This window comes from Lontra canadensis, unplaced genomic scaffold, assembly GCF_010015895.1.
Source record: "Lontra canadensis isolate GAN:19392208 unplaced genomic scaffold, GSC_riverotter_1.0 scaffold24, whole genome shotgun sequence".
Taxonomy (NCBI): domain Eukaryota; kingdom Metazoa; phylum Chordata; class Mammalia; order Carnivora; family Mustelidae; genus Lontra; species Lontra canadensis.
This window is the reverse complement of record NW_022631018.1, coordinates 18067863-18212041: the sequence shown is the minus strand read 5'-3', so window position 1 is coordinate 18212041 and position 144179 is coordinate 18067863. Positions and strand designations below refer to the sequence as shown.

Genomic DNA, 144179 nt, shown 5'->3' with positions numbered 1-144179 from the left:
GAGGTGTGGAGACACAGTCCCCAGCTTACACAGCACTCGACACCCTCCCTCCTTTCACCCTTCCCTTCTTAGGGAAGAGGTTCAGGTTTGGGCAGCAATAAAAGGAACACTTCTGGAAGACACATTTCCCCTAGAATGTGTGTGTGTGTGTGTGTAGAACAAGCCCTGTGTATTCTTTTTAATCACTGGGGGGCCAGGAATGGTAGCTGAGAGCAAGATGCTAGACACTGACTAAGAGTAACCATAAGCGTGAATAGGTTTGGCCTGGGGCAGAACGATGTTTTCTGTAGAGAGCGTTGCCAGCATTTCAGGATATCCACCGCTAGCCCTGATTATGTCGTAGACTAAGCTCAGACAGAGAGTGAGGACACTCCCTTCCTGTTCCTTGTGTCACCGGGTCACCCATCCCCCAAACTGCACCAGGAATAAGACAAAACAGAGGTCCAGAAATGATTTCTCCTATAGACCAATCACCTGTGCACATTCAGCAGAGAGGATAAAAAATGCCCTTCAAGGAAGGACGGGCTCAGAAACCGCATTCTCTTTCAAAATTAATTTTAAAACCCCGTGGCAGGGGTGGGGGAAAAAATCCTTTAGCATACCTTATAAAACACAGGATAAGGTCAACCGTAAATAGCAGAGTCCTTCTCCTAACTTGGTTTGAAAAAAAGAGTGAGACTGAGAGAGAGACCCATGGAATAAAAGACAGACTCCACAAGAAAGGGAATGCCGAAACTAATTAGAGGAACCCGCCGAATGACAGTTTAGATCCCCCCAGAGGACACAAATGTCCTCCGTGAATCCTGTCTGGAAATGACTTTGGAAAGGGGGGATTCCAGGCTGCTCAGAGGGTCTCTGCTTTCTCGGAGCAACAGAGCAGAACCGGGAAAATTCTTCAGGTTTACAAGTTGAAGCCTGGCGTGAGCAACTATTAACAGGAAACCAGTACCAGGGTTGACCAGCAGCCGGGAATCACCTGGTTCAAGAGCAAAATGTGTGGACGTGCGTGCACGCGTGTGTGCATGTGATCTTTCACGGATGCAGAACGAGGGAGGCGCTTGAAAAGTCCTTGACACCAGAAACAGAACCTGAGCAGGCCAGACCAAACCCCACGGAGGTCCCATTCCAATGGTGCAGGAGGAGGGCGGGGTGGGAAATTCTTCAGCTGGCCTGTCCACTCAGGGTCATAGGACCTGGGAGGCAGCCGCTCCTTGGGTCCTGTGAGGTCAGGTGTCTTTCGACACCCCCTGAAGGGTTTTGCTCACTTGTGACTTTCTGGGGGCAGCAAGATGATTCATCGAGAGTGACGGCCCCCATACTCTTGGGACTTCCGGTGGCCGCAGGCACACCCCGCTGGAAGCATGAACCAAAGGAATGTATTCTTGTATGACAATGGCAGTTTGAAACGCTACCTTTTTTTCGTGATTGTAAAAGTGACCCATGTTCTTTAGGGTGTTTTGATGGTCATCCTCCCTTCCATTTCTCTCCAGGGTGGTCGGACAGGTCGGGGTAGCCAAGGGCCCCCCTTTACCCTGACGCTGATGATACCTGTCTTCTGGGGTTGGGTGAGTCTGCATGGCTTCCCCACCCTCTGATGCGCGGACCTCGTTTACCTTCCCATTCTGCAGAGCGGGGGTCACTCTTTCTTCCGGGGGCCTAGGTTGAGCCTTAGTGGCAGTCGCTGCAGGCACTTGTGACAACTCTTTGGAGACATGTGGTAGCACCGCAAGGACAGGGGAAGAGGGACACATTCCTCACTCACCCTTCCGTGCGTGTGTGCCAAGAGGAGGGCAGCGGCAAGCAAAGCCCAGGTTTGCACCGGAGGACCTGGCCGAGCTGGCGGGGCTCCCTCCTGCCGGAGAAGCAGTGGGCGGAGGCCCCCAGCCCCAGGCGGCCCTCTGGTGCCCACCTGGCTGCAAGCGTCGCCAGGAGCTCCCTGGGCAGGGGGCGCAGCAGATGCCAGCGAAGCAGAGCGGGGCAGCGGGCGGGGGAGCCGAGAGGTCTCCTCACCCGCACAAGAACCCTGTGGAAACGCCCTGAAGGCACGGGTGGGCGGAGGAGGGGCGCAAGGGGCAAGGCCCCAGTAGCAGACCGAAGAGAAATCCCGTTTCTTTCTGCTCCTGTGACCCTGCCGGAGCCCCCAGGTCCACGTGGCTTTGGATGCAGGCGAGCACGTCAGGGCTTCTAGATGAAATCTCTAATAAAGATACTTTCTTCTCTCGGTAATTATCGTAGATCCCCTCCTGAAATGCAGAGTCTTCCTCAACCATGTTTCCAGTGACTGTAAAAATACAAAGTAAGGCCTCAGAGCCACCTGGGGGTGGGCCCAGAGCAGACCTGGGTCCTGCCGTGACTCGCGGCCACTGCGAGAAATTAATCTTACCAAGGTCCTCGGGGTGATCAGGCCCGGTGGCTTTGACCCACACTTTACAGAGCTCATAAAGGGCAGATGGCAAAACAGAGACGGCCTTTTATTAATGCACGTTTAGATTTATGTCCGCCAAGGCGACTAGGTACCCCTGGCCCCTGACCTACAAATTCACTCCCTGAGGGAAAACTGTGGGGAAGCTCATTTGTCATCGGAAGCGTTCCAGGTGAGAACGGAGTCAGAAGGATGGGCTCTGAGGGCCACCCGTTGCTGGCAGGGCCTGAGCTAGCCCAAGGGGGATCCATGCACAGGTCAGAATGAAAATGGGACAGCGTCGTGAACCTGCTGCTGACAGGGGCCCCCATGCTCGCTTTGTCGCTCTTGTTTCCAACTCCCGTTCTGCCTATCACATCACTTACGGGAGGCAAACCAACTTCCCAACAGCCAGTATCCCAGTCTGCTAAAAGCCAAGTGAACAACTTACCAAATTACTGATTCCCCAACACCTTGCTCCTGTTGCCTACTTCTGGGGCTTGTTGCAGACAGCCGTAGGATGTTGCTTCCATTGTCTTGGAGGCTTTGTTTCCAGGGCCTGTCTGGTGTGGCCCCTGGGAACCCAGCAATCCCACTAACGGTCTGTCAGGTCCGCCCGGTTGAAGGCAGGTTGTATGTTTTCTGCTGTTTGATCTCTACCACACAGCATTTTGTATGCTCACAGCCGAGCTCACTCTTCAGCACAGCCGCCTGCCTTCTCTAGTTTTGAGGCCTCACGCATAACTTGGATTTTACAGGCCACACATCTAAAATGATAGAGAGAACGCATTTCATGAAAAGGATTTTGCTAGTTTCCGCATTTGTCATGGGTAAGCAAAATTAACAAGTAGACAAAAGTCTTTGTCCAAAAGACTGATAAAGTCAGCAAAAATAGGGAAGGGCAAATTAGTATAAAACTGTGTTTAAAAGCAAACCATTCTTTCACATATGTAACGTTCAAGCGAAAGGAGTCTGAAATTTGAAACAGGCACACGATATCTGATTGAGCTCATTCACAAGGCCATGATTAAGGATAATACTAAAGACAATGGGCGAATTGTACTTGCAGAGAGAAAACTACCTTATTATTTATCAAATCCTTGACATTGGAGAGGTGCACACTCCGTGAAATTTGAAATGTACAAGATCCTCTCGTGACTTAATGACATAGACCCAAAGGGCCAAATTCACTAGCAGTTGGCCTATCTCGGTGACACAACTGTAGCAAACTGACTTCCGCTGCAATCACTCTGGTGAGCGCTTCCAGCAGTCTAAGGTTTCAGGTACCAGGTTTGGCAGTTTGGGGTAAGTTACTCATTCAGTAAAATAATTTTCATCATGTTGACTTTTGATGATTGATCACTGAGTGACTTATCTTTTGGTGAATTGATGTTTGATCAATTGGTTTTCATCAAATTTGCCCAAAGTTCTTTGAATTTATTACCGCCATCATTTAGGTTAGCGTTAAATCTCTGGACTTAGGCACTTCTAGCTCTTAGAGAGTCATCTTAAATGACTTAGCAAACCCCCAATTGAATCCTACTGTGCTGACTGTGTAGTTTAGTCTGAGGACAAGCATAGTGTTAGTTTCTTGGGAAACAATGTCACTAACACATGCCTGTACTGTTTATCAAAATTTGGATCTCTGTTTCTAGGCTTCTACCGAATTATTCACAGCACACACATAGTTAGAGCATGCGATCTTCTTGTAAATAGTTTCCTGGGGTCTCCCCAGGCATTGATTCTCAAGGAGGGTGACACCACTGGGAGTATTTTGGAAATTTATGGGGGCAGTTTTTTTTGTCACAATGACTGGAGGGTACCACTTGATGTAGGAAAGACATTAGGGTTTGAAGCTGACAACCAAGAAAGAATTCTTGAGGTGTCTTTGGTGCAAAAAGGTAATTTTATTAAAGCATGGGGACAGGACCCATGGGGAGAAAGAGCTGCGCTGGGGTCATGAGGAGTGGCCCAGTATATACTTTCAAGTTGGGAGAGGGTTAGGGATAGTGTAAGTCTCTAAGGAATTTTGGAAGCAAGGTTTCCAGGACCTTGAGGGGGCTGGCTGTTGTTGGGAAAGGGTCATTTATTACCATCTAATAAATCTGAGTCATGAGACACTTCAGATATATATCAGTGTGTCATATGCTTGAGGGCTGATTGCCAACCCATATCTTGGGGGGAGGTCAGAGAGAAAGAAAGTTTCTAAAGGAATTTTTATATGTTAAAGTAGACTTACAGGAGCCCAAGGGTCAGGCTAGGATTATCTTTTGCCCTTAGCAAAGTATTAACATCAAGGCAGCCGCTGAGTTCCTAAACAATGTCCCTCTGCCTGTTTCAAGGACTTGTCAATGGGCTGTAGGTAGTAAGGAAATTTAATAATTTTTCCTTTGCTTTTGTTTCCTACATCACCACTGATGTCTTAGGGAGGGGGTCAAGAATGAAGCAGTTCCTGAAATGCACAAGGTCTTCCCCACTAACAGCACCTGTTCTGGGTCTCATACGACTTTGGGAAATTGCACTAGACATTAGTGTAGTTGAAAATCCTACAGATAATTATCTAAGCCTAGAATGTAATTGTGAATCAAAGGGAGATGATATTAGGTTTTGCTTGGAACTTTATTTACCAGAAGTTGTTCACAGTTTTGGAAATGAATGTTTCTGATAGCTATAGTTCTCGTGATACTAAATCACCAGTTTAACCACAATAATATCAAACTGTCTTTGCAACTCTTGTGCTCATGATGATTTTCAGTAAAGGTGAGAGCATCAGACTCTTTGCTGTGTCTTCTGGTGTAGTCCTGTGCTAGGATCACATTTTTAAAACACACTTTATTTCTGATTCTTTTCCTTTTATTTTTACCTTATAGTACAGTAAAGTATAGTACTTTATAGTACAGTAAAATCCTCTTGATTTTTTAAAAAATATATATGTGTAGGTAGGTTGTATTATTTAAGAATTTCATTTGCAGAGAGTAAAAGGGATATTAGGAAATATTTCTTATAAACAGGAAGCATGGTGTCCAAGAGGGCTGTCGTCAGCTTTCTCCCTCCTTGCACTGCTCCATTGTCAGGCCCTGGCACTCGGCTTCTGTCCCTCTAATTGTGCTCTGGGGGCAGAAGGAGGCTTGTAGTCAGCCTAGGCTTTGAGGCCGGAGAGAATGACCTCCAAGATGAACGGACCTCACTAGAGTACTCAGGAGCTCCCAGCTCGGTGACCGCCTGTGTTGCAGTAGAAGCACCTCCCCCGTACCCTCCACTTGCCCACGCTCCTCATCACAGCTCCCCCCACTGGAGGTCTTACTGTGAAAGCCCTTCTCTCCCACTGGTAAGCCTCAAAGGAGGGATGGCATGCTTGAAGAGAATACCAAAAGTGTATCTCTACACTGCACTTTCAGCTAAAAACTGTCTTTGAAAGATTCCTTTCTCTTTAGAAATGTGTCACCTGCGAGGATTCCCCAACAAACACTTCAGCATTATTACCTGCGATTATTAGGTTAGCCGTGAATGCAAGAGAGGGCAGTCCTCTGCAGAAACCAGGCCCTGGTGTGGGAAAGGAGAACTGGTAAGGCCTTGGGTCTGGTCAAGAAACCCCATTGGTGTGGGCCCAGCAGGGGTCAGCTGGAGGGGGCGGCAGGCACAGACTTTACCAAGGTAAGTCTCAAGATACGCCCCTGACCGGGAAGATGAGACATAATTTCCCACGGGAACATGTCTGAAAAGCTGAAATTACTGCGGGGCTGGCGATAAGGGCCGCAGATAGGAAATAAAACCAACAGTCATCTCTGTTGGTGAAATCAGCGGTGATTTTCTTCTCTTCCTTTCCCTCTTCTGTATTTTATAGAAAACAGTGACTCAAGAGTGCCCTGGCGGGGTGGGCGTTCCAGGACTAGCGCTCAGGAACCGTGATCTGACACAAATGAGGACTCGCCCTGTCTAGGTTTGCTCCGTCAAGTGCAGAGCAGGCTCCTGCCAGAACAGACTCCGTGGAGGAAGGAGGAGTCGGGGAACTAGCCATGGTGTCGCAGTGCTCCGCAGCTGAAATTACTCCAGGGCTTGTGACTTTGAAAGAGCGGGTTTCTCCGGGGTTGGTCTGGACCAGCCGTCCTCATGGGGAGCCTTCAGAGGTGGTCATCGCCTGTGTTCCTGGGGCCCGGCTCCCCTGCCTTTGGGAGACACGGGCTTCCTGGGCAGGTCCTTCTGTGCGCTGAATAAGCAAATAAATGGACTGGCCACCACAGAGAGCAGAAGCCAAGCAGGACCGAGTGGGCCTCTGGCCTGGAGAGGGGTCATCCAGAGAGAGAAATGATCACCATGGTGACCAGGGCTGGCCCTGCCCAGGGAGGCTGGTCATCAGTGTCCTCTCCTCGCTTCCTCTTCAGCACTGTCCCCCACCACCAACCTTGTTTCTTGGAAAGTAACGATATCGTGGGCCAGAGCCCGAGTATTCTTACATGCGACTTTTCCCTTACCTTCCATTAACTGCCAGGACAAATCTTAACTGTTAATTGCCTGAATTTATTTTTAAATACCATTCACCACTTTAACGTTGGTTAATTCCAGCAACTTTTAACTTCGGTGATTTTTTTCTTTCTCCATTAACCAACCAGTATTTACCGCGCATGGGTTATGTAGGAGACAACGATCAAATCCTATGATGGGCCAGTATGCTGCAAACATGCCAAATGTTGATTTGGGGAAGCAAGAGAGGAAACTTGCTTCCCATTGGGAAAGTCAGTGGTGTCTGTGCTAACGATTCCTGAAGCTTGGGACCTTGCCTGGGCTCTGGGCTCCCAGGGCTCTGTGAATATGGCAGTGGTGGGATGGGTGGAAGGCAGCTTGGATTTGCAAGAATACTGACATGCCTCCTGCCTTAGTTGTCTAGAACCCTCCTACCTCTCTGAGTTAATACTGTTTTATCTCCAAACTTCTCAGAGAACCTTCTCACTACCACGTTCCCTTGATCCCAATCCAAGGACTTGTTTCCTTCACTGTTGTCCTAAGTAGAATCTTATTATCTTATTATCTCATATTCTTGACATTGCAGGACCCAGAAATTCAACTCTGTAGTTCACTGGGAGTACAGAAGTCCTTAGGAGCTTGTTTCCTATTAACCAGATTTACAGGAGATTGGTGTATGTATCTGTAGTACCACCTTTTCCTTTGCACAGGGAGATATCCCTAACCAGCAAGCCCTAGGCATTCTGCTTGGCATATAGGGTATTAGGAATTTTGTGCCACTGTTGGCAACAGAGCTCTGGGATAACGGTGGTTTAAAGAAGATAGAAGTTTTATTTTTCTCTCATGTAAATGAAGTTTAGATGTGGGCGATGAAGGGATGATATGTGGGCTTTGTAGAGTCATCAGCGCTCCTGACTCCTTCAATAAGCATCCTTACTGCATGGCTTCCATTCACAAGGTCACTCAATGTCACAAGTTGGACATTGCCTCTCCAACCATTGAATCCACAGTTCTGGCAGGAAGAAAAGGAACGGCAAGGCCAATGGGGACTCCAAACTGACTCAAATATCCTCTTTATGGGGCTCTCCCCAAAGGTTTCCAACATCTTAGAAGCCAGAACTTAGTCACAGAGTTACCTAATTTCTTTAAGAGGAACTGGGGATTTCACGACTCTCACTCTTTCCAAAATCATGATTATGTCGTAAAGAAGGGGACAGAAAGAATACCAGGCAGACAACTAGCAATCTCCACCATTATTGGGGAAACAGGATCAGATTTCTTTCTTCCTTCCTTCTTTCTTTCTTTCTTTCTTTCTTTCTTTCTTTCTTTCTTTCTTTCTTTCTTTCTTTCTTTCTTTCTTTCTTCTTTCTTCTTTCCTTTTTAAAGATTTTATTTATTTGAGAGAGAGAAAGAACATGGCAGGGGAGGGGCATAGGGAGAGGGAGAAGCACGCTCTCCATTGAGCAGGGAGCCCCATGCGGGGCTCAATCCCAGGACCCTGAGATCATGACCTGAGCTGAAGGCAGACGCTTAACCAACTGAGCCACCCAGTGGAACTGACAGAACACAACATACTTCCACCATACAATCGTGCAGACCACACTATGGTGGGCCTGATCAGCTACTTATATTTCCACTGAGACGCCCATTTCGGTTATGAATAGAATGTTGAATACTGAACAAGATCCTGACATTTCCTCTCTGGCTGATAATTTCATTCTAAGAAAGGGGAGAAAAAAGCAGAGGCTTATGACTCTTCCCTCAGAGAGGAAGAGTCTTCCTCTATGCCCTTTAACTATGAGGCCAGAAAGGAGGGAACAAAGGGAAATCAATGACATAGCAGGGTTCCTGGGAAGAGAAGGTGCTAGAGAATTCTGGCTTCCTGAATATGCTGACAGGAGGAACACTCTTTCATGTCCTTTGGATGGAAATTGGGAAGCTGCTCAAAGCTTGTGTTCATTCAGTTGAGGTTGGTATAACGTACCTGGTGGCCAGAAGCCCAGGCTGTATGAACAAGAAGTCTGCATCCAGGATGGGGGTCCTCTCATTCCCATTGTCCTGTGTGGGCATTCAGATGCCTTTTCCACATTAGGCATCTGAATTCTGCCTTGACCTACAGTTTTTATGTAGTATTAGATCAAATTTTCTTTGGCTGGTATCCACATTGCCAATTTCTGCTTCAATTTCAGAATGTTTTAAGCTTAATGCCTTCTGGGTCAGCCTCTTAGTCATTGAACAGAGGTGATTTGGGAACTTGGCACAGCCACATAAACACACACTGATAATTACCACAAAGAACATCTTACTCTTAATTATTCCACAGCAACTTCCCACCACAAAGTAAATAAAAGGGTCTAGGGTGAAGCTTAATTAACTGACTGCAATCAAGGGTAATGTCTTTTAGTAATTTGTTTTGTCTTAAAAAATGGATACAAGTCCTACATTTTACTCCTTGGCATTGTTGAATTTATAGTAATATATTTTTAAAAGATTTATTTATTTGAGAGAGAGAGAGAGAACACACATGCATGGGCGCAGGGGAAGGGACAGAGGGAGAGGGAGACAGAGAGAGAGAAGCACACACCCAGCTAAGCACAAAGCCTAGTGTGCGGATCGTGGGGCTCGATCTCACAACCTGAAATCACGACCTGAGCCAAAACCAAGAGTCAGATGCTTAACCAACTGTGCCACCCAGGCACCTCTACATTAATATTTTTAACTCAGTAATCATCTGGTAATATTGATATTCCAGGAAGTAGGAATGATATCCCAGGGCTGACTTTTCCATAATATTTATGTATTTCCAGATAGCATGATCCAATTTGAGCTTTTTTTTTTTTTAAGATTTATTTATTTATTTGAGAATGAGAAAGTGCACTAGCAGGGGGAGGGGCAGAGGGAGAGAGAGAAGGAGAGAAGCAGACTCCCCACTGAGCTCAGAGCACCATGCTGGGCTCCAACGGAAGACCCTGAGACCCAAGCTGGAATCAAGAGTCCAGCTCTTAACCAATGGAGCCACCCAGGTGCCCCCCAATTTGGGTTTTCTTTGGTTTCCTTTGGTATTGAGTTATGATCACTTTGACTGGATTAGGACACTTCCCAGTATTTCTTGCAGGAACATAGTCACTTCTGGTAACAGTAAATCCTTTCATTGTGTTCTATTTATTTATGAAATTATATTGTATAGTGGTAATTTATACTTATTTACAAAAATAGATGTTCTGTTTAAGGGCGGTCTTGTTCATTTTTGTACCCTACATAATTTATTCTTATGGAGTGACTGGCAAAGTTTTTCTGTGAAAGGCCAAATTGCAAACACTTGGCTTTCTGGACCATACAGTCAGTATCAAAACTACTCAGCCCTGTGGGGTCCCTGGATGGCTCAGCTGGCTAAGTGTCTGACTGTTGTCTTAGGCTCAGGTCATGATCTCATGGGTCATGGGATCCAGACCCCATGGGGTTCCATGCTCAAGGTATGAACTCTGCTCAAGGATTCTCTCTCTCTGCCCCTCCCTCCTCTTGTGTGGACTGCACACACACTCTCTCAAATAAATAAATAAATAAATAAATAAATAAATCTTTTAAAAAGCCCAGAACTACTCAACTCTTTAGTTGTGATGTGAAAGCAGCCATAGACAATGAAAAATGGGCGGGATATGGATATATTGCAATAAAATTTTATTTGCAAAAACAGGCAGGACTCTGAATAGTGCTTATTCAGTACTAGAGGGACCTAGTTTATTGACTCCTGCTCTATACCCTATAGAATTGAATACTGACAAATATTGACGCACATCTTCAGCCACAAATTTGAAAAAAATAAACACCCAAATGATTGGAGATTCTTAAATGGTCTCTTCAATAATTACTGGATCAAAGAAAAAAAATCAAAATTATAATTGTAAAATATTTAGAAAATCATAGTAAAAATAACAAATAACACATAGCAAAACTTATGAGGAACAGCCAAAGCTATATTCAGAGTCAACTTTGTGGTCTTTAAGAATTTAATAAAAATATAAGTAAATATACATTTATATTAAATATATCATATTTTTATTTAAAAATAGATGTAAATAGGGGAGCCTATGTGGCTCAGTGAGTTGAGCATCCAACTCTTGATTTCTGCTCAGGTTATGATCTCAGGATTGTGGGATCAAGCCCAGCATAGGGCTCCATGTGCAGCAGGGAGTCTTCTTGAGAGTCTTTCCCTCAGCCCCTCCCCTGCTCATGCTCTCTCTCTCTCTCTCAAATAAATGAATAAGTCTTAAAAATAAATAAAAAATAAGTGCATCAAATGTTCTATTCCAGACATTAGCAAAAAAAAAAAAAAAAAAAAAAAAACCAAAACAACAACGATAGAACAAACACAAGGAAAGTAAGGATATCAAATTAATAAAAATAAGAGCAGACATTCTCTAATTAGAAAACAAATAGCAAAATGCAATTTCTTTTGTCAAAATACAAGGAGGTAGGTAAACTACTATCTAATCTGAAACAAAAATGAATAAATGTAAAACATTAAGGAATGAGAAAGAATAGAGTCATAAATACAGCAGAAATGTTTAAGATTCATATTATAAGATGCTTCATATAATACATTTGAAAATTTGCATTAAACAAACAATTTTCTAGGGAAATATAGACAATTAAAATTTCCTCAAAAAGAGGAATAATAAAATTTTAAAAATAATAAAAATATAAAATAAAAATAAATATAAATATATAAAATAAAAATATGTAGCAAAACATAATAAGCCAAAGCCCATGGAAGAACCACTTCCAATGCTGTATGAATAACTAGATGGAAGATCACCACGGAAAAAGAAAACTTGAATAATACTATAAGCCCACAAACCTAATGGCCATCTACAAGACTTTATAGCCCACAAAGGCACAACATACACATTCTTCTCAAAAGCACTTTGTCTAGCTAGACCATACACTAGCTCATAAAACAAAAGGGAGTACATTTAAAAAGATCAAAATCATACAAGTATGCTCTCTGATGAAATAGAATTAAATTAGACATCAGTAAAAAATGCGCACAGGAAGAAATTAAACAATACACTCCTCAGTAAGTAATCCATGGGTCAATGACAAAATCACAAGGGAAATTAGAAAATACTTTGAGATGAATGAAAATGAAAAAACATAACGTACCAAAATTTATGAGATGCAGGTAAAGCAGGGCTTAGAGGAAAATTTATAACTGTAAACATCTATATTTTTAAAAAGAATGGCTTCAGGTCAATAATCTTACCTTCTGGGGAGATGAACAACATGGTAGAGGAGTAGGAGACCTAAATATCGTGGGGTCCCAGGAGTTTGGCTAGATAGTTATCAAACCATTCTGAACACCTACAAACTCAACAGGAGGTGAAGATAATAGAAGCAATTCTAGGAATAGAAAAACCACCACTTTCTGGAAGGTAGGATGTGTGGAGAAGTGAAGCTGAGGTGATATATGCAAAGATTGATTGGTGTGGGGGCTCCCAGAAAGCGGTAGAGCAGCAGAACACAAAATCAGAACTTTTTTTTTTTTAAACTTTTATTTGTTTATTTGACACAGAGAGAGAGATCACAGGTAGGCAGAGAGGCAGGCAGAGAGAGAGGGGAAGCAGGCTCCCCACTGAGCAGAAAGCCTGATGTGGGGCTTGATCCCAGGACCCTGAGATCATGACCTGAGTCGAAGGCAGAGGTTTAACCCACTGAGCCACCCAGGTACCCCTAAAATCAGAGCTTTTAGAAGTCTGCTCTGCTGAGGGATGTCACTCCGGGGGCTAAGTCGGGGGTGGAGCCCCCGCGGGGACAGTGTGGTCTCAGGACCCTTGGGTCACAGGAAGACCCGGTGTGTCTGAGTGTGGCAGAGCTCCCAGGCACAAGAGCAGGGAAACTGGGGGGCAGAGACAGAGCCGAGGAGGGGGCTCTCAGCTCGGGGTTGTCATAAACTATGATCTGAGGCACAGTCTGGCCACTGCTCTTTGAGCAGGGACCCCACAAGCGGCAGATCTGGAGAGACTTACCTTTCTCCATGGGAGGAGTGGTGAGGGAGCACCCTGCAGGAATCACCTGGGTTTGGAGACTCCAAACAGGGAAACGTGCCAGAGATAGAAACAATCGGTCACAGGCCAGGGGAGCTCGGAGCACGGCCAGAGACCAGGGAGATGGGAGGGATTAATGGTTTTTCCCTGAGGGTGCACTGAGGAGGGGAACTCCGAGATCTCCGGCCAGAGACTGGGAGGCGGCCATCTTCATTTCCATCCTCCAAAGCCATAGGGAAAGTGCTCAGGGAACAAAAGCTCCGAGAGCAAACCAGAGATTACTTAGCACGGCCCCTGGCAAGGGTGGTGCAATTCAGCCTCAGGAAAAGACATTTGAGAACCATTGCAACAGGCCCCTCCTACAGAAGATCAGCAAGAACATCCAGCCAGATCAAGCTCACTGATCAATGAGAACTGCAGAACTCCAGATTAGGAGAAAGCAACACAGAGAATTCATGGTTTTTCTCCCATGATTCTTTAGTCTTTCAAAGTTAAAATATTTCTTAATTTTATTTTTTTCTTATTAAATTAAAATGTTCCTCTTTCTTATTCTAACCTTTTTAAATGATTTTATCTTATCATTACCTTTTTAACAAATCTTTTTAATTTTCATTGTCATAGTCATAGTCTATCCCTTCATTGTAATCAACCTTATTTTTTGTATACATATAGGTTTTTCTTTCTTTAAAATTTTGGAATTCAGTTTCTTCTAATAGATCAAAATATACCCTAAATCTAGCACATGGCTTTGTTTGAGTCTCCAGTCTGATCACATTCCTTCCTCCTTTTTATTCCTTCTTTTATTCAACCCACTTCTTATCTTATCAATTCCTTTTTAAGAATATTTTTTAATTTTCATCTTTATAGTCATATTCCATCCCTTCATCATGTTTACCCTTATTTTTGTATATATATGTTTTTCTTTCCTTTTTTAAAACTTTTTAAAAAAGATTTTTATATATTTGACAGAGAGAGAGAGATCACAAATAGGCAGAGAGGCAGGCAGGGGGAAGGGGGAGCAGGCTTCCTGCTGAGCAGAGAGCCCGATGCGGGGCTCGATCCCAGGACCCTGAGATCATGACCTGACCCAAAGGCAGAGGCTTAACACACTGAGCCACCCATTTGCCCCTAAGTTTTTCTTTCTTTAAAATTTTGGGAGGCAGTCTCTTCTAACAGACCAAAATATAGCCAAAATCAAGTGTGTGACTCTGTTCTACTCACCAGTCTAATATGTATATATTTCCCCCCCTCCTCTCTTTTTCATCCAGTTTTTGGTGTCTTCTGATTTGGTTAGTGTATATTTTTTGTGGTCATTGCTACCTTTTACTATTTTGTTCTCTCATTCATCTAGTCTTATCTGGATAAAATGACAAGGTGGAAAAACTTCACCTCAAAAGAAAAGAGCAAGATGCACTACCAACGACTAGGGGCCTAATCTATATGGACATTAGTAAGATGTCAGAAATAGAGTTCAGAATGACCACTATCAAGGTGCTAGCTGTGCTTGAAAAAGGCATGGAAAATACTAGAGAATCCCTATCTGGAGAAAAAAAAAATTAAATCTAACCAAATTGAAATAAAAAAAGCTACTAATGAAACAGCTTCAGGAGAATAGGTATTATTTCTTCTTTGAAAGTTTGGTAGAATTCCCCAGGGAATCTGTCACATCCTGGGCTTTGTTTTTTTGGGAGGTTTTTGATCACTGCTTCAATCTCGTTACTAGATATCAGTCTATTCAGGTTGTCAATTTCTTCCTGGCTCAATTTTGGAAGTTTGTAGATTTCCAGGAATGCATCCATTTCATCTAGGTTGCTTAACTTATTGGCATATAACTGTTGATAATAACTTCTGATGATTGTTTCTATTTCCTTGGTGTTATTTGTGATCTCTTCCTTTTCATTCATAATTTTATTAATTTGGGCCTTCTCTCTTTTCTTTTGGATTAACTTGGCCAATGTTTTATCAATCTTATTGATTCTTTCAAAAAACCAGCTTCTAGTTTCATTGATGCATTCTACTGTATCTCTAGTTTCTATCTCATTGATCTCTGCTCTAATCTTGATTATTTCCCTTCTTGTGTGTGAAGTTGGCTTAATTTGTTGTTGATTCTCCAGTTCTTTAAGGTATAAAGACAGCTGGTGTATTCTGGATTTTTCAGTTTTTTTGAGGGAGGCTTGGATGGCTATGTATTTCTCCCTTAGGACCGCCTTTGCTGTATCCTATAGGTTTTGGATTGAAGTGTCTTTGTTCTCACTGGTTTCCATGAATTGTATAAGTTCTTCTTTGATTTCCTGGTTGATCCAAGCAGGGTAATATCCAGGATCTATAAAAAAACTCCTCAAACTCAACACACACAAAACAGATAATCATGTCAAAATATGGGCAGAAGACATGAACAGATACTTCTCCAATGAATACATACAAATGGCTATCAGACACATGAAAAAGTGTTCATCATCACTAGCCATCAGGGAGATTCAAATCAAAACCACATTGAGATACCACCTTTCACCAGTGAGAATGGACAAAATTAACAAGACAGTAAATAAGGTGGTTGGAAAGGATGTGGAAAAAGGGGAACCCTCTTACATTGTTGGTGGGAATGCAAGTTGGTACAGCCACTTTAGAAAACAGTGTGGAGATTCCTTAAGAAATTAAAAATAGAGCTTCCCTATGACCCTGAAATTGCACTACTGTGTATTTACCCCAAAGATACAGATGTAGTGAAAAGAAGGACCATCTGTACCCTAATGTTCATAGCAGCAATGGCCACAGTCGCCAAACCTTGGAAAGAACCAAGATGCCCTTCAATGGACGAATGGATAAGGAAGATGTGGCCCATGTACACTATGGAGTATTATGCCTCCATCAGAAAGGATGAATACCCAACTTTTGCATCAACATGGATGGGACTGGAAGAGATTATGCTGAGTGAAATAAGTCAAGCAGAGAGAGTCAATTATTATATGGTTTCACTTATTTGTGGAGCATAAGAAATAACATGGAGGACATGGGGAGATATAGAGGAGAAGGAAGTTGGGAGAAATTGGAGGGGGAGATGAACCATGAGAGACTATGGACTCTGAAAAACAATCGTTTTGAAGGGGCGGGGTGGGAGGTTGGGTGAACCTGGTGGTGGGTATTATAGAGGGCACGTATTGCATGGAGCACTGGGTGTGGTACATAAACAATGAATTCTGGTACACTGAAAATAAATTTTTAAAAATGCAAATAATAAAAAAAAAGCTATTAATGAGGTGCAATCAAAAATAGCCCTTACTGCTAGGATAAATGAGGCAGAAGAGAAAATGAATGATACAGAAGACCAAATGATGGAGAATAAAGAAACTGAGAAAAAGAGAGACAAACGACTACTCGACCATGAGGGGAGAATTCAAGAGATAAGTGATATCATAAGATGAAACAATATTAGAATAATTGGGATCTCAGAAGAAGAAAGACTGGGCGGGGGGGGGGGCAGAAGGTATATTGGAGCAAGTTATAGCAGAGAATTTCCCTAATTTGGCAAAGGGAACAAGCATCAAAATCCAGGAGACACAGAGAACCCCCCTCAAAATCATTAAAAATAGGTCCACACCCCATCATCTAATACTAAAACTTATAAGTCTCAGTGACAAAGAGAAAATCCTGAAAGCAGCTCAGGACAAGAAGTCTATAACATACAAAGGTAGAAATATTAGGGCAGCAGACCTATCCACAGAAACTTGGCAGACCAGAAAGGACTGGCATGATATATTCAGAGCACTAAACAAGAAAAACATGCAGCCAACAATACTATATCCAGCTAGGCTGTCATTGAAAATAGAGAGATAAAAATCTTCCAAGACAAACAAAAACTAAAAGAATTTGCAAACACAAAACCAGGCCTATAGGAAGCATTGGAAGGGGTCCTGTAAGCAAAGAGAGAGCCTAAAAGTAACAGACCAGAAAGGAACAGAGACAATATACAGTAACAGTCACCTTATAGGCAATACAATGGCACTAAATCCTTATCTTTCAATAGTTACCCTTAATGTAAATGGGCTAAATGCCCTAATCAAAAGACACAGGGTATAAGAATGGATTAAAAAAAAAAATGACCCATCAATATGCTGTCTGCAAGAAACTCATTATAGAACTAAAGACACCACCAGATTGAAAGTGAGGGGGTGGAAAACCATTTACCATGCCAATGGACATCAAAAGAAAGCTGGGGTGGCAATCCTTACATCAGATCAATTAGATTTTAAGCCAAAGGCTATAATAAGAGATGAGAAAGGACACTATATCATACTCAAAGGGTCTGTCCAACAAGAAGATCTAACAATTTAAAAGATCTATGCCCCTAACATGGGAGCAGCCAATTACATAAACCAATTAATAACAAAATCCAAGAAACACATCGACAAATAATACAGTAATAATAGGGGACTTTGACACCCCCCCACCACCACTGAAATGGACAGATCATCTCAGCAAAAGATCAACAAGGAAACAAAGGCTTTACATGATACACTGGACCAAATGGACATCACAAGTGTATTCAGAACATCCCATCCCAAAGCAACAGAATACACATTCTTTTCTAGTGTACATGGAACATTGTCCAGAATAGATCACATCCTGGGTCACAAATCAGGTCTCAACTGGTACCTAAAGACTGGGATCATTCCTTGCATATTTTCAGACCATAATGTTTTGAAACTAGAACCCAACCACAAGAGGAAAGTTGGAAAGAACTCAAATATATGGATGCTGAAGAGCATCCTACTAAGGAATGGGTCAACCAGGAAATTAAAGAAGAATTACAAAAATTCATGGAGACAAATGAAAATGAAAACACAACTGTTCAAAATCTTTGGGACACAGCAAAGGCGGTTCTGAGAGAAAAGTATATAGCAATATAAGAAATAAGAAAGGTCTCAAGTACACAACCTAACCCTACACCTAAAGGAGCTGGAGAAAGAGCAGCAAAGATAGCCTAAACCCAGCCGGAGAAAAGAAATCATAAAGATGAGGGCAGAAATCAATGAAATAGAAACCAAAGAACAGTAGAACAAATCAACAAAACCAGGAGCTGGTTCCTTGAGAGAATTAATAAAATTGATAAACCCCTGGCCAGACTTATCCAAAAGAGAGAGAGAGAGAAAGGACCCAAATTAATAAAATCATGAATGAAAGAGGTGAGATCACAACCAACATCAAAGAAATGCAATTATGAGAACATATTATGAACAACTATACACCAGCAAATTTGACAATCTGGAAGAAATGGATGCATTCCTGGAAACATATAAACTACCAAAACTGAACCAGGAAGAAATAGAAAACCTGAACAGACCCATACCTAGTAAGGAGATTGAAGGAGTCATCAAAAATCTCCCAACAAACAAGAGCCCAGGGCCAGACGGCTTCCCAGGGGAATTCTACCAAACATAAAGAAGAATTAATACCTATTCTCCTGAAACTGCTCAAAAACAATAGAAATGGAAGGAAAACTTCCAAACTCATTTTATGAGGCCAGCATTACCTTGATCCCAAAACCAGACAAAGACCCCATCAAAAAGGAGAATTACAGACCAATATCCTTGATGAACATGGATGCAAAACTTCTCACCAAAATACTAGCCAATAGGATCCAACAGTCCATTAAAAGGATTATTCACCCCGACCAACTGATATGTATTCCTGGGCTGCAAGGTTGGTTCAACATCCACAAATCAATCAATGGATATAATACATTAATAACAGAAAGAACAAGAACCACATGATACTCTCAATAGATGCTGAAAAAGCATCTGACAAAGTACAGAATCCTTTCATGATCAAAACTCTTCACAGTGTAGGGATAGAGAGTACATACCACAATATCCTCAAAGCCATCTATGAAAAACCCACAGCGAATATCATTCTCAATAGGGAAAAACTGAGAGCTTTTCCCCTAAGGTCAGGAACACGACAGGCTACACACTATCACCACTGCTATTCAACATAGTACTAGAAGTCCTAGCCTCAGGAATCAGACAACAAAAGGACATAAAAGGCATCCAAATCAGCAAAGAAGTCAAACTCTCACTCTTTGCAGATGATATGATACTTCATGTGGCAAACACAAAAGACTCCACTCCAAAAGTGCTAGAGCTCATACAGGAATTCAGTAAAGTGTCAGGATATAAAATCAATGCACAGAAATAAGTTGCATTTCTATACACTAACAGCAGGACAGAAGAAAGAAAAATTAAGGCGTCAATCCCATTTACAATTGCACCCAAAAACATCAGATACCTAGGAATAAGCCTTACTCAAGAGGTAAAGAATCTGTACTCAGATAACTATAAAGTACTCATGAAAGAAATTAAGGAAGACACAAAGAAATGCAAAAATGTTCCATTCTTATGGATTGGAAGAATAAATATGAAAATGTCTATGCTACCTAAAGCAACCTGCACATTTAATGCAATCCATATCAAAATACCATCAATTTTTTGCAAATTAATGGAACAAATAATCGTAAAATTTATATGGAACCAGATAAGACTGCCAATAGGCAGAGGAATGTTGAAAAAGAAAACCAAAGTTCACAGCATCACAATTCCAGACTTCAAGCTTTATTATAAAGCTGTGATCAAGAGAGTATGGTCCTGGCACAAAAACAGACACATAGATCAATGAAACAGAATAGAGAACCCAGAAATGGACCCTCAACTCTATGGTCAACTAGTTTTTGAAAATGATGGAAAGAATGACCAATGGAAAAAAAGACAGTGTCTTAAACAAATGGTGTTGGGCAAATTGGACAGCCACATGCAGAAGAATGAAACTGGACCATTTCCTTACACCACACACAAAAATAGACTCCAAATGGATGAAGGACCTCAATGTGAGAAAGGAATCCATCAACATCCTTGAGAAGAACACAGGCAGCAACCACTTTGACCTCATCTGCAGTAACTTCTTCCTAGAAACTTCGCCAAAGGCAAGGGAAGCAAGGGCAAAAATGAGCTATTGGGACTTCATCAGGATCAAAAACTTTTGCATAGCAATGGAAACAGTCAACAAAACCAAAAGACAACCAACAGGGTGGGAGAAGATATTTGTAAATGATGTATCAGATAAAGGGCTAGTATCCAAAATCTATAAAGAGCTTAGCAAACTCAACACCCAAAGAACAAATAATCCAATCAAGAAATGGGCAGAAGACATGAACAGACATTTTGGCAAAGAAGACATTGAAATGGACAACAGACTCATGAAAAAGGGCCCAACATCTCTTGGCCTCAGGGAGATACAAATCAAAACCAGAGTCAGATACCGTCTCACACTAGTCAGAATGGCTAAAAGTAAGACGTCAGGAAACGACAGATGTTGGTGAGGATGTGGAGAAAGGGGAACCCTCCTACACTGTTGGTGGGAATGCAAGCTGGTACTGCCACTCTGGAAACCAGTATGGAAGTTCCTCAAAAATTTGAAAATAGAGCTACCCTACGACCCAGCAATCGCAGTACTGGGTATTTACCCTAAAGATGCAAATGTAGTGATCCGAAGGGGCATGTGCACCCCAATGTTTATAGCAGCAATGTCCACATAGCCAAACTATGGAAAGAGCCTCGATGTCCATCAATAAATGAGTGGATAAAGAAGAAGTGGTATATATCTACAGTGGAATACTATGCAGCCATCAAAAGAAAGGAAATCTTGCCATTTGCAATGATGTGGATGGAACTAGAGGGTATTATGCTAAGCAAAATAAGTCAACCAGAAAAAGACAATTATCATATGATCTCTCTGATATGAGGAATTTGAGAGGCAGGGTGGGGGGGTTGTGAGGAGAATGGAAGGAAAAAATGAAACAAGATGGAACTGGGGAGGGACAGAAACCATAAGAGACTCTTAATCTCAGGGAACAAACTGAGGGTTGCTTGAGTGGAGGGGGATGCGAGGGATGCGGCGGCTGGATTATGGGCATTGGGAGGGCGTGCGCTATGGTGAGTGCTGTGAACTGCGTAAGACTGATGAGTCATAGACCTGTGTCCCTGAAGCAAATAGTACACTATATGTTAATAAAATAATAAAAAAAATCTTACCTTTTAACATAAGAAACTAGAAGAGCAAAGTAAACACAAAGCAAATAGAGGAAGTAAATAACTCTTAGTAGAGCAGAAATAATTAAAATAGGATAGAAAATATTAATCAGTTGATTGTTTAAAAAATTGACTTGAGTAACAAATCTTTTTTTTTTTTTTTATTTGATAGAGAGACTGAGCAGCAGGCAGAGGGAGAAGCAGGCTCCCTGCTGAACAAGGAGCCCAATGCAGGACTCGATCCCAGGCCCCTGGGATCATGACCTGAGTCAAAGGCAGATGCTTAACTGATTGAACCACCCAGGGGCCCCTTGAATAACAAATCTTTAGCTGGACTAAGCAGGAAGAAAAAGAGAGAAGACAAAATTTAGCTGAAGGCAAAGATGTGGAAGGCAATGTCACTACCACCCTTACAGACATAAAAGGGTTGTCAGGGAACAGTATCAACATCTGTGCATATAAATATATCGTTATATACACGAACGATTTGCAGGAATCATTGAACAGGAAAGGATTTTCAGAGCAGAAACCATCAAGAAAAAGACTGAAATTTTGTCTATCTGAAAGCATAAAATGTCTGTATATCTGAAAAATAACATTAATAAAACTACCAGAAGGGCAACTGAGGAAATGATTTGCAATGTATAGGACGGAGTCAAACAGTATCACAACTACAGACTATACATAAATTAGAGGGTCAATACCCAAAGTGCAAAGGGGAGTGCAGGTGCAAATGAAGCAACTTACAAATTACAAAACATCAAAAGTCAGAAGACAGCAAAAAGTCAAATTCAGCAGCAATAGTTTTTAAAAAATGCCTTTTGACGAGGTGGAATTTTATTATCTGATTTGGGGCAAGCTACTTATAGTTTCTACAATTCTTTGAAATTCAATTTTAATTTTTATCAAAGTAGTACATGTGTGTTGCTTTACATGGACATGATTTCCAACATTAAGTAAAATTACAAAGGTAATCACAAAAATCAGCAGACTCCGGTATCTGCTCTCCTCTCTGCTGATTTCTGCCTTCTGTGGGCAGCCCTCTTCAGCTTGTTCATCTAGCAAGTGTGACATGCGGCCCCGGCCCCGGGGCAAGGGATGAGTAAAGGCAAAAACAGTGATTGCTTAAGAAGGCTTCAACTGATGCGTCCTGAATGAAACGCCAGATTTCTTTTGAGGCTAGGAGAGGATGAGGGCACTCAGAGAAGACGGTGGGTCTGCAGGTAGTGCATAGGGAAAACTAGAAAACATCATTGTTCTGAAATAAAGATCTATAAAATGAAAAAGGCAGCTCCAAGACAGAATGCTATGAAGTTGTTAAAAATCATGTTTTAGTGGCGCCTGGGTGGCTCAGTGAGTTAAGCCTCCGCCTTCGGCTCAGGTCATGGTCTCGGGGTCCTGGAATCAAGGCCCACGTTGGGCTCTCTGTTCAGTGGGGAGCCTGCTTCTCTCGCTCTCTCTGCCTGCCTCTCTGCCTACTTGTGATTGCTCTCTCTCTGTCAAATAAAGAAATAAAATCTTTTAAAAAAATAAATAAAATAAAATAAAAATCGTGTTTTAGGGAAATATATTGAATGAAAACATAGTAAGTGAAAGTTAAGTTTAAAAACGTATAATATGATCTCAAATATGTGAAAAAATATGTATTTATATCCATGTAAAAGTATCGACAGTGAGCGGTCCCTGATTGGCTCAGTCAGCTCATCTCTGCCTTCTGCTCAGGTCAGGATCCTGGGGTCTTGGGAGCAAGTCCTGCTTTGGGCTCCTTGCTCAGTAGGGAGCTTACGTCTTCCTCTGCCTGCTGTTCCGCCTGCTTGTGATCTCTCTCTCTGACAAGTAAATGCATAAAATCTTTAAAAAGATATACCAACAGTGAACTATGACTACAGACGTGTTTTCTTTTCTTTGTGTGTTTCTCTGTGTGTTCCAAATTTGCTCCCGTGAAATTTTCCTATTTGTAAGTATTTAAAAAAATTTTTGGCAATGGAGGGAAAAACTCAAGAACGTTACTGGGAAAAGAGTAAAGAATTACATTGCCCAAGTACATGCTTCATTATCTTTTTTTTTTTTTTTTTACATTCTTTAGTTTGTTCTCTAATTCATCAGTGGGCATTGGGTTTGTCTTTTCTGAACTGGAAATTGTAGTCTTTAATTTACAGGAAACTGTTTTGGCATGGAGGGGTTTCTTATCCTCAATGTCTCTGTCAGACCAGAGCCATGAACGCCCCCGTGAACCTCAACTCTACTCACAATGACCGCAGAAGTCTGCAGAAGTTACTAATCTTACCAACCCTTTAGCTGCCGTTCCCGGTGATTCGTGATGGAATCACTGTGTGATGGAATCTCTTACTGGTCCTGTGCTGAGGTGCTTGGCGGCAGAACATCATGAGCAGGGCTAATCTCCCTTCTCTCCTTCAAAGTCCCTAGCACACCCAGTAGCCGCAACGTAACTGCGTTTAAGCCGAGAGAGGCATCACTAACAGGGGTCATTCTCGCTTTACGCAAACCTGCTCAAGCAACAGGTACTAACGATGTTTGTGGCGTGCACCAACAAATCTGGAGATACCTACAGCAAGCTTAAAGCCGAACAAGAAAATTGTTCCAGAAAATAACATGCTTTCAAATCAGCATACGTCCCCGAAGGAAAAAGAAACCAATAGAAAACAACCCCCAGCATTATCAGGATGTCCAGCTGGGGAGACATCTGTATTATAGACCACTCAATTAAAAATTATGTGCCCAGGGTTGATTTATGATATTAGTTCCTGATTTGGAGGCCTGGGAAGGGTAGATAAAATGATGTAGGAGTATCAGAAAAATCTGTGGACTTTCTCAAGATCCCCTGTCCTGTCTGCTCAGGCATTTTGCAGCTGGGAGGCCAAGTAGGGTGTGACAGGGTTTTAGCTCCAGAGTCAGGCAGAAATGTGTTTTAAGGTCAGTCCCACCAGTGTGACATGGTGCCAAGGGTTAAACTTCTCTGAATATATTTCCTTAACTGTCAAATAGGTGTAGAAATGCCCGTCTCTTAGGATTGTTGTGAATACGAAATAAAAGAATGCATAGTGCCTGTGGACATCCCACCAGTGGTGACATTGAACATTATTGGTAACATTAAGGGACCAGGGTACAGTATACCACCAAGCAGCAAAAGAGACTTTGATAAACAAACAAACCCAAATGATTGCATGCTAAGGCATCCAGTTCCTTATTGGAGAAAATAACACTTTTGTTTAAGAGTACTCCTGGGGTTAAGCCAACCAATCTTGAGTTCAACTCTTCCACACTCAAAATGTGGCAAAAAGATATCACTATTCCAGAAAAATCTTGGGAGGGGGAGAAATGTTGTCTAGAAATTTAAAGGTATTCTTGAGAAAAATCAGAATTTCATTTAAAGAGAAAATTTAAAAAATCACCCCAAGGAAACTGATTAATTTTCTAGAAAGTTCTTATGGTTAGAGGGTGGGCATTGAAGTAAAAAAATGTGAAAAATTACTGATCCTTTATACTAAAAAAAAAAAAAATAGAGAAAAGCCTGCTGTGTAGTAGTTACATTTTAATTATGAACTAGTTGTTTTTTAAGTAAAATAATCAAAATTCTGTCACATATTGCTTTGGATCTAGAACTAAAATCAATCAAAGCACAGTGAAGAAATTTGGGATCTAGGCTCAAAGTTACATGTTGGATTCCTTACTCAGTCTTTCCCAATTGATTGACCTTGAATAATTTCTTTAACTACCAAACCTATTTTTCCATCTACAAAATGGTGATTAAAATGCCTTTTTGTGGGGGGTGCCTGGGTGGCTCAGGGGTTAAAGCCTCTGCCTTCAGCTTGGGTCATGATCCCAAGGTCCTGGGATCAAGCCCCACATCGGGCTCTCTGCTCAGCAGGGAGCCTGCTTCCCCCCTCTCTGCCTGCCTCTGCCTACTTGTGATCTTTATCTGTCAAATAAATAAATAAAATAAAAAATACCTTTTTGTGGTTGTTGTTAGATCACTGAGATGATGTTGAGTCACAAAAGCTGAGATATGCTGACCCTGACTTACAGGAACATCTTGGGGAGTCAAGTTGAGAGATTTCGTGGAGACTTACGGGATGGGGTAGCTTGAGCTACAACCATGCAGCTAAGATGCAGAGGGGAGATTCTCTGAAAGTTGACTTACAGCTTCAGACTTGAAGAAACATAATATTTAACAAGAAAAAAGATGGATGTATAATGTCTGAAGCCATTTTATTCTATAATTTGATGGTTTCTTAGTTTTATCTTAATGAAATAAACACAGCATGTTAGTCTTCCTGCATAAATGAATGCACAAGTTAATGAAATGACATTTTGTGGGCTAAGGGAAGGAAAATTTGAATGCTGTCCATGGAACTAAATTGTCTGCTCCCTTGTCTTCCATAGTAAATAGCATTGGCTTTGCCACACAAGTGGTGATAATGAAGGTACTGTGGGGACCTGAAGGCCAACTTTCACAGTTATGTGGCATTCATCCAGACAGAACTTCGTCTCAAGGCTGAGACTTCAAAGAGGGTCAGTCTTGCAAGGCCAGAGTTTAGAAGGCCTAATTCATATTGCTTATTATTGTGGTTGTGGTGAAAATATTTTATGATAGTAAACAGAGTTTTTAAAAACCATCCAATATATTATCAGAGCAGAAACAATATTTTTGTGTCAAGTAAACATTATGACACATAAAATAAAAAGTTTGATTGGCTGGGCACCTGGGTGGCTCAGTCAGTTAAGCCTCTGCGTTTTGCTAAAGTCATGATTCCAGGGTTCTGGGATCAAGTCCCACATCGGGCTCCCTGCTCAGTGGGGAGTCTGCTTCTCCTTCTGCCCCTCCCCCTGGTTGTGCTCTCTCTCTCTCAAATATTATTTATTATAATAAATAAAATCTTAAAAAAAAAAACTTTAATTGGCTTGGGATGCCTGGTTGATGCAGTTGGTTAAGCGTCCGACTCTTGATTTAGGCTCAGGTGGTGATCAAGGATCACCCTGATCAGGATCAGATCAGGATCAAGCCCTGAGTCTGGCTCCGCACTCAGTGGGGTCTGCTTCAGGATAATCTCTCTCCCTCTGTACCTCCCCTCACTTGCTCTCTCTCTCTCAAATACATAATTGAATCTTAAAAAACAAACAAAACCCCAACAACTTTGATTGGCTTGGCTGAACCACTGACACACAGATTTTAAAAAAAGAAAATTTTGGTGGAAGTCAAAGAGGTTGCTGCCTGTGTTCTCCTCTAGGATTTTGGTGGTTTCCTATCTCACATTTAGGTCTTTCATCCATTTGGAACTTATTTTTGTGTAAGGTGTTGAGAAAGTGGCCCAGTTTCATTCTTCTGCATGTGGCTGTCCAGTTTTCCCAACACCATTTTTTGAAGAAACTGCCTTTTTTCCATGGGATATTCTTTCCTACTTTGTCAAAGATTAGTTGACTAGATAACTGTGGGTCCATTTCTGGGTTCTCTAATCTCTTCCATTGATCTACGCATCTGTTTTTGTGCTGGTGCCATACTGTCTTGATGACTACAGCTTTGCTGTAGCAACTTTTTACCAGACACATCAACAGAGGCAAGGGAAACAAAAGCAAAAATAAATTGTTGGGACTTCATCAAGGTAAAGAGCTTCTGCACAGCGAAGGAAACAACCAACAAAACTAAAAGGCAGCCTATGGAATGGGAGAAGATATTTGCAAATGATATATCTGATAAAGAGTTAGGAAAAAAAAAGAGTTAGTATCCAAAATCTGTATCAAAATAAAATCTCCCCCAAATAATCCAGTTAAGGGGCACCTGAGTGGCTCAGTGGGTTAAAGCCTCTGCCTTCAGCTCAGGTCGTGATCTCAGGGTCCTGGGATCGAGCTCTGCATCAGGCTCCATGCTGAGCAGGGAGCCTGCTTCCCCCCCAACCCCCACTCTGTCTGCCTCTCTGCCTACTTGTGATCTGTCAAATAAATAAATAAAATTAAAAAAATAATAATAATCCAGTTAAGGAATGGGCAGAAGACATGAAGAACACTTCTCTAAAGAAGACATGCAACTGGCTAACAGACACATGAGAAGATGCTCAACATCAATTATCATCAGGGAAATACAAATGAAAACCATGATGAGATCCTGCCTCACAGCTGTCAGAAAGGTTGAAATTGACTACACAAGAAACAGTAAGTGTTGGTGCGGACGCAGAGAAAGGGGAACCCTCTTGCACTGTTGGTGGGAATGCAAACTGGTGCAGCCACAATGAAAAACAGTATGGGGGTTCTCAGAAAGTGGAAGATAGAACTACCCTCTGATCCAGCAATTGCACTACTAGGTATTTACATAAAGGATACAAACATATAGATTCAAAGGGGTACATGCACCCCGATGTTTATAGTGGCATTATTAATAGTAGCCAAACTATGGAAAGAGCCCTAGTGTCCATGAATGGATGAGTGGAAAAAGAAGATGTGGTATGTAGATATAATGGAATATTACCCAGCCGTCAAAAAGAACATGGGTGGAACTAGAGTATTAGCCTATGTGAAACAAGTCAGTCAGAGAAAGACAAATACCATATGATTTCACTCGTTTGTAGAAGTTAAGAAACAAAACAGAGGAATATACAGGAAGGGGTAAAAAAAGAGATAGAGAGATGAAATAAAAAACCATAAGAGACTCTTAACAATAGAGAACAAACTGAGGGGTGATGGAGGGACATGGGTGCGGGAAGGGCCAGACGGATGGTGGGTAGCAAGGAGGACACTTGTTATGATGGGCCCCGGGTGTTACATGTAAGTGATGAACCATTGAACTATACTGAAAACAATCTATTGTACTGTATTTGAGTAAGAATTTAAATAAAATTTTTTCAAAAAAGATAAATTTCTCGGGGTGGAGAGCCAGCAGGTTTAAAGTGAGCCGTATTTAAAAAATGAGTTAAAAAAATTGGGGGGCATCTGGGTGGCTCAGTGGGTCAAGCCTCTGCCTTTAGCTCAGGTCATGATCTCAGGGTCCTGGGATAGAGCTCCACATCAGGCTCTCTGCTCAGCAGGGAGCCTGCTTCCCCCCCTCTCTCTGCCTGCTTCTCTCCCTACTTGTGATCTCTCTCTGTCAAATAAATAAAATCTTTAAAAAAATCAGTTTAAAGTGAGCTGTGTTGTCTGTCTTATGATTCCTTGCAGCATACACTGAGCTGTATATTTTAAGAAACTTAGAGTGATAGAGGAGAAAGGAAGGAAGGGGGTCTTTCTTGATTTGCAAATGGCCTCACGCTGCCCTTGTTATGCCTCTGCCACAATTTATAGGCTCCTGGACCTTTTGATATTCCTCATAGAAACTTACTTTCTCAGGGTCTGTTTCATTTCAAAGGGACCAGCTAATCCATGCCACTGACTTACCCCCAATTCACAGACACGTTAACTGCAGCTGGGCCTTAATTCAAAGGAATGAGTCTAACGCTGGGATTTCAAGCCAGAATTGCCCCTGGGCTCCCAAGTGTCGTTCTTTGTCCGAGAACCCACCAGACTGCATTTACTCTTCAGAGAAAGACACTGTGTTTCATTCTTTGCATTTCCAGCACCCAGAACAATTCTTGTCCTCTAGCAAGTACTCCCTGAATGCTGGTTGAGCGAAAGGAGGAAAGAATGGATGAAACCAGTGAAGATCTTTTACGGCAGGTCCCAACTATTGTTGTGTAATATATTATAATACAAGTCAACTGAATGGGTCTAGTGTTAACTAGGGTCTAAACGTTGGCTGTATGTGAAGCCCTCCTTCCTCCTGACCCCACTGTAATCAAGCAGGGGCCATTTTCCTTCAGTTGGAGGGACTGTGGGAATGAGTGATTTGCTCTGTCTCTGTCTCACACACGCGCTCGCACACACACACAGGCACACGTGCACACGGGCCCTCCAGCTCTCTGCCATCTCCCCAGCAGCCTTTGTGATAAATCGAGAGCTACGTAACTAATTACCTGTACTGTGCAGCTTTCAAAAGAGAAAAGCTGTCTGCAATACGCACAAATATTGTGACTCCCTTCAATGACAGCTTCTCTCCCAGGAGTCGGAAGGAGAGCGCACGCTGAAAACTGAACCTCTTTGAACATCGCATCCTTTAGATAAGGCTCCGTTTAAGAGCAGTCCCCCGGGGCTCCATCCTTGTCATCCCCCCACACGTCTTTGCACTGGGCTGTCTATTAGCGAGAGGGCCAACACCGAGAATGGAGGGAGGCCGGCTGGAGCGCCGGCTTTGTTCGCAGACTGCTTCTTCTGGATGGTGGCAGCCCTCCAGTCAGATTTCAGATTTCTCTGCAATTTGGGTTTTAATCCCTCCCTGGGCACAGATCCCTCTTAAAGGCAAAATGGTGTGGGAGAAAGAGTGGCTTTAAAATCAGACATACCTACGCCCAATTTTTGTTCCCCTACTTCCATTGTGATTTGGGGCACATCACCCTGTTACGTTGGACTTTTCACATCTGTGAAAGGGGGATAGTCACAGTGATTTTGGCTAAACGGGACCTGGCAGAGAGGCGGTCAGCTGCCTGTTAAAATGCAATTCCAAAAGAAGAGTGGGCGGCGGGGCGGGGGCAGTGTTCTGTCTTTGGGGCCACCGGGGCCAGGAACAGGAATTGTCTTCCTGTCTGAGGGCTTCTTTGTACTGTCGTCGTGTTCAAGTAACTTGAACAAGGCAAAGTTCCACTTAAGTCACATCTTCTCAAAGTCCTGCAAAGGGCCGTGAGTCACGCCTGCCATCTGCCCTTTTGCCCGCTGCAGGGAACCTTTGTGGCTCTGTGTTCCTCTGAGGAATGCCTACTTCTCCGAAAACAGCTCTTAGCAGACTTCTGTGAGTGAGGTCAGGGCCGACCGGCTGTGGCTGGCCCACAGCGGGGCCAGGACCAGTCACAACTGTGATGGTTTTTGGATTGGCTTTCCTTTCCCCTCCCGGCTCTCAGTACCAGCCTCTGTTCCACCTTTGAAAACATGGACATTGGTCAAAACTGGCCTCTCTTGAAGCAACTTCCGTGTCACTGTGACTTGGAGCAAAGTGCTTTCAGCAACTCTGGCCCAGTAGTGTCAGTAAAATGGGGGCTGCTCTCCCAAGTGGGGGGCTGATCTGCTGTGCCTCCCATAGACCTCTGGGAGTCTCTCCGACCTTGAGTACCTGGGACATTCTCTCTCCTATCACCCCCATCCCTCTTGCTCACTCATCAGGGGGGAAAAAGATCGCTCTGAAACTAACCAGAAACACCCTGACTTCTTTGGGTCCTAAAAAGATCCAGGCTGAATCATTAATTATGTAGCTGATCAATAATTTTATGCTTTTAAAACAAGATTGATTTAAAAACTTACCATCTAGTCGTGGATGTATAAAATGCTTACTGAGCATTTATTATGGACCAGGCATTGTCTTAAGCAGTTCACAGACGTCACAAACTCTGTGCTGTGTGTAGTCTCTGAAGTCAGATGGTCTCAATTTGTATTTTGCCTTCAACTTGGAGTTGCCATATGGCCTCGGGTCCTTCATGGTTTCACCCTCTAAACCCCGTGTCTCTGTCAGTTTCTTCGCAGGGGATTCCTCGAGGTCCTAACCAGGCTGGCTCCATCTCATTGTTTCGGCTCCTCAGAGAAGGTGTCTCCTGATCACCATATTGCCGCAGCACTCCCCACACACCATTGTTTCACTGTTACCTGGCTGGTCTCCAGCCACAACACAAGGTTGTGTTTTGTCCTAGATTTGATTTCTACGTGTGGGGCTACATCCATGAACTGCAGGCATGCATTTTGTCATTTTATTTTATTTTTTAGTGAGCTTTATGCCCTATTGGGGCTCAAACCCACAACCCCATATGATCAAGAGTCACATGCTTCACTGACTGAGCCCGCCAGGCGTCCCAGGGCTTGCATTTTAGTAGGGAGAGAGACAGACAGGCAAGTGGATAATAAACAAATAATCTTCTAAATATTCAAAATTCCTCTTTACTGCCTGTCTCCCTTCATAAAATTATTAGCTCCTGGAGGACAAGTTCTCATCTCTCTTGATTTCTCCTGATTCTCCAGTGCCTCTTGCTGTGTTTAGGACACCATAGACTTAAAAAAAAAAGGTAAAAAAGTGAAGGGTAAGATTTTGAAGAGAAGACGTAGGTAATCCAAGCTCAGAGCATCGTGCCTGGAGCATGGTAAACACTTGATACAGCGTTGGCTGTTTTTCCATCGGATTCCAAAGCTGTGCTCTTAACCACTTTACTGCACTGTGTCTATAATAATTATAACGGTAATCACATTGTTATTATAGAATTACTCCTAACAATGTACAACTTACTAAATTCTACGGTATGCCATCACCTGTCTAGGTATGTTAAAATTATATCTTATTTAATTATAAGTCCATAATAATCCTAAAAGACATTCTTATCCCTATGTACCAAATTCCCATGATAAAGACCAAACTGGGGTAATCATCAAAGACAAGTGCAAGCAAAACGCTGCATGGTTTCAGAGGAGGAAGAGACTCGCGTGGTGGGACCACCGCAGTGGGGTGGCAGGGCACAGTGGGGTGCTGGAGGCAGAGGGGACAGCCTAAGGGGGAGCACAGGAGAGGGTGTGGAACGGTGGGCTGCTCACACGGGGTGGGCGGTGTGGCCCACGAGGGGAGCAACCGACAGCCGGAAATGCAGGATGAGGGAGCCCTTGACGGCCGTTGAAGGGGTCACTTCCCCGGGTGGTGGGGAGCCCTGCAGGGCGGTGGGGAGCGTTGCAGTTCTGAAGCAGAGGAATACGGAGAACCAGAATTATGAACCTTGGGAAGATTAGTTTGGTTCTAGACCAGATAGAAAAGAGGTGAGGCCAAAACTGGTTAGAAAGGCAGCGGCACTAGCCAGGAGGTGTGCGGAGGGAGGCCTGGTTTGGGGAGACGTGAGGGGACTAGGACAAAGGGGGCAAATGTAATGGGCAGTGGTTACCTGGCCCAGCTGCAGGCAAGAGGGACAGGGAGGGGACAAACGTGACTTCCACGAACGACGCGCTTCCGAAGGATCTGGAAGACCGAGAAGCCTGCACACATCTGTCACCGCTTCCTGCTGCTCCCAGCCACACCGGGACGAACGCTTCAGAGAGGCCGGAGAAATCCATAGCCCTTTACTGGTAACATTCCTGACACCACAGGCAGAGTCTTCATAACCAGCCTCACAGTAATAGGTCACGGGATAACTTGTGTGCTGGCCCCAAATTTTGCCTTTGCTGTGGCTATCTTCTCTTGGCCTCCAGCTCCACGCCCGGCCCTGCCCCCCTCCTCTGTGTCCGTGAGGCTGACCGGGCGCACGCCAGGCCAACTCTCTTGCCTCTGGGGTTTGGTTTGTGGGGAGCGAGGCAGGAGACCGGAGGCTGAAGTCCTCTGGCTCCTTCCCCATGGGGTCCTGTCAGCCTGGCCCCCTGGACCAAAGATGTCAGCTCTTGGGAAATATCCTCCCCACACACCCAGCCCTCTCTGTCTCTAGGTCTCCTGGAACAGCTCCGTGTGCTGGCCTCTTTGGCCCGGGGATGTGAACCCAGGCCCTGGGGTGCACACCATCTGTCTACGCTCGCCCACACCTTCGTAAATAACCCCTGTATGGACCTCCCCTTCGAATTACCCTAATCCGGGTGTGCCCTCTGTTTCATCCTGGCACGCTTCCCATATTTCTTATTTCTTCACAGTCTCCAGGTTTTCATTTACCCTCCAAGGCCTCACCTTCGAGGCCAACTCTTCTCCTCTCTTTCTCACCCCAGAATTCCCACTCTTGTGGGGTCCCTTCTGCACACGAATCTCCCCTTATTGTGGGGCTTTTCTCCTTGGGAATTCTACACAACTCAGGACTAGATGAAGGACGCAGAGTAGGTCTGTCTTTTCTTTGTTTCCTGTATAACAAAATTACTGACTCTGTGAGTTGGTTCTGTGCAGCTAAAACCCTGTTCAATCATTAATTATTCTTAAGAGAGGCCTGACCTTGTGGTCAGTGCGTCGTGTTCTCAGTCATCTAGAACATCGCTGCGGAGGTGACACAGACATGGCCTTCCCACTTCAATGTATCTATCTCTGTGGCTATTCTCTGCCCCTTCTGACCTGCTTTCTGTTCCTCTCCAGCACTGGGCTCCCCTTCTCGCTGGCTTCCAGTTAGGTTTGGAATGAAAGTTACTAGCATGAGATCACATTCTAGAAGGAGACAGAGGTCAGGGTAGTCATCCCCCTACTCCTCTGCCAGGTTGTCAGTGGCCCTTGGCCCACGGCTGTGGCTCTTGCCAGGCTCTACAAACAGCTCCCTCACACTGTCCCTTCAGCTCTCGGGCGGTATCAGTTTCTCACATTGCTAGGACCTGGGTGCTTTACTCTCCCTTCTCGTCCCCTTAACCCTGCCCATGCCACTGAGCACAGTTGCTGCATTAAATGCTCATCAGTTTCCAACTGGGGCACGACATCTACTGGGACCTTTTCAGACACAGCACATCCCTGTGAGTCTCTGAGTCTGGAAGGCCGGAGTGCAACCCATCATCCCGGATTTGTCCTAATTCCAAGTCATAGTTGTGACCCTAACACCTAAAATCTCTTCAAGCTCATCAAAAATCACATAAAATTTCTACTGATGTGGTTTCCTGAAATAAAATCTAAACTCCAGGAGTAAGATGAATTCAGAATCCCAAATTCCCAGACAGACACTCCTCTGAATGCAGGGTCCTCGAGGCGCTCTCCTTGGAGACAGAGCAAGCAAAGGCCTTTCTCCAGGGCTTGACCCTGCCCCTTCTCTGGTTTCTTCCTCTAGTGAGCTGGGCTGAGCTCCTCCACGAGGGGCTCTTGCTGTCCTCCAGCCTATGAGTGCAGCCAAAAGCAGGCTAGGTGGTCCCCTCGGTCTGTGTCCCCCCAGGCTCACATTCACTGCCGGGGAAAGACTAGGTGACTCTTGAAAAACGAAGATCCTTTGCATTTTGTTCAACATCCATTCAGTGGGATACAAGTTGGGAGTGACTAAGTTTGTTTTTAAAACATTTCTTTTCTATCTCTATGTGACCGAGATCAACTTATTTATTTTTCACTCATGTTAAACAAGAGCAAGACCCATGGAGGCCTGAGTGAAATGGCTCCTGCGGGGGGCGAGGGCTCAGCCCGCCCGCCAGCTCCCTTGGTCTATTCATCCCTGACCTAAGTATTTGCCTTAAGTTATAAGACAACTTAAGAAGATCAGAAAGGAAAAAGAGAGCTGTGGCACCTGGGACATTCTCATTCCTCCATCCAGAAGATTAACCTCCCAGTTGATTGGGCCTCCACCAGAAATTTCCCCGCGGGAGTGAAAAGAGAGAGGAAGGCTTGACCTCACCCAGAAACGGGCAGCAACTGGCCTTCTTCCTGGCGGTACATGAAGACAATGTCATGTCATATGAAGAGAATGTTCTATCAAGCACTGGAAACCAGAGACTAAGGCTCACTGACATCTAGACAACTTGGAGCCCTTCAAGGCATAAGCCTATTTTCAAATCGTGCCAGGTGCTGCATGTTGAAAGGAACTGTAGAAACCAGTCCACCAATGCTTGTCATAAGATGCTCAACACATGTCTGCTGGCTTCGGCAACCCAACCTGTGTTCTGTAGGGCAGACATACCTTGGGAATAAAGGGTAAAGCATTTTCACCAACTTAGCCCATCCAGAGTGCTGGAAGGATCCAGTGGGCTGCCCACTGCATGGTCCAACCATCCTCCAAGGAATGAAAAGCAAGGGTGACCTCAAGATTTCATGGAACCACACTGCCATCTCGTGTTGGCCTTCGTTTCTTCTCCCCCCACCCCTGCCCCCACAGTTTGCTTTTTTTTCTCTGCTGTTCCAGAGGGACCCCGTCTCTGCCTATGTCTCACCACTCTCACCACAATACAACCTGATCTCCCTCTAATTCCCTGTTACTCTCTCAGGTCTTCCTTGTGTCTTCCCACTACACTGGGTCACAGATGAAACACTTGATCACTGTTTTAATGCGATGATAGTAGTTTTGTCTGAAGGCACAGCATTTACGGAACAAGGTGAGGCTCGCTCATGATCACCCATCTGTGTCTTTTAAGGTGGGTTCAAAGAGCTAAAAGCGACCAGACTGAAGGAGAAATGTCAGACAACATACCATTTTAATGGAGATCCCCAACATTTAAAAGAAACCATCAGAACTCAGCTTTTCCAGGAGAGGTGAGACTTGCCACAGAGTAAATTTCCTGGGTCTCACAAAACCTCCACCAACAGAACCATGTCCTGCATTCAGTCTTCCTGGATGTAAGCCGGAATCTCTGACGAGCTATGGTGTCATGGGGAGCTCACCTCTCCAGTCAGCGCTGAACAGTATGGGACACACAAGCGAAAGGTCAAACCTTAAGAGGACATCGGGCAACAGAATGTGGTGTCAGTTGGCCCAGCATTCAGACCTCACATGATGGCTCTCCTCCTTCCACCTCCGGAGCTGCCTCGTACCTCTCATTTAGGCTCTGCCCCTCTGTATGAACCTCTCCACATCCCTGTCCCTTAATGGGCGGAGGCCAGGTGTGCCCTGAGCCCTGTGCTAAGCTGTGCGGCTTCTTCCCAAGGTCTCGGTCTCTCCCAGGCCCGCCTTGCGCAGGTTACTCCTCCCTCCTTCTCTGCAGCTTCGTCCTGGTCTCTTCCTGCCGGCGTCTCCAGGCAGCAATGATGGCTTCGTCGTCCATTTCTTCCTCCTCCTCCCTGTCAGTGCTTCTCCGATACTGGGACCGCCGCCCTGCCGCAAACCTCCCTTCTTCTCTCTTTTCCATCCTCTCTCTTTCTCCCTCCTCCTCAGACCTCATGAAGCTCTGGGTGAATTTCCTCTTGGCTCCGAATTCAGAAAAATCGGAGTTGGACGACTCTTCCACATCTTCCCAGTCCCTGGGCCCGGCCCAGTTTGTACGCTGTGCTTCCGGGGACTCTTCCCCTTCGGAGGGCTCGGGGGTCCGGCGGAAGAAGTAGGGCTCTGGGCTCTCCTCTCGGGAGCTTGAGGTCTCACTGAACATGGACCTGGAGAACTTGTGCATCTCTCTGCCCTCCCTGGTAGAGGAGGAAGACATCCGCGAAGTGCTCCTTACGGAGTTGCCGTTGGCCTCACGGAAGGAGGACGTGTCCTGTTCCTCCGACTGCGATTTGGAGAACTTGTAGCTAGAGGACTTGGACTCCGTCTCCCGGAGCAGCGAAGACCTGGTGCACCTCCCCCTGGAGCTTCCAGACCAATCACTCTGGGGAGATTTGTCCTCTGTCCTGAGGCTGCTGAGCCACTGAGAAATGCTGCCTTCCGTCCCTCTGCCAGCCCGGCTTGCGCTTCCACCGCGATCCGACACAGCCAGGGACGAAGAGGTGTCTGTTTCAGGCTTCTGCGAATGACTGCGGGAGGAATACCGAAAGCTCCCTATGGCACTGTCCGTGTCCTCCTCCCCGTCACCCACGCCATCATCCTCATCGTCCTTGACCCTCTTCTTCTTGAAAAGGGAGCTCCGCTTGTTGTCCGAGGCCAGCTTCTCCATCTTGTACTCGGACATCTTCTCCCTCAGTTCCATCTGCATCTCCTTCTCCTTCCGGCCAAGCTCCTTTAGGTCAACGTTGTCGGCAAAGAGGCTATAGACAGGCTTGCTGGTCCCCCTGACTCGGCTCCTGAGACCTTCGGCCCTTGAGCCCAGCGCCGTGTGGGAGGACAGCAGGGCCGGTGTGTCGGAGCTGGGTCCCGGCTGGCTCTGAGGCAGCAGGCCGCTGCCCAGGGAGGAGCCACTGTAGCCACTGAGCAGGGAGACCTGGTCATCCCCCGGGCCAGTGGCTGCCGGCGCCAGCCTCACGCTGGCCACCGATGGGGAGCGGGACAACAGCAGCGTCTCGTTCTGCTTCTGGGCCAGAGTCTCGGTGACCACATTGGCAATCCAGTTCTGAATGCTGGCGATGGAGATGGTGTCTCCGGGCCCCACAGGCAGGTTAGGCAGTGCTGCGGCAGGGAGAGAGGCCGAGCAGCTCCCTGCATGGCTCCCAGCCTGAGAGGGGCGGGAGCTGTGGCTCTGGGTGCTGAGAACGGAGGCTGTGTCATCAGCTCCAACGGACAGAGCTGCCGACCAGAAGGCAGACAGGGGGATGCTCCTGCCGGTGGCCGGCGAGTCCGCCTCCCAGCCTCCCACGGACTGGCTCTCCTCCAACGTCCGCCTGCTCCTCTCCAGCAGCTCCAGCCGCCGCTGCCTCTTCTTGGCTGAGGCGGAGTCCTCGCCCTTGCTGAGCTCCACGACCTCCTCCTTGTTCTCACTGCCCACCTTCTTCTGGTGCCTCAGTTTCCAGGCCTGGTAGGCCGTCAGGTTGACATCCGAGCTCCTCCCCTCCCTCTCTGCCTCCTCGGCACCTTGCTCGCTGCTGCTGTCTTCTGCCCCCAGTTCTTTCTTGTGAAATCCGAACTGGATTCTCTTGATCTTCCACCTTTCTAGGGCCGTGAGCTTGTCCTTGTTCCGGCTACAGAAGTTGTAGAAGGAGCTGGTCTCCGAAGACACGCTCTCCTCGTCGTCCTCCCGCGCCCTGCTCCCCACCTCCGAGCCGGCGTCCACCTCCTCCCTCTTGCTCCTGGAGTGATAGCGACGGGAGGCTTCCTTCTCAATCTCCAGCAGCCTCTGGTTCCACACGTCCCAGGTGCTCTCAGTGGACACCGAGTCAGAGCGGCCTCTCCCACCTCGGCTCTGGCGGCTGGTCTCCAGCTGCTGCTTCAGGACCCGGATGTCGTGGCTGCTGACACTCTCCGAAGTGCTGCTCTCACTCAGGGTGTGCCTCCGTCTTCTCCTCATGAACGAGCCGCCATCGCCTGCCTCCTCCTCCTCCTCCTCCTCCCTCCCCCACCTCCGATGCCCTTCTGCCTGGTACCTCTCGTTCTGGCTCTGCCACTCCTGGATCATCCGGTCCACATCCTCGTCTTCAGGCTCCTCCCCACCCTGGCCGGAGGCCGACCGCCTATCATCTCCCCCCGGGGGGACCCTGCCTGTGGGGAGGCCCTGCCCCTTCTTCCACTCCTCGTACAGCTTCTCCTCCTCATCTTCGTCAATGAGGGTGAGGGGCTTGGACGCCTGGCTGGCCTTCCCCCAGGAGGAGCCGCTCAGGTGGCTGGTGGTGTCGTCCTCCTCCTGCACGCTGAGGGCGCGCACTCTGGCCCCAACAATGCTCTCCGCGTCCTCGCCTTCCTCGGCCTCCTCTGTGCCCCCTCCCTGGCTGTAGTCTTCCTCCCTCTCCTCCATCAGCTTCTCGTTGAGCTCCCGGAGCTGCTTCAGGAAGCCGTCGTTGGGGTAGATGGCGCGTTTCCGGCGCACGGTCATGAGGGCCTCCAGGACGGCCATGTTATGGAAGATCATCAGGTAGGCCACCACCAGCACGGCGGACCGGCTGATGCCCATCTCGCTGCTGACCAGGACCTTCCCTGAAAGAAGGCACAAGGGACAACAAGGTAAGTACCATGGCTTCCTTAGCGGTTTTAAAATACTGTTACGAAGTACTGTTCAGCTGTGCTGGGCCCAATACGGCTCCTTGCCTCTGGCATTCATCTGAGCTCCAGCGCCCTGAGGGACAAGCATTACTGGCCCCCATTGCAGGTGTCAGCGAGGGCTGACAGGCACCCTGCCCTTGTGCAAGCATCCCCCCGCATTGCCTGAACGTAAGCAGGGAGGAGGGGCAGGGAAAGGGAACCAAAACTGTCCCCACTTTTGAAACACTGGAGTGCATTTCTACTTTCTTCCCATCAACATGAGCACCGGTGGGAGGAGAAATGAAAGAATGGGGGAGAGGGGGAAAGAGAGAGGAAAAGAAAGGAGGCCAAGATGAATGAGTCACAGGACCGTCCGTCGGGGAAAGCACACAGACATAGTGGAAACTTGAGAGTCCCCTTTACAACATCCTAGATGTAGACCATCCACCATCCAGCGGAGCCTAGATGCTTCCTGAGACGGGGAGCTCAGTATCACACACACGCACGCACATACCTTTCACTCCCTATTTAGATCAATCTACTCTTTTGAAACTTATTTTACATGTTAGGGTGAAGTATAACTTTCTGTATTGAGCAACCCATGCTCCTCTTCTGACATTCGGACATTCTGGGGTCAATAACAAACACCTGTATGAACCTTTTATACATAAATATGTTAGAGGATCACTAACATATTCTTTTTTCTAAAGATTTTATTTATTTATTTGACAGACAGAGATCACAAGTAGGCAGAGAGGCAGGCAGAGAGAGAGAGGGGAGGAAGCAGGCTCCCTGCAGAGCAGAGAGCCTGATGAGGGGCTCGATCCCAGGACCCTGAGATCATGACCTGAGCTGAAGGCAGAGGCTTTAACCCACTGAGCCACCCAGGCACCCCTAGCGTATTCTCCATTAATTTTTTTTTTTCCCCTTTTCCTGGCTACTCTGGGTCTTTCAATGATCATTCAGACATCTTTTCATTTCTCTACTGGCCAAACTTGCAAGTCAAACTTTCATTAGTTTTTTTTTCCCCCCCTTAGGAGTCTGTATCAGGACGGAGCAAATATACTTCAGGTTTGGACTGACCCACACAGGGTCGGGGAGGCCTCTCACCACTCTCATTCTAGGCACAGAGCCTTCACTCATGCCATTTAAGCTTGCACTGTGGATGGGTATATCCTAAAATGGTCTCAGATTATCTTTTATATCAACTGAAACCTGTAAAGGTTTTTCAAAAAACTGCTATTCTATCATGTGTCACTTTTTTTTGGTAGCATTTTTAAAACATAAGGATAACTTTACAAATTCCTATTAACGTTTTTGGTAAATATAACCTGTTCTTAGAGCCTAGTAGAAACTTTACCAAGTCTTGACTGTAGCATTCACTCAATCGGTTATCCCCTAGCCTCACTTCTGCTTCGAATCCTTCATAAACTTGACAAACATGCTTTCTCTACCTTCATTCTAATGGCTGTTTACAATGCAGCTTGGAACCACAGAGGCTCTTCCAGGCTGCCATCAATCTATTTGCCCCAAACACCTTTGGGGATATTTGTTAAATCTTTGGAGGGTCCTAGCTGACAATACAGGATGGGCAGGGGGTGTCTTTTATTAGTATCTCTTGCATCACTGAAGACCTTGTCTGTCCCCCAGAAGGTTGGAGACCAAGGCAAGATTAGGAGGGACCTGAGGCCCAGTGGTGCCGGATGGTACTGTCACCAAAGGCCAGCAGGCCGCAGAGGGAGGTGAGTGGCAGAATAAAGCTGCTGCAGGTTCACCTACAGACCCGCTGTCTCTCTCCTGCCACCTCCAGCCCCGGGCTCAGCCGTCCCTCACCAAGGATCCCCCTTTAACTGGCTGACCTGGCTACCAATTAGTACTGTCAGTGCAAAAGTCTGCCTTCCTTCCTTTGGAGGTGGAGTTACTGGGCCACCTCACAACAGGACACTCCAGGCACAACCAGCCAAGCTGCCTCAAGGACATGGCAGCAAAGGCTCCTTGGACTCAAGTTTGGCAGAGATGCGGTTGGTGGTGCCATGCTTTTCCATGTTGTGTTCTCTGCACACTGCGATTCCTCTGTGGGGCCTCAGGGGTGGCCTGAGGACAAGGGGGAGGGTGGGGGGGGTCAGACCCCAGGTGACAGAACTGTCTGTCCTCTGTGAGGCACAAGGCCACACGGACACTGTACAGACAGTGCTCTGCACAGCTCTGGGGGGCGCCTTGCACATCCAAGTCAGAGGAGATCTATACGATTGTTTGGTTATGATAAAAAATTTCCAGCAGTCAAATGGCTTGAGGAAAGTGGTCTTATCCTGATTCGCAGTCACCATTTTGATTAGCAGCAGGGCTGAATGGGGGAGGGAGGTTCCCTCTAGAGGTGGTCCCTCTGTTCTAAGTTTGAAGGGTATGGCTAGTGGAGAGAGTGCTGGGCTTGAGTAAGAAAGGTCTCTTTCCGAGCTCAGTATGCCTCTACACGGTTGGCTTTTGGGTTGTATTCTCCCAATTCACGATTCTCGTCTTCCCCAGAGCATTCCCTCTTTCCATTTGTGAGAAAAACAAGACGTACTTGCCTAGAACCTACCTTCCCCACCTTGCCACTATGTATAGAATTCAGGGTAGACAAAGGACCAGAGTCTTTGCCAAGCAGATTTTCTCTCTAGGAGATTTGGAAATGGGACAGAGGCAGGGAGCTAGCCAGTCTACGTGCAGGCCTGTGGAGGGCACACAGTCTGAGGTGGAAAGAAAAAGAGAAGATGGAAACCAAGAGTCCAGAAATTGTCCTGTCCTCGTTCAGACGATCCTGGAACCATATTCCCATCCTTGAATGTTTTCTTGTAGTGTTATAATTAATGCTTGAGACAGTTTCTACTTATTAGCAACCCAAAGACCCTTGATTATTACACAGTGGCAAAGTCAGGAAACCTTCCATGGGTCTCAGTTTCCCCATTTGTAACATGTAAGTAACCTCCTCCACTGTGCTTTGTTGTTTTACTACACAGACCGCCCAGCCCAGGTGTTACTGTTGCCTTTCTCCTCCATAAGAACTGACTCCAAAGCATCCTAGAGCAGAGGAAATGACAGAAACTAAGCCCGGGTGGGGCGGGGGGCTGGGTCATTTCTGGGGATGGTGACAACCATCAGACAAGGAGTAGGAAATACCCCGGAGGCAACCCCAGTAAAGAGAAAGTCCCTTGCCAGTGCGGCAGGGGTGCAGGGAACAGGGAGGGAAAGAAGGCTGAACGCAAACGCCAGGAGGTGTGCGGGGCAGACTCCCTCCACCGCAACCGCCAGGACGCCCTGCGCACCTGCTTCCCACCACGGTGCCACCGTGTGCGGCTGCCCTCCTCGGAGCCCCCGACGAGACCCTTCCCTGCCCCGGGGGGCAGAGGTCGGGTTCGCCCAGCCTTTTGCTGCCGCCTCCCTCCACGCTCCCAGCAGGTTCTCCCACTGCGTGGCCCTCACTGTCTGCACTTCTGGGTATAGTCACCATACTCGGGGCCGCGCCCGGTCTGCCCGCCAGGGCCGCATCTCCCCGGGCTCCTCCGCGCCTCCCCGCTGGCATTTGCAGACTCTCAAGTCACGTTGGTCAGAAGGAATATATATATATATATTTTTTTTAAAGATTTTATTTATTTATTGACAGAGAGAGATCACAAGTAGGCAGAGAGAGGCAGGCAGAGAGAGAGGAGGAAGCAGGCTCCCCGTGGAGCAGAGAGCCCAATGTGGGGCTCTATCCCAAGACACTGGGATCATGACCTGAGCCGAAGGCAGAGGCTTTAACCCACTGCGCCACCCAGGTGCCCCAGGAATATATATATATATATTTTTTTTTTAGATTTTATTTATTTATTTGATAGACAGAGATTACAAAGTAGTCAGAGAGGCAGGCAGAGAGAGAGGAGGAAGCAGGCTCCCCGCCGAGCGGAGAGCCCGATGCGGGGCTCGATCCCAGGATCCTGGGATCATGACCTGAGCCGAAAGCAGAGGCTTTAGCCCACTGAGCCACTCAGGCGCCCCAGGAATATATTTTTTAAAGTAGGGTTCCCCCCTATAAAAATGTGTCAAACCGTATATGTTGTTTTACATTCAGTTTTGTTCACTTAATCCATTATGAACATCCTCTCATGGTAGCAAATATAAGGTCCATTTTCATTTTTAATGACAGCCGAGTTTTCTAATCTATGCCCGTATCAAAATTGACTTAACCGATCCACATTTGTGTTTCTGATCATTCACAGTATAATAATCACACAGTGACTCCCTTGTAAGCACATCTTTGCATGTATTTCTCATGTCCTTAAGGTGAGTCACTAGCAGAACTGCCCCCCATCCAATGTTATGTACGTCTTAGGGTTCTTACTGAGGGCTGTTGCTTTTTTTAGGCATTGAAAGAGAAGAAAACTATTTCATATATATACATACATATGTAATATATATACTAAATTTATAAATTTCATTTTAATTAAAATATTTCTATAAAAATAGTCTATATATAGATATACATACATATATTTATAAATATACACATATGCATACATGTATAGATGTGCCAGGGGCTGTGCTAAGTAAGCTTTTAGGTGCCTTTTAAAATGTTAGTCCTCGGCACCTGGGTGGCTCAGTGGGTTAAGCCCCTGCCTTCGGCTCAGGTCATGATCTGAGCCTGATCAGGTCCTGGGATCGAGCCCCACATCCGGCTCTCTGCTCAGGGGGGAGCCTGCTTCCTCCTCTCTCTCTGCCTGCCTCTCTGCCTACTTGTGATCTCTGTCAAATAAATAAATAAATAAAATCTTAAAAAAAAAAAAAAGAGTCCTTGGGACACCTGGGTGGCTAAGTGGGTTAAGCCTCTGCCTTCGGCTGGCTGGGGTTGTGATCTCGGGGTCCCGGGATCAAGCCCCACATCGGTCTCTCTGCTCAGCAGGGAGCCTGCATACCCCTCCCTCTCTGCCTGCCTCTCTGCCTACTTGCGTTCTCTCTCTCTGTCAAAATCTTAATAAAAAAAATAAAATGTTAGTCCTCACAGTGATGTTAGAAAAATTATATCTTTTATCTTTGTTGTATATACAAGGAAACTGGGGTTCTCCTGGAGAGAGAAACAGCCTGGGGTTCCATGGAATGGAGATCACATAGCAAAGCCTGGACTCAAGCCTAGGGTTTCTGACTGTGGATCCTGAACTCCCAGCCACCCCCCCGGCCCCCGCCGCCAAGAGCATGGGCTGCAGCCTGACTCCACTGAGTGTCCTGTCAACTCTATAGCTGAGTCTTGGGTCATCTTGGGCCAGCCTGGATGACAGCCACAGCCTTAGCACCGCTCTCCTTGCTCCCACTCCTACCCTCCTACTGCCGCGGTCTCCCAAGACCAGAGAGAGTTTTCTAAACTGTAGATCAGACCAAGGCTCTGCTCAGCTACCTCACTTTGCCCTTCCACTTTCTGCATGACGGGGCCCCTGCCTCTCTAACCCTCAGCCACCATGCTGACCCGCACGAGCCCGTGATCCCGCACACACTGAGCTTATTCTATGGTAGGAGCTCTGCGCCAGCCGGCACGTCTCCTTGCCAGGGACGCCCTTTCTCCGATTTTTCTATGGCGAGTTCCTCCTTGTCACTCGCTTAAATGTCCTCTTCTTGGAGAGGACCTCTCAACTGGGCTAGCTGGTCACTCCAACACATCACCCTAGTCGGTCTCTGCATCACTCTTGTCACTCTCTGACAGTTTTCTTTGCAATTTTCTCTGCCCTCACTGTAGTGCGAGATTCGAAGTTCAGGAGCTTTTTCTGAACCTCTCACCGCAGCACCGAAAACAGCGCCTGGCATGTGTTCGGCCCTCGGTAATCACTGAAAACATGAATGATCGTCCTTTCCTTTCCCCTCTTCTTAGAACGAGACCACAGCCTTCTTAAGACAGAAAATCCCTTCTCCCCCTGTGGAATTCTAGCAGCCTGGGGCAGGCAGGACCTCACCCCCACCCCACCCCCACCCCCACCTCACCTCTGTAGGTCAACAAGGCTTCATCAAGGAACTCAGCAGCCTTCCGGAAGTGCTGGGAGATGTCCACCTCGGGGAAGTCATCCACCTGCACACCCAAGTACTCAATCTCCAGGCCAGTGTAGAATTCGGGCCCAGTGTAGACGCCGGTGCCATGAGCGGCATTCAGAATGTGAGTAATTCCCAGCCTCTTCAGCCTTCCCTTGTTCACAGCTACACTCCTGGGGAGAGAGGCAGAGATAATTTCTGCCAGAGTCCAAGCTAGAAAGGCCCATTACCCCTGACACTGGGGCCTGCTTTGGCTGGGTCTGGGAGGCCAGAGCTCGGGAGTGCCTTCTTCTCTGCTGTCTGGGGTCTGGAGCTCACTGCAAATGTGGTTCTAAAAAGGGGCCAGGGAGGGCTGGGACAGGGAGCTGGGCAGGAGAGGGTAGAATGAAGAGGAGAACAAGACTGATATGCCAGGAAATCTTTGGTCTAGAGATCTCTGGTTTAAAATTCTTTGCCTTGGGGTGCCTGGGTGGCTCAGTGGGTTAAGCCTCTGCCTTCAGCTCAGGTCATGATCTCAAGGTCCTGGGATCCAGTCCCACATTGGGCTCTCTGCTCGGCAGGGAGCCTACTTCCTCCTCCTTCTCTCTCTGCCTGCCTCTCTCCCTACTTGTGATCTCTCTGTGTGAAATAAATAAACACAATATTAAAAAAAATAAAATAAAATTCTTTGCCTTGGAAATAGACATTCATTAAGACACAAAAGTAGCAGACAAGAGTAATAATCAAAGTGGACATGCTTCACATTGATACGGCCTGCCATACTTTCCGAAGTCCTATTACATGCATTCTTTGACTTTATCCCTAATAAACTCAAGAGGTAGGCAGGGTAACTTTTCATTCCCATTCAAAGATTATAAAAATGAACCTGAGAGCTTTTATGACATCCCAAGACTGAAAGAAAAAAAAAAAAGACTGAACCAGGACAGGTGTTTCTGGTTTCTAGTTGAGAGCTCTGTTTGCTGCAGCAAAGTAAGTCGAGCTTCTTTTGCAGCAGCTGGAGGTGTCTGGGGTCCCTGGTGAGTGCAATGGGAATGTTTCTGGGTCTACAGAGAGAGCTGGAGATTACTTAGGACTTGGTGCCCAGCTCCAGGAATCAGGTCTGGGCAACTCATTACTCCCGGGGGAGTATGAGCCCCACCATCCAAAGTGATCTTCCCGACTGCCTGCCACCATGGGGGCCCCAAATTTCCTCCTTTGCTTCTGCATGTATGAGTAACTACGCAGAGAGAATATCTCATTAAGTAGCCAATGGATCAGCAAAAATCAGTCTCACAAACTAGCCTTGTGGTACCAATTATACGCGGGCAAGATCCTCCAGGAATAGGACATGAGTGAATTGTTTCACGTTTTGTTTTGAAAACCACTCACAAACTTTTAAAAAATAACATTTTTTTTCTGGTTATGCAAATAACAAATGTTTACTCTAGGAAATCTGTACAATTCTAAAGAAACCTAAAGAAGAAAATAAAAACCACTTGTAGAACCATCTACTAGAGAATATCATCACCGTTTTATCCTATTTGTGTCTGATTGTTGTCTGTGCAAAAGTGCATACACACATCTATATATTGCTCAACTAGCATATTATATATGTATGTGTGTATACATATATATGTATATAGATACATATATATATATATATATATATACACACATAATTTGTTACCTATTTCTCCTTACTATATTGTGAAAGTTTTCATTGGTTGGTAATAACATATAAAATCCAGTGTCATCACTGGCTCCAAATGTCCCATCAGATAGCATTACTTTGCTGGATGGAGCTCTTGGGACTTTGCCTAAAGAGGAGGGAGTTTCACCTCTCTCAGGCATCAAGAGGGTAGGACAGAGGGGCATGGCCCACCACGGTCAGACTCACTTCTCCGCTATGAAGACATTGGGCCAGACTTCATCCATCTCATTCCAGGGGGCCTCCTGGCGGTCTTGGACCAAGGCCCGCTGTAAATCCAGGACACAGGGGGTGTTGTACAGGCTGGTGTCATCCATCTTCTCCCTGACACGGTTGTACAGGTCCTCCACCAGCAGCTGCTCGGCCGACTCCAGCATGCCTGGACACTCGGCCTCAGCTCTGCTCCCCCGTGGCTTGAATTCTAGAGAAGGACAGGCAGCACTCTTGTTAGAGTTAAGAATATCGTGGCCCTCCCTGTTCCTCAGGAGAATCTGGTCTTGGCCAATCTGCTGCTAGGACTCCGGGCATGGGGTGAAATACCAAGAAGGACTTAATGAAAGTCCGGGGGATGGGGGGGATGGCTGAGGGGGGCACTGCCTCAGTCTGGACACTTATGGTCAGGACCAGCAGCCGTGTAGGTAGAGAGGTGGAGGTGAAGGGACACTGGTTTCCCTTACTCCCTCTTGCGTTTTTCCAAAGCCGGCTTATAACTTCTTAGAGCAAGATCCTTAAGTACCTGTTGTAGGTCTGATTCACACCTACAGCTCCCACAGTGCTCCATATAAACTAGAAGCACTTACCAAATGAATCAATGGCATTCTTTCACAACAGAATTCACTTTATTAGTTTGACTCCTTTACATTGGGAATGCAGATAACTTGGGAAAAGTAAAAACTTTCAGCATTTATGTCAGGCCACTTTCTCATACACATTTAATATACTTGTTCATTTCATTTATTGTCTGCTTCTCCCCACTGGAGTAAGCACCTGTGAGTCTCAGCCCCCCACTTTCTGGCAGGGGGTAAAGGTTTGAACTCCCCTGATAGTCCCCAAACAGCATTCCTGGCCTTTCTGCCAACAGCTGGGAAAAGATCAGATTCCAAATGAATTCAAGGGACGCCTGGGTGGCTCAGTCAGTTAAGGGTCTGATTTCAGCTCTGGTCATGATCCCAGGGTCCTGAGATCAAGTCCCGCATCAGGGTCCTTGCTTAGCGGGGAGCCTGCTTCTCCCTCTGCCTGTTGCTCCCCCTGCTTGTGCTCTCTCTCTGACAAATAAGTACATAAAATCTTAAAAAACCGAACCAAACCAAATGAATTCAAAATCTATGCATCCATATCTCCAGTAAACCTTTAACTCCTTCTCCTAATACGTTTGTTCCCAATGATCAAATTTGGGGGGAAAGTAAGATATTTCTTTCTCTGGGAAGGTATATAAGAATAGTGGAGGGCAAAACCTTTGGGCCACTTAATAGCCAAAAATATTGACTAGAGAGAAGGGAAAAAGTAAGGAGTGTCGCCTGCATTGGCCATAACCTCTTGCGGGCACTGTTTCTCTCCCTGATGGGTGGAGAGCAGAGCCACGTTTGGCAAATAGACTCGGCCCAGCCCTTCGGGACGAACAGGTGTCTGTGAGCCGGGCTGGCTGCTCGAGGTCTGTGGGTCCTGGGAGTTCTGGGTTCTACCAGGACCGAGCACTCTATTTCCCTACAGCTCTTCTATCTCTTTTCCCTTTTCTGAACCACTTGACGGGCTCCCATATCCCTGCATCAGATCTCAGCTCTAAATGTTCTCTGATCTCCGGTTCAAAAGCAGAAAGAAGAAAAAAGCCCTCCAATCCCAGAGCTCTATTTTGTTTAAAAATAGATGAAGCGATCCTATTCTCTCTACCACTGGGTCTTCTCCCAGGGCTCTCCTGGGATCTTACCTAGCAAACGTGAAATCCCCCCTCCCCCCCTTCCCTAACTGAGACATCTCTCCTTTACTACATGTAAAAGGTAAAACTCCCTGATGTCTCATTAAAATATACAGCACTGTCTTCCTCCGCTATTTATATTGCTGGCTGTTTCTTGATTTTTTTCCCTTTCCAGTTTAAAAAACAAATGTCCCAGCCCTTCATTCCTACTGGCATTCCTGCTTTCCCAAGGTCTCTGGCCCACTCTCTGGCCTGTTTCAACTCCACCTCCCTCCCTGCCTCAATTCCTCCCATTTATTTCTACTACCTAAGGCTTCTTCAGAAGAAAACAAAGCCTGTACATCTCCCCTCTGAGCTCTTCCAGAGGCATGGCATATGAAGACTTCCATGAAAATGAAGGGTTCTTCAAAACACGTTTTTATTCCTCTGATCACTGGTGAGGAGGGCAATGTTTTGAAATATCACTTGATCCATTTTGCTTTCTCTGGCATATATTCTTTTCTTCCCCCACCACCAATCAGCCACTAAGAAAAAGGAAACGTAGGCTTAATGCCCCAGACAAGGGGAGAGTAGATAAAACCTAGAATTTTAAAAAAAAAAAGCCATTGCTTTGTTTCAGATTTCAATCTACGTGTGCAATGTCCCGTAGACATACATCTATCACTCTCTAGGCTTGAGAGTGAAGTTTCAAAGAGAGAAGATGATTTTCTCACAAGTCCTAGATGTTCACTTATCAGGAACCCAAGCACGGAGAGGGGTCCAGAGAGTAAAGCACAGAGCAGAGATGTTGCAGGCTGGCAGGTGAGGGAAGTTCCCAAACACACAGGAGGAAAAAAGAACTTCCAGAGTTAGGTGCTGGGATCAATTCAGAGCATCTACTGGGTGAAGCCACTCGCGCCTGGCTTGGAGCAAGGGAAGAGAGACCCCGGGCAGCACAGTAAAAGAAAACAGAAAAGAACGTGAGAGTTCCTCAAGAAGATGGGGCCTCCAAGGCTGCTCCTACCACAAGCAGCAGCAAATGGAATTTCTGGCTCCTCAGCAGGTGGACAGGAGATCTAGGTATCCTCAGGGACCCTGTGGGAACCCAAAGGGCCTGGGGACAGAGGAGGGGAGCTGGGATACATGGAGAAGGGGCAGCATGTGTGGTTCTCACCACTAAAAGCCAGGGAAAGGATCATGGTCACCAGCAGTGGTGATGCCCAAAGCTCAGCAGGGCCTGTGTCATTACCAACGCTGCTATATCCAACCCCAGCCCACAGTAGAGGCAGAGACCCCCAGGGCAAAGGGAGGAGAAAAGAAATTTGTTCCAAAATTGATTTAAGAAAAATCCATCCAATCAGGATAACTGTCCTTGAATGAAATACATAGCATGCTTTCTGCTCCAAAATTTACCATGTGCATATTAACCTTTCTCCTCACTCTACCTTTCCCTACCATAATTCAGATTGAAGACCACCTTCAAACACTAGTGGACATGCAGATCTAAATCTAGATATCCCTTTGAGTAGAACTCTCTGGGTGCTTCTGGTCATTTCTTGGGCTTTCAGGTATGTGTGTCCAGAATAAGCCACCCCAGGATCGCTGAGATGAACTGAAAAATGGAATGGGAGGCCACAGGAGCAGATTGGAACTGCCTTCCTGGCTGTTAACTCAAGAGAATTATTCACACTCGTATCTAATAATTTCCACCTCGGGTTCATGAAGGTTGATGATGAGTTGTGTGGCAGAACTGCCTTCTTTGGATCTGCTCCTCTTAATGGGATGGGTAGCACCTGGGAAGCACTTTGACCTCTTCCAAAGGGCCCTTTCCAAGGGTTCCCAGATGCACGTGGACTCTCCCTGCTCCCACCCACCTTCTGATGGCATTACCTTCATTGATGATCTGCTTAGCCGCAACAGCTGAGGAGAGATGAATGGGTTCCATGAAAATGCTTTCTGTTTCTGCATCTGAGACCATCGAGTACCTAAGAGAAGAGGATATCTGTGTGATAGGACTCTGGGTAGCATCTGAATGGGAGGCATTCTTTTTAGACAAGAAACTCTGACCTGGCTTTAGGCACAGTGGACAACAATGAGAGATAAAGGGAAAGCCTTCCTAAGTTTAAGAACCCGGAGAATGCTGAACACTGCGGGTCAGCTGCCACCCGATTTCAAACCAGAGTTAGCATTAATGTGAGTTGATGTTTAAGGACACGGTAGTCTAGGCTGTGGAGGGAAAGGCATACAACTGTGGTTGGGGAGAACTTACCCCGATGTGATTTTCCTTCTTCTACTGGGTTCCCACCCTTGGATGTGCTGTTGATAATTTTTTCCCTCTTGCCCCTCTTTCTCTGTCATCAGTACTCTAGGATGTCCCTAACTATGCTGTTACTAAGGTTCTGCTGGATTGGTGGCCTGGTGGGCTGCCACCATTCCCTCCATGCCCCGTATCCTTGCCCCGTTTGAGAGAGAATGAGCTAAGAATGATGGGCTGGCACAGGGAAACGGGAAGCTATGCTCAGATGCACAGTCCTGATTCTGAACACAAGAAATCAAGGTTCAGCCTGAGCCCAGGGATGCAATCAAGTAACTTAGGTAAATGTCAAGTAATTTTCCAGAAATAATTCAACAGACATGTCCAAAGGGATATGAAGAACATAGTGAATCGGGGAAGAAACAAGGGATAGGACCATAGTATCAAGGTGGGTGCCCCCTGCTTTGTGGATTCATCTCTTTTCCAGGCATTGGGGTGAACTTTGGGTCTATTTTTTCTGTTTTTGCTTAGTCTTTCCTTTAGGTCCAAAGAGCTTAAAGAAAAATTTTCCCCATCACACAAACTCCCTGTTACCTCTTTATAGTCAACCCCTCCCTGAACCTCATCCCCTGCCAATCACTGATATGTTTTCTGTCCCTACAGTGTGGCTTTTTCCAGAATGTTATATAAATGAAATCATACCACAGTTTTTTGGTTCTGGCTTATTTCAGTTAGCAAAATGAATCTATAAGTCATCTGTTGTATTGCATTAATCAATAATTTGTTACTGAATAATATTACATTTTTTAGGCACCTCAGGCTGTTGCTGCCATTGCTGTCACACTGTCTTGAGTCACAACTGGGTGTTCTAGAGGGGAAAAAAAATGATATTCCCATTGCTGGTTTGGTTGAACTTTGAATTCTGTCTTTCTCAATCGGCCTGCTACTATTTACTTTTCAGAGTCTTCAAACAGTTGCTGTATCCTTCTGTTCAGGTTTTACAAAGGCAATCCGTGAGAGAGTGATGGGTGTTTGCCATCTTACCCAGGACTGGAACTTCTGTTCTACTGTCTCTTTGCTATTAAATGTCTGAAGGCCATGTATTTCATGATCCTTATAACTAACTTATTTTATCTTTATGAAAGCCACAGGATCTTTTGGTTTGTGGTGTCTAACTTCCCAATGATGTTTGTTGGCTTATTTTCTTCCATTGTGTTGGGAATGGACACCATTCTTGAGTGCCTTCTATGAATTTAATCCTAACAAAATTCCCACTCTGTAGGTATTATTATTCCCGCTTTAAAATGAGGAAACTGTGGCCCAGACAAGCTAATAAAATTCCCCAAGGCAGTAAACAAGAGGTGGGGCTAGGAGGCAAATACAGGGCAACCCTGCTCAAAGTCCAATCTTCTCTCCACTACAAGATACCATTTAGACTAGACAGGGGATGTGGAGTCGTTTGGTGGATCCCCAAGCCCAACAAAGACTTTGACACAGGAAAGTACTTCTAAAATACTTATTGAAAGCACAGTTGGATACAAAGATGCATGGATGGATGGGGTTGAGTTGTGCTGGGTCCAGCTGAACTGAATGGAGCTAACTTGAGCAAAAATAAGTTTAGTTGAATTGATTAGCAGAACAATTTTCTCATGGTAGAAATCTACATGAGAGTCCTCCCTTGGGAGACAGGCATGCTTAGGGCTAATAAGGCTATGGAGAAAGAAATACCTTTGCCAAAAGAAAGGAGTAGCCTATGACTCTACCCAGAATGTTGCTAGACTTGCCAGTGCAGCATAAGGGACAGCACCGTGTAGAATTATTGTTGGTATTCCTGAGGGATTTCCAAGAGCAGTTGTGTTGGATTCCCATTCAAGCGTGGAGTACTCCTATAGTACTCCAAGTACTCAAGAAGATGCATTCTTAAGTAAGTATGATGGTGGGGGCGGGGGTGAATTAAGGGCAAAGTCAGTGGGATATTATCCTTGCATGTTAGAACCGCAGAGGTCTCATTATTTGGCAAAGGTAGTAAAGAGTGGAACACCTGGTGGGGGTGGGCATGGGCTCTGCAGAGGCACACATTAGGTCAATTTATTTACCCCCGTATCGCCAACCCATGGAAGGTGATCAGGCAGACTGAGATCAGACTGAATGGATGGTGGGTGGACAGACAGATGGATGCGTAAATGATTGGAATACGCCAGGTACTGGGCAAAATGTCCAATATCACCTTGGGGAGCAAACCCAATGGTCTCCAGGGCCCTGCTGTCTCTGTCCTCCTTCTCCTTTCCAGCCTCAGCTTATACTGGCTTCCCTCGGGTTCACTCCTTTCTAGGAAGCTAGAAAGGCTTCCCATCCTCACCAAGCTTCCTTCTGCCCTGGGGCTTTGCAGAAGCCTACTTCCACTGCCTAGATGCTCCCTCACTCCCACTGTGCCTATCTTTGAGATCTCAGTTCAGTCTTCTCTTCTCCCTAATCTCTGCCTCTCCTTGCACCATATGCCTTTCCTTTATGGTGCTTCTAGCAGATGCAATTTTACTTTTATTTATGAAATCATTTGATAAATACTCATCTCCTCTACTTAACCATACCCTCTATGAGGCAGGGACCATGCCTGGTACTTTGAAGACTGTTATGTTCCCAGCACTGGGTACAATGTCTGGCACACAGTAAATGCTTAATCGGGATTTTCTGATTCACTGATGGACTGAACTGGTCCCCAGTACGGGTTTGCCTCATCCTGATACAGCAGCTTCACCAATTAGCAACAGGTATCGAGCAAGTAGCAGATACTTGCTCATTATTTCACTGGATACCACAGCAAGCCCAGAAGCGAAACCATGCTCCTAACTGTTCATGCTCACTCTCTGCCCTTGTGAGGCCAAGGTGGACAGAATCTTGGAGGCCGGTGTTGACTGTTAGTAATTTTTTCTTAGGGTAGATTAAAGGTGGCCCCGGATCTGGGACACTCCTCACACTTGCCTTGAATCTGGCTGATCTGATTCTACTTTCATCAATAGACTACAGTAAAAGTGACACTGTGGCAGTCTGAGCCTCAGTCTGGCTCTCGTGCCTCTCTCATCGGAAGCCCTGAGCTTCCTCTAAGGAGTCCTACTACCTCAGAACCACCGAGCTGACAAAGCCACGTCAACCGCTCCTGCTGAGCTCCCGGCCAATGGATGGCCACGTGGATGTGTCTCCTCGACGTGGCTCCTTCCGCTGTCAAACCACCCCAGCTGACACCACACATACAAGCTGCCCAGTGGACTCCTGTCCAGATTCCTAAGCCACAACAAGGGGAGCGAGATAAAATCATTGCCTTAATTCATTAGGTTTGGGGGTAAATTTGTTAAGTAGCAACAGTTTAACAGGCACGGTGCTATTCCGAGGGCTCAGAAGTGAGACTTGAGCACATGCTAAGGCGCCCTTCTCCCTAATAAGGACACAGAGCCTAATCAATAGCAGCGAGTGAGCCAGATGTGTGGCAGTTGGGGGATAACAACAAAGTAACACTGGAAGGAGAGCAGACCCAGTCACCCTATGGGCAGCGGGGCCCAGCTTTCAGGGCAGTCTATGTGAAACCAGGACTGTCACACAGAACTAGAGCTGGAACCTCAACTGTTACATAAATATGAGTGATACCCTTGTAAGTAAACAAATTTGTTAAGGAGTTTTACTCTTTTATTTATAAACAATATTATTTATACTATTATTTTTAAATTTATACTATTATTAGTATAAATAACCATTTTGTTTATTAAGGGTCGGTATTATGTAAAATGAATTTGGGGGGGGTGGAATCAAAGCAAAATCCTGACCAGGGAATTGGCAGAAACCCCTGCGGTATGTGGGGCTGAGAGGGGCTCGCTCCTGGCACATGCCCTCATCTCTCCTACAGGTCAGTTTTCTGTTTCTCTGCAGGCCTCCACTGCTCTGAGGCTTTCTCACATCTGTAATCAGTATTCCAAACAATGGGCATGACCTGAAGAGGGACAGAGGAGGAGCCCTCACTGGTCAGGCATGCAGAAAGCCTCAGAAGGAACCCACCCGGCCGTCTCACCTAGATTCCCGCCTGGAAGGATCGGCAAGCCCATGATCAGGCCAATTTTCCTTAATAGCACTGACTTTAGATTGTATGGATTTGGTTTCACATGACAAACACAGGGAACTGAGAATCTGTCCTAAAGTACCCGAACTCTGAGGCTGTGAGTTTGATAGGGGAGGATTTGAAATTAAAACCTGAAAATAGAAATGACAGAGAAACATCCTTCCTTCTTGTGGGGAGTCAAGATGGAACTTCAGCTAAGGAGTCCATCAGGAGGAGACTCTGGAAGACTCTGTCCAGTACACTTTCCAGAAGCTGGCGGTTTTATGATTGAGAAGAGAGGGTGTGAAGAACAGCTTCTCTCCAGCCCCATGACATGTCTCTTCTTGGCTGCTCAGGCAAACATGTGAACAACAGTAAACTGAGCTCAGCATTACATCCTGTTGAGTCTAGGATGTAAATTATGAGTCACTTGCTAAGGGAAAAGGACATGCAAACCTAATAGTCCTAAATTGTTTTGCCACGGATACAGTTTACTAAGTCAAGTGTGGGGGTGGAACCCCAAAAGGACCCAGTGGAGAACAAAGTTTAAGCACAGAGAAGCGGCTCCTTTGTTTTCCATGGAGAAGCAGGCCTGCAGAAAAGAGGAAGGAAAGAGAGACCCTGAACCACTGGCCCTGTTTATATTTGCAAGGTCAGTGAGACTGTGGCTCTAGAGGTTTTGATTTATGACCACATCTGTGCCTCTACCGCAGACGTGAGACAGAGTGAAATGACACTCACACCCTGATTGGAAAGCAGCGAGGGCTGGCTGCTCAAAAAGATGGGCAGGGTTGGAGAGAATCTAGGATCGATATACCCCTCATCACAGGTTCACAAAGCAGCAGCTAAAAAGCCTTGAGGGTGATTTGAAAGAGAAACAATAAAGCAGAGTTTGATGGACTTCCTAACCAAGAGCAGGAGACTGGTGCCATTTTCTCTAAACCTGTGTTTTTCAAAATTGCAGACTGTGACCCATTAGTGTATCATAAAATCAATTCAATGGGTCCTGCCTGGCATCTGGAAAAGGAAGGAAGGAAGGAAGGGAGGGTGGATGGGTGGGTGGGAGGGAAGAGGAGAGGGGAGGGGAGGGAAGGAGAAAGAGAAAGAGAAAAAGAGAGTAGACCAGTACTATCCATTTTAAGATAAATATAATTTTGTGAAACCTATTTTTTTATTAATACCAACCTGAATGTATGCTCTGAGTTGAGCTGTAAATGGCATGCCTTACCCTGGATAACAGTCACCAAAGTTTGAAATCCACTGCTTTAAACCAATTGTCAGGCTGTCAAGGCACAGAACAGGTCCTTCAACCCAGACCCCTGCCGGCTGATCAGTTCATTTCAAGGAGTCCCTTGGAAATGCAATGGACGCAGCGGCCCAGGAGGGGGTGTCTATCTTGATTTGGCTTTTGCAAAAAAGGAACAGATTTCTGAGTTTCTTCTAAGTGTACATTCACTCCAGAGAAAGTGACCGCACAGGCAAAGTTCAGGTTCCAAAGAAGGAGAGGAAGTCAGCAAATGAAAGCAAATTGATTTACAGCAAGCTGCTTCTGTCAGGCTTTGTGAAAGCTGTGAAAATCTTCATGGAAAAAGAAATAGAAAAGAGAAAGTGTAGCTAGGAGTAGCTGCTTCCCAAGGACACACAGACCTGACACTTCATGCCCCCATTTCAGTCCCACCTGCTGTTACCAGCCATGGAGGCCTCCCTGTAGGAAAGCACAACATAGTTAAGGAACTTCACCAAAGGTGGCTGGGAAAATTCTGTCACAAGAGATGGCCTGAGCACATAATCAAGGAGTTCTAGAAACTGTAAAGGCTTAACAATTTCAGATCCAAAAAGCCTAAGCAAGAAATGCATTTTAACTTGGAAAGAAATAAAGGAAAACAGGGTGGAGGAGCAAGATGGCAAAGGAGCAGGAGACCTAAATATTGTGGGGTCCCAGGAGTTGGGCTAGGTAGTTATCAAACCATTCTGAGCACCTACAAACTCAACAAGAGATTGAAGAGAAGAAGAGCAACAATTCTATGAAGAGAAAACGACCACTTTCGGGAAGGTCGGACGTGCAGAGAAGTGAACCCGAGGCAATATACGGGAAGATAGACCGTGAGGGGAGGGTTGGCTCCCGGCAAGTGAGAGAGCAGCAGAGCATAAAATCAGAACTTTTAGAAGTCTGCTCCACTGAGGGACGTCACTCCAGAGGTTAAGCAGGGGTGGAGCCCTCATAGGGACAGTGTGGTCTTAGGACCTGTGAGGTCACAAAAAGACCGGGGGTGCCTGAGTGTGGCAGAGCTCCCAGGTATTGGAGCGGGGAGAGTAGGCTCTCAGCTCAGGGTTACCTTAAATTGTCATCTGAGGCACAGTCGGGCCACTGCTCCTCAAGCAGGGACCCCATAAGTTGCAGCCACCATCTTCATTCCCATCCTCCAAGGCGGTTACGGAAAGCGCTCAGGGAACAAAAGCTCTGAGTGCGAACTGGAGCAGATTGCTTAGCCCCACCCCTGGCAAGGGTGGTGGAATTCCGCCTGGGGCAAAGACATTGAGAATCACAGCAACAGGCCCCCTCCACCCCAGAAGATCAGGAAGAACATCCAACCAAGACCAAGTTCACCAACCAATTCAGAGCTAGGGGAATACAGCACATAGAATTTATGACTTTTTTTCCCAAGATTCTTTAGTCACTCAAAGTTAAATATTCTAAAATTTTATTTTTTTCTTATTCTTTTTAAAAACCTTTCCTCTTTACTATTTTAACATTTTTAACTACTTTACCTTATGAATACCTTTTAAAAAATCTTTTAAAATTTTCATTGTTATAGTCATATGTCATCCCTTCATTGTATTTAAGCTTATTTTTTGTATACATACAGGTTTTTCTTTCTTTAAAATTTTGGGCTACAGTTTCTTCTAATAGATCAAATATACCCTAAATCTGGACCATGGCTTTGTTCTAGGCTCCATCCTGATCACATTCTTTCTGTTTTTTTTTTTTTTTTTTTTTGTTTTGTTTTTTCTTTTTTCAACCAACTTCTTACCATATCAATTCCTTTCTTGGAATCTTTTTAAATTTTCAACTTTACAGTCACATTCCATCCCGTCATGTTTACCTTATTTTTGTATATATGTAAGTTTTTCTTTTTTAAAATTTTGGGAGGCAGTCTCTTCTAACAGACCAATATACACCCAAAATTAAGTCTGTGGCTATGTTCTATTCACCAGTCTAATTATTTTTTTTCCCCTCCTTTCTTCTCCCCCAGGTTTTGTGTCTCTTCTGATTTGGTTAGTGTATATTTTTCTGGGGTCATTGCTACCCTTTTAGTATTTTGTTCTTTCATTCATCTAGTAAATCTGGATAAAATGACAAGGTGGAAAAACTCATTTCAAAAAAAAGAACAAGAGGCAGTACTGATGGCCAGAGACCTAATCAATACAGACATTAGTAAGATGTCAGAAACAGAGTTCAGAATGACGATTACCAAGGTACTAGCTGGACTCAAAAAAGGCCTGGAAGATACTAGAGAAACCCTTTCTGGAGAAATAAAAGAACTAAAATCTAAACAAGTTGAAATAAAGTTATCAATGAGGTACAATTAAAAATGGAGGCTCTTACTGCTACGATAAATGAGGCAGAAGAGAGGATGAGTGCTATAGAAGACCAAATGATGAAGAATAAAGAAGCTGAGAAAAAGAGAGACAACTACTGGACCACGAGAAGAGAATTCAAGAGATAAGTGATACTGTAAGACGAAACAGTATTAAAATAATTGGGCTCCCAGAAGAAGAAAGACTGGGGGGCAGAAGGTATATTGGAGCAAGTTATAGCAGAGAATTTCCCTAGTTTGGCAAAGGTAACAGCATCAAAATCCAGGAGACACAGAGAACCCCCCTCAAAATCAATAAAAATAGGTCCACACCCAGTCATCTAATAGTAAAACTTACAAGTCTCAGTGACAAAGAGAAAACCCTAAAAGCAGCTCGGGACAAGAGGTCCATAACATACAAAGGTAGAAATATTAGATTGGCAGCAGACCTATCCACAGAGACCTAGAAGACCAGAAAGGACTGGCATGATATATTCAGAGCACTAAACAAGAAAAATATGCAGCCAACAATACTATATCCAGCTAGGCTGTCATTGAAAATAGAAAGAGAGATAAAAAGCTTCCAAGACAAGCAAAAGCTAAAAGAATTTGCAAACACCAAACCAGCCCCACAGGAAATATTGGAAGGGATCCTCTGAGCAAAGAGAGAGCCCAAAAGCAACAGACCAGAATGGAAGAGAGACAATATACAGTAACAGTCACCTTACAGGCAATACAATGGCACCAAATCTGTATCTTTCAATAGTTACCCTGAATGTAAATGGACTAAATGCCCTATTCAAAAGACACAGGGTATCAGAATGGATAAAAAAATATGACCCATCAATATGCTGTCTGTAAGAAGCTCATTATAGAACCTAAGACACCTCCAGATTGAAAGTGAAGGGGTGGAAAACAATTTACCATGCTAATGGACATCAAAAGAAAGCTGGGGTGGCAATCCTTATATCAGATCAATTAGATTTTAAGCCAAAGACTATAATAAGAGATGAGAAAGGACACTATTCCATACTTAAAGGGTCTGTCCAACAAGAAGATCTAACAATTTAAAATATCTATGCCCCTAACATGGGAGCAGCCAATTATATAAACCAATTAATAACAAAATCCAAGAAACACATCGACAAATAATACAGTAATAATAGGGGACTTTGACACCCCCCTCATTGAAATGGACAGATCATCTCAGCAAAATATCAATAAGGAAATAAAGGCTTTAAAAGACACACTGGACCAGATGGATGTCAGAGATATATTCAGAACATTCCATCCCAAAGCAACAGAATACACATTCTTCTCTAGTGTACATGGAACATTGTCCAGAATAGATCACATCCTGGGTCACAAATCAGGTCTCAACTGGTACCTAAAGACTGGGATCATTCCTTGCATATTTTCAGACCACAATGCTTTGAAACTAGAACCCAACCACAAGAGGAAAGTTGGAAAGAACTCAAATATATGGAGGCTGAAGAGCATCCTACTAAGGAATGGGTCAACCAGGAAATTAAAGAAGAATTACAAAAATTCATGGAGACAAATGAAAATGAAAACACAACTGTTCAAAATCTTTGGGACACAGCAAAGGTGGTCCTGAGAGGAAAGTAAATAGCAATACAAGAAATAAGAAAGGTCTCAAGTACACAACCTAACCCTACACCTAAAAGAGCTGGAGAGAGAACAGCAAAGAAAGCCTAAACCCAGCAGAAATCAGTGAAATAGAAACCAAAAGAGCAGCAGAACAAATCAACAAAATCAGGAGCTGGTTCTTTGAAAGAATTAACAAGATTGATAAACTCCTGGCCAGACTAATAAAAAAAAGGGGGGGGGGGACCCAAATTAATAAAATCATGAATGAAAGAGGTGAGATCACAACCAACACCAAAGAAATACAAACAATTTTAAGAACATATTATGAGATACTATATGCCAGCAAATTTGACAATCTGGAAGAAATGGATGCATTCCTAGAAACATATAAACTACCAAAACTGAACCAGGAAGAAATAGAAAACCTGAACAGACCCATAACCAGTAAGGAGATTGAAGCAGTCATTAAAAATCTCCCGAACAAGAGCTCAGGTCCAGATGGCTTCCCAGGGAAATTCTACCAAACATTTAAAGAAGAATTAATACCTATTCTGAAACTGTTCAAAAACAATAGAAATGGAAGGAAAACTTCCAAACTCATTTTATGAGGCCAGCATTACCTTGATCCAAAAACCAGACAAAGACCCATCAAAAAGGAGAATTACAGACCAATATCCTTGATGAACACAGATGTAAAACTTCTCACCAAAATACTAGCCAATAGGATCCAACAGTCCATTAAAAAGATTATTCACCACGACCAAGTAGGATGTATTCCTGGGCTGCAAGTTTGGTTCAACATCCGTAAATCAATCAATGTGATGCCTTCAACCTTCAGTAGATGCTGAAAGAGCATTTGACAAAGTACAGCATCTTTTCTTGATCAAAACTCTTTAAAGTGTAGGGATGGAGAGTACAAACCTCAATATCATAAAAGCCATCTATGAATAACCCACAGCAAATATCATTCTCAATGAGGAAAAACTGAGAGCTTTTCCCCTAAGGTCAGAAACATGGCAGGGCTGTCCACTATCACCACTGCTATTCAATGTAGTACAAGAAGTCCTAGCCTCAGCAATCAGACAATGAAAAAAATAAAAGGCATCCAAATCAACAAAGAAGTCAAACTCTCACTCTTTGCAGATGATATGATACTTTATGTGGAAAACCCAAAAGACTCCACTCCAAAACTGCTATATCTCATACAGGAATTCAGAAAAGTGTCAGCATATAAAATCAATGCACAGAAATCAGTTGCATTTCTATACACTAAGAAAAAGACAGAAAAGAAATTAAGGAGTCAACCCCATTTACAACTGAATCCAAAAGCACAAGATACCTAGGAATAAACCTAGCCAAAGAGGTAAAGAATCTATACTCAGAAAACTATAAAGTACTCATGAAAGAAATTAAGGAAGACACAAAGAAATGGAGAAACATTCCATGCTCATGGATTGGAAGAACAAATATTGTGAAAATGTCTATGCTACCTAGAGCAATCTACACACTTAATGCAATCCCTATCAAAATACCATCATTTTTTTGCAAATAAATGGAACAAATAATCCTAAAATTTATACGGAACCAGAAAAGATTGCTGATATGCAGAGGAATGCTGAAAAAGAAAACCAAAGCTGGTGGCATCACAATTCCAGACTTCAAGCTCTATTACAAAGCTGTAATCATGAAGACAGTATGGTACTGGCACAAAAACAGACACATAGATCAATGGAACAGAACAGAGAGCCCAGAAATGGAACCTCAACTCTATGGTCAACCAAATTTTGACAAAGCAGGAAAGAATGTCCAATGGAAAAAAGACAGTCCCTTGTTCAACAAATGGTGTTGGGAGAACTGGACAGCCACATGCAGAAGAATGAAACTGGACTATTTCCTTACACCACACACAAAAATAGACCTCACTGTGAGACAGGAATCCATCAAAATCCTTGAGGAGAATATAGGCAGCAATCTCTTTGAACTCATCTGCAGTAATTTCCTCCTAGAAACTTCACCAAAGGCAAGGGAAGCAAGGGCATAAATGAACTATTTATTTAAATGAACTTCATCAAGATCAAAAGCTTTTGCACAGTAAAGGAAACAGTCAACAAAACCGAAAGACAACTGACAATGTGGGAAGATATTTGCAAATGACATATCAGATAAACAGCTAGTATCCAAAATCTATAATGAACTTATCAAACTCAACACCCAAAGAACAAATAGTCCAATCAAGAAATGGCAGAAGACCTGAACATACATTTTGGCAAAGAAGACATCCAAATGGCCAACAGACATATGAAAAAGTGCTCAACATCTCTCGGGATCAAGGAAATACAAATCAAAACCACAGTCAGATACCACCTCACACCAGTCAGAATGGCTAAAATTAACCAGTCAGGAAAGAACAGATGTTGGTGAGGATGCAGAGAAAGGGGAACCCTCCTACGCTGCTGGTGGGAATGCAAGCTGGTGCTGCCACTCTGGAAACCAGTAAGGAGGTTTTCCTCAAAAAGTTGAAAATAGAGCTACCCTACGACCTAGCAATCACACTACTGGGTCTTTATCCTAAAGATACAAATGTAGTGATCTGAAGGGACACGTGCACCTGAATGTTTATAGCAGCAACGTCCACAATAGGCAAATTATGGATAGAACCTAGATGCCCATCAACAGATAAATGGATAAGGAAGATGTAGCGTATATATATATATATATATATATATATATATATATATAATGGAATACTATTCAGCCATCAAAAAATGAAATTCTGCCATTTGCAACAATGCGTATGGAATTAGAGGGTATTATGCTGAGCGAAATAAGCCAATCAGAGAAAGATAATTATCATATGATCTCTCTGATGTGAGGAATTTGAGAGGCAGGACTGTGGGTCGTGTGGGATAGGAAGGGAAAAAATGAAACAAGATGGAACTGGGGAGGAGATAAACCATAAGAGACTCAATCTCAGGAAACAAACTAAGGGTTGCTGGGGGATGGGGGGCTAGGGATAGGGTGGCTGGGTTATGGACATTGGGGAGGGTACATGCTATGGTGAGTGCTGTGAATTGTGTAAGACTGATGATTCAGAGACCTGTAGCCCTGGAGCAAATAATACATTATATGTTAATTAAAAAAAAAAACTAAAAAAAAATAAAAGAAGAAGAAGAAGAAGAAAATAAATAAAGGAAAACAGAAAAACATTTTCCAAACCAGAACCAGAGAAGGATGAAGAAGTCCGATCCTTCATTCGGAAAGGAAATGAAAATTGGTCATAGCTAAGGAGGAAAAGGAGAGGCAGAGGTGGGCTACAGATCACCTGCAAGAGACGGCTTGGGGAGCTGCGGTCTCCTGGTAAGGGATGGGGAGGGTCAGACTTGAACATGGTTCACAGCACAAGCGCCCTGATTTCTTAAGATTTTCCTCCTTTGGAGCAGTGGAGAGGTCTGATGGAGATTATCGATACAGGCAAAGCCCCACCTAGTTGCCCCATGGGACAGGAGTTTTTAAATTTTAGTGTTAACTCATAAATTACCTGGGGAAATTTGTCTCTCTTGGAGATAGACGAATTTCTTCCAGAGAGAATGATTCACAGACCTGGGTTTGAATTTAAAGCATTTGAGGTCAGGCAGAAATGAAGATCTGACACCTCTATCCACTGTCTATTCCCCTTTCCCAGGTTCTCAGTTCACCCCAGGATTCAATTTACTGATGAGTTTGGAAATGTTAAGACACCTGCCAGGTCTGCAAGCAGACTGCATCCATGAACTAGCTCTGGCTGACTGGCAGCAGCTCTCCGCGGCACAGGGTAGACTCAGCAAGGTCCTATCCTGGTTGTACCAGAGAGAGCACGTATGTCTCCCAGGGGCTGGATCTGGGGCTCTAGTAGGTTGAATGGTGGTACCCCAAAAACATATGTCTCCCAGAACCTGTGCATGCAATTTTACTTGGAAAAGGGATCTCGAGATGAGATCATCCTGTATTTGCATGGGCCCCAAGATCAATGGCAAATGTCCTTAAGGAGGACACACAGAGAATAGAGAGAAGAGAAGACATATGAAGATGGAGGCAGAGGCTGGAGGTACACAGCCACAGTCAAGAAACTCCCAGAGCCGCTGAAGTTGGGAGAGGCAAGGAAGCCCTCCTAAAATCTTCAGAGGGAGGGTGGCCCTACCAACACCTTGATTTCAGACTTCTGGCCTCTAAAACTCTGAGAGAATGTATCTGTGTTGTTTTTAAACAACTCTGTTTGTGGGAATTGGTTACAGCAGCCTTAGGAAACCAGGAATGACAGTCGCAGGTGGGGTATTTGCTGACTCAGTGTATATTTAATTTCACAAATGCTCAAGCCTTTAACTGAAGAGATGAAACAAGAAGGATGGGATTCCAGGCACAAATTAAGTACATGGGGAACTGTTCAGGCTGGAGACCAACAGCAGTGGTGATATAAGTCGCTCAGAATACAGTATTCGCTTAGAGCAGAATGAGAGAAACGTGGCATCTTAACTAGAGTGGGTGGATCTCTGGTTAAACAAAAAATTCTTGACATCCTGAGTTACTGGCAGATGTCTTCCTCCAGAAGGAAAAGAGAACCACCCTTTCTCACTACCTAGTTTGCCTTTATATACATGTTATAGCAGTATGTGTTATATATCAGAGATCATATATTATAAACAACATACGTTATATTATTTACTTTGTACCACTGGGTGAACTGGTATTCCAATTTCATGATTAAGTAACTTAAACAAGCTCTCATGGCTAATAAGGGGGAGAGCAGACCTGACTTTGATCTTGGCCTTGATTATGCCATTTAAGTTCTTTCCACAACACTAAGCTGCCTTCTAGAAGAGTTTTACTTCCCCTTCAAAGCTCTCAAAAAAAGCACAGCTTTCTGAGGGATAATTGCCATACAAATGGCACATATTTAAAGTGTACAGAGCAATTAACATTTGACAAACGTATACAACTGTGAAACCATCAGCACATTCAAGTCTGTGAACCTACCTATGAGCCTCCAAAGTTCCCTCACGCCCCTTGGTAAGCTCCCCTCGACCCTCTCTGGGCCCTATACTCTTCCCCGCAACCACTGACCTGCTTTCTGTCCCCATACAGAATCATCTGCATTTTCCGGAATTTTATGTAAATTGAATCATTTAGTATGTATTCTTTTTTGTCTGACTGCTTTCAGTTAGCACAGTTATGTTGTGATTCATCTATGTTGTTGTATGAATCAATAATTCATTCCTTTTTTCTGCTGAGTAGTATTCATGCATATAAATTTATCACAGTGTCTTTAGCTGTTCACTGGCTGATGGACATTTGGGTTGTTTCTAGGCTATTACAGATGAGGTTGCTCTGAACATTCATGTACAAGTCTTTGTATGGATGTAGGCTTCCATGTCTCTTGAGGAAATATCCTGGCATAGAATGACTAGATCATATAGGAGTAGGTGTCCTTTTAAGCAGGTGTATGTTTCACTTTTTAAAGGAGTTTTATAGGTGTGCTTGGGTGGCTCAGTAAGTTAAGCCTCTGCCTTTGGCTCAGGTCATGATCTCAGGGTCCTGGGATCGAGCCCCGCATCGGGCTCTCTGCTCGGCAGGGAGCCTGCTTCCCCCTCTCTCTCTGCCTGCCTCTCTGTCTACTTGTGATCTCTCTCTTTGTCAAATAAATAAATAGCATCTTTTAAAAAAAATAAAGGAGTTTTATAAAATGATTGTACCTTTTCACATTTCCACCAGCGGTGGGATTCCGGGTACTCCACATTTTCCCCAGTATTTGGGATGATCAATCTTTTTAATTTTAGATATTCTAGTAGGTATGTGATCATACCTCATTATGGTTTTAATTTGCATCCCCCTAATGACGAAGGATTTTGAGGCTCTTTTCATGTGCTTATTTGCCATCCACATACCTTCTCCGGTGAAGTATCTGTTCAAGTCTTTTGTCTATTTTCAATTTGGGTTGTTTGTTTCTTTTTTACTAGGTTTTAAGAGGTTTTTAAAAATATATTCTGGATATAGCTTCTTTATCAGATACGTGATTTGCAAATTTTTCTTTTGGCCCGTGGATTGCTTTTTCAGTTTTTAAAAAAGATTTTATTTATTAATCAGAGAGAGGCGGGGGGAGACAGAGAGACAGAGAGCACAAGCCATGGGGGTGGCAAGCAGAAGGAGGCGCAAACTCCCAGCTGAGCAAGGGCCATCCCAGGACTCGATCTCAGAACTCATGAGATCATGACCTGAGCCAAAGGCAAACACTTAATCGACTAAGCCACCTAGGTGCCTCCGCCTTTTCACTTTAAAAAATAATAATAATAATTTATTTGACACAGAGAGAGAGAGAGAGAGACAGCAAGAGAGAGAACACAAGCAGGGGAGTGGGAGAGGGAGAAGCAGGCTTCCCGCTGAGCAGGGAGCTTGATCCTAGGACCCCGGGATCATGACCTGAGCCTAAGGCAGATGCTTAACAACTACGACACCCAGCCACCTCTGACTTTCCATTTTTAAAGGTACTATAGACTCCTTCCTCTGGGCTGGTTTCGGCCCGGTCTATAATGCAATGGGATTGACCGAAAGATGACTCAAAAGCCAGTGCAGCTCTCATAGTTTATACCTCAGGTTTCAGGATGATTATTGGAGGAAGGAACAGCCCATCAAGTGTTCTGTGTGTTTGCATCCCGTGAAAATTTCTGAAAAGGGCCAGCCAGATGAGTTGGGATCAGCTTCAAAAACCAACTGCTATGGAATGTACGCAAACCAAGAGCCTCAAAACCAACAGGATTCAGCCGGGGTCCCTAAAAACCTGGAGAAAATTAGCTCTGTATCTGGGACCACGCAACAGCTCAGACCACTCCCCATGGAAGTGGGGCTTTCAGGCTGAGCCTGTTTTCACCCAGCTGGCAGCTGGAAGGACTAAGGACTGAACACCGTCAGAACTTCTGTTACAAACAAATGCTTCTGTCCTGTCTGTGGCAGGCTAACTCTATGTGAAACTGGGAAGCCAGCAGAATTGGCCTTCCCTGTCTCCTGCCTCCCCATGCAGTGACCCACTTTTCCCCTTCACAACCAGGGCTCACGGCTTGCCTTCCCCAGCCAATAATCTGAGAGGCTCAATCCCACCTACATGATAAGCACTTAATAAAAATGTGTATTCCTTAGGGCAGCATTTAAAAATAGACATAGCAGACTTCATTTACCCAGCCCACTGTTAACTGGACAGTTCATCACACGTTTATACATTCTACACCCTTAATGGCTGTTAGCTACCAAAACAGGACTTCTCTTCTGGTGTACACATGTACTTGTTTCTGCTAAGTAGGTATTAGGAGTGAGCCTGCTGGGTTACAGGACAGGAGTACTTTGAACTTTAGTAGATACTATGAGAGAGTTTCCCAAGTGGTTGTACTAATTTACACTCTTCCCAGCTGTGAATGGAGTTCTGATTGTTTATCATCCTTATTTATAGTTGCTACCATCAGTTTTTAATTTTAGATGGTCTGGTAAGTACGTAGCAGCATTGAATTGTGGTTTTAGTTAGAATTACGATCATATATTTTTGGTTTATTAACTTCTAGCTTCATTCTCCCAAGGTCAAAGAACATATTTTATATGACTTCAGGCATATATCAAATATAAAAATTCGTTGACACATGAATGGCAAGCACGTGATCTATTTTGATAAATGTTCCACATGCATGTGATGGGAATGTGTTTCCTGTCCTTGCTGGGTACACGTTCTATAAAGGCCAACTAGGTTAATATTGTTAATGTTTTGTTCTAACTTCCTATATTCTTTTTTTTAAAGATTTATTTACTCATTTTAGAGAGAAAGAGAGAGAGCGAACCTGTGCATGTAGAGGGAGGGGCAGAAGGAGAGAAGCAAACTCCCCACTGAGAGGGGAGCCCCATACAGGGCTCAATCTCATGACCCTGAGATCATGACATGAGTTGAAATCAAGAGTCAGATGTTAAACTGACTGAGCCACCCAGGTGCCCCCTTCCTATATTAATGATTTTTCCCCTCATACTATTAGTTGCTGAGGTTTTGTTTTGTTTTTTAATTTTATGTTTGACTAAGACTGTGGATTTTTTTTCTTTAGTTCTGTCAGTTTTTTGCTTTCTACTTTTTAAGGCTACATTATTAGATCATATAAATTTTATTTACTTCTTTTAAAAAGATTTACTATTTTAGAGAGCCAGAGAGAGGGCAAACATGAGCCGGGGTAGGGGCAGAGGGAGAGCGAATCTCAAGCAGACTCCCTGCTGAGCGTGAAGCCCAAAGGAGGGCTCGATCTCACAACTGGAGCTGAAATCAAGAGTTGGAGGCTTAACTGACTGAGCCACCCAGACACCCCAGATCACAGACATTTTAAATGATTACACGTTTCTGGTGAACCACACCTCTCACCATTATGAAATATATTTCTCGGTCCTTAAATTCTTCCTTGTCTGATATCAGCAAATAGCTTCAGTCTGTGATTGTGGCAGTTGGTGTTTTCCAAAGATGGCGGCACTCTTTCCCATCCCACTTGCTCTCTTCACAGTGTGACGGAGATACTCCTGCAGTGTCGGCAGAGTTTATGTTGCCTCCTTTTCAGCCCCATGGGCCTTTTCATGACTTCTAAGGCTAGATTGTGAAAATCAACACATGTCTATCTTGTCCTCCTGGATGCCAATCCTTGGAATTTAGCTAGAGGCTATGAGAAAGCCCAAATGGCCCACATGGAGAGACCAGAGGAAAAGACATGTTAGGTGCTCTAGCCAACAGCCCGGCTAAGGGCTCAAAATGAAGTGTCATGCATGTGAAGGAGCCACTCTGCCACCAGCCCTCGGTGGGTAAGTCACCCTTGGCCTCAAGTCCTCCTGGAACCTATGTCTTTCCAGCTGAGGCGCCAGACATCTTGGAGTACAGACGAGAGTCCCAGCACTGCACCTGACTGTGAACATTAAAAAGTGGTTGTTTTATGCCGCTAAGTTTTAAAGGTATGAGCAACTGTAACTTGGACAGTGTAGTATGTTTTCTAGCCTTTGTTAACCTTTGTATCTCTCTCTCTCTTTTTTTTTTTTTTTTTTTTTTTTTAATTTGAAGTAGGCTCCATGCCCAACGTGGGGCTGGAACTCATGATCCTGAGATCAAGAGTCGCCCGCTCCAGTGACTGAGCCAGCCAGGCGTTCCTTGTATCTCTCTGTTTCTTACGGTGTGTTTCTCATAAGCGGTAGGTAGGCTTTTTACAAAACTGAGTCTGACAGTATTTGCTTTTAGTTCGAGTATTTCATTTTTATTATGTTTCAAATATTTCCACACTTGGGTTTAAATCTACCATCCTACTATTTTCCTGTTATCTGCTATGCTTCCTCTGTATTCTTTTTCTCTTCTTTCTTGCCTTCTTTTGGGTTGATTACATTTTAGTTTTGCATTCTCCCCTCATTAGCTTATAGGTATACATTCTGTTGTAAAACTTTTAACAATTACACTACCAATGACCACAAGCGTCCTGGACTCCCCACTCACATTTACAGCTTCAGATACCTCTGAAGATAACAGTCTGAAGCTTATACAGTGAAGTATGCAGACAAGGAGGCAAAGAAATAAACCAAGATTGAAAATTATATTTAAGAAAGAACTTGGTGTGTGGTTTCTGACACATGAGGTTGTCTGGTCTATATCCATCAGAAACCTATGTTTTTAAAGGGATCCTATTTTCAAAGAAACCAGGAGCCTTGAAAAGCCCTTGGCTGCTTTCAGCCTTAAACAGCCCTTGGGCACCCAAACTTCCATAAATAGGACATAGCCTGCCAAAGCTACAAAGCCTTCAAGGAAAACACACTCTCCAATCTCAGTTCGCAGGTGGCTCTGGAGGCTAACAGACAAGGGAAAATGGCCAGAGGGTGGAGCTAGAGGCCACAGAGAACAACAGACAAGGCACTGCTACCCTGAAGGCCAAATCAAGGTCAAATCTAGGAGATCTGCCCTCTTCTCAGGCAGACATGCTCATTAATTAAATGGACTGATGACTGCTATACCTCCCGTTCCTGCTTTTATCCAATGGGAGGCTGTTTTGTAGACTTCCAGGGGCTCCAGCCTGACCTGGGCAAGAGGATGCATACCTTCTAGAGAACACAGCCTTTCCCCCCCCCACGTTTTATTTAAATTCCAGTTAGTTAACAGGTAGGCAGAGAACCTAGCTTTTGAACTGTATGTAGTAATCAGTAAACCGTTTTTGGGATTGTCTCCTTTGGGAGTTTCATGAGCCGGGGAAAGGTAGTGTGAATATTCAGTCTACAGAGGTATACTGGGGCCAAGATGGCTATGTATTAGCAAGTCCACTTCCTCTTCTTCCTGGACTCATGGACCTCATTGCCCATCCTCCATTATAACAAAGTGTGGCTTTGCTAAGTTCTAGTCAATGGGAAATGAGTGGAAAAGAAATGGCCATTTTCAGGCCTGGCCCATATAAACCTCCTGAGAGATTTTTCATTGCCTTCCCATTTTGTCTTGATGCCGATGAGCACAGTAACTTTAGCTTTCTGCCTTAAAAATTGAAGACTTACAGGATAGAAGGAGCCTCAGTTCCTGAATCACTGCTCAGGGACCCATTCTGGAATTTATTTGACTGAGAAAAAAATACCCATTTGCTAAAGCAGCTAGCATTACCCTAAGCACTACCCAAAGCCATGCATCACCTACCTTAATCACACACAAAATTATCTCTGCCTTGTCTGATAGTGTAGAGAGGGGGATTTATTTTCAAATCTCCATCCTGATAGGCTTTCTAAGTGGGAACATAACGCTGAACTTTAAAGGAAAAGTCCCCAACATTTGGACAAAGGGTTCTGGCCCATAAATGATGAATCTCATTCCAATGGGGAAGGTTTTCAAGCTCTGAGAAGCAGGAGCCAGCAAGGTCCCAGAACTGCAGGAAAGTGAAGTCAAGCAGAATCATAGATAGTTTGAGGTAAAGTTATCATGAGATATCTTAGTTGGGTATTTCCTTCCCTTTTTTTTTTTAATAGATAAGGAGACACAGGCTCAAGAATGGAAAGACTTCTTCCTGTAAGTTTGGTGACAGAACTAAGACTAGAAGCCAGGTCCTCTACTATGATTTACGGCAGAAGAAAATGAACAGGCACACACACACACGATTGTCTTAGCAGGCAAGACAGCGTTTCTGTGATGTCTCATGATTTTGCTAAAAAGGTTATGTAAATTTTCCTATCTACCTCGTGATAGATCCTCAATAATTTTATGTAAAAGAAAACTTTAAACTACTTGACATAAACCAAGAGCACTCTCCCGGAAGATGTACCGTGTTGATCTACCCCTGCATACTTAGCCACTTACCCTCAGAAGTGCACATATCCCAGTTTGAAAGACATGGCTTGATCGTCTCAGCACTACGGCTGGTCTTAGGACCCCTTCCTGTCCTGATGCCTGGTCTTACCATCTGTGGTCTAACATTCTCATAGTCAGCCTCAGTCCTCATGGGTCACGCATCACTGCCCAGGTGGGTCCATCAGGTGCCTACTCCTTCTTCGAGGTTCAGGTCCAGCATCACCGCCTCCAGGAACCCTCCTAAGACCCATCCAAATCCAAGCATTCCTTTCCCTGGCCCACTGTGCACTAGCCCTGAGGCATACTAATTCCAGCACTTACCATGCCACCTCAAAATGTAGTCCATTTGCTTATTTGCCTCTTCCAGAAAGTATGACACATAGAAAGTGCTCCATGATATTGGTTAAATGAGTGAACTTAAAGTGGTGGCTGTAGGCTTCCCCGGGGCCCACATCTTCTCAGGCCCCCCAGCCCCCTCCTGCTGTGGCTGCAGGGTAGCAGCACACAGGTGCACACTTACTGGCTGGGGGAGGGGCTCCGGAGGTACTGGGCCTGCACGGCCCGCACATCGGCTTCATCCTCTTTGCTTGGGACTACCTGTTCCTCCTCTGGGTCCCCACTGGTCGCCATGACAGCCTGCCAGTCCCTGTAAGTTCAGCATGACCAATGTGATTAGGGAATTGGCTTCTGGAGGTTTTGTGGGGGGGCGGGGAGGGGTATATCAGTGATATCAGGGGGAAGGTCACCACGTGCTACTACTCTGGTGGGGACAGGACCCACACGGGGAAAACCCGTCTGACTTGGCCTAGCTACCGTCAACCCGGACACCAAGACCCACACACATCCAGCTGAGTCACAATATTTAAGAAAGAACGAAGTGTCTCCTTCCTCAGATTCCAGCCAGGAAGCAGTGAGGGGAACAGGGTCCTGGGTTTGCTTTCATATAGCTAACACAGTTGGAAAGCGGTGAATTCCCTAGACCAGAAAGTTCTTTCTATCGAAACTCCTGGGTGTGCCCACACATTCACACGTGGGTACGCGTGTATAAGCACACACCCCGCCTGCGCGCACGTATACACCTTCGCTTATCCTGGGGGAGGTGCCACTGGCCTTCCTCAGTGTCTCTAACCAAGGCCATTGGAGTCATTGCCTTTAGCTCAGGAGCCATCCCACAGCCTCTTAAGGAACACGAAATCCCTCAGAAGCTGCTCCCCCACATGGCTGGGCCCTCACCCTCACGGCAGAACTGCTGCCCCTCTGCTTGGAAGCCTTGGGCTCACAGGACAAAACGAAGGGAAAAGCACACTCACCACAGGTTTGCCTGTATCTCCACTGCCAGTCACCGAGGGCTGAGGGACCCAGACAAAATGGCCAGTAGTTCTGACCACCAAGACGGACCAACCTCTCTTCTCTCTCCGGTGCTTCTTCTCTGAGGGGCAGGACAGCTGTTAACAGGAAATCTTAGCTCCCTTCTAAATTTAGCCTCTGGCCCCACAGCCTGGCAGATCTCTAGGAGGAAGGAATGCAGTCTCAGGACCCAGACCCGTCGGCTGGCCCCACTTAACCCTTTCTCTCCTGGCTGATTCTCTGGGCACTGGACACTGACACCGAGGAGCAAAGTTAGGAGAAGGTCACCCTTCACTGATGGAGAAGCCTGAAGAAAAGGATTTATTCGGGGTCTCTCTCATCATACCCTCTTGCCTGGGGCTACCTATTCAAAGTCTTTCCAGAACATGGCCTAACACCAAAAATTCAGAGGAATGAAACTGTATCTAAGCCATGTCAGTCTAGTGGGTGCTGGGAAAAAATACCTGATATAGAGAATGGGGAGGGGACTTGGATGGATGTCGGGAGAGCACCATGGTGCTACTACCTTCAGTAGTAGTATGGTCATGGCTAGAGGGAAGGGACCTTGGATGGATGCCGGGAGAGCACAATGGTGCTACTACTTTAGTAGTAGTATGGTCAAGGTAGAATGTGACCGGGGTTACATTTCTTTGAGCAGCAATGACCTGGGATAGTAAAGTGGGCAATTGTGCTCACCCTCCACAGTCCCTTCCCTACACTTGCTCTCATGGTGATGGCCAAGTGGCAAGCCTGGGTGGTATAAAAAATTCCATGGGCTTCAGGGCACCTGGGTGGCTGTTGGTTAAGCATCTAACTCTTGATTTTGGCTCAGGTCATGACCTCAGATTTGTGAGACTGAGCCCCACAATGGGTTCCATGCTAGGCATGGAGCCTACTTAAGATTCTCTCTCTCACTCTCCCTCTGCCTCTCCCCCAGCCATGCTCCTTCTCTCAAAAAAAAAAAAAAAAATTCACAAGCTTCATAAACTTCAAATGAGCTCATAACCCACTCTATTCCACTTTGCCACCTCTTACTATCACCATGTCTGAAGCAAACCAAACCCCAATCGTTTAGCCCCTCATCCCACACATTCTATAACTGCACCTGCATCCATCAATCCATCCAGCCATTCGTCTACCCATTCACAAATACCCACCACACGTCAGGCACTATCCTTGACCCAAGTTAGTAAGACACATAATTACATGCTCGACGTGATCCTTCTTCCTAGCTGGGTGGAACAATGCCCTGCGCAGAGTATCATCAGAAACTGGTTGAATAAATGAATGAGCTGACGGCTTATTAGGAGGAATGAGACACAGGTCAAAAAGAACTCAGGCATAAGGCAGAATGCGGTTAAGCAGCCTAAGAGGATCCGGAGTGCTGTGTGAGTTCAAAGAAGGGAAGAGCCCTTCTGACTAAAGAAGTCAGGAAAAGCTTCATAGAAAAAGTAGTATTACATGCACTGGCCTTTAAAAGACAAGCTGGATTATAACAGCAGATGTGATGCAGAGAGACTAGCATGGACAAAGTTTGGGGATGTCAGTGGTTAGAACTGGGAAGAAAGCAAACAGGTTTTGTGGCAGAGACTTGGCTGGGCTGGAGTGGGGGGCTCCTTTGGAAAGAGTCGCCAAGAAACACATCCCTGAGGAGGCACAAGGCAACACCACAGACCAGTCATCGAACCTCCATCCCGAGGGGTCAAAGTTGGGACTCGGCAATTGACTGCTGAAGAATGACCACAACTGAGAAAACACGGGGGTTCATTTCACGCCTACATACTTCAAGGTTCCAAAAAGATGAAAGGTGGTTTGAGAGAGAGAGGTGAAATGAGGTGGGGGAAGGGCCAGGGAAGGACTGAAGGGCCGCGTCAATTGGGGTAAACGCTCAAGATGACTGGACACCAGCACAGAGCGTGAGAAGTGGTAGGGAAGCAGGGGAGGGAAAGAGGGAGGCCCAACACACCTAAGAGAGGCAGCAGGTAAAGAGGGGACCACTCAGGGGGAGGACATGGCCTCTGTCTTCCATACACCCTCAGTTACCTGCAGAACGTGACGTCAGGCCGCTGAAATGCCGGACTAGAAATCAGAAAACCACTTACTAGCTGTGTGATCTTTGAGAACTCATTTCACTTCTCTGAGACTCAGATCCCTGTTTGTAAAATAGAGACCCATAACTACCCAACCTAAAGTAGGGCCCCTTCCCCTGCCCCAATCTCATTTCCTGTACCATGTTCCAGATTGGGTTCCCCAAAGCACTATCACCCTTTAAATAGAGTGACCAACCATTCCCACTTTGCTTGGGGCTAAGAGATTCCAGGGACAAGGAACTTTCTGTTTTAAAACCAGGACAGTTCTGGGGGAGAAAAGTCCCTTTAATAAATGGTGCTGGGAAAACTGGACAGCTACATGCAGAAGAATGAAACTGGACCACTTTCTTACACCACACACAAAAATAAACTCAAATGGATAAACTCAAAATGGATTAAGGATTTAAGTGTAAGACATGTAACCATGAGACTCCTAGAAGAAAGCATAGGCAATAATTTCTTTAACATCAGACACTGCAATATCTTTCTAGATATGTCTCCCAAGGCAAGGGAAACAAAAGCAAAAATAAACTATTGGGACTACACCAAAATAAAAAGCTTTTGCACAGCAAAAAACAAAACAAAACAAAAAAACCATCAACAAACAAAAAGGCAACTTACTGATTGGGAGAAGTTATTTTCAAAGGATATATCTTATAAGGGGTTAATATCCAAAATGTAAAAATGTTCTTATATAACTCAACACCAAAAAAAAAAAGACCTGATTAAAAAATGCACAGATAACCTGAATATCATTTTCCCAAAGAAGACATCCAGATGGCCAACAGACATGAGATGCTCAATATCACTCATTATCAGAGAAACGCAAGTCAAAACCACAGTGAAGTATCAGCTTGCACCTGCCAGCATGGCTAAAAAAAAAAAGACAACAAGGTACAAGTGTTGGTGAGGATGTGGAGAAAAAGGAACCCTCTTGCATTGTTGTGGCAGCCACTGTGGAAAACAATATGGAGGCTCCCCAAAAAATAAAAAATGGAAATACCATGAGATTCAGTAATTCCATTACTGAATATACACCCAAAGAAGATGAAAACACTAATTGGAAAAGACAGATGCACCCCTATATTTATTGCAGCATTACTTAGAGTAGCCAAGCAAACTGAGGCAAGTTGGTCAGGTTATTTCTAGAATTGTCTTGTTTACTTGTGTAGTCTCTATCTCCCCAACCAAGTTATCAACTCCCCGAGAGACTTCCTGTCTTCTTTATGCCCCTGTCTGTAGCATGGGGTGGGGTGGGGGTTGTAGAAAAGTGAGGGAAGTAGAAGAACAGATCGTATTCTGCTTTGGAGGGTTTCAACAATTGTGGGCAACACCCTTTTTTTATTGGCTTCGGAAACCTGCCTCTGAGATCATTCCCTTTTTATCATGAGATGGTAATTTCCTATCTGTTATAGAAGCCCACACCTTGGTGAGAAGCCTAGGACTTTGTACACCTGCTAGGTGGGGAGAAAGTGGGCGGGGGCAGGTGAAGATGGGGAAGGTTCCTCTTCCCCATGAGGCTTCTGGTGGAGTAGGGGCAGCTCGAGTCCAGTCCCATAGGGGAACTCACCTGCCAGACCGGCGGAGCAGTGCGGTGGGGGGAGCCAGGCTGGGCAAAGGTAAACAGGAAAAGAGAAACCACAGGGACAGAGGGCTGGGCCAGGTCAGAGGCTGCTGTGCCTTTAACTAGTCAGCCCATCCCTCCCAGGCTGGGCTTGGGGCACAGAGGAAGCAAGACCATGGTGGGGAAGTTTCGGCCTGTGCTATGGACACTCTGTGCAGGTAAGTAAGCCCCTCTCATGTCCAGCGCCCAGAGGGTGAGGGGGTGGGGTATGACAAGGGGACTGATGGGGCGCCTGGGTTAAGTGGGTTAAGCCTCTGCCTTCGGCTCAGGTCATGATCTCAGGGTCCTGGGATTGAGCCCCGCATCAGGCTCTCTGCTCAGCGGGGAGCCTGCTTCCCCCTCTCTCTCTGCCTGCCTCTCTGCCTACTTGTGATCTCTCTCTGTCAAATAAATAAATAAAATCTTTAAAAAAAAAAAAAAAAAGACAAGGGGACTGAGTGCTGACAGTCTCCCAGTGCCCCTCCCAGGGATGGTGGCCAGTGACACGGCCACATTCCCACTGGGCAGAATTACAGGTTCGGCTTTGCAGACCAGTCTCTCCCCCCACCCCCAGCAGAATGGTTTGTATATGCATATTAATCAATAAAATTCCGGCCCATTTCTGGAAGGAATAATTCATAAATTCTCAAGACCATAATTTCTGATCCCAGATCAGATCACAAGATCTGACACCAGATCTGACAACAGGTTTGCTACCTGGGATTTTAACCATTGCCTTAAAACTAGAGAAAAAGGCAATGGTAGAACTGATAACTTCTTTATCACATGTAGGGAAACCAAGGTAGAGACACTGCAACTTACTCTCATTCCCGGAGCAAGAGAAGACTCCAATCCTTCAAAAACTGAACTAGAAAGGCCCTTTCCAAAGGTCAAAGCTCTTCAGCCCTTCTGATGCTCTGGTCATTGAAAACTGGGAAGATGGGGAAGCCCTACAAAATAGAAATCAGGCATTTGGTGCTCTAATAGTTAAATCCAAATCAGGTGCTATGAAATAGCAAAGTCGTCTCGGGGGACCCGGGAGTGTTCTCGGGTTAAGACGGAGGTGCGTTGGTATTAAGGGTACTGGGCGTAGGGAAGAGTGGAATGGAGAATGGAAGTTGAGAGATTGGGGTGGGGGGATTTAAGGAGTGTATTTAATTCAGTGTATTTGGCTAAGCTAGCAAATCCCATCAACCTGCAATTTAGAAACTGTTGAAGGCTTCAGGGATCTGGTAAGAATGAGGAGGAGGGAAAGAGCTTTACCAGGAAAGTTAGGAGCCCCAAGGCCTGGGAAATAGGGGCAAGGAGGCTCTGATTTAGAGCTTGCTTTTTAGCTCCGACAGCAAGCCCCGGGACCAGGTAGCCTGTCTGCCCAGTAGGCTCCACTCCTCCCACCCTCAAAACCTAACCTTGGATTCATTAGGTGGAGGTGCTGGGGAAGGGCTGGGCTGAGTCTCAGAGGTGGACCTGGAAAAGATCCATCGGCTCAGTCTGGCTCGAGCCCCACCAAGAGACCCAAGTGACTGGGGGTCGACATGCCATCATGTGAACCTTGTTACTGAGCACCTAGTTTGTGCAGGTGTTTTAGGAGTGAGGATTGTGAAAGGACTGTAGCCCTGAGGGCACGGCTCTCTGCCATCAGACCCAGGCAGTAAGGACACTTCAAGTCCCCGGGGGAGGGAGGCCGAAAGGAAACTGCCATCCTCCCCGGACTAGGCCAGGGACACTCTGATCCTTTCCTTCCCAGCTGCAAGTCTTACAGGAGATGCCTCCCTCCGCCCCCCACCCAGTATGCATCCTTGTATTTGCAGTTTGGCCGCAATCAGTGCACTTTTGGCCTGGGGAAAAATGCTAAAACAAAATGCTCCCCCAGCTTAGAATGAAAAGCGGCCTCAACTCTGAACTGCCTGGAGCAGTACACTTTCCCTCGTCCTTTGAGAAGTCAAGTGACCCAGGGGTGAACTCCTTCAGGGGAACCAGTTCTTGGGCTTGTGTTCAGACTCAAGTGTGTTTTCTGCCCCCATCTCCTTCCCTCCACCCTCCCAGGCTGCCCGGTCCAGACTCATGTGCCCACCACCATCGCCTCCATACCTTATACTATGGTGAAGGGGCTGGAGCAGTGGGACAGGGGGAGCCTGGGTTGGTGGCAATGTCAGTGGATAGCTCAGGGAACACGGACACTTTCCCAAATGGAAGTATCTGGGGACCAAACACCCACTGCCCCGTGCAAGTGAACAATGAAGGTATTCAAAGGTCATACCTAAGAGCGACTGGGTGGCCCTTCCCACCCCGTCTCAAGAGAGCACAGCAAAGAGAGGAGTAGGGAGATGAGGGAGGGCTTCCTGGAGGAGGTGGAGCTTGAGCTGGGTTCCAGAGGACCTACGGGCCTTTGCCCTTCTTCCTTTCTCCATCTGAACCTGCACAGTAACAACCTAGATTTTGCTGATGTCCCAGGCAGAGCGACACCTCGCTGATGAGTCACTAGGCCCCAGGACTCTACAGACTTTGGGGAGGCAGACGATATCACCTATGGAAGGGACCCCAACAAAAGGCAGTACATTAGAAAAATCTAAAAACAATATGGAACCCAACTGAGAATCAGCCTGACAATTCTAAACACTGTCAGTGACACAAACACAAGGCCCACCCTCATGGGACTAGAGGAAACCTTTCTGAAGGTTAAATTAGAATAACTGAGGAAGGCACTGCTCTAGACAGAGAAATAAAGGAATCCAACATCCCAAAATATACTAGATGAGAAAATACATTTTTTTCTCTCCTATCTGAAGACATTCCATAAACCCATGGATGCTTGATCCATGGGTTGTGGGGAGGCTTTGCTGGGGTCTAGGTGTCCAAGATCCCGAACTGAGGTGTTCCGCAGGTGATTCTGACGGGCGGGCTACGTCTGAAGTTAGACACTAAAACTTGAAGGAAAGTAGGTGTAATCAACCGTCACCTCTGTTTGTGGCGGATCCTCTGAGCTTGACGCGATTCAGTTTTGCGCCATCTGGCGGCTCTCCTGAGTTACTGTCCAGCGCCCGATTTGGTGACTCCACTCAGGGACCCAAGCGCGAGCATTCTCACACTTCCGTGTGTATAGAAGTCACCTGGGGATCTTATTACAATGCAGACTGATTCAGGAGGGCAGGGCCTGAGAGTCCGCATTTCTAACAAGCTCCCAAGTGAGGCTGATGCTGATTTAGGGACTGCTGTTCAAGAAACAAGGCTCCAGGGAGGAACTGGTTTGTGGGCACAGGTGAGAGCTTCACCTTGCCTTTGTCCCCCAGTGCCATCCGCAGGCTTCCAGGAACCCAGCCAACCTGCTTACTGTGATGTTGGTCCCTGGGAGGCCTGGGGGAGAGTGTGCCTCGCTCAGCCTGTGCTTGTGCTCCTGGGCCGCACTTGATCCTGCCAGTCCCCACCTCCCTCCCTCCCTCCCTCCCGCCCCCTCCTGAAACTCTTCTGTCTTGCTCCCTGGATACACCCTCTCCAGGTTCTCCTCCTCCTTTCAGGTCTTTGTAGCTTCATCCTCCTCTGCCCACTAAGAAGAGTCAGAGGTCCTCACACCAAGACCCACTTCTGTTTTCACTCTGGATCCACATCCACAATCACATCTTTAGGTGATACCCGTTTCCAATGGACTCACAATTTCTGTCTTCAAACCCAACCTTCCTCCTGAGCTACACACCCACAAATCCAACAGCCCAGCCCACGGGACCTCTCAGCTTTTTTCTTTTTTAAAAAATTTTTTTATTTATCTGTCAGAGAGAGAGAGAGACGGGCAGGAAGAGGGAGAAGAAGACCTCTGTGAGCAAAGAGCCTGACATGGGACTCAATCCCAGGACCCTGGGACATGACCTGAGTCAAAGGCAGATGCTTAACCCACTGAACCACCCAGGCTTCCCATGACCTCTTAACTTAAATGTCTCAGAAGCACTGAAAACTCACAAGCTGAAAAGCAAACTCATAATCTTTTCCCCCTACCTGGGCTTTTCCCGTCGTCTCTGCATCATAAACAACACCCATCCATCCCCAAATGAAAGCCAGAAACCTAGTGGTCATCTGTTACAGTGTTTCTTTTTTTCTTTTTTTTAAGATTTTTAAAATTTTATTTATTTGAAAGACAGAGATCACAAGCAGGCAGAGAGGCAGAGAGAGAGGAGGAAGCAGGTTCCCTGCTGAGCAGAGAGCCCAATGATGCGGGGCTCGATCCCAGGACCCTGGGATCATGACCTGAGCCGAAGGCAGAGGCTTTAACCCACTGAGCCACCCAGGCGCCCCTGTTATAGTGTTTCTACTGCTATGTAAGAAACTACCCTGAAACTGAAAACGAGAAAGCAATTTATTTCGCTCACAAATCTGCAATTTGTATGGGGCTTGGGAGGGACAGTGTGTCCTTGCTCCGGGCAGCACTGTCTGGGGTGACTTGCTTGGGGTTGGAAGCCCCACTTCCAAGATGGTGCCCTCCGGCTCCTCTTTTCATGGGCCTCTCCACGGGGAAGTTTGGGCATCTTCACGGCACGGCAGCTGGATTCTAAGAGCAAACATCTAAAGAGAAAGAAACTCGAAGCTGCCAGTACCGTAAGGTCTAGGTCCAGATACTGACCCAACATCACTTCCACCATGTTCTACTGGTCGGGAAGTCCCAGAACCCAGACTCAAGGAAAGGGACATGAGCTTCACTTCTTCATGAGAGGAGTTTCAAAGTATTCAGGGCCATATTTTAGGATCCCCGTATCACCTGATATTTCTCCCTCAGCTACACATACGTCACTGGGTCCTGACGGTTTTATCTCCTACGTCTTTTAAATCTGTTCACTTTCCTCTTTCTCTGAGGCCGGGCTGACGTGACTGCTTCTCCTCAGCTGTTTCCATGGCCTCTAACTGGCCTTGTGCTCTGCGCCTTCTACCTGTTCTCCACACTGGAGCCAGACGATCTTTTAAAATAAAACTGTGGCCACGTCACCCCTGCTTAACGCTCTTCGGTGATTTGCCACTAGCACTCGAGCAAAGACTCAGATCATAAGGGCAGGTTCTCCTCACTTCCACTTAAGTTCTATAAACCACTGAAGTGTTCCCCAAGCCCCAGTATTCCAGCACCCTGACTGACCCCCCATACCTTGGATAGTACAAAAATTTCGGTCAGATCACATATTTCTCCTTGGTTTGGAAAAATACTGTCAGCACCTCTACCTGCAGTCTCCACGCCTTCCTTTTCTCCTGTCTGATCTTCCAAGGCCACGAGTCCCTTCCCTCCACGAACGCCCCAAGTCACCTGCAGCCCCACTGATCTCTTCCTAATAGGAGAGTCTCGACCACTTCTCTGGCGTCTGTTGTGTCGCCATTTAACCTTTCACCCACCCTGGGGCCTAGTTTTCCTAAACGACCTGGGGACAAGAACTACTGCTGCATAGTTTCTTTTTCTTCTTTTCTTTCTCTCTCTCTTTCTTTCAAGTATCACAGCGACAGAACAAAGGCTCACAACGCGTATTTAATTTCCGCAGCCAGGTTATAACTTCCTGGTCCTCATTTCCTCTCCGACTCTTTCCACGAGCTCTCTCCTCAGCCCTGAGACTCCGTCGTCTGACTCGGGGTCCTCCCTACTAAGCAGCCTCAGGTGCCCGTGCTGACCCGAGAGCTTCCACACCGCCCGCGAAACAAAACAACGACATCTCCGTCCCTGCTGATACAGGCGCTCCTGCCTGCTTAGCTGCTCTTCTCCACCCACAAAACCGAAATTACCCTTCGAGGCGGACAACGACACAAACAAGGCTCCTTCCCGGCCAGCAGTCCACCTCTCACCTTCCTCGTCGCCTCCTCGCGCCCATTTCCAGGCGCTCCTTCCTCCCCTAAGAGGGCCGCCGCGGAGCGCGAGGAGGGCAGCCCGAGGCCCAGCCCGACGCAGCTACCTTGCTGGGGCCAGAGGACGATGGGCCCGAGGACAGGGGCCGCCCGAGGAGTGGGAAGGGCCGGAGAGGAGGACGTGTGAGGCACTAGGCCTAGCTGCTAGCGCCACCACCCCATTCCCCCAGGCCAGAGCCCACCTGCACTCGCCCCCCAACATCAGGGGTCGGAAGTGAATTTGCTTTTTCCTATCGGTGGGTTCTTCAGTTTTCTCCTGACATACTTAGACAAAGAAAAACTGCCTTTCGAACTAATACGTACCCTTTTTTTTTACACGCTCCCCACCCCCGAGTCTTCACTCATCCGATGCAAGAAAAAAACCGCTGTATTTAGAACCGTTTCAAAGAAACCATCAATGCAGATGGCAGGAAAACACACACACACAACCCAAATTGTCCTCATGGCCAGTTAGACTCGGGCCCAACCCACATTTCTGGCCACACGGGCAGTGGTGTCATTCCAGAACTGCACTGCAGGACAGCCTTGGCGGGGAGGCAGCCACCGCGCTGAGACAGGGCAGACCGCGGAATCGTCCTGAACTGCCGTGAGGAAATGAGCGCTCTCTGTGCTTTGCACGTATGTTTATTTGGACTCTTAGTGGGGACGCTAAAGGATAGCATACGGGGACACACACCCCCAAACCACCTCCTTGGTGCTATCACTACAGACTGGCTTCTTCTACTTTCTGGAACGTTCCCCACCTTCTCCATGGCCTGACCTGTGCAGAGTGCTCTTCTCTCTCCACCCACCTCTTCTCCTCTTTCCACATGGTTCACTTCTGCCCATCCTCCACTGTCAGGTCACCCGGCCTTTCCTTAGGACAAGCGCTCCCCATCCTCAAATCTTGGGTTATAGCCCATCATCGAATGTGTAACTCCTGTTTCCATGGTGCTTTCACATTTTTCTCTGGGATTATTTATCCCAGTGGGACTCACCCGGACTGAATGCTATGAGAGCAGGGACTGTGTCTGTCTCTGCTTGTCACTGTCCCCTGAGAGTCTAGCGCAGTGCCTGCAACGTGGGCGCTTGATGGGTGTGAATGAGGGAGAACCTGCCCTTTTGAGCCTCACCAGGCAGCGAGCTGGTCTGCTTTTAGTGTCTCCTAGCCTGCTTTTCTTCCTTTCCCTCTTTCTCTAGGCAATTTCAGCTTCTCTCCAAGGCTCGACTTCCTAATCTCCTATGCTTCTGTCACAAATTACCCATTCTGAGTCTCTTTCTAGGGTTTGAGGGATAAGAGTAGTATTAGGGAAACACGTTTCTCCTGCTAGGGAAAGAGAGTCACTCCCACCCAGATAGCACTTGCATTTTAGTACCAGTCCAGTGGGGATTTGAGGACTGAGGTGGTGGGTGGAAGATGTTATTTGGCTTGAAGGTTAGTAAAGAGAGCGGCCCCTCAAACTACTCCATGTTGGCAATGCTCGGGTTTCATCCCTGTCTCCTGAGCTTGTCCCTGCTCCCAGATCACCCTGTCCCTGGAGCAGCCCTCTCTGACCGGAGCACCCACTGTCACCCTTGGAACCGGCCTCCTTTCTGAGGTGCTTTTCTCCCCTCTGCCACCCAGGGACCTCTGGGCTGCTTCCTCCTTTTCTGCCTTGGGGACTCTGGGATGCCATAAACACCTGGCATGGACAGCACGCCGTGACAGACAGATGCTTCCACTCAGGAACTTCTCTCTCTGCGCACATGGAAACAGGTCACACTTGCTGTGAGCATACCTGGTCTTCTGCTGACCTGAGCCCTCCCCCCACACTCCCTTTCTCACCCAGGCCTGAGTCTTGCTCCTTCTGGCTTCTCTTCTCTTTTCAGTGTCTTCTTTCCTAGGAGCTCTTTCCCTATAATCTACAAGCCTGCATAAGTCCCCCCATCTTCCAACCCAGAGGAGAGTAAAGAAACTTTTTCAAGGCCCCCTCTTCTCATTTCCACTTTTTCCTTTCCCTGTGCGAGGTGAGCACTCCCTGTCTCTACTTCCTCAATTACCACTTGATTTATCAGTCTGTAACATGGCTTTGTGATTATAAGAGCAATGCATGTTTACTCTAGAACATTTGAGAAATAAAAAATATACAAACAAGAAATCCAGAATTTATCCATGCTCCCAGAATCCAGAGGTCACTGTTGTTAATATTGTATTTTGGTATATTTGCTTCTAGAATTTGCTATTTGTGATTAGGTAGAAGTGGGATACTGTTGTGTAATTAACAGTTTTGCATCCTGTTTTATTTTCTTACACATACAAGTTCAATGTTGTGAACTGACTCCCTTGGGTGCAATTTCAAGTCCCACCTCCTTGATAAATCTTTCTCTTACAATCCTTCCCCTGGGTGGTGACACAGCCCCTCCCCTCCCTCCTCCTCCTATGTGTTACTTCCTTAACCCTTGCACTTAACACTGAATTAGGTAGGCTCCATTAGGCTGCTGACCAACGGTGACCTCCAACCGGGTGGGGAGTGTGCCCCAGGCCACTGAATCCACAAGGTCGTATTAGACCTCAGCCCTCTGGAAACCTTGAAGTGAGAACTGGCAGAGACGACACAAGAAAAACGCGGGACACAGACCCTGCTAGAAGGAGCATACTGTCTGCTGAGAGGAGGAGGCCTGCTTGAACCAACCCCCGGCAACGTGACTATTGTGTGTGGTGGCAGAGTTCCACCGGAAGCAGCTCTGAAAAGCTTCCAAACCTTGAAGCTGGGCCAGGCTGGTCCCCGTGGTTTCTGGAAGGGTGGCTCATGAGCATGTCTCTGATCACTTTCCCAGTGCCTTGCTAGGAGGGGCCCAGCACTAGGACCTTAGGAACAATTCACTGAATTGATTGGAATTTACATATTCCTAAACATCCCTGTAGAACTGAGTTCTAACCACCCAGGCCTCCACAGTCAGTCTGTGTGAACTGCCCCTCCCCAGCCAGGGGCCCAAGACTTTCTCAGCCAGAGCCCGGCAGGCAGGGACCCCTCTGGCCTCTGGCACTTCCTCCCTGAGAATGTGGTTTCTCTGAGCAAATGGAATTGCCTAAGTGCCCGCATTACTGCCAGTCTCCCCAGGGTTCCCATAATGTGCTGTGCAGGCCTCAAGCAACAACGCCATCAAGCATTTCATTATCCTCCTTGGATGTATTACTTTCTGGTTAGGTCTCTAGAGATGGTTTATTATCTTCTTAACAAACCTTCATTATTTACAAGCAGTAATCAAGGCTTCAGGCTGGGTCCCCCATACCACACACCCTTTTAGGGAAATTAAATGACTTCTCTTGTTTCCTTGGGGGGGCATCTTGCCCCCTCTCTGGGGGCTCTTCTGACCCTTTATTTGATTTTTTGGGGGTGGGCATTTTCTAGCAATCTGTAAGATAGTTCTTCAACAAGTTTCTCTGGTGGTGAGTCCTCCCCATCTTTTAGGCTTAAATTCTGTCACTCATGTATTTGCTGTCCAAGAGCCCTTCCTTGACCATCTCCAACGTTAGGCCCTTTGTTGAGTCCTGGGGACATGGAGGTGAAGAAAACAGAGTCGCAGAGGAGAAAGATGGGACAACAGAGAGTGCGGGTGCAGGTCTTGCTTGTGGGTCAGGCTAGAGGTTGTCCTCGCTAAAATGGGAAGTCATCCAATCCTCACAACAATATTGTTTGGTTGTATCCTCATTTTCGAGCTGAGAAAACCGAGGCACAGAAAAGTTAATTAAGGTGGCCAAGGTCACACAGTTAGAAAAAGTAAGAATGAGGATGCCAGCCCAGGCAGCTTGGCCCCTGCCTTTGTGGTCTTGGCCACTCTGGTATGTCGTGTGATAAAGTTGCATGAGACTGAAGTCCTAGGAGGCAGGTGCTGTGAGTAACAGGCACTGAGACTGCTTGAGAGAGTCTGGGCATCTCCTCTGGGACAGTGACTGTGCGCTAAACTTCTTCCTCAGCAAAGCGCTGTGGTGCCCGCAGATTCTGATTTCTTCCTGGAGGTGAAAAGCACTCACTCTCCCAGTTCGTCTGTCCTTAGGGAGGTTAACACAACCCTGGACTATTCGTTTGTAACCCCTTGTGGGGAATTAGCTGAGCATCAGACGGAGGCTCTTCTTCAATGGGAGAAGGGCTCAGCCTTGAGAAGAAGAGCAGGGGAATGAAGGTGAGAAAGGATCCTCCTGGAACACGAGGCACACACCTTTCAGGTGGTGGCAGGATGAGAGAGCTGTAGCTATTCGGGGCAGGGTGGGCTCTGAACCACTACAAAGGAGATACCCAATGTAGTCCCACACAAGGAAGTGGGAAGGGAGGTAGTTGGAAGGTTCTAGAAGTGAACTTCTCTACTTCCTACTTGTCTAACCATAGATTAGATACTGGTACTTTTGTCACACCTACTGAGTAGGGAGGCAAAGATCCCATAGAAGAAAAAAACAAGGGCCACAGTATCAAAAATATTTTTAAAATATATATATATTTAAAAGGAACAAATCTCCCTTGACCCCACAAAACTCCTTCAACCCCCGTGTCCCTTTGGCAAAGGCTGCCCTCTTCTTCTCATCCCAGTTGCTCTTGAGCCCATCTTCCCAGGCTCCATCATCTCCACTCTGTGGAATCTGCTCATGCCAAGGTCCCCTCATCCCCTCCATGTTACAACATCCAGTGGTCATCTCTCAGTTCCCAGTTCCCCGAACCAGCAGGTCGGCAGCACTGGAGTAGTTGACCCCCTTTGCTTTCATGAAACACTTTTCCTGCTTGGCCTCTGGCAACCACTTTTTCTGGGCTCTCTTCCTAGCCCTCTGGCCAGTTCTCCTTCTCCCTTGCTGGTTTCTTCTCATTTTCTCCACCACCAAGCACTGGAGTGCCCCCATGGCTCCATCCCAGAGGTCTTCCCTGTCTTTGTGCACTTCTCTGTCTTGCTCCCATCCTCTGGCCTTCAACAACCTCTCCAGGGAGCTCCTGTCTCCTCAACACCTCTATTGGGTGTCTAATAAGCATCTCAAACTTCACATGTCCACAGACAAGCTCGTGATCTTCCCTCTGAAACCTGCCCCCCCTGCAGTCTTCATCATCTCCATAAATGACAATTCCATCCTTCCAGTTGTTTCGGTCAAATCCCATATCTATCCTTGACTCCTCTTTTCCTCTAATATGTCAGGTCTAACCTGCAGTCAAATCTCGTCGGCTCTACTTTGTACATACATTCTTATTTGGATCACTCTTCCAACTCCACTACCCTGACCTATACCCACGCCACCATAAGCACGCACCTGTACAACTAGAATAACCTTTTGGCAGGTCATCCTGCTTCCACTCTGCTCCCCAGTCTCCTCACTTCATTTCACCTCACTTCAGATGAGCCTTTAAAAACTTATGTCAAGTATATCCCTTCAGCTTAAATTCCTCCAAGGGCTTCCCACCTCTTCCAGAGAAAAATATAAAGTCCTAAATATGGGCTACAAGGCCCAACATGACCTTAGATTTCTCTACCTCTCTGCCTCGTCTCTCCTCCTCCCTCCCCTCCTACCACATGGCTTCCTTGCTGTTCCTTCTCTTGGACCACACTTACTCCTGCCTTCAAAGTTCTCCTGAGAGGTATCCACACGGCTTTCTGCTTCAATCATCTGTTGCTACAAACAAGATCACCCCAAACCTTAGTGTCTTAAAACAATGCCAATATACATTTTCTCACGAATCTTCACTCTGGGCGGGCTCTGCAGGGATAGCGCACCCCTGCTTTCCCAGAAAACTGAGCGTGCCCATCCACATGCTGAGAGTGGATGCAGGCTCTCCCAGGGGACCTCAGCTGGAGCTCTGTCCCAAATACCCGCATGTGGTCTTTCTTTCCATGTGGCTGCCTCACTTTCTCACAGAAAGTTACTGGGTTCTCAGAGGGAGCATCTCCGGAGGACCAAGCAAAGCTACTGGCCTCTTACAAGTTAGTATGAGAAGCCATAAAGTGCACACTCACACTGCTGTCCCAGTCCTACTCAGGTTCAAGAGGAGGGGACACAGATGGAAGAGAGTCACCATCATGTGGAAAGATGAATAGACATGATGGGAGATACTGGTGTGGCCATACTGTTTTTCTCACCTTTTCCTGATAAACTTATGTAGAATGAGCTCACCAAGGAATACCCTCTCTCTCTTTACCTTGCTTTAAGCTTATTTCTAAAACTCCTTACCACATTTAAATGCTCCATAAAAACTTGTTAAGCGAATGACTAAATCATCACCACAACAAAAAAAGATGACGAGGAATATTTATCAAGAGCTTTCTATGTGACAAAGACTAAAAAAAGTATTTACACATAGTATCTCATTAAGTTCTCCCAGCACCTCTGGGAAGTATTTGTGCTCCTATTCTACGGACAAGAGAAGTTCACACAGCTGGGAAGAGGTGAAGCTGAGGTACAAAGCTGGGCTTTAGCTACCACACAATGCATTTAACTGTCTCCACTTCAGTCTTGGAGAACAATGGGTGTGTCACGGCCAAGATCACAGTTGCAATGTGTCTAGCTGTGGCTGCTGGAGGAGAATGTCACTGGGCATTCCCTCAGAGGTCCTATGGGCAAGGAGTGGCTATGCTATGCCATTTACTTCTTCCCACTTCCCACTTTCTTTCCAGTCTGGGTGACTGTCAGTGCCATCTCTGTGGAAACGCCCAAGGAGATTCTTCGGGCTGCCCGGGGAAAGAGCGTTACCCTTCCATGCACCTACCGCACTTCTGTCTCCAACAGAAATGGATTTATCCAATGGGACAAACTTCTAAGGAGTCACTCGGTAAGGATCCTTAAAAAGTTGAGGGTATCATGGAAATGAATATTACCTGACCATGACCTCTTAGAGGACAAACACTACAAGTCTTTCAGTAAATGTTAGAATAGACATTAGCACCCAGGGGCGCCTGGGTGGCTCAGTTGTTAAGCACCTGGCTTTGGCTCAGGTCATGGTTTCGGGGTCCTGGGACTGAGCCCAGGCATTAGGCTCCCTACTCAGCGGGGAGCCTGCTTCTCTCTCTCTCCCACTCCCCCTGCTCTTGTTCCCTCTCTTGCTGTATCTCTCTCTGTCAAACAAATAAACAAAATCTTTAAAAAAACAAAAACAAACATAAACATTAGCACCCAAGCTGGACTGGGTGGGCAGAGCAGTGAGTATTGGACTCAGCAAGGGGCCTATTATGCCACCTTTATTTGGAAAAAGTGACCTTCCTAAAATATCCTTCTGCTGGTCAGTCTCGAGTTACCTCAATTTTATCATTTGAGACAGTCATTCCTTTTGATTAGCAAAGAGCTCTCCTTGAGGCCAGATTTTATTTTCTAGTATTTTGGGGTTTTTAAAAATTTCCTGTTTAGGTCCTTTTGGGGACTATAGAAGACTTCTTTTTTTTTTAATTTTGAAATGGGTAATACAGTCCCATGGTTCCAAAATGAAAACATCATCAAAAGCAAACATTGGGAAGTTTCATTCCCATCTTTGCCCCTATTTACTCTGATCCTTCTACTCCTCACCATTTCCACCAACCCCCCCACCCCCTGCCCCACATACATTCCCCACATGCAGGCAAGGCTGATTTTCACCAGTACTGGTTGTTTGGGACCAGTCTCTATTCTGATTGGTTGTTAGATCTGCTGCAATTATTACGTATTTTGAATATAACTCTTGGCTAAGAGAACCAATTTATTTTCCCGTGTATCCTTCCATTGATTCTTTATGCAAATTTAAGAAAATGTTAATGTGTTTTGTGTGTATTTGTGTGTGTTCCTATTTCCCCCTTTTTTACACAAAAGGTAGCATATTCTAGGCAGTGTTTTGCCCTCTTCACTTAACATAGCTGCTGAAGAGCTTTCTGTACCAGTTAATAGAGAGCTCCCTCCTTTCCGAGCTTTGTAGGAGTCCGTGGTAAGAAGACACTGTTAATATTTAACCAGCCCCATAATGATAGGCACTTGGTATTCCCAGTCTTCCAATTACCAAGAATAACCATTTACATATGCCATTTTGTGTATGGACAGGTATAACGCTAGAATACACTCCCAGAAAGGGTCAATGCTCTTATAATTTCACAGAGACTACAAAATTGCCTCCATAGGGAAGCGTTACGAGCTCCCCCCAGCAGAGCCTGAGTGCTCATTTGTGTGCAAGTGTGTGTCTAAGTAACACATGCATCTGACTAACGATTAAGCAGTAACACTTACACAGAGTGAAAGTATGTCTATCCCATTCCCTGAACTCCCAGTTTCCTCTTCCCCTCACCAAAGGGAACCACTTTTACGAGCTCTGGGGTGGCCTTCAATGCATGCTGTATGTATACACAAACATAAATATGTATGTACCTACACATACATGAATAGGCATGTTTACATAGACCATACACACACTGTTCTGCACTTGGCTTTTCTTCTCGTAATACAGGTCATGAAGCTCTTTCCATATGTCAGTACATTTATATCTCTCTCATTTTTTTACCCTTGATTTCAGCCAAAAGGCCTAGAAGCAACCTGTCTCATTTTTTAAACACTTACATGAAGCATTCCATTTTATGAATGTACTGTATGTACCAATGATGGACATTTGGTTTGTTCCCTGGATTTTGCTGCTACAAATAATGCTGCAATAATTATCTCGATGTGAGTGTCTATGGGCATGTATAGCACACATAGATAGCATAAGTGTGTATTTGAAGTAGATGCATGTAGGGTAAGTTATTAAACATAGAACTTCTGAGTCACAGGATATGTGAATTTAAAATTTTGATAAATGAGATCAACTTGCTCTCATGAGATATCATGCCAATCTCCACGTTCACCAACAATATGAGGGCACCCACTTGTCCAACACACAGTACTCTCAAACTGTTTGATCTTTGCTATTTTGGTAAGTGAAAAAAGTATCTCATTTTTATTTTTTATTTTTTTAAAGATTTTATTTATTTATTTGACAGAGAGAGATCACAAGTAGACAGAGAGGCAGGCAGAGAGAGAGAGAGAGAGAGAGAGGGAAGCAGGCTCCCTGCTGAGTAGAGAGCCCGATGCGGGACTCGATCCCAGGACCCTGAGATCATGACCTGAGCCAAAGGCAGCGGCTTAACCCACTGAGCCACCCAGGCGCCCCAGTATCTCATTTTTAAAATCACATTCGCATTTCTCTAATTATAAGAAACGGAACATCTATGCTTAAGTTTGAGTAAGGTCTACATTTATCTTATTTATTTTTGGGGGTGGGAGGAAGAAGAATACATTCAAAGTTTATTCTCCAATGGACAGCTGGCATCAGCAGGTAAAACTACCAGAGTTTCTCCATAGATCATATATTCACGAGGTGTTATTTGCTTAACAGTGAGAAAGGCTCTGGTGTGTTCTCTGTAACAATATCCACTTCCTAGTATTGTGCTCCACTTACAATTCCAGGAGGAAAGGCACCACTTGTCCAAAAAAAATTTTGGATCCTAAAGTCAGGTACAATAACACAGACAAACTTTTGTTAACAGTATTGGTCTACTTTTCCACACAGAAGGAGACTGACTTCTCCACCCAGAAATTATTAGGTTCTTTCATTCTCCTTCCTTTGTTAAACCATTAGAACAATGTTTCATCATTTGCTTAATATTACATATACCAAAAGGGAAAGTTAAAAAAAAAATTACAAGAATATCTCGCCTGTCTCCACCACACAGCAATTTAGGTTGAAGTGTCAGAACACTTCAGCTGTGGTAAAATAGGAAAATAGAGACTTTGGCTACAAAACTAAAAATTAAATGAGGTAGATAAATTAGAGCTTTCACACCCCTGACTTGCCTGTTCCAACTTCATAACCTTCACAAAATACTCAAGAACAATCTTCATGATTACTTGACATAAGCTGCACCAAGGATGTCTTTGTACAAATTAGTATGTGAACCTAGGGCTGCCTGGTCTGTTAAGGGTCAAACTCTTGGTTTTGGCTCAGGTCATGATCTCAGGGTCATGAGATCAAGGGAGCCACTAGTCGGGCTCCACACTCAGGGTGGGGGGCGGGGTTGGTGTTGGGGGGCAGTCTGCTTGAGATTCTCTCTCCCTCTGTCCCTCCCCCTCACCAGAGTGCCATCTCTCTCTGTCTCAAATAAATAAATCTTTCAAAAAATTAGTGTGTGAACCTATAAGAAACATTCCCTTCCATGAGTCTTTTCAAGAATAAAAACCCAGCTCTTCCATTGAGTAGGCCCTGGTGAGCTAACTTAAGTCACCCGAGGGTTCCCGCTCTGGTCCCTTCCCCTCCTGGTGGTTTTGGAAGGAGGCACATGGAAAGCAGGGGGCGTATGCCGGCACTCTTGGGGCTCTAGCTGAATGGTTTTTAAATAGGCAGGACCACACATTGAGGGCATCCTACTTAAGGTCCCATGGTTGAAGGAACTTTGTAATTCTACAAACTTAGTTTGTTGGGTTTTTTTTTTCTTTTTTTAAAACATACATCCAGAAAAAAAGAAAGGATGGGTTCAGGGTTGGTGGGAGTCATACAAAACAGGTCCCAAAACAGATGCCAGATCTTGTTCCTGCACCTGCACACAGTCATCGGGGAAGTATATGTTACCCCTGCTCCCCCCTTAGGCTAACAGTTATCTTTCTCATGGTGGTTCAGTAAGTTCCACAGTGAGGTCTACTTTTAAAAGGCAAATGTGGGGGTACCTCCTGGGTGGCTCAGTCAGTTAAGCACCAGACTATCTATTCATCTATCCTATCTATTCATTTATTTTATGATGTGATGTTAGTCACCATACAGTACATCATTAGTTTTTGATGTAGTGTCCCATGATTCATTGTTTGTGTATAACACCCAGTGCTTAATACCCATCACCCTGTGACCCCATTCCCCCTGCCCCCTCCCTTCTGTAACCCTCAGTTTGTTTCCCACAGTCCAGAGGCTCTCATGGTTTGTCTCCCTCTCTGATTTCTTCCCATTCAGTTTTCCCTCCCTTCCCCTGTGGTGCTCTGTGCTATTCCTTATGTTTCACATCTGAGTGAAACCATATGATAATTGTCTTTCTCTGCTTGACTGATTTCACTCAGCATAGTCCCTCCAGTTCCATCCATGTCAGTGCTAATGGTGGGTGTTCATCCTTTCTGATGGCTGCGTAATGTTCCATTGTGGATATGAACCACATCTTCTTCATCCAATCATCTGTTGAAAGGCATCTCGGCTCCTTCACAGTTTTCCTTCACAGTGGACATTGCTGCTATGAATATCGGGGTGCCCCTTCTTTTCACTACATCTGTATCTTTGGGGTAAATACCCAGTAGTACAATTGCTGGGTTATAGGGTAGCTCTATTTTTAACTTCTTGGGGACTCGCCACACTGTTTTCCAAAGTGGCTGCACCAACTTGCATTCCCACCAACAGTGTAAAAGGGCTCCCCTTCTCCACTATCTCCAACACCTGTCATTTCCTGCCTTGTCAATTTTGGCCGTTCAGGCTGGTGGGAGGCGGCCTCTCAATGTGAGCGCAACCTCTTGGTCTCGGTTCCAGTCTTGGTCACAGGGTCTTGAGTAGAGGCACCACATTGGGGTCCATGTTGAGTGTGCAGCTACTTAATAAAAATTTTTTTAAATGCAAATGTGCCTGCCAGAGGTAAGCTTTAGGTCCCTGGAACACCCAGAGTGAAAGCCTTTACCTTTTTCCCTGACAGGAAAGAAGGGGTGACCCAGGACACCCAAGGCCTGGAGTAGCAGGACCCACGGGAAAAGAGAGTAAATCCCACCTGATCCTCCCTGTTGTCTGTTGCCCTGAGGACTGATGGGCCATGGGCACAGGACCTTTCTACTTCCAGAATCTCGGGTAAAACCCAGAGAGGGAAGCTGCTGCCCTCAGCCCGAAGAAACCGAAGAAGGTCTCTTTCACCATCACATGTATTCAGCCAACCAGAGACGGTCTCACCAGCCACTTCTCTGAGTGCTCAGATAAACACTAAAGTTCTTCTGTTGACTAATGGATCCCTCACTTCCAAAAGGAGTTGAGGCAATCCCCTTGAGAGTAAGCAAGGGTGCAGGGAAAGGGATTAAATCTGTGTCCTCAAGGAGATTATTGTGACAGGTCCAGGCAAGGGGGTGGCGGTGGGAGATCCAGGGAGGAAGCCTTGGGATAGCTGTGATTAGGAGAACAGTTGGGGCACAAAGGGTCCCAGGCAGAGCCAACCCGTCAGAAAAGAGCGGAGCTGGGAAAGATCCAGATTCACGGACTCGCCCACAGCTCAAAACACTTCCTCCTCTCCCGCCCCAATGCTCCTCCTCTTCAGGAGAGCTAGTTACCTGCCCCTCCCAGGGCAGCTGCAGTCCCTGCCCTACACAAGAGAACCTGCACTCCATTAACCAACTCGAGTTTCCTGGCACAGGCTGTGTTGGTCCACACACAAGGGCACCTTGTCCTGATTTGCCCAGAGGACCTGTGCAGCATCAGACCTGACACCAGGTCTCCACATCCCCTTCTCTACCCATGCATGCTCTGGCTTCTGCCTCCACCAATCCCCTGCCTTCACCGGCAACTTCTCTTATGCTAATTCAACGTACTCATTCAGGCTTCATCTTGTTTCATCTCTCGTTAGCGTTTCCCACTATTGACCACTTTCCCATCTTGGAATCTTCCTCCCTTGGCTTTTTGGGCAGTCTCATCTTGGGTTTTCTTCTGCTCTGACCTCTCCCCAACCTTTCAAAATGAAGTAACCTGGGGACTTGGCATATGGCACTCATTTACCTGGGGTGGCTTCCTCTAGCCCACAGCTCAGTTAACATCTAAGTCCCTGACTCCCCAACCTTCATCCCCGGGTGCACTCAGCTGCCCTGGCCAGCTCCTACCGAACTCTACCTGTGCCATCGACACTTCAGGCACATCACGTAGAAAACAGAACGCATTGTTTTTTCTTAAAACTTCTCTTTCTAGGTGTTTCTTCTCTTGGAAATGACTCCACCATACACCCGAATATTCAGGCCAAAGACCCTCCCCCTTGAGGTCTGCCACTCCCTGACTCCCAGTCCCATTGGTCTACCCTGTCCACACTCCCCAAATTCACTTCATCCTTCCCTGTCTACATTGCCACAGCCTGATCTGAAGACCCACAATTTTCCGTTTGAATTGCTGAGCTCATTTCTTAACTGACTTTCTTTCTCCTCCTAATTCATCTCCCACCCTGTGTTGAGAGTTAACTTCCTAAAAGACTTTGCTCTCTAGTGCTTTCAGTATACGATGCCACTGATTCAGTCCCATATACACGATGCCTGCAGTCTGGCAATCCAATCGCCAGGGCCCAGGCTCTAAAGCCAGAATGCTTGGTTCGAATCCCTCCCCTGGCACTGGGTTAACCACTTGGGAGAGGTACTTAACCTCTTGCCTTGGTTTCCTCATGTGTAAAATGGGTAAAATCGTGATATTTCCTTCATGGGGATAAAATCATAATATCTCCTTCAAGGGGATGTTGCAAGGATTAAACAAGATAATACACACAGAGTGCTTGGAATAGTAGCCAGCACGTAGCACACACTCAATAAACAGCAGCTACCATCTTTATTGCTACCTGCCCGTGCTCACCTTCCACCTCATATACTCTCTTCCGTTCATAATGAACACACTGGGGTAGACCCATAGCTTCCCACTCCGAGGTCTTTTTTCACTGTTCTCCCTTTGGCTAGAATGCCAAACACATCCATCTGTCCTCCAGCGTGCACCGCCCCAACCCCCTAGCCCTTTGCCTGGCTAGTTTGTCCTTCAGGATCCGAGGCACTGTCTCCTGGGAACTCTTCCAGGAAGCCTTCCCAGACTATCCAGTTTAGATGTAATGCCTCTCTTCTGAGGTCCCACAGTTATCAAAGGCTGTCATAACATTTATTCTTTGAGGGCAGAAATCATGAGCTCCTCATCTTGGAACATCACGCTCAGTAGCGATGATGTCTTGCACTTACTTTCTGCCGTGGCAGGCAGTGCCCTCACTGTTTCGTATATATACTTTAATTCTCACAAAAATCATATAAAATAGGTATTATTGTTTTGATCTCCATTTGGTAGAAAAGGAAATGGAGTCACCTTTTGCTTGAGGTCCTCTAACTAGGAAGTGGCAGGACTAGGATTTGTACTCAGGTAGTTTGGCTAGGAAGGAGTGATCTTAGCCATGCTAAGATCGCACATGACTGCACAATGAGTGAATAAATTGATCCCAAAGGCAAGAGTCAAGTAGATAAAGTGGGCTTGGAAGCCAACGGTGGCTGCCAACGCAATATGGTGGTGCATAATAGATGCTCATGAAATACTTGGTTGTCTGAACAAGTGAGAAGAGTTTGAAATCAAAAACAATTTGAAATCTCTTGGGTAAGAGAGAAGCCAGAGGTTACCAACGGTCAAAGTGTGGGGAGCTGAGAAAAAGCCCATGTGCTTCTGTGATACGAATTGCCTACCTGTCCTGGTCTTTCAATATTTTCATTAAAGGTACAGATACGTCATAAGAGGAATCCACAAATGGGCATTACGTGTTAAAGCTGTTTGTTCTGAGGGGTCGACGAGTTAGCCCTCTGGGCCTGGCAACCTGTGGACGGGGGTACTGAGCACAGGCTGCAAGCACCATGCCAAGACTTGGGGTAAGACCAAGTGATGTTTCTCCTCCCTCCCAGGAAAGGGTGCTCATCTGGGAATTTTCGATGAAAAACTACATCTACGGTGACCTCTATAAGAACCGCGCCAACATCTCGAGCGGAGCCGAACACTCGGATGCCTCCATCACCATCAGCCAGCTTACCATGGATGACAACGGCACGTACGAGTGCTCGGTCTCCCTGATTGAAGACCTGGCGGGAACCTCTAAGTCACGCGTCAGGCTCTTGGTCCTGGGTGAGTGTCTCCGTCTCCTTCCTGGGGTGGCAGGGAGGCAGGGCAGGGAGAGGTGCTGGGAGAAGTAGTGCCTTCGTGGTAAGGGAAAGTCAGAGACAGCCCTACCTGACCAGGAGCTCAGGCTCCTCCCCTCATGCCATCTGCCTGCCAGGGGCTGCCCCTCCCTTCTGAACGGAAGACTATTCTGAGTTGCCCACCCATGGCAGGCAGTTCCCAGGACAGTGGAGTAGGCCTGTTTGGAGTGGCCCCGGGGAGTCTTCCCCATATCTCAGCTCCCTTCCTCTTCACGGCAAACTTATTAGGGAGAAGAAAAAGGGAAATCATAGATCCTAAATAAGGACTCTCACTGTGCCTTCCTTTGGCGCTGAGAGCCAGATCGTGACTTCCCCATCATAAATTCAGCTAATCAGGAGATACCCTTCCCACTAGCGTCTCTCCACCCTGGGCCCCAACCACATACCACTGAGGAGGCTCCACTGCCTTTGAAATATGTCCCCAGATGACATTCTTCCCATACAGATCACTGATTATTAGAGTTCAAAGTTTTGGAAGAATCTGAACATCATCTACTTTAGTATCTTCATTTTACAGATGAGGCCCAGAGAAAGCAGGCCCCGGACTCAGAGTCAGTTACTGGACACATATTGGCGAATGGCTCTTCTAGGTCCACTATAAGGAATGGCCTCCACCCTGGGAGGTAGCAACGCTTTAAACACAAACAATGGATCATTTTTCATTTACTTTTTCCATTTATACTCCTTAGTGGAACTTTTTTTAAACTGCAGGAACTGGCTGCCTGGCTTTTTGAAGCATCGTGTCAATCAAACAGTGTAGCCCCCCAGAGAGTAATTAACCGTCTCCTCCCATCTTACCACCAGCGTGGGAGCCAATGGGAATACTCCTCCACATGCTTCATGTCCTTTCTAAATATGCACGCGCGCACACGCACCCACACACACACTTTTTCTTTCTTCCTTTCCTTTGGGGAAAAGAAAAGATCATATTATGAAGACCACTTGGCAGTGTTTTGGGGTAACGTTCCATGCCTGTTTCTCCAGATTGATACTATAGATCTCCGTATCGGCGGCGCACATTCCGTCACGTGGATGTGCTGTGATTTATCCAAGTGTCCCACACTGATGGACATTCTCAGACTGTTTCCAATTTTGTGTGTGAACAGTACTGAGGTATATTCTTCCTCTCTGTTGTTTTTGTTAGGTAGATTCTTAAAAGCAGGGTTTCTAGGTCAAAGACGATGCCTTCATGAAACATGAAGCCATACCGGCAAACTACCTTCCTCAAAATGACGTCTCCTGCCATAGCGATTTATGAGCACGCCGGTTTTCCCCCATCCTTACCGGCACTGAATGTTATCAATCTTTTTAATTTTTGTAAATTTCGTTACTTTGTTAGGTAAAAAATTCAGGGCAGTCTAAATCAAAATGTTAATTTAGCCACTAATAAGCTTCACTACTCCCCATTTGGGCCCAACTCCCTGAAGCCTGGGGACCAGCAGTGGGGAGTGAGGGCTTGGGGTCTGTTTCCTCACCCTACCTCCTTCATCTGACTCCTCCCAACCCTGGGAGGTGATGATGTGGCTCCTCGGAGGTCAAGGTCCAGGGAGGATCAAAGGAAGAAAAGCCAAGTCCTGCTTGCCTGGTGAGGCCATGTGCATCTCCCTCTGGGCTCTGACATAACCCCACCTTAGCTCTTTTTTAGGGGGGGGTGAACGAACAGGTCCTTCCACCTGATACAGGTAGCATGTGTGCCCCTGTCCTTTTCCACCCAGTACCCGTTTCTGGCACTCACTCCTGCTCTCTGCCAATCTGCTCCGGGCTCCCTGTGGCCCAGCAAGCAGAGCCCCTTGGAGACATGAACATGGCATGGGTCAGCCCCCACTCCCACCTGGCCATTGCAGCCCACTCCAGCCCCCTTCTCTTGGCTGCAGGCAGGGGGATCACCGGAAACCCAGAGGCCTCCATAAAGCCCTTCTGTCCTCAGACTGTAGAATTAGCACTTCAAAAACATAATAGGTTTCTGTCACTCAGCGAGCCTCAGCCACAGAATGAGAGATGCCAGCTTCCAACCATAGGGAACCCTGGTCTCCATGCTGGATTCTTCTGGTGTCTCCTCACCTTGACCCGAGATGGGGGAAATACCTCTTTCCTTACCCCAGGAGCAGGAGAGCAAATACTCATGGGTCCCTTCCTAAGCATCCTCTTCAAAGAGATCTCCCTGATGAACCTCCAGGCTTCCCTTGCTTGGGTGGGAGGAGGGTCCCTGATAACCTAAGGATTTGCTCTTGGAAAGGCTGCTGGGATGTTTCTCATGCTTCTCTTTCATACTGAGGACACTCACCTCCCTGGAGGTTGCAGTGGAAATTCTGGGCACAGGAGAAGTCCCAATCTGTCTCACGCTGCTGCTTCCTAGAACACATCTGAGGTCCCTTGTCATGCGCCACCGCCTTCAGTAGTATGAAAATGAACTTCATGTTCTTGTTTACACTTAGACCTTTATTTGATCCAGAATTTATTTTTATAAATAGGATGTTAGGAGTCTAACTTTGTTTTCTCCCACATGGATAACCAATTGCATCAGCGTCATTCACTGTACCAAAGAAACCCTGATCATCCCACTGGGATGCCAGCTTTGGCACATAGTAAATTCTTAAACAGAAGGACTGCTTTCTTACTCCTTTTTTGTTCATTTTCCTTTTGATTATTCCTATGCTGATATTACATGGTTTTGATTATAGCATGTTTATACTCATGTTTATAGTTTATTTTGGGGGGTTTTTGTTTTGTTTTGTGTTGTTTTTAGTTAGAGCTATCAGTGTTTGAATAGTCAGCTTTTAATACCTGGCACTGTGTAATACCTTCTCTTGCTAAACTTTTCCCAAAAAATTTTGTCAATTTCTACACAGTTATTCTTCCACGTAAATTTTTAAAATCATTTTGCTTAGTTAAGAGTAGACTTTTTTTGTCCATGACTGAAGTTGATTAGAATTATGGTCAATTTACATATTACTTTGCAAAGGAACGACATGTTACAAAGGTTAAGTCCTCTCATCTAGGAAGATGTATTTCGGATTTAATGACCCCCAACAACAAGGGATAGCTAACAGAACTCCAGGTCTCCTGTGGACAGAAGGTATAGGACCTTTTTCCTATACCTTCCTCTTTTTCACAACCCTGCACCCAACCATGTAGCTAAATTTCCTGTTTCTCGTGTCCTCCTGCTCTGAAAACAGAGGGGATTTACCTTAAATAGAGAGAACACTACCATCTACTTGCAATGACCTTGGTCTGTGTGAAAGCTGTCACAGAGTCATGGTCCTAACAGCTCCCGTTTCCTGAGGATGAGCTATGAGCCAGGCATCTAAGAGCTTTACAGATATGGTCTCTTTTAATCTTTGCAATCCATCCGTGGAAGTGGGTATTAACACTCACGTTTAATAGACGATAACACTGAGGCTTGAGACACCTGTAGAAAGGGTCCAAGCTTCCATCAGAACAGGATGGCCCAAAGGCAAAGCCCTGTACTTTCACAGTGGGTAATTGATCCCGTTCAGGATGAATCCCAAATTCTTTCAGGTTTACTTACATCTTCTAAGTACCCTTTCTGTGAGTTGATAGCAGACATAAGCTTGCCAGTGATGTTTTAGCTGACTGCGGCAGTAACTTGTGCTCTGCCCTTCCTGGATCCATGCCAACAGAAGAAGACTGGCAGGCAGAGCCCAGTCAGCCCTGGATGAGCCGTTTGTCCTCATTTGTCCACAGAACACCTGCATCTTAGACACATCACTCGTTGATAAATGAAATTCTGACTCCTCTTCCACATGGGGGGTCTTTGCTTAGGGTCTGAGACACGGAAACCCCGCTGTTTCTGGGTTTCCATGGGGAGCTCCTCATGGTCTTAGACCTTTAGGAACACTGACAGCCCCTCTCACCTCATGGACGAGGCTGTCGCCCTCACACATTTTCATCTTCTGGCATTTTTAGTGCCGTGTTTCAGTTGTTCCCAATCTAGCTGGGGTGCCTGATGTGTTTGTCTACAGAGTACCCCTAGAGCAAGGGGCCTGCTCTCTGGAGGGCTCCTCAGGTTGACATGTGTAGCCTGTAGAAGGCTGTTGGTTGTTGAGCTGGAGCTCTGCTCTCCCCTCCTGCCACTATAGCAGCCTTAGTCCCAACACAGATAAACATGATTGTGTTTGGTGACGCTGCCTTGCCTCTTGAAAATACGAATTAGAAAAAAGAGAGAAACAACAAAAAAAAGAAACATGTTGACTTGAGCTCCTGTCTACATGCTGATTTTTGTCCATGACTGAATTTGTAGCCAAATGGGTTGGTACTTTGCTCTTTTTCGTTCCTCACCAGGTAGCGCTTTCCGCCATCTTAGCACTTAACAGTCCTCCGAGCTCCCTGCTGCTCGGGTGAGTGGATCGAGTCCCCGTCCCTGAGTGAACATTCAGCCTGTCCCAGTTAAAGTCATTATGAATAATGCTGTAACAAATTGTTTTATGTACATAGCTCTTCATTTTTATTTGACTTAGCTCCTTGGAGAGCTATTATAAGCCAAGAAAATGCACATTTTTACCAGTTTCTGTCCTGTACTTCTTCCTCCTCTCCCATTGCTGGTTGGCCCCTAGCCAAATCCCTCACTTCTCTGGACCTGATCCTTTTCTGGCTGATACTGTCTCCTTCTGGCTTTGTTATGGAACCTGGACTGGGTCCTGACGGGAGAACCAAGCAGCCCTCGGAGACCTTGGAAGATGGGAGATTTATTGAACACTGGTGGGCTCAGAGGAGACTGTTCCCAAAAGTCTGAGCCCTGAGCACAAGCAGGGAGGGTAATTTATATCCTTCTACTTCCACATACTTGGTACTTTTGGTGCACGTGGGAAACGGGGTAGGAAAAAAGAACCCAAAAGGGCTTTGAGACAGGGGCTGGAATTCCCTTGCTGGTTTGGTTGGCCATCTTATAGTTTTTCCCTTATCATTAGCCCCCTTTGATGCTCCCTTAAACACCTAGTTTAGAGAGCATCATTATCATCTGCTGTGGGCCGACAGCCCTGCAAGGCTAATATCTGGGTGGTGGCTTACCTGTAATAGTGTTTTCTATGAACTGAGCCGTCCATCCTAAGGTTGCCCAATAAGGAGTAACAATAACAAGCTTCTGGGAGAAAGTCCAATCAGAAGGGGCAGCAGCGTAAAGTCCGATGGCTGAGGTGGGGGATGTTGTGCCGATGATAGCCAGGGACCACGGAGAACCGATGTCCATCAGTCAGTGGGGTCTCGCTGAAGGTGGAGCCGGAGCGGGTCGGTAGGGTCTGGTTGGGCTTTCCGCTGGCGTGATTCGTCTGACTTGTGAGCCTCCTTTACGCTAGAGTGGTGGACCCACTGGGTGACACCTGAGACCTTGAAGGCAGTAGGGGTGGTGTGAACTGTGTCGGGCCCTATCCACTGTGGTTTGAGGGGGTCCTTTTCAAAGCTTCTTGGGAGATGAGCCTTAGAGTTTTTCACAGGGCTTGGAGGTGGGACACTTCTAAGTTTCCAGTCCGTTCAAGGTCTCCTCTGACCCTGCTTATTACGGTGGGGGGCCTACCTTAGAGCCTTTGAGGTGAATTATAGCTACGGGAATCTTTTAAATCTAGTTGACTAGAATAAATAAGATCAATGACCTCCAACAGGTAGGCTCTACAGAAGTATGACGTTCAGCTCCAGGCATGAGGGTAGCTGGGCTTAAAGTTTGACAGGTTTTAGGTATTATTTCAGGAGTATCTGTAAGCATAGCCTGGTATTTATTAAGTAAGCCTCCATCATCCATCGGTGGCCTTTGGCCTCTAAGACAAATCTGGACCTAATGTGAAGTCATTAAAGTCAGGGACTATCCCATAGTGAGCTTTGAGGCTCTTTTTACCAGGAGCACTGTTGTATGCTTAGCTAAAGCCTTTGCTTGCAATTGTATCTCAATAGAAGTGGCTTCTAGGATAAATATGACTGAGAGGGATGAAACAATTAAGAAAGACCTCTTTGGGGTAAAGCATTAATATCCTAACTACAAGGAATCACTGGCAAGTGGGGGAAAACTTATCAAGAGGTTAAAGGCATTTCCAAGTACATCATCCATTCCAATCATAAAGAAAGTGGGGTCATCCCTTATCTCCATAAGTCCGTAGTTAACCCTATGGAGTGGGGTATGCTCTGGCTTTTAGGGAATGATTTCATTATCCCAGCCACAGCCACATAGAATTTCAAGGTGATAAGTTATACAATTCTTGGGGAATCAATTCCATTTTCCAGTTGTTTAATCATGTGCCATGGAGTCCTGTTATTATCCCCACAGAATAAAAAGCAAGAAGATTGTCTAAATGAGCTATTGTGCAACTTCTCTGAAGTTTACCTCAAGTTGTCTAGCTTAAGTGAACAACAAACATTTAAAGACATCAAAATCCAGAACTCAACATCCACAAAAGTGGGTTATTTAAATGTAATTTTTCTCTCTAAAATAACCCTCATTTCCAGAAATAGCCAAATCAGGACTAATTTATTTAAAAAACAAGTCCAGTTTTAACAAAGTTGGCCTAAATATTTAGATAAGCTCAGCAAGAACACTGAGTGATCAGACAGATCATATGGATCTTTTAGAATCTGCTTTGTTGGAACTTTTTATTTTTATTTTATTTTTTAAAAGATTTTATTTATTTATTTGACAGACAGAGATCACATGTAGGCAGCGGGGTAGGGGAAGCAGGCTCCCCACTGAGCAGAGAGCCCAGTGCAGGGCTCGATCCCAGGACCCTGGGATCATGACCTGAGCCGAAGGCAGAGGCTTTAACCCACTGAGCCACCCAGGCGCTCCTGTTGGAACTTTTTATAAGGAATCTCAAGGTTGGCTTTCAGTAGCCTCTCCAGGCCAACTACTTGCCATCAGACATGCCTGCAATACCTATAGATTTGGGCAGATTCCTCTTCCTGAGGGTCCTGCACCTCCCAGGAAGTGACATTCTTCACTCACCTGGTGAAGCTGCTGGGAACTCTGTAAGGTATCAGGCCAACAGTTCCAAGGGGCATTAGGACTCCAGGTTTCATAAAGCCAACCTCCATTCCTTAAAGCTGTCTGGTCATATCTGAGTCTATGCATGTCTTTCTCAAATGGGACATTCCAGTCTAAGCCTTGGTAAAATAACCAATGTTTCCAATAGCGTCCTTTTACAAGGAGAACAGATTCCTATTGAACTTATGCAAATGACTGATTGCCACGGAAGAAAGAATACTTACTGAGACCTTCTGAGTTTCAGAAGGTTCACATAGAAAAGTTGAACGCTTTGATTTGTTTATAAATGAGTATTTTTACATTTCTGTAAGTCACAGATATCTTAAGAAAAAGTTCCCTTAGTCTGAAAGAGCAAACATGAGAGAACCAGCAATGATTAAACAAGAGTCACAACACTACAATCTTTTAGCTCCTTTAGTCCCATGTTACTGATTCATGTTCCGTTTGAATGCAGCTTTTACTTAGTTCTGAAAGTTCTTACTCATTTCAGTTCTGATCTTAAAGATATTGAAGACCTGTATTGTCCTAAAGGTCCTTTATATGAACCTCCTTGAAGATGAAACTTATTTTGCAAGACAGTAAGAACAATTATAAATGATAAAAAAAACTCAGAAATGGACACAGTTAACGATCTGATAGGAGAGTTCACTATGATACGACTGACAAGGAAACGCAGATATTCCGTGATACATACACTTCAATAGCCAGAACCAGAAGGTTCCAGACCCAACAAGCAAGCCCAATCAGTCAACAAGACTTCACTCATGATTTAAATCTTGGGGAAGTTTGTTAAAACCTTAGAATGTTTTAAAGCACTTCCCTAAATAGGATTAGGGATGTTAAAGACCCGATAAAGGCAAGACAGAGAAACTGTTTTTTCTAGGCAAGCAGAGAGAAAACAACCATTTGTATTTTCTTATCAAGAGCTGCCCAACAATTGGAGAATAGTTTTGTCTTTTGAACAGAGAGAAAGCAGACTTTCAATCTTATACCAATGTACTTTAAAATCCATTTATTCAACCTTGGTCCGCCCTGACCGCATCTAAAATTCTGTTCCAAAGTTTTCCCTCCATAAACCTTGTACAACTTTTTCTTTGCATTCAGATTTTGTCCCCACTCATTTTTTCCCAAACAACCATCTCATTTAGAACAAAATTACCTTTTTTAAACCTTCAACAAAAATGCATTCCCATTTCTTACCTTTCTTACATATCTCCTACTTTTCCACACACTGAGTTGTTTTCCTTATTTCCACCAGTCTTAGTTACAGTTGGCAGAATTTTGCACTCTCTAGAAACCTTCTTCTCCAGTAAAGACTGAGGAGTAACCAGTTGTGAACTGTTACACCAGAATTCTTTAGATGGCAAATTTGTGAATCGGTTAAGCACAAAACATGTTTACCAACAGATTTAAATATCCTTAGTTTCTTTACAGTAAGAAGTCAAAAGCACAAACCTATGTCCAGTAATTAAGGACTTACACTTTATCCTATTTGGAAAAGACCTACATGTCCAATGAATTCAATTCCATTTACCATTGAAGCAAAACTTTAAAGTTTTAGTTTATCAAAGACTTTGAAAGCTATCTGAACGATCACCCAAGGAAACTTCTAGACGATTAACCATCCGTGTAGTCATCTTTTTGCTAAAAAGTCTCAACAGACATAACACGAGGTCACCTGACCTTCAGTAAACCTTGATATTGAATGAAAGTTTCACGTTTACCGCCGAGAACTTAAAAGACACATCTATCTTAATTAAACCAACAAACTTAGTTTAAATACTGAATTATGTTCCACCTGGATGCTCCCCAGGGTCGATTTTCACCTGAGACCCGTGGGGAAATCTGGAGGGGGTGGTGTCAGGTCCAGGGGGTGCTCGTCTTGCTCCGCCAGTGAGGGGAGGAGCCACGGTGCCCGAAGCACCTGGGACGGTCTAGCAGCCACCAATGCGGGCCGCACCCAAGGTGGTGCAGAACCGGGAAAGGGGGGATGGGGAACAGAAGAGAGAAAGTGCTACCAGAGGACAGAGAAAGGTTCCCGGCTCAGGAGCTCATCGGCTCGAGCAGATGCCGTGTTTTCCGGCCGACAAGGGGAGATGGGCAGTCCGTGTTGGGCCAGAGAAGACAGGGAATTTCCTGGAAACAAAGGGAGTTTCAGCAGCTGTTTGGGAATATTCCTCCCAGTCCCTGTCCTGAAGGACGCCTGGGATCATGACCTGGGTGGACGGCAGACGCCCCCCCCCCCCCCAAACACAAGGGTGAGAGCTCCTGTGACTTTACAACCTGTCTCTGTCTGGATCAGTTTTCCCGTGGGCTGTCAGGGCTGCAGAGATCTCCCCACACACGCCACTGAGAAGCCTCGGGAGCACCGTCTTCCTGCACCTCTGCTTTACGCTCTGGGTCAGAGGACGACTGTGGTCCCCACACTTCCTGACCGGTTGTCTTTGTCCAGAGCTCATTCCCACTGCTGCCCCCCATGCCCCAGGGCAGGGCCTCCCTGATAGGCTTTGCTTCCTTACAGCCTTTGGGATCTTTTACTTGGGTCACAAATACCCTACTTTGGTCCTTCCTATTGGCACAGAATGGCACCCGTGGGGGCAGAGTCTGGGCCACCTGAAACCAAGAATCAATGTATGGGACTTGGTCAGGGTGTCCGGGGGTCTTGACCTGGACAGTGGGTAGGTCTCAGGGGCCCTCGGAGGGCCAGCCGACCCCGCAGGTGGCCCGTTCTGGTTCACAGAATGGGCCTAATCTTCCAGGAGACGTGCTCAGCCCACAGCCTCCGGAGAATCGCTTCTTAAACCTTTCGTGCATACAGTCGAAGGCCGTACGTTTTGACGAGCATGACCCACGACGAGCAGGGGTCTCTCGGCCACCCTGTGTACTCCCTCCCTGTGTCGCCGGCACAGAGACAAAGGGTGGGTGTCCCTGCAGAGCAGAGACCAGGCACAGGCCCGCCTGTCCGCCCTCCCGGAGGAGACCTATGTGCCTCTTGGCCACCGCGAGCCCATATAAACCCCAGACTGGCGCCCCAAGGGCTCGCCTTAGACCCTATGAGGTCACCCCGGAGCAGGTCAGGGCCCACTCGGACTCCGTAGACTTCTGGGGGCCCTAAGGGTGCGGCCCGTGGAGCCACGGACTCGGGCCGCCTGACCCGCCAGGTCAAACTGCACATCCGCTCGCGCTTTCACACCGAAGTTCTTACAGTTCCTGCCCCCAGGCCCTGACCTGTGCAATTCCTTTCCTTTGGGAAGTTCTTTCCTGTCCCCCCTCTCGGGGGGGGGGGTCCTGACCTGAGGGAATCCGCCCCCCCGAGTCCCTACCTGTGAGACCTCTGGGAGGTGTCTGGGAGGAGATCAGTCTCCCCTTCCGCCCTGACGGGGTCCTGACGGGGTCCTGGGGCCTCCGGCCTCGCCGGAACCCGACGTCGCGACCAGGTCCTCACCTGTCAAGTCTTCTGTGAGTCCGGGCGGGACCGGCGGAGCGGCCCCGCGGTGCCCCGCGCGCGAGCCGGAAACCAGGCAGCGCGTCTTCTCTTTACGACCCTCGTGCGTCACCGCCGCGGCGGCCGCAAACCAGTGGCCGCGATGGTGCCCGCGTGGGAGCCACGTGTTAGGAAGCTGGACTGCGTCCTGGCCCAAAACCCAAGCGGCCCTCGGAGATCTTGGAGGACCGGAGGCTCATTGAGCACGGGCGGGCTCCGAGGACACGGTCCCCCGAGGGTGTGAGCCCCGAGCGCAAGCAGGGGGGCTTCATCCCCTTCCACGGCGCGTGCGCGGGAAGCGGGCTGGGAAAGACGAGCCCAGGAGGGCGTGCGGACAGGGCTGGGTTCCGTCGCCGGTTTGCTCGGGCGCCGTCGAGTGCGGGCTTCCCCCATCACCGTCCCCGCGGGGGTCCCCCTTTCACCGGGCCGCGCGCTGGTTTGCGGGCAAGGCAGCCAGACCCCGTGGGGGGCGTGTCTCGGGCCGCTCCCTGTCCCGACAGGCGCCGGCCGACCCGGAGGAGAGACGGGTTTAGGCTGCGGTCCTGGTCCCCGTGTTTTGCTTTACAGCGGGAGAAGGGAGGAGAGAGAGAGCGGTTTGTACTGTCGGTGAAGAAACCCAGGAAAATCTGTGAGAGTTTTGTTTGCCCTGCTGCGGGGCTCTTTTTAGGGAGAAGGGCTCTCGTTAAGCGGGGACACCGCACGGTTGGAGGACTCCCAGTAAGCTCGGGGAGCGCAGAGCTTCCGACGGGGCGGAGCGCACGGAGCGGGTCGCCCCGGGGTTAGGGGGGTGGTGGGAAGGGGGAAAGCCACCTGGCGGCCGCGGCTCCTCAGCCCTGACCTAGCGCCCCGCAAGCGGCGGTCGGGACCGGCGGCTCCGCGGACTCTGGTGCCCCCTGGCGTCGGCAGCGGGAGGTGCAGGCTTCGGGGCGGCGTCGTGCCCGGCCCGGCAGTCTGGGGAGAGGCTGCCTTCAGTCGGGGACGCAGGAGGAGCCCACCCAGAACCCCGAGATCTCCGGGGGCCCCGCAGGCCTCACAGCCCCGCAAGAGGGGCTGTTTGAGCTAGAGCTGATTCGAGGTCCTAGCTGGTTTTGATGCTCGGGGGCTGGGGAGGACCCCTTCGAGAAGGATCAGGATAGTGTGTGGGGGGGGTGCCTAGGGTCTGCTGGGGCCGGGGGACGGACTGGGGGCTGGGGGTAAGGGCCCCTGGATGTGTGTATTGGGGGACGGACAGAAACCTGACACACTCCTTCTTAGGGCTGGTCTCGTGGGGGTGGTTGGTCTGGTGTTATCCCCACTGCAGCCTCCCGACGGAATGAAGGATTTGCCTTAATAACTTCCCTGGCAAAGCTTGCCCCCAGATGTGTCCGGCCTGCTTCCTCCTGCTTCTCTAGATGCTCCTTTGCCTTGGTCTGTTCTGTCCCCTTTTTGTCTTGGATCCCAGAGAAGGCTGGTCGCGGAAAGGCTTGACCACGGTCATGCGCACCAAGTCGGACGCTGCCTCGCTGTGACACCTCTCCTGGGGCCTTACACTCCAGGCGGGCTCTCTAACCGGGAGATGAGGCTGCAGCGCCCTGCTGGAGGCCCACCTGGGAAGCAGGCTGAGTGGTTTTCATGCGCGGAGAGGGCTGTCCCTGTGCCTCTGGAGAGTTCGGAAGGAAACTTGGCTCCTCAGCCCTCACCTAGAGCCGGTCTCTGGGGAAGCAGTGTTCGCCTTCCCTTGTACCCACTTGCTGGGCCTGCGGGGTGGAGGGCTGAAGGCAGCAGCCTCTTCCTGCCCAGGCTGCTCAATCCCTGGGGCCTGGGCCAGGATATAAAAAGGCAGCTTTTGAACCAAACTTGGGCGTCTCAGTTTTAGGGGCTGCCCAACTGGGGCTGGTGTGAGGGAGTGCCTGGTATTTGCTCCACGCTTGTCCCACACCTGGTGGCCCTCACGGGAGCAGCAGGAGCTGTGGGGGACGCACGCCGAAGAACCCCTTGCCGGTCTCAGAGAAAAACCAGAAGTGGCCGCTGGGTACATCCGGGGTAGCTCCCTGCAGCCACTTGGGGGGCGGGGGAGCAGGGAGCGGGGGCTGCGACACTCTGTAGATCCGTGCTGTCTGGATTCTACAGTGCACAGTGCTATAGACCAGGACAAGCAGACCATCCAAAGGTCTGAAGAAAGAGGTGGAGGGTCATTCCTGCCAAGGGGGATTCAGTAATAGCCCTCTGCACTGCGTGTTCTCCCCTCCCAGCCCCAAGGACACTATGTGAAGTCTCAAGCATACTTGACGCTTCTTCCTGCTTCAGGGCCTTTGCACACGCTGTTCCCTCTGTGTGGAGGGCCCTTACCTCTCTGACCACCACCATTTCCACTACTGGCCTTGCTTGTGCCTTCCCTGTCCCCACAGTCTTGCCTCCAGCCCAGTCATTGTCCAGTCACTTGTCTTTTGCCCCCACTGGACTCCTCGAACATAGGAACTCACTCACGATGTGATCCCAGTACCAGGCAGTTTCAGACATGCAGGAAGTGCCCAATGAGGTTTGTAGAATGAGCCATCCTACGCAGTGGTACGGGAGCGCCAAGGGACTGGACCAGCTTAAGATCCTCAGGAATTGTGGGTGATCAGATTAGGATTGTGAGTGGTTTTGTAACCTCCTTTCTGTAGGTTTCCCTTTCCTGGTCTCTGCCATCCCCCACCCCCACCCCTTTGGCCTCACTCTCCACCCAGCACACAACTCTGCAGCCACCTGGGGTCTCTCCTGTCACCCAGCTACTCCGAGCACGTACATTTTACCCACGAAGGCAGTGCTTAACACAAAGGGAACTTTCCTAAGAAGTCTGAGTGGAAGGGCTTCAAAGAGAGGAGCTTTCCCCTAACCCAGGGCCAGGCAAACATGGCCAAATCCAGCCCAGGCCTGTTTATACATGGCTTGCAAGCCAAGAATGGTTTTTACATTTATAAGGGTTATTAAAAACATAGGAGCAGTGGCAGAGACCGTAATGTGGCCCACAACATCTGATATATTACCTTTGACCCTTTATAGAAAGTCTGTTGTCCCCTTGCCTTACAGACAGGAACACGGGGGGACTACAAGGTTTACCTAAAATGGCACAGATGGGCCAACATCAGAAGGAGCTTGCATGGGCTGGTGGAGAGAGCACTGGAGATGGTGTCAGAAGACCTGGGCTCCAGTACCCCCAGCTCTTGCCTAGTCTCCTCTCTGGGCCTCAGTATCCCCACCTTTATAATGGTGCTGACTCCAATCTTGCCCTCGGATGCCCCTGATGTTGGTATGCACTACCTCTCTGTGACGGTGCCAGGCCGCTGAGGAGGTGTTTGGGGCGGATTGATCCGACAACACTACTTCTCACCAGTAGGCTCTGACTTTTCTCTGCATGAGAACAGAGCCGTATGCGTGTGTGTCTGCGGTGGGAGGTGGCTGTCACCAAGTGCCACCACCGTCCGGATTCATGCCTTCACACTGTCCTTCCCCTCTATAGTGCCACCCTCCAAACCAGACTGCGCCATCGAGGGAGAGACTGTGATTGGGAACAACATCCAGCTGACCTGCCAGTCGAAGGAAGGCTCTCCGGCCCCTCAGTACAGCTGGAAGAGCTATGATGTCCTCAACAAGGAGCGGCCAGCCCCAGCAGGTAATGGGGTCAGCGGGGAAGACGCGCCTCCACCCCAAAATGCAGGTGATTGGCTAGAGATGCCCAGGGCTAGAGCTCCTGGCCTGACCAGTCAGGTCTCCCTGAAGGGCTGCCCTTGGCCTCCCCCTTCCTCCCTGCAGCATGTCTTCTCGTGACAATCCTCATCTCATAGGTTGTTGCGGCAAATGAAAATGAGTCTCATAAAGCACTCAGTAGAAGCATGTAATAAATGTGCACCTGTTACCTTTGTTCCCCGCAGCTCAGCTCCTGTGAGTAAGCATGTCGGGTAGCCACTCTGCAAAAGCACCAGGTGGGATTTTAATGTTGACTGTGATCATGTCCTTTTTTTTTTTTTCTTTTTTAAATATTTTATTTACTTATTTGACAGAGAGAGACACAGCGAGAGAAGGAACACAAGCAGGGGGAGTGGGAGAGAGGGAAACAGGCTTCCCACTGAGCAGGGAGCCTGATGTGGGGCCTGATCCCAGAAGCCTGGGATCATGACCTGAGCCGAAGGCAGCCGCTCAACAACTGAGCCCCCCAGGTGCCCTGTGATCATGTCCTGAAGTACACATCTGAGGCCTCAAGTCCAGGGCTGTGGCTCCACTCAAGGACGGGAATTCCCATCCGCATTCCCTATCCAGCCTAGTCCATCTTGGGCTCCACAGAATCCCACCTTCCCAAACATGCCCTTTGTTTCTGACCACACCCAACTGCACGACCAGGTCAGCCATAAGGGTCCCCTGTTCTCAGGGAAGGAGACGTTAGGTCCAGCTCTGGTTGCCTGGAGACCTGCTTTGTGCTGGGCAGCTGGCATTTGACCTTCGGTCAGGAAACAAACTGAAAAAAACAAAACAAAACCCTATATAAATATCTTACTGTCATTACCGTGGTGTCCACTGGTGTGGGAACACCTCAGGCGGCATCTTGGATCCCCAGTACCCGTGGCACAGCCAGTTCCCCAGAGTTCAGAACAGACAAGTTCTGAGAGGGGCCGGTTGGCTTAACTTCCGGGGTCTCTCCGCTCAGTGTGGGTGAGGAGGAAGTGGGCAGGGACGGGTGAAGCCGTGGGTGGAAACGGGTGAGAAGTGGGGTGGGGGGCGCTAGGGAAGGGCCTCCTGGGGCCGGGTCAGTCGACAGGGTGAATGTACAGACTGGGGCTTTGGTCTAACAGGATGAACTTTGTCAGTTTGTCTTTCACTCATTTGGGAGCCAAATGAGAACTTAAAAAAAAAAAAAGAAAGAAAGAAAAAAGAAATGAAAACAAGAACAATCCTCTCACTCCAAGGTAAATTAGAAAGGATATTGTGGATCTCAATAGGTTTCCAGTTCTGTTTACAAATTTCTGCCTGTCAAATTGTTATCGAGTGTGTCTGGAATTTCTGGAAACCCCCGGCAGCTGTCCTGTGGGTCTAAGGTGCTGCTTGTCTGGCCTGTGCGTGACCCAGTGACTGCAGCAACAGTCACCAAGGTCTGCTATGGACAATGGTTGGTCGACCCTTCCTTCCAGCAAGGCGTGTATAGGGAGACCCAAGGCCGAAGGCTATATGGCGAACGCTGTCATAGTTTTATAGCCAAGGGTGTTGTAAGTCAGAGGATGCATAAGGGGATAAAAGGTTTCTCCAAGGAGGGGGCACCCAACCTGGCACTAACAAGCTGGCTAAGAGCATGGTGTGGGCTTGAATCCTGGCCCTGCCACTTGTTAGCTGTGTGACCATGGCAACAGACTTAGCCTCTGTGCCTTAGTTTCTCCATCTGTAAAATGGACATAAAACTAGTACGTGCTTCATAGAGTTCCTGAGAAGATTAAATAAAAGGCCATGTAAGGCATGGAGACCATGCTGGTAGGTAGTTAGAACTCCGTGAGGCTAGGTGTTATTAGCTGTGTGGCATGTGAGCTCCACCCTTCAGGAGGAGTGGGGTGGGCATAACAGATATCCTGGGAGTGGCGAGTATTCCGCGCCGTCCAGGGTAGGGAACATGCGCTGTGGGGAGGAGGGAGGTACTGCTGTGAGAGCAGCAGCAGTGGGGCTTCCTGAAGAACCTGTGCGTTGGGCCAGGGCAATCCTTCATCCTCCAGTGATTCAAAAGAGGAGAAACCTGAGGACACGAAAGAAGGTCGAGGGGAGACGCTAATACATACTTTGGGAGAACGTCATCCTGCTCCAAGTTAACATTTGCTCAGAGTGGCCACCTGGATGGCTGAGTTGGTTCAGGGTCTGTCTTCGGCTCACCTCGTGATCCCAGGGTCCTGGGATCGAGCCCCAAGTCAGGCTCCCTGCTCAGTGGAGAGCTTGCTTCTCCTCTCCCACTGCCTGCTGCTTTCCCTGCTTATGCTCTCTCTCTCTCTCTCTCTCAAAAGAATAAATAAAATCTTAAAAAAAAAAAAAGTTTTGCTCAGAGTCAGAGTCCAGATCTGGGCGTGGCAGCCAGGAGTGTGGTTAACGGTGAAACAACGCAAGCCTGCGCCCGGTGTTGGGATGGAGGGGGCTTGTCCTCAGAGGCTCTGGACTCCACCTGCCTCACGGAGCCCCGGAGTAGGAGCAAACCCAGCTCTGATTTTTGAAACATTTCCGTCCATAGGGCACAGTTTGAGAGTCGGGTTCCTCTGCCCTTCTCTGTCTGAAGACAGTAGAGATTGCCTCCTTCCACTTAGTCGTCGGTGGCAGCAAGCCAGCAGGGAAAGGGACAGGGAATCTGGAATCAGTATATAAGAACTTCAGTCCCGACATCTTCACTTAGTGGCTGTAAATCACTCACAGCCTCTCTGACCCTTAGTATCCTCCTCTGAAAACCTAGGAGGACCATCATACCACCCTCCCTGAAGGCTGTAAGGAGCAAGGAGGAGACCCCCCATGTGATAGTTCTAGGCATCCTTTGTAAGCCAGCTAACTTCATGCACTGAAAGACTAGGAATTTGGATATCAAAGAAGGAAGGAGGGGTACTTCTGGGGACCAGAGCGCCGGGGACAGGAAAGTTAAGTCTTGCCAATTTGACACCCGTGCCTCTGGAAGACCAGAGCTTCTCTGTGGGGAAATCTCTCCCCAGCTGGACCAGCCCAGGGAAGCGGGAGGCGGACTGTCCTGTAGTTCCTCCTGTTGGCCACAAGGTGTCGCCACTGCAGCGAAAACATTAGGTTTAGCTGGATTTCAGCACCTGTTTTAGGTCCTTTCCGAGAGGAAAAGGGACTTTGGAGCCCCCACTCAGAATCAGAGCAGATCCGGTAGCACGAGAGATGCACTGGTTAATTCCAGACCAGCTTCTAATATCCCCTGTTTCCTTTGGGGAAGAGTCCCAAGCTGGGCTCTGATAACCAGAAAGGTCCTGGAGGCTGAAGTCCTGTCCTGATGTGTGTGCGCTGCGCCGTGTACACCTTACACATGGGCGGAATCTCACACGCTCTAAAGGAGTAGGAATCTGATGAGGGCTAAAGTCCGCATAGGTATTCCAGGGTCATAGAACATTTCCCAAAGTGTGTTCCTTCAAGATACCTCTATTTTTCTTAAAGATTTTATTTATTTGAGAGAGAGAGCAGGGGAGGGTCAGAAGAAGAGGGAGAGAGAGAATCCCAAGCAGACTCGGTGCTGAGTGTGGGGTCTGATGCAGGGCTCAATCTCACAACCTTGAGATCATGACCTGAGCCGAAATCAAGAGTCAGGTGCTCAACCAAATGAGTCACCGCGGTGCCCCAAGATGCCTCTTAAAAAATCCAATTCGTTTAGGAAATAAGACTGTCAGGGAGAAGGAGTTAAGATGGCAGAGGAGTAGGGGGACCCTAAGTTTGTCTCATCCCTCGAATACAACTAGATAGTTCTCAAATCATTCGGAACACCGGAAACATCAATCGGAGTTTCTGAGTAAACAAATACTGCGAGTCTACAAGTAGAAGAGCAACCACCGTTTGGAAGGTGGGGGGTGCAGGGGCTTGAATCCAGTGTGACGGAGCAGAGCGTAGACGGCGGGGGGGCAGGGGTGCCACTTAAGGAGGCTACCACAAAGTATGATGAGCAGTGGAGTGCAAAACCGGAACTTTGAGAAGTCTGCTACCATGGGGGACGTGCCTGGTTTAAAGGTGCAAAGTGGGGCAGAATTCTAGATGTGACACCATGATCTGAGGGTACAAACATAGTGATCCAAAGGGGCACCTGCACTGCAGTGTTTATAGCACCAATGTCCACAGTAGCCGAACTATGGAAAGAGCCCAAATGGCCAATGACAGAATGGATGGATAAAGAAGATGGGTGTGTGTATATATGTATATATACACACATACATATATATAATGGACTATTCCTCAGCCATCACAAAAATGGTATCTTGCCACTTGCAATGCTGTGGGTGGAACCGGAGGGCATCACGTTAAGCAAAGTAAGTCTAGAGAAAGACACATCACGTGACTTCACTCATATGTGGAATTTAAGAAACAAAACAAAGGAGCATTGAGGAAGGGGGGGGGGAAATAAAGACAAAATCAGAGAGGAAGACAAACCATAAAAGATGCTAATCATAGGAAATAAACTGAGAGCTGCTGGAGGGGATGGGGGTTGGGGATGGGTAACTGGTTGATGGATGTTAAGGAGGGCACAGGGCCATGAGCACCTGGTGTTCTCGAATGCTGATGAATCACTGAGCTCTACCTCTGAAACTGATAATACGCTGTTTGTTGATCAATAGAATTTAAATTAAAAAAATGATTTTTTAAAAAGATGTGATATGTATTACTCAGCCATGAAAATAAATGAAATCTTGCCATTTGCCACAAGGTGGATGGAAGCAGAGGGTATTATACTGAGCGAAATAAGTCAATTAGAGAAAGACAAATACCACATGATTTCACTCATATCTAGAATTTAAGAAACCAAACAGATGAACATAGCGGTAGGGAAAGAAAAATAAGATAAAAGCGGAGAGAAGGAGCACCTAGGTGGCTCATTCAGCTAAGTGTCTGCCTTTGGCTCAGGTCATGGTCACAGGGTCCTGGGATCGAGGCCCGCATCGTGCTCCTTGCTCAGCGGGGAGTCTGCTTCTCCCTTTCCCACTCCCCCTGCTTTTGTGTGCTCTCAAATAAATAAATAAATAAATAAATAAATAAATAAAATCTTTGGGGAAAAAAAAAGAAATAGGGAGTTACGAGATTCCTAACTATAGGAAATAAACTGAAGGTTACTGGAGGGAAGGTGGGTAGAGAGATGGGGTGACTGGGTGATGTCGTTAGGGGGGCACTTCATGAGTACTGGGTTTTAAATGCAACTGATGAATCACTAAATTCTACCTCTGAAACTAATAATACATTGTATGTTAGCTAACTTTAATTTTAAAAAAATTAAAATAAGACCATTATACTATAATCTCCATTTAGGGACACCCAGTGCTCATTAACTAATTAGAAGCTCTGAGAGTTCTGTTGTTAAAAAGTGTATTTAACCCTCTTTCACTGATTTCAAAATTTGCTTTGGTCATGGACTGCTTTTTTAGTACCATATGTTACTGTCACAGGTAAGCAATATTCCAGAAAACATTCTGAGGCATGAAATTCTAGGGTAGAAGCAGTAGCATTTTGTAGAGAAAGAGCATGGAGAAAATACAGCTGTGGGTTTCAAGGAACAATCTGAAGAAAGTACATAGGGAAAGATTGGAAGAAAATAACCCAAATCATCAGCTGGTATTTCTAGCTGGTGAAATTATGAATGCTTTTTTTATTCTTTGTTCTTTATACCGGCTTTCCCTGACCCTTCAGATGAGATTAAACTCCCTTGCTATTATAAGCTCAAGTAGCATTTCCGTTTCTAACTGATTACCTTTGACCGCCCTGGTTTCTTGTCTGTCCGCCCTCATGCCAGGACAGAGACTGTCTTCGTCTTGCTCAGGGCTATCGCGATCAAGCCCCTGAGGCTTTCTGGACTCGACCTACTGGAAGTAATAGCTTCATGTCATGTACAAATTCCTACAATGAACTTACGTTGTTTTTATGATACATAGGAAAATGGAAAATTGTCAAAATTTTCAACTGCTCCGGAGAGTTCTAGACCTAAAACAGGATTTTTGTTATGCTTTATCATTTCTTAATTTTGTGACATTTGGCAAGTACCTTAACTTCTCTAAGCCTCTGGTTACCTCTGTGACCTTGGAGATTGAGTATTATTTGTTCCACTTCCCAGACAAGATTGCTGACAAAATCACAGGACATCACATTTGAGGAAGGATAGGGAGGAGCACATCCAGACAAGGGGAACCCACACCAGATGCAATTAGGCAAGAGACTAGAGTTGGGGGCCGGGAGGGGGGGGTGGCCGCACAGTGGGGGAACTGGCAAGAGACAAAGCTAAGGTAAGTGCAGGACCAGATCTGTAACCCTGTGATACTATTAAGAAGCTTGGATTTGTTCGTGGTTTGTTTTTTTTACCTTTTTATTTTAACTGCAATTAGTTAACACACCCTGTAATATTAATTCCGCTTGTGCAGTATAGTGATTAACACTTCCATACCTCACCCTGTGCTCATCACAAGGGCCCCCCTTAACCCCCATCACCTGTTTAATCCATCCCCCACCCCCTCCCCTATGGTAACCATCAGTTTGTTCTCTAGAGTTAAGCATCTATTTTTTGATTTGTCTCTTTTTTTCCCTTTGCTCATTTGTTTTGTTTCTTAAATTCCACATATGTGGAAAACAGTATGGAGGTTCCTCAAAAAGTTAAAAATAGAACTACACTCTGATCCAGTAATCCTACTACTGGGTATTTACTCAAAGAATACAAAAGCACAGATTCAAAGGGTTACATGCATCCCTTTATAGCAGCATTATTATTTTTTTTATTAATCATTTTTTTAATTTATTTTCAGCATAACAGTATTCATTGTTTTTGTACCACACCCAGTGCTCCATGCAGTCCGTGCCCTCTCTAATACCCACCACCTGGTTCTCCCAACCTTCCACCCCCCCACCTCTTCAAACCCTTCAGATTGTTTTTCAGAGTCCATAGTCTCTCATGGTTCACCTCCCCTTCCAATTTCCCCCAACTGCCTTCTCCTAACTCCCCATGTCCTCCATGCTATTTGTTATGCTCCACAAATAAGTGAAACCATATGATAATTGACTCTCTCTGCTTGACTTATTTCACTCATTATTTTTTTTAAGATTTTTACTTATTTATTTGAGAGAGGGAGAGAAAATGAGCAGTGGGGAGGGGCAAAGGGAGAGAGAGAGAGAGAAGCAGACTCCCTGCTGAACAGGAAGCCCAATGCAGGGCTCGATCCCACAATCTGGAGATCATGACCCGAGCCGAAGGCAAAGGCTTAACCAACTGAGCCTCCCGGGCGCCCCATATAGCAGCATTATTTACATAGTCCAGATACTGAAGCAGCCCATGTGTCTATCCACAGGTGGGTGGATAGAGAAGTGTTATGTATATGCAATGTAATATTATTCAGCCATAAAAAAGAGGGAAATCTTGCCATTTGCAACCACATGGAGCCCGAGGGCATAACACTAAGTGAAATAAGGGAGTCGGAGGAAGCCTGGACTCGTTATTGAAGATTAGGAGCCACTTCTGGAATGTCTGAGCCGTGCTGTGACTGGGTCCCACCTGCCGGGTCCAGCCTCTCCCCTGGGTGAAATCCAGCTGCCTGGTGGCGGCAGGATCTCACGAGGCCATCTCTGCTGCAGACAGAGGCAGAGGTGTCTAACTCTGCACTCAAAACAGCAGTTGTGACAAAGCGTCTTTGAGGACAGGGCATCCAAAGACGTCTGAGCATGAAGCTCTCGCTTTCAAGATGGAGAAATTCATCGGATCACAGGTTTAGCGGGAAGGCTTCTCATGAGGACGCTGGACCGGTCTCGATTTCTCAAAGACTTCTTCCACGAGTCCAAGCTCAAGGACACAGTTTCCAAAGAGCAGAAAAGTGGTTATGACCATACCTTCTCGTTAGAAAGCACTTTCGGGTAATACGTACGTATTTTATGTTTCCCGAGCGCATGCGACATGTCGTGTGTCCTCAGGCGGGCCTGCACTGATCACTGCCTCGTTTCATGCTCCCTCTTGCCGCGCCTCACACGGACTCTTGTTATTTATAAATACAGAAGCTAAGGTTCAGGGAAGCTAAGTTCCTGGGCCAAGGTCACAAAATTAATCAGTGGCAGAACCAGGCTTCGAACCCGGGGGCCTGACTCAGTTCTATGCACTGCAGGGTTGTGCAACCTGCCTGCTGTTGTCCTGGGAGGCCTCGAGGCAGATACCCTCTCCACATAGACAGGTCAACGGCCGTGCTTGTGTCTCCCTGGGAATTCAGGCCACCAGGTGCCTCAGTGTTTCACCGAACTGTGGTGCCTCATCCCCCTGTTCTTCCTTCCCAGTCACAGGCCAGACCTTGTCTCTGAAGAACATCTCCACAGACATGTCGGGTTATTACATCTGCACCTCCAGCAATGAGGTGGGGACGGAGTCCTGTAACGTCACCGTGGCCATCAGACTTCGTAAGAGCGGGTTGGGGGCAGGGTGGGTCAGCCTCGGTCTGACCGAGGCCAGAAGGTCACTGGTGCGGGGTCCAGAGAGACAGCTGAGGGAGACCCGGTGGCGGTGAACTGGGGAGCCTCTGTAGGGTCACCGGCCGGCAGGGTAACCGGGGTGACCTCTGTCGGATGCTCCCCTGCCTAGAGGTCAGTCCAGTTCCCTTGGTTCTTGGGAAGCAGAGCCTCAGACTGACTTCTGGAGACCTGCTCAGCCCTGCCTGCCTTTAGGGCCACTCAGTGGGCATGAGGGAAGTGTCCAGAGTCAGCTGCCACAGAGTCTGGACCACAGCTTCTGGGGCGGGTCCCCAGCACCAGCTCAAGGACAGGCTAGAGCCAGAGCTGGCATGGCGGACAGCTGGGGACTTTTTAGGAGCCTTGGTTGCCCAGGGGGAGTTGGGACATCGATCTATTAGCCTGTGTGTCTTTGCGCCCACCTCCATCCTGGCGAGTAGTCTCTAGACCCCCGTCTCCTCCCTGCAAGGCCATGCCCTTCACGGAGTGTTACTGGGAGATGGCAGCCCTCCCTGGGCTGGGAGGGAGGCTGGGCCCGTCCAGAGGCTTCCCTCACCATGGATCCTCATCCCCAGAGGCCTGGGCTCAGGTCATAACTCGGGAGATGCAGCTGCCCTGCTCTGTCTCTTGCAGCTTCCATGAACGTGGCCTTGTACGCGGGCATTGCGGGGGGCCTGGCCGCAGCCTTCATCACGCTGGGCGTTGCCATCTACTGCTGCTGCTGCCGGGGGAAGGACGAGGCTGAGGACGCAAAGCCGTGAGTGTTTGCGGACAGCCTGTGGGCAGGAGTGGGGGCAAGTGTCACAGCTCCTCATGGCCTTTTCCATTCACACCGACAGTAGGGACAGCTGCCCCCAAGTGGTGTCGCAGCCCTGGTGCTTGGCTGCAAGGCCCATGATTGCCCAGGCTTCCTGCGGCCTCCAGGGGCCAGCATGGGGCGGAGCTCGTCCCTCCTGGTCTAGTGGAACCAGCCTGCCCCTCTAACACTCTGAGCTCATGAGCCACCTAGCTGCCACCTTCCTGTCCACTCCAAGCCAGGCCTGCAACCTGGGGTCTCTTCGCATCTGCACGGGTCGGGGCGGCAGGTCCAAGGGCTGCTTTTCCCCTAAGGAGCTCTAGGCCCAGCTCCCCCAGCCTGAGTGAGGGCAAACCCTTCCCCTCTATCCTCGCTGCTCCCAGGAATCGGATGATCTACCAGAAGCCTCCAGAGCAGGTGAGGGAGCTTCAGACAGAGCGGGAGGAGGAGGAGGACTACGGGCAGGAAGACCGCAGGAGCACGGGGCGGGGGTCCCCTGGCCACGTCGACCGGTGACTGGAGCCCGCCACAGGCTGAGGTGGGGCGAAGACTGGCGTTCATTCCTCGGCCTCCTGCCTCCCCTCTCCTGGCCACGTTTTTCTCGCCCTCCATTCCAGTCACGGACGGGATGCTTCTTTCCTGCGTCATCTGCTGGAGGGCTTGGCTAAGGGGACCCTACCGGTGACTGACCCTGCCAAGTGCCCTCACCCACAGAATGACCACTTCCTACTGCCATGCCCAGCTCACAGCCTGGCCCTCAGCCGGCACCAGGCCACAGCCTCACCTTCCTCTGTAGCTGGCAGGGCTCCCCGAGCCACAGGACCGATCCTGGGGCTCCTGGTTGGGAGCGACCCGAAATCTGCAGAGGCAGCCCCAGCTTCTGCAGAGTGGGAACGGCTCTGCTCCCCACCGCACACACAGCACGGGGGGAGCCCCGGGGCGGTGCGGGGGGACGGGTTGACATGGTACATACTTGTTGGATACATGAGTCCGGGAAGGACTCCCTACGATTTATCAAACCTAAGTGAAAACTCCTGCTTCGGGACCCACTTTGGCCTCGAGCTCCCTTTCCAGCTCATCTCCCAAAAGCCTCCGTGAGGGCCAGCTCTGCTCCCCTGCACACTTCCTCAGCGGCCCGTCACTTTCTCCCTCTGGCTCTGATGCGCTTTCCATCGCCACCTGCCCCAACAGGCCTGTCTCAAATCCCAGTGATAACCGGACCCTGATCTCCCCCACACATGGGAACAATCTTGTCACCTTGTCTCCAGCTCCTCAGCAGTTACCTGAGCGCCAGCCCATCCCTCGGCTAATGTCTGAGTTTCCCTGGGCTGCAGCCTGGGCTTCACTTCCCTCCCCCCACCCCCATCCCCCCACATCCCAGGAGTCCTCCCAGCCAGGCTCACTCCCGCTGAATCTGGGCGCCTTCCCCTTTCTGGTCTCTCTGATGTTTGTAGACTCGCAACTCTTCCTTCCCCCTGCTTGCCCGTCTTGTCGCCCACTGTCGGAGCTGTGTCCCTGCTTCGGGCTCAGGGCCCTGTGGCTAGTCTCACCCAAATGCAGTTTCCTGTTAAATAAACGTCATTCTCTTTTCTGGATGATCAGGAAACCAGTTCTGTAAATCTATCATCCACTTGTGATTAAAAAAAAATTATATATATACACACATATATCTCTTATATATTTTGTTAAATTCTTTGCTTCATTCAAGTGCTATCAGTAATAATAAATGTCAGTGGAAATTCTTATTTCTTTTTTCATGCGGGGTTTGTTCACCCCGAGGGAAAGCGCACGTCTCATGGGCTTGTGTCTACTTACCGCACGCCTCTTCTGCTTCCCAGGAGCGGCGAGGCAAGGTGACAGGGCGAGAGCAGAGTAGAAGGTCAGATCAGTGGGTTCCATTGCCGGTGGCCGCAGCAGGGTCAAGCGCTGTCTCTGGTGGCGGCCGGGACAGGACCAACCCTCCCTGGCAGCACAGGGATATTCCAGGCAAAGTGTCGGACGGGCCGCGGCAGGCCTGGTAGTCCGTCCACAGGCTCCAGGGAAGAGGTGTGGAGATGCTCTTGCCGGTGATGCCCCAGACAGGCCCCTCCTGAGAGAGGAGGAGGCGACGCTCCTGTTGCAGCCGTCGGACAGAACACGTGGCTCTCCCTCCTCAAAGCAGCATGACCCACAGCTGGTTCTCGCCTCCGACATTGTCTCTCCTGCCACACGTTCAAAGGCCTCTCTTCTTCCCTGTCCCTTCCCTGACATCTTGTGCTCCTTCCAGTCCCAACACCGGTCACGCAGTACTGTCATTCCCGTGGTCTGTCTCCACCTAGGCCTGTAAGATTGGTGAGGGCAGGAACTGAATCTCTCTCACGGCCTGGCACATGCTGACACTGGACATGTCTGTTGAATAAATACTGTTTGGTGTCAACGTTTCTTGCCCAAGGTCATCTCCTGGTCCTCTACCTACTTTGAAGTGCTTTTTGGTCCTCATGGCACAAGGATCTCCAAGCATGCCCTTGACAAAGCTGTGGAAGGGGGGGTGGCCACCTCCCCCAGTTTGGGCTGGCTTATCCCTCTGCTCTGGAAAGTCTCCAAAGGTTCACATGCCTTAGCCCCAGGCTCGTGTGAGGAAATCAGGGAAATCAGGACCCATCACATTAATTTGATAACCTTCAATCAGGATCTGTTGCATTAATTTAATGACAAATCTTTCGTGCGCACCTACTATGTGCCAGACCTTGTGCCAGCTGCACAGTCTAGAAAGGTCACCAAGTCACCGTTACTCAGGAGGAGCTGAAGTCTAATGAAGGTGACAGGAACATAGTTACAGGAGATGGAGAAGATGCCACGGGAACACAGCGGGGACCCTGAGGGAGTTCAAGAAAGCTCCAAAGAGGAGGGGATGTTTGGTCTCCATCTTGAAGGAAAACCAGTGGTTTTACAAGTGGAAAAGGTGTGGTGCTGACAGGTCCATACTCCAGTGTGGGGTTCTCCTACATGAGCCTCAGATCACGTGATCAGCTGGTAAGGCTGAATTTATTTCAATCCGGAAACAATGGGAATGAGATGACTGCGGTTTCTCTCATAGTCAGAGTTAGCGATCCCAGTCTCCTTAGGCTGTCAGGCATTCCCTTCCCAACGCGTGGTTTCCGGCTGACCGTTCAAAGAGTGCTTGAGAAGAGAGACAAAGGTCATCATTGTTTGAGGGAAGATCGTGTGCTAGACACTTGTTAGCCGTTTGAAACTGTTTTTTTGTTTTTGTTTTGTTTAATAATTTATGTGACAGAGATAGAGATCATGAGTAGGCAGAGAGAGAGGGGGAGAAGCAGGCTCTCTGCTGAGCAGAGAATCCCATGTGGAGCTCGATCCCAGGACCGGGAGATCATGACCTGAGCTGAAGGAAGAGGCTTAACCCACTGAGCCACCCAGGTGTCCCTGAAACTGTTTTTCATACAATCCTTACTTACAGTTTCAAATATCACGGCCCATGGCAAGATGAGGCATGCGTGTTATCCCCTGAGGAAGGACTCTGGCTGCCCGGAGAGGTCCCTTCCAAGTACCATGAATTTGGTAAATCAGTCCACTCTTTACGGGCTTGTTCTTCAGTTCCTTTTGTGCATGCCCCCGCAGCACTGGCTTTCAAAAGCAGAGTGACATGAACCAACCTCACAGAGCCTGATGTATAACACTAACAGTGAACACTTGGACAGCACTTGCTCTGGGCCAGCTACTGTTCCAGAGACTTTCCACAGAGCTCATAATGTTCACTCTGGAAGTTAGGTGCTATTATTATTCCCATTTTACAGTTGAGGAAGCTGAGGCCCAGTGAGTTTTAGCAAGCTGAATAAACATCGAATGTCACTTTGCTATTTGCCGCTATTAAGCCGACCAGACCTGCCCCAGGAATTCTCACCCCCCGAGGACCATGCCCTCAGTTGCTTATTGAACATGGCATCAGAACAAGGGAAGTCAGCGATCTTCAAGGATCTGTCCTCTCTACACCGGTGAGCCTCACCAGGCATCATGTCATCTGGGGCGATTGTGAAAGACTCACCAACCTTGAATGGTCAGGGCCCTGAGCACCTGCAGGGTGCTACTGGAAGCGCTGTCTTGGGGGGGCGGGGAAGGACCTCCTCGGGGACACCTGCTGTCGGCTCTTGAGTTTGCTCACGGAGATTGGGTCTCTTCTGGCTGACTTCCAGGAAGGCCTTTGCACCCTCCATCACAGACGAGGAAGCTGTGTCTCAGGAGACAGCGTCACCAGAGTTAACATAGCTGGTAGCTGGGAGGCGTCAGAGTAAGGACGAGACTCGGTTCCATCTGATTCCTAAGACCACGCTCTTCCACTTGAGCACGCCCTCCCGACCCCACATGCAGGATGACTGAGTGGGGAAAAGGCAGGGGTGGAGACTTACAGGCTAAAGTTACCTGCGAAAACACAGGCACTTCAGATAGAACACTATAAGTGCTTTTCCAAAAACCTCTGCATTCTACAAAATCACGTGCCAAAAATAAGAGGACTTACAAGAAAATCAGGAGAAGAGACAGACCACAGAAAACCGGTGGGACTTTGTAACCGGATCACTTTAAAATGACAATCCGGGTAAAAATACAGTGGTGTTAAATCTACGCCGTTTACAGCAAATATCATTGACCTTTGACCCTTAAGACCTTCTGGCTTTCATTTCTGTAGCGACTGATGTACCAACATTAAAAATGATCCAGGAAGTTCACCTAGCTATAGGGTTGCGGCGGGGGGCGGGGGGCGCAGGGAATCTTTCTTTAAAAAGTCTGGCTTTTATCCAGTGTATTGATTTTTAGCTATCTTTGTGCTTATCTTCATACTTGAGTTCTCTTGTCAGGGTGTGGATGTATCCTGCCTTTGCCGGTTGTGAGAGAGAGCCAGGATACAGTGCAAAGTGGGTTTACCATCAACTCGTGCTTTTTTAAAAAAACAATTTTTCCTTTTTATTTATTTATTTTTTAATGCAAGCTCTCTTTTCTATTCATCAGCTTAAGCCAACTTACGTCTTGGTGACAACGTCAAGTCTCAGTGGCAGACGACAGCGAAAGGTTACTTCTTGCTCACACGACCTGCTGCCTCTAGCTCAGCTTTCTCCATGCCTTCCCTGTTCCGGGATGCAAGCTGAACCTCAACGCAGCTCTTAGGACAGTGCATCTCACAGCAGAGGGAAAAGAAAAGGTGAGACTTTGAGAAGACTCATAAAGCTTCACTTGGCCAGGGGTTCTGTTCCTTCTGCTCCTACTTTGTGGCCCGGAGAAAGTCACATGTCATCAGAACAGGGGCCCACCACCCTTCTCAAGGAGAAATAGTGACTATATTGAACCATCAAACCATCTAGTACACCTTCACTGTTTCCTCCTCTGTCCTCACAGCTTCCCCACACAGTCTAACCTGAAACAAACTGGATCGATCCTTGAAATCACTTAACTTGAAGCCACTTCTTGAATGAAAGGAAGGTACTCATGCAGTATATGTAGCTTTTTTATTAAGGCCACCAGGTACGGTCCAGGTCTTGTCCTTTATTGTGGGAAAGCCTGTTCCTCACATCTGGGAAAGCCATAACCTTCCCAACACCCAAAAGAACAAGGGGAAAGAAGGGGGCCAACCCTTCCAGAACCCAGTAGGAGCCAAAGATGGGGACAGGGTTTCCAATGGGAGATGGAGTCATGGAGAGATGCCAAGATCAGAACAGCAGCACCGATGCAGGGAGTGGGCAGGGGAGGAAACACCAGTCTCCACCCTGCCCGCCTCCCTCTGGCAGAGCGCAAGGAGAAGCCAGATGGCAAGACATCAGGTCATGCCTTCTGTGGGGATCAGCCTCTTGGAGTAAAAATCGAGGAAGAAAGGGAAAGAGAAGGTCGGGGAGGGGGAGGTGCAAATGAAGAATAACCAACACATCTGTCTTCACCTATAACCAGTTATGAGTGTCCTGTTTTTACCGAGTTCTAACTCTCTTCACCCCCACTCCTCTGTTCCCCCTGCACCTTCTTAGAGGGTGAAGAGAGATGCATTCTACTTCTAAAAGAGTTAAAGCTCATTCAGAGACGAACTGAAGAGAGTCTAAGTTCCAAATAAGGAATTTTAGAAACACTCATATCCTACTTTGAGGGTGGAAAGAACAAGGTGCCTTTCAATGTCTTCCCAGTTCCAGAAAATGGGGGATTGATTCTTCAGATGGCTGGTCCTGCGACAGCGTCACCGTTGACTGGGAAAGGCTCTAGGAACGGTGCGCGTGGAGATGCCACACATACACAGGAAGGTGGTGGGATGCTATGGTCTCCCTCCACTGGATTTTTTCTCCTTCCACTATTTTTCTTGAGATAATCTCAAACCTACAAAAAATGTTTAAGTACAATATAAAGGACTTTTTTTCCTGAACCATTTGAGAATGCCAGCACAATGCTCCATTACCCTAATGAGAATTATATATGTAGAATACTTCATGTACATTTCCTTCCTATAAGGATATTTTCCTATGTGACTGCAATACAGTCATCCATATCAGGAAATCAGCATCAATACCCTTAGACCCCGTTAGCCCGTAATATCCAGTAGAGCAAGAGCATCTAGTTCAGAATTATTCCTTGCATCTAGTTACATGTCCTATCTCTGTCTGTATTGTATAAAAAGTCTCTCAATTTGGGTTTGTCTGCTATTTCTTCGTGATTAAACTCATGTGTTTTTAAGGAGAGCATCACAGAAATGAAGCTGTGTTCTTCTGGTTGATCCTATGGGGTGGCCCAGGACTTTAATTTCCCTATTACCGATCATGTGAACTTTGGTCACTGGATTAAAGTGGTACCTGCAAGTTTTCTCCATTCTAAAGTTACTCGTTTTCCTGTTGCAATAAGTAACTTCTTTTTTTGAAAGTTACTCGTTTTCCTGTTGCAATAAGTAACTTCTTTTTTTGAGAGGTTTTTAGAGACCATGTAAACATCCCATTTCTCATCAGAGTTTTAACTTACTCATCAGTTGATTAAATCTCTATGGGCTCTATTTTATTTCTATTTTATCTCCTGGATTATAATCCCATTTGTTATTACTTATTTTGATGCTCAACTAGTCCCAGATTTTGGCCTTTGGAGTCTCTTTCTAGCTGACTTCTTTGACAACAATCCTATAATTCTTTTTATTTTGTTTCTCAAATTCCATATATGAATGAAATCATATGGTATTTGTCTTTCTCTGACTGACTAACTTCACTTAGCATTGTACCCTCTAGGTCAGGTCCATGCACGTTGTTGCAAATGACAAGATTTCATTCTCTTTCGTGGTTGAATAATATTCCATTACATTTAACTGTTCATCTGTTCATGGACACTTGGACTGCCTCCAGAGTTGGCTATTGTAAACAATGCTGTGATAAACACAGGGGTACAAAAATCCCTCAGATTAGTGTTTCTGTACTTTTGGGGTTAATACTCAGTAGTGCAATTACTGGATCATAGGGTAGTTCTATTTTTTTAAAAGATTTTTTATTTACTTATTGGACAGACAGAGATCACAAATAGGCAGAGAGGCAGGCAGAGAGAGGAGGAAACAGGCTCCCTGCTGAGCAGAGAGCCCGACATGGGGCTTAATTCCAGAACCCTGGGATCATGACCTGAGCCAAAGGCAGAGGCTTTAACCCACTGAGCCACCCAGGCTCCCCAAGGGTAGTTCTATTTGTAATATTTTGAGGACCCTGCCTACCGTCTTCCACATTGGCTGCCTCAGGTTGCCTTCACACCAGCAGCGCATGAAGGTTCCTTTTCTCCACACCCTTGCCAACACTTGTTTCCTTTTTTAAAAATTAATTTTTAAAATTTTATTTATTTATTGGACAGAGAGAGAGAGAGATCACAAGTAGGCAGAGAGGCAGGCAGAGAGAGAGGAGGAATCAGGCTCCCTGCTGAGCAGAGATCCCGGTGTGGGGCTCAATCCCAGGACTCTGAAATCATGACCTGAGCTGAAGGCAGAGGCTTAACCCACTGAGCCACCCAGATGCCCCCTTTATTTAAAATTTAAATTCAATTAGCCAACTTATAGTATATCATCGTTATATGCAACTGATGAATTACTGAACTCAGCACTTGTTTCTTGAGCTTTTGATTTGAGCCATTCCAACAGGAGTGAGGTGGATTTGCATTTCCCTGATGATCAGTGATGTTGAGCATCTTTTCATGTGTCTGTTGGCCATCTGGATGTCTTCTGACCATTTTTTAATTGGATTATTTGGTTTTCAGATGTTGAGTTGTATCAGTTCTTTATATATTTTGGATACTAATCCTTTATCAGATATGTCATTTGGAAATATCTTCTCCCATTCAGTAGATTGTCTTTTAGTTTTGTTGGTTGTTTCCTTTGCTGTGCAGAAGCTTTTTATTTTGATGTAGTTCCAATAGTTTATTTTTGCTTTGGTTTCCCTTGCCTCAGGAGATACATCTAGAAAAATGTTACAGCTGATGTCAGAGAAATTACTCCCTGTGTTCTCCTCTAGGATTTTTATGGCTTCAGGTCTTACATTTAGGTCCTTAATTCCTTTTGAGTTTATTTTTGTGTGTGGTGTGAGAAAGCAGTCCAGGTGCCTTCTTTAGCATGTCCAGTGTTCCCAACAGCAGATATCGAAGAGAATTCTTCTCAGGGAGCCTCTTTATACTTCAGCCTCAGGCATCATCCCTCTTCAGCCTGTGTATCATAAGTTCATGAATGGGGATGCCTGGGTGGCACAGGTGGTGGAGTGCCTGACTTGTGGTTTCGGCTGGGGTTGTGATCTCAGGGTCATAGGATCCAGCCCATGGGGCTCCGCCCTCGGTGGGGAGTCTGCTTGGGTTTCTGTCTCCCTCTCCCCCCGCCTCTCCCCTCCCCTTACATGCTCTCTCTCAAATAAATGAATAAATCTTTTTAAAAAAATAGTCCTGAACTTTGTAAAGCATATTCAAAGACATGACCCATTTTGATCCTTGAAGCCGCACTGTCAGCCAGATAGCCATGCTACCTCAGAGGAAACTGAGGTTCCGAAGAATTGAAGTGACTTGTCAAGGATTCAGGCAGCTGGTTGGTGATAGAGCTGGGGCCCAAACTGAAGTCTAACTCTGTGTCCTGAGCTTTATTATAGAACCTTCTCCTCAGAGAGAGATCCAGAACCCTTGAACAATATGTTAGTTGCTTAAGGCTACATGCCATGAACCTTAGCCCTTCCCTTCAGGAACACTCTATATGGTTTATCAGCTCAGAGTGGCCTTCCTCCTCTCCCAGCATGTTGCTTTTCTCTTCCTGTTCCCACTTTCTCTAACTGGTTTTTATTATCTGCCTTATGATAATCTTGCAGTTCCTTTGAACCCATTCCATGACTCAGGAGAGCTGTGTCTTGGCACCTAGGGTGGAGATAGGGATAAGTCAGGCAGAAATAATGCCACCACCAAAAAGTGCCCAAGACCTCATTAATTGGAGTAATTCTCTAGACCAGATGGGGACAAACAGATGGGGGTTGCATTTGTGTTATTTTTGCTCCCTTAACTTCTCTATAATGTGGATGCAGTGGAAATAACCCAGGAAGATCTGAAAATCAGGGGCTTTGGCTATGTGACTCAGCAGTAGTAAGATCTTTGGAGTTTTTTTCCTTCATTGATAAAAGCCAATGAGACAAAAGGAGGTGCCTACAGTCATCTCTACAGCTAAAAATTTACCACTGTTTTTGACTCATTAGGAGGGATAACCTCAAATTTCCAGATATCAGAGATGGAAGCATGGAGAAAATCATGTAAACCAAGAGTATATTCTTTTAGGGAGAATCTTTCAGCCTGAATCAGAAAAATGTGATTTCCTTCTTCATTAGCTCCCTCAGGTAGGAAAGTAATCTCGTTGTTGGATTTCCAGTGCCTAGAACAGTGTTTGGATATAGCATGTGCTCAATAAATATCAGTTAATGAGTAAATGAAATTAATGTAAACACCCAAGAAACCCAAGATTATTAATCTCATAATTCAGAACCCTAATCAATATTTTAAAATATTTGTAAATACCACCCTCCAACTGCAGTTTTACCAGGACTTAAGATTCCTTTAGTATATCTTATTCTTGTTAAAATTTGAGTCTGTGTTAGCAGAAAGATAATAATTTGAAACATCAGGAAAACCCTGAAAAACCCATTATCAGTGATAGGAACAGTCAGTGCAGAGAGAGAGAGTGAAAACTACCCTTAACCATGGAAAAATATATTCAATGTCACTCACAATAAGATAAACATAAATTAAAACTACACCAAGAAATATTTCCCACCTGTAAGATCTGCAAGAATCCAACCTTTGGACCATACACACAGCTGGGGAGTCTGGTGAAAGCAGCACCCGTGTACCTTGCTGGTAGGCATGCCAAACGGCCCGACAGTTCTGATGGAGGAGAAACTGGCAATATTCAGCAACAGTATACAGATGCGTACCATGCGGCCCAGTAATTACACTGCAAATCAGTATTTTAGCAATCTAGAGTCAAGACACTATCCTGAAAACACACTAACAACAATATGACAAGATGTATGCCCAAGGTACTATTAGGGCATTATCTGTAATAATAAGACTAGCAATAGCCTGAATCAGTAGGAAAATAGTTAAATAAAAAGGGCTTCAGCTGCACGATGAAATATAGTATGGTGTAAAAAGGTATGAGGAGTATCTCTACATCCTACAGTACAGCAATCTCTAGGTTATATTGTTAAGTAGAAGAGGCAGAGTGAAGAAGAACATGTAAAGTAGGCTACCATTTATTTTAGAAAGGGGGGATTTACATATATCTGTATGTTGATATAGATACAGATGTACATATACACATGTATGTATTTGCTCATGTACTAAAAACCACTAACAGAATAGTAGTAAATTTAAAAATGGTTATATAGAGGGGTAGAGAGAGGGTCTTCTTGAAATAGCATTAAGAGGGGCACCTGGGTGGCTCAGTGGGTTAAGTCTCTGCCTTATGCTCGGGTCATGATCCCAGGGTCCTGGGATTGAGCCCCGAATTGGGCTCTCTGCTCAGTAGGGAGCCTGCTTCCCCCCTCTCTCTCTGCCTGCCTCTCTGCCTACTTATGATCTCTGTCAAATAAATAAATAAAAATCTCTAAAAAAATAAAAAAGAAATAGTATGAAAAGTTGTCTTTAGAAGCATAAGTACGTCACAAAATTATGAAACAAAATTAAATAAAAACTCCTAAAAAGAAAAAATAAAATACAAGTGATAATATCTGCATATCCAGTTAATAGTGTGATTGCACAGAGATGAACTATTTTGAGTGACATTAAAATAGTAATTTGACCATGTCTTCCCAATGGGATCAACCCTAAGGACAAAACAAAATAAAACCTTAAAAACAAAAACAAAACCTTAAACTCTTCTCAATAATTATAGTGTTGCTAGTAGATTTAGTGCTGCTATTCTGAGTTCCTTGTATTAGAAGAGTAAAGAGAAATGAAAATTGTTTTCATTTAGAACCGGATGTTTCTGGTGTGGTTGAAGGGAGATACAGATACAGGATTAGTGAGGTTAAGTAAAAGCCTGGGAACCTGCACTTTGTAATATAGTGTGAAATCATGATGTATTTGATCTTAAAAAGTACATATTCTCCAGTTGTATCTACTGAAAAGGCCCAGAGTTTCTGACTGTATTCAGGGGTCCCCAAGACCAAGCTCAGGTTGATGGGTTCTCTAAAAAAATTTACAGAACTCAGCAAAGCTGTTGTACTCACAGTTTCTTCAGAGAAAAGATTACAGAGTGAAGTCAGCGGCAGATCAAGGCACATAGGGCGGAGACCAGGAGAGACCAGAACAAGCCTGCAGTTGTCCCTTCCCTTGCGGGGGAATCATAGAGACAGTACTTAATTTTCCCAGCAGTGATGTGTAGCAACATGCACAGAGTATTGCCAACCCCAGAATCTCACTCAGGCCTCGTTAGGATTTATATTAGGGCTTCAGTCATGTAGGCAAGACCCTCGTGAGGTCAACTGACACAGTGTGGCTCCAGGACCCCTGCCTGCATAAATCATGTTGCTAGCCTAGAGCACCTGGTGTAGCCCAAGGTCCTAGATAAACACTCTTATCAGGTGGGATAGTCCAAGGGCTTGGAGGTTATCTCCCAGGAGTTGGCCACGGGCCAAACCTTTGAAATGAGCAGGGTTTAGATAACCCAGACCTGGTAAGTTAATTCTTCACTGCACAGCGACCCAGTACTAGTGCAGCACCAGGTGTACTCAGATTGTGGTTTTTAAACAGTACTTTTCACAAAAGAAATCAGGGCTCTCTGGATAAATTTCTTAGTTCAGGTCTAGAGCAGGAATAATGTACAAGGCAAGCTTAGAACTTTTCATATTGTGATACCAGAGAGTAAGGAAGGTATCAAAGACCATTGGAATTGTGTCAGTACCATTCAGAAATCTATCTTTCAATGGCCAAAGAGATGATTTGAGCAACAATAAAGATAACTACTAAAGTAGATTAAAACACATAAAAATGTGTGTATCTATTATTCATACTGGTATTAAAATAACTAAAACTCATTGGTCAACTTTGGAAGACACTAGGAGCAATGCAAATCGTTAATGTGAAAACAGATAAATGAAACATTTCTCTCTCTTTCCTAAATGATCAGTGAAACCAGATAGTTGATGTGGGGTGAATAGGGAAGGACTTCTCTTTGTGTAAGTATTTCAACTAAAAAGGGGTGGGTGGAGAATGTCACTATTTTTCAAATACTAATACACTACTGGATTTAGGCAATGATCATCACCCCTAAAAAGAGAGAGAGAGAGAGAAAATAAGAGATTGTTCCTTCTATTACAAGTACAAATACCACCAGTAAAGCAGGTCTGAGAAAAACAGAAGAACCAAAATGTGACCAAGCTTCTACCAGTTTACAGGTGACACAGGAGAAAAAGGAACACATTAAGGGACACTCAGGAATGCAGCCATGCAATCAGTAAAATCCAGACTATGAGATAATACAATATAATTATGAGAAATTAGTACTATGGAGCTGGCTTTTCAACCAAAAACTTGCAGAATATAAAGAAAGTATGTGAATAATAGAAAAAGCATATCAACAAATCAGAATATCCTAATAGATCTCTAAGAAATTAGAATATCTTCATTTGTAGCCTAACTCAAACTACAAAAGTGAAAAACAAAACAGAAACATTTATAACACAGTTGGGAAATTTTGAACACTGATTATATGATGATATTAAGAAATTAATTGATTTTTAGGTGTGATGAAATTGTGTTCTTTTTAAAGGACCCCTCATCTTTCAGAGATACATAATGGAATCTTTATAAATTAAAATGATATGATATTTGGGATTTGCTTCAGAGTAACCTGCTGGGAGGTACAGGGAATGGTGGAAATAGAGATGAAACAAAATTGGTCATACTTGAATTGATATTTGTTCAATCAGGGTGAGAGGTACATTATATATTCTACTTTTACATGTTTGAGCATTTCTATAATAAAAAACAAAACCTCTGTATCAAATAACAAGATGGCCCCATTATTTTGATTGAAAAAAGGAATAATAGGTAATCTCACTTATTCATTCATTCATTCATCCAACAAATTATTATCAACTCTTGCCAGACAACATAAAAACAGTAATGAAGAGAAGAGAAAGAAAAATTCCCTGTCTCCATGGAGCACACATTCCAATGATGGGAAAAGACTATCGTAAAAAAAAATGAGTGAGGTGAACAAAGTATGCCAGATGCTTCTAACTGCAACAGTGGCCTATTGGGACTAGAGAATGTGGGAGCTAGAGAATGTGGGGGAACAGTAATTTTGAAGAAGTTGTCCCCAAGAAGATGGCTTTTTTTCCCTTGTTTTTAAGTACTTACTTTAATTCCAGTTAACTACAGTGTTAAAATTAGTTTCAGGTGTACAATATAGAGATTCAACAATTCCGCTCATCACCTGGTGCCCATCACAAGTGTACCCCTGAATCCCTATCACCTATTTTGCCCATCCCCTACCCATCTCTCCTCTGGTAACCATCAATTTGTTCTCTATGAGTCTGCTTCTTGATTTGTCCTTTTTTCCCTTTGTTCATTTATTTCTGAAATAAATTTCACATATGAGTGAAATCATATGGTATTGTCTTTCTCTGACTTATTTTGCTTAGCATTATACACCCTAGCTCCACTCATATCATTGTAAATGGCAAGATTTCATTCTTTTTCACAGCTGATTGATATTCCATTTATGTACATACCACTTCTTTATCCATTCATTAACTGGTGGACACTTAGCTGGTTCCATTATCTTGGCTATTGTAAATAATGCTGCTATAAACATCAGGGGGCATGTATCCCTATGAATTAGTGTTTTTGTATTCTTTGGGTAAATATCCAATACCAGAAGTGCAGCTCCTGGGTCATAGGGTAGCTCTATTTTTAACTTGAGGAACCTCTATACTGTCTACCACAGAGGCTGCACCAGCTTGCATTCCCATCAGCAGAGCATGAGGGTTCCTTTTTCTGCTCATCCTCGCCAATACCTGCTGTTTCGTATTTGTTGATTTTAGCCATTCTGACAGGTGTGAAGTGATATCTCATTGTAGTTTTGATTTGCATTTCCCTGATGATGAGTGATGTTGAGCATCTTTTCAGGTGTCTGTTGGCCATCTGGATGTCTTCTCTGAGAAAATGGCTGTTCATGTCTTCTGCCCATTTTAATCAGATTATTTGTGTTTTGGGATTTTGAGTTATAACAGATATTTATGTATTTTGAATACTAACCCTTTATTGGATATGTCATTTGCAAATATCTTCTCCCATTCAGTAAGTTGCCCTGTAGTTTTGTTGGTCATTTCCTTTGCTGTGCAGAAGCTTTTTATTTTGATAAAGTCCCAATAGTTTATTTTTGCCTTTATTTCCCTTGCACCAGGAGACATATCTAGAAAGAAGTTGCTAAGGCTGATGTCAAAGAGGTTACTGCTTGTGTTCTTTGCTAAGATTTTTATGGCTTCAGGTCTCACATTTAGGTCTTTAATCCATTTTGAATTTATTTTTGTATATGATTGTTGAGGGTTTTCAACATGAATGGATGTTGTACTTCGTCAAATACCTTTTCTGTGTCTGTTGAAATGATCATATGATTCTTACCCCTTCTCTTACTGATGTGCTGTATCATGTTGATTGGTTTCTAAATATTGAACCACCCTTCAACCCAGGAATAAATCCCATTTGATCATGATAAATTTTTAAATGTATTGTTGGATTCAGTTGGCTAGTATTTTGTCAAGGACTTTTGCATCTATATTTATGTTCTGCACAAAGGATTCACAATAGGCATGTTTTGGTTTCAAAAAGAGAAGAAAACTTAATATTATTACTATTACAGAAGCCTAATAAAATCAGAGGAGGAAAGGAATCTATACAAGACGAAGGTAACAGTACGCAATAAATGAGAAAGAAGCAAAGTTACATCAAACCCGGTACTTGCGACATCGAACCTCCTCAGCCCGGGAGGCGCCATGGAAACAGCCAGGCTGGAGTCCTGACTGAGAAGCCTGGGCAGAGCGTCCTCCCCTCAGGTGAGACTTGTACCTAACCATCCCCATAAGGGCCACGTTTATAGGGCAAATAACAGGTTTTGAAATTAAACATTTCCTTCCCAACGTGCAGTTTGGAGCGGGCTGCACTTTCAGGTTATCATGTTTCTATATTTTCAAGGAGCCTGGGCCGCGCGCGTCTGCCTCCCCTCCCCGATTCCATTCCAGGGGGCCAGCCCAGCCTGCAGCGGGAGCGGATGTGAGACAAGATTTGTAGCTCTTGGTGTCCGGAACAGAGGGACCAGTTCTGACCCAGAGGCTGGGTATTATATTTTAAACAATTAGGCTCCCAAGGTTATTCACACAGCACTGGTCTCACAAACAACATTCCTTAGCCTGCCTGGGTACGTGCAGGTCTAGCCAGTCAGTTTTCAGGACAAATCATAAAAATACTTACCCATACAGAACAGATACCAGGGATATTGGTCTGTAGTTCTCTCTTTTTGGTGATGTCTTTACCTGGTTTTGATATAGGGTAATGCTGGCCTCATAGAATGAATTTGGAAGTTTTCCTTTTCTACTTTTTGGACCCATTTGAGAATAGGTATTAACTCTTCTTAAATATTTGGTAATACTCGCCTGTGAAGCCATTTGTCCTGCATTTTTGTTTGTTGGGAGGCTTTTTTAAGAAAAAAAATTTTATTACTGATATAATTTCTTTGCTGGTTATTGGTCTGTTCAAATTTTCTATTTCTTCCTGGTTCAGCTTTGGTAGTTTGTGTGTTTCTAGGAATTTATCCATTTGAGAAGACGGCATTTAAGCAAACATGTAAAGAAGGTAGGGGAAGAGCTGCAGGATGTCTATGGAACGAGCATTCCAGGCAGATGGACCGAGCGCACAGGCCCGAAGGCGGGAGCGAGCCTGGGGTGCTAATGCAACGGCAGAGAATAGCGTGGTTGCAGCAGAGCGAGCAAAGGAAGGGGTGGGAAGCAAAGTCCAAGAGGCAGCGCAAGGTCTTAGCAGACCTTGCTAAGGATAGGAAAGGACCCTCTGGCATGACTTGAGATGGAAATCACCACTAAAGGTTGATTGGTCTGTTTTTAAGTAGTTTATGGAAGTGCGTATCAATTTCTTAGGACTGCCGTACAAGCCATACAAACTGGATGGCTTAAACCAATAGAAATTTTGTTCTCTCAATGTTCGGGCACCTAGAAGTCTAAAATCAGGGTGTCCGTAGGGTTCATTCTTCCTGGAGGCTGAGCCTGAGGAACTGTAAAATCTGGAGGAAAGGAGATAATACAGCTAAGACTGAGAACAATTAGTAAGACAGGAAGGAACCAAGAGAACGTGGGGTCTCTCCTAGAAACCAAGTGAAGAGCCTGTTTCACCGGTGCCGAAGAGATGTTGCTGGTAGGTTAACTGAGAGGAGGACTGAGACTGACCATCAGCTTAGCAACTCGAAAGTCACTGGAGACCTTGATAAGAATAATTACAGCTGAATGACGGGGGCAGATGCCTTATTGAGTTCAGGAGACAATGGGAGGAGAGGAAAGGAAGAAAACACAATTCCTTAGAGACACTTTGCTCTAAGAGCGGATAATGGAGAGATATAGAAAAGTATAAGGATTACTTGTTTTTACTTATTTGAAATTTTATTTCTTTTCAGAGAGAGAGGGTGGGGGAGGGAGATAGGGAGAGAGAGAGTCCCAAGCAGGCTCCATATATGGGGATTGATCTCATAACTCTGAGAGTATGATCTGAGCCAAAACCAAGAGTCAGATGCTTAACTGGCTGACCCACCAGGCACCGCAATTGTTTTAATTTTTATTAATTAATTAATTATTATTTTTTTTAGATTTTATTTGACAGAGAGATCACAAGTAGGCAGAGAGGCAGGCAGAGAGAGTGGGGGTGGGGGGAAGCAGGCTCCCCGCTGAGCAGAGAGCCCGATGTGGGGCTCAATCCCGGGACCCTGGGATCATGACCTGAGCCGAAGGCAGAGGCTTTAACCCACTGAGCCACCCAGGTGCCCCATTGTTTTTATTTTTAATCGGAGAAATCATAACAAGTTTACAAGGTAGTGGGAATTATCAAATAGAGAAGGCAGCATGAAGTGTGCCAGAGTAAAAAAGAATCGCAGGTGCGGTGCTCTGAGTGAGAGGGATGAGCTTTAGATCCAAGGAGTGGTGTTGACCTGAAGAATAAGTGCGAGCAAGTAATCCCTTCTAACAGGCTGAGGTGGCTAGGGCACAGATATCGGACGGATGCCAGTGGCTGGGTATAGGGCCCAGCAGGAGCTTGTATAAGTTCTCTTCTGAATGCTGCTTCTTTCTCAGTAAAATATGAAGCTAGGCGAGAGGTTGGGATAGGAGATGTTGGAGTTTTGAGGAGAGAGGAGAAGGTATGAAGGAGCCATCCAGAAGAGTGGGAGAGTGAGGGACTAGGGTAACACAGTAGCATTAAGGGTGCCCTTGAGGTGATGATCATAGATTTACAGTGAGATGGGGCAGCCTGGTAACGTGTCTTTCTGCAGTTATTATCAGGTGCGCCGGTGTTGACACAGAATTGGCAGAGTTGGGTTTAGCAAGGAGTGGCCTGTACCAAAGAAAGAAAGGAAAAGATCAGCAAAGGAGATGAGAATGCCTGCAAGGGAGTGACCCTTAATTGTGGATTTTAACACAGTAAAAAGCTAAATGAAGACTGTGTGTGGTAAGAGATGGGGGAAATGGTGATTGAATCAACAGATCGCAGGTCCCACATGCAAGAGCGGAACTGTTGAACTTGGGGTGCCAGGAGATATGAGCCAAAACACTGAGGTGGTAAGTGGAGCAGAGAATTTGAAACAAATGTATTCTGGGGTTGTGTTACTAATAATTATAAGGACCAGGATAGGAGTAGGAGACTGGGTAACTGAAGTGGGATGCAGGACAAGTTCACTGAGGAGACGATGTCAAAGAACTGAGACATCAGGGTTTGGAAAGATTCTCTCCATGGAGACTGAAATCCCCAAGAACCATGGCAGAAGTAGCACTGGAGAGTGTGACAGGGATTCCAGAGCTGAAATCATTGAAGAAAGTGTGTGTACAAGCACATGTAAATATAATCACCTGTGAAAAACGCAGGGGGAGACACGAGAGAATGATGTGGAATGAGTTCCAAGATCCATCAAGTACAAAGAAAGAAGGTGCAGACAGTATGCTACCATTTCTATTATTTTTTTTTCTGAGAGAGAGATTAAAGGATATATGAATGTATATGTATCTGGTATGCTTCGATGGGTGTAAAAGATGGAGGAAGTATACCCAAGAAACTGGCAATACTGGTTGCTTCTGGAAAAAAACAATGAGTCCATGGGAGCAGTGGTGTGAGGAAGGTCATGCACACAGATGACTGCATACCCTTTCTATCTTTTGTATTGTACAGAAAGTACCTATTCCAGATAACTGTAGCGATATTAAAAAAAAAATGCCTTTTTGTCCTCAAGTTGGGGAGAAAAAAATATACGTACACTGCTTTACTACAAGATGAAAAATGTTAGGTGTCCTGATGAAATTGTCCAGAGATTAAATTATGTTCTGTCGGCTAAAAAGAGCTGGTAGAAATTTAACAGGAGTATGCTTGTATTTTATTTACATATACCCAAACGGAACTGGAATGACTATGCCTATTTCAATGTTTAGGTCATGTTCAGCAGCACTTTGGCCCCCAATGAGTTTTCTTCTGGTTAAAAGCAGGTGCCTGAAAATTCGAAGAATTGCCCCAAGAGCATGGAGTGCATGTGGTACAAGCTAAGGGCCTGATGTTACTAAAGGCCTTTTAAGTGCTCATCACCCTCCTTTGTGACCTGTTCCGGCAGTAAAATAATTTTGCTGAACACCATTGTGTGTCAGTGCGAGACAGAAGATGTTCGTTATTTTTAGCAAATTCTAGTAAAAATGGTAGATGGTTTTTGGACTCTGCTGGCAGATTTGCTTCTGAGCTCCTGGGAAGCCAAATCTATTCAAATTGCCATCCTTGCCTATCATCTCAAATGGAGAAATGGACTTTCTAGGTTCCTCAGACTGAGATGAGGAGGGTGAATAAATTCCCAGGGTGGCACCCAACTGGGGCTGATAGAAAGTTTGGGGTTTGTTTTACTTCTTAAAGCCAAGGAAAGACACAAAGTCTCAGCTCAGCAGCTGACACAGACACCTCATTCACTGATGTATCACATAGAGCACTTCCTATGTTCTTTTCCTTTTTTTTTTTTTTTAAATGATTTTATTTATTTGAGAGAGAGTGTGTGCACAAGCAGGGGGAGAGGCAAGCGGAGAGAGATGGGGAGAAGCAGACTCCCAGCCAGGCAGACACCCTGGGATCACAATGAGCCAAACGCAGACACTTAACCACCCCAGCCACCCAGGCGCCCCCATGCCTTTATCTCCTAAAGTAGAAGTTTCATGGGCGCCTGGGTGGCTCAGTCGTTAAGCAGCTGCCTTTGGCTCAGGTCATGATCCCAGGGTCCTGGCATTGAGCCCTGCATGGGGCTCCCTGCTTGGCAGGAAGCCTGCTTCTCCCTCTCCCACTCCCTCTGCTTGTGTTCTGTCTCTTGCTGTGTCTCTCTGTCAAAAAAATAAAATCTTTAAAAAAATAAATAAGGTAGAAGTTTGACGTGACTCATTAACTTTAGCCCTTTCCATATCAACTAGCAGAAACTGTCTTAAAGATTAAAACATTGTAACTTGAGACAAAGAACCTCTATCTCACTATTGCCTGAGTCACCAAAGAGTACAAAAATTTGCTTTGTGCTGTCCCTTGAAGTGTAATATTTGACACATGTATTTCTCTGCTTTCTCACTTTCATTCCCCAGCGGCAACCACTGTCCTGACTCCAGGCTTATAATTTCCACCCTGTGGATTGTCTTTTCACAATCTCTGTAGTTTGTTCTTGCTTTAATGAACACAGGTTCTTCAATACGTAGTCACTTGTATCAGTATTTTTTTTATAGTGAACTCTTTCTGTTCAAAAAATCCTCAAGACCTCAAAGTCAGATGTAATTTGTCTTCCAAAACTTGAAATTTCTCTTCATATTTAAATCTTTAGACCAAATGGAATTACATTTTTTAATAAAGTAGGGAAGGGGTCTAATTTCAGTTGTTTTCCCTTTATGCATTTATCAATTTTTTTCTAAATAAACAATCAGCTAAGTGGACAATTTTCTAAGTAGTCCCATTGGTCTGAAATGTCACTCCTGTCATACATTGGTTCCACAAATGCATGGGTTTTTAAATTCCGTTCCATTTGTTAATTTGTCCATCCTTATTGCAGTATCTCATAATCTTAATTATCATTATAATAAGCTCTATAATAAATTGAAGATCTGGCAGAGCAAGTCCCATCTTCCTGGGCATATCATTCTTCTACAGGAGTGTCCCTAGCTTCTTCCTCTATTCTTCCCAGAACTGACCTACTAAGTCCCACAAAAAGAACATTGGGATTTTTTAAGATTTTATTTATTTGACAGACAGAGATCCCAAGTAAGCAGACAGGTAGGCAGAGGGAGAGAGGAGGAAGCAGGTTCCCCGCCGAGCAGAGAGCCCAATGTGGGGCTCGATCCCAGGACCCTGGGATCACGACCTGAGCCGAAGGCAGAGGCTTTAACCCACTGAGCCACCCAGGCGCCCCAAGAATGTTGGGATTTTAACTGAGATTGCATTTCATCTATAGATGAGTTCAGGGAGAACTGAAATCCTTATATTTTTTTTATAGCTAGAAAACTGATCTATACAGAGAAAACCTATCTCTAGAAAGACTCAATATTAAAGAACTCTCTGTATAAGACTTTGTTTTCCACTAAAGCTGTAAAATTTTCTACATATGGGCTTTATACATCTTTTTTTAGTCAGATTTATTCCTTAGGTACCTCACAGTTTAATTTTTTTGGGTTTTTTTTTGTTATAAATACTGTCTTTTCTTCTTAAAAATATTTTTCCAAACTATTTGTTGCTGATGTATAGAAATGTATTTGACTTTTTATATTGATCTTATAGCCAGCCAAACTTACTATTTCTGCCTACTATCTGTAGGTCTTTAGAGATTTTCCGTAGACAACTGTACCTGTGAATAAGGACAATTTATTCCTTTCCAAATCTTTTATTTTCCTTCTTATATTGTATGTGATAGAAACTCCAGTACAATGTTGAATAGAAGCAAAACAGAGGACATTTTGTCTTATTCCTGGTTTTAAAGGAGATGCTTTTAAAGTTTCTCCATTAACAATATTTGCTGGAGAATTTTTGTAGGTGCTTTTCATCAGGCTAAGAAGTCCCAGTCCTATTTCTAATTTGCTTGGAATTTTTATCATGAATAGGTGTTGAATTTAGTCAAATGTTTTTTCTTCATCCATTCTAATAATAACTTGGTTTTCTCCCTTTGATATATTAATGTAATAATTGACATTTATAGATTTTCTAATGTTAAATCACTTTTGCTCTCCTGAATAAACCCAGATTGAATACAGACTACTTTTTAAAATATTGACAGATCTGTTTCTTGAAATTTAAAACTCCCAGTTAAACCATGTGGCCCTGACATTTTATTCTTTTTTTAATTTAAAAAAAAATTAATGTTTTTATTTTAAACCCAATTAACATATAGGTATTATTAGTTTCAGAGATTGAGTTTAGTGATTCATCTGTTGCATATAATATCCAGTGCTCATTACATCAAGTACCCTCCTTAACGGCAATCACCGAGTTACCACATTCTCCCACCCACTACCCCCCCTCCAGCAACCATCAGTTTGTTTCCTGTGGTTAAGTGTCTTTTCTGGTTTTGTCTTCCTCTCTGATTTCTTCTTATTTTTCCCTCTCTTCCCCTATGATCATGTTTTGTTTCTTAAATTCCACAGATGAGTAAATCATATGATATTTGTCTTTCTTGGACTGGCTTATTTTGCTCAGCATAATACCCTCTACTTCCACCCATGTCACAACAATGGTAGGATTTCATTTTTTTGATGGCTAAGTAATATCCCATTGTGTATATATACCACATCTTCTTTATCCATTCACTTGTCAATGGACATCTGGGCTCATTTCATAATTTGGCTATTATGGACATTGCTGTTATAAACATTGAGGTATAGTTTCCCCTTGTGATCACTATGTTTGCATCCTTTGGTTAAATATCTAGTAGTATAATTGCTGGGTCATAGGGTAGCTGTATTTTCCACTTCCTGAGGAACCTCCATACTGTTTTCCAGAGTTGTATTCCCACCAGCTTGCATTCCCACCAACAGTGTAGGAGAGTTCCCCTTTCTTTGCATTCTAGTCAACATCTGTCATTTCCTGACTTGTTAATTTTAGCCATTCTGACTGGTGTGAGGTGGTATCTCGTTGTGATTTTGATTTATATTTCTCTGATGCTAAGTGATGCTGAGCATTTTTTCATGTGCCTGTTGGCCATTTGGATGTCTTCTTGGAGAAATGTTTGTCCATGTCTTCTGTCCCGTTCTTGACTGGAGTTTTTTTCTTTGGGTGTTGAGTTTGATGAGTTCTTTATAGATTTTGGACACTAACCCTTTACCAGATAATACATTTGCAAATGTCTTCTCCCATTCTGTAGGTTGCCTTTTAGTTTTGTCAACTGTTTCCTTTGCTGTGCAAAAGCTTTTTATCTTGATGAAGTCCCAGTAGTTCACTTATGCTTTTGTTTCCTTTGCCCCATCTAGCAAGAATTTGCAGTGGCCGAGGTGAAGGAGGTTGTTGCCTACGTTCTCATTTAGGATTTTGATGGATTCGTCTCTTATATTTAGGTCTTTCATCCATTTTGAATTTGTGTGTGTGGTGTAAGGAAATGGTCCAGTTTCATTCTTCTGCATGTGGCTGTCCAGTTTCCCCAACACCATTTGTTGAAGAGACAGTCTTTTTTTCATTGGATATTCTTCCCTGCTTCATCAAAGATTAGTTGACTACAGAGTTGAGGGTCCATTTCTGGGTTCTCTCTTCTGTTCCATTGATCTATGTGTCTGTTTTCATCCCATTACCATCTGTCTTGATGGTTACAGCTCTGTAATACAGCTTGAAGTCCGGAATTGTGATGCCTCTAGATTTGGTTTTCTGTTTCAACATTCCTTGGGCTATTCAGGGTCTTTTCTTGTTCCATACAAATTTTAGGATTATTTGTTCCAGTTCTGTGAAAATTGTTATGGTATTTAAAAAAATATTTTATTTGTTTATTTGAGAGAGAGAGAGAGAGAGAGATCACAAGTAGGTAGAGAGGCAGGCGGGGGTGGGGGGGAAGCAGGCTCCCTGCTGAGCCCGATGCGGGGCTCGATCCCAGGACCCTGAGATCACGATCTGAGCCGAAGGCAGAGGCTTAACCCACTGAGCCACCCAGGCACCCCTGTTGATGGTATTTTGATAGGGATTGCGTTGAATGTGTAGAGTGCTTTGCGTAGCATAGACATTTTAAGAAGTTTGTTCTTCCAATCCATGAGCATGGAATGTTTTTTTGTTTCTTTGTGTCTTCAATTTCT

At 45.9% G+C, this 144179-nt stretch overlaps 2 protein-coding genes across 4 annotated transcripts; one reads left to right on the top strand and one right to left on the bottom strand.

The window, feature by feature from the left end:
- Positions 1-35529: 35529 nt before the first annotated feature.
- On the bottom strand, positions 35530-78496 carry DUSP27 (dual specificity phosphatase 27, atypical). 3 transcript variants are annotated; one of them, XM_032862958.1, is made up of 7 exons: positions 78346-78496; positions 76785-76912; positions 71443-71568; positions 49948-50042; positions 46356-46587; positions 44435-44652; positions 35530-38407 (listed from the first exon to the last, which is right to left on the bottom strand). In XM_032862958.1, exons 3-7 carry the CDS (start codon positions 71550-71552, stop codon positions 35592-35594), a joined length of 3471 nt encoding a protein of 1156 aa, XP_032718849.1. In that variant the 5' UTR covers positions 71553-71568; positions 76785-76912; positions 78346-78496; the 3' UTR covers positions 35530-35591. The 3 variants fall into 3 exon arrangements, with proteins under 3 accessions (XP_032718849.1, XP_032718851.1, XP_032718850.1); XM_032862960.1 differs by lacking the exons at positions 76785-76912; positions 78346-78496 and adding an exon at positions 72325-72392; XM_032862959.1 differs by lacking the exons at positions 76785-76912; positions 78346-78496 and adding an exon at positions 72233-72249.
- On the top strand, positions 75974-120698 carry GPA33 (glycoprotein A33). Its single transcript, XM_032862961.1, has 7 exons — positions 75974-76141; positions 88434-88588; positions 96433-96649; positions 110671-110823; positions 119175-119294; positions 119976-120099; positions 120522-120698. The coding sequence occupies exons 1-7, from the start codon at positions 76099-76101 to the stop codon at positions 120652-120654; spliced, it is 945 nt and encodes a 314-aa protein (XP_032718852.1). The 5' UTR covers positions 75974-76098; the 3' UTR covers positions 120655-120698.
- Positions 120699-144179: the final 23481 nt, after the last annotated feature.

Excerpts from the sequence above, each read along its gene's own strand:
- DUSP27 (XM_032862958.1), bottom strand. The coding sequence starts at position 71,552 with ATGGCGACCAGTGGGGACCCAGAGGAGGAACAGGTAGTCCCAAGCAAA. Across the intron at positions 46,588-49,947 it reads TAAGCAGATCATCAATGAAG|AATTCAAGCCACGGGGGAGC; the intron begins GTAATGCCATCA and ends GTCCTTCTCTAG. Across the intron at positions 44,653-46,355 it reads AATGTCTTCATAGCGGAGAA|GAGTGTAGCTGTGAACAAGG; the intron begins GTGAGTCTGACC and ends CTCTCTCCCCAG.
- GPA33 (XM_032862961.1), top strand. The coding sequence starts at position 76,099 with ATGGTGGGGAAGTTTCGGCCTGTGCTATGGACACTCTGTGCAG. Across the intron at positions 88,589-96,432 it reads AACTTCTAAGGAGTCACTCG|GAAAGGGTGCTCATCTGGGA; the intron begins GTAAGGATCCTT and ends CCTCCCTCCCAG. Across the intron at positions 110,824-119,174 it reads GGAGCGGCCAGCCCCAGCAG|TCACAGGCCAGACCTTGTCT; the intron begins GTAATGGGGTCA and ends CTTCCTTCCCAG.